This window comes from Rosa chinensis, chromosome 4 (assembly GCF_002994745.2).
Source record: "Rosa chinensis cultivar Old Blush chromosome 4, RchiOBHm-V2, whole genome shotgun sequence".
Taxonomy (NCBI): domain Eukaryota; kingdom Viridiplantae; phylum Streptophyta; class Magnoliopsida; order Rosales; family Rosaceae; genus Rosa; species Rosa chinensis.
Window position 1 is genome coordinate 9,694,558 of NC_037091.1, and position 121,801 is coordinate 9,816,358.

A 121,801-nucleotide genomic window follows, 5' to 3' on the forward strand; every position below is an offset into this window, starting at 1 on the left:
ACTAACCTATTAAGAAACCATTGAAGACAAATTTTTTACAGCTAATCTACAATTAATTTACACCTAATATAGCGCCTATATATATATATATATATAGGAAAAAATAAGACAAAATGAAATCTGGAAGCTAGAGTTACATAATAGATACATTTCAATCTTGTTCCAGTTAAAATCCATACCCACAAAGAGATAAGACAAAACGAAATCTGGAAGCTAGAGTTACAAGAGAGATACATTTCAATCTTGTTCCAGTTAAAATCCATACCCACGAAGAGATAAGGCAAAACGAAATCTGGAAGCTAGAGTTACAAGAGAGATACATTTCAATCTTGTTCCAGTTAAAATCCATACCCACAAAGAGAGCCAACGAAGAAAGGTTTGCATTTGGATTTTGGGTTGGCTTGTTTGAGGTGTTAGCCTGTGATTTCAAGAGTGAGAAATCAAAGTAAGAGAGGTAGAGGCTGAGAAGCCGGCGAGCCAATGGAAAAGACCGAGATATGGATCGAGAACAGTGGTACACGAGGGAGAGTGGGGGTTGCGGTTTTGGTAGATCTGATTTTGATTTAGGTCTGACTCTCTTAAGTCTCAATTAGAGAGAGAGAGAGTTAAATGTGGGTGGGAAAAAGAAGTGGGAAGTTCAACTTTTGGCAAAAACAATAGGCGGGGGCTCCTGTTTTTTTTAAGCCGTCCTTATAGGGTTATTAGGACACTTTGATTAAAATGTGTCCTTGTAAGGAGTCCTTGTACCTCATTTGTCTAGTAGTGAATGGACCCGTTTTTCTTCTCAATGAACCTGTTTCCATCATATGAAGTCACATTCTTGAATAAGTTGGCTCCAGAACAAATATGCAATGCTACTTCACTAGCTTTGAGGTAGCAAATTACGTACAAAGGATAATAGCTGCGACTCTTTCTTACGAGTGCACTAACCTTACAAGGAAGGATAAGTATTGGGTTCTTGCGGGGAATGATGGGAATGTGGTTTGAACAACTTAATTTTTTATTTATATTATAATAACTAGTTATTCATCCATCGAATTTGGGACACCTTTCAATAAAGAGAATGGTGCTGCTAGACCAAATGATACTGGTTTGAAAACTATGTCCATAGAGAGAAAATAATAATAATAAGTTTTATGTCATCCTTTATGAATGTCAAATTAATCGATGTCTATTGTGATTAACTAATTAATACTAAACTGAACCAAACCAGACTATCCTGGTGAAAGGATATCTGGAGTGGAACCAAGACCTCAACTCTTATCCTCATACTTTCATTCATTTCGTCCATATCGTGTACAATTTGCCACATCAGATTGAGATAGTAGAAATATAAACAGAAACAATAAACATGTTTCAGACTCGCTTGGAAGTTCTTCTATGAAGCTGAAATCTACTTGGTTAATTTACTGTATATTGAACCTCCTAGCTGCTAGGACCTAGCATTAATTGTTCATGCGGAATTGAAATGACTGTTTTGCCTTGTAAATTTTTGGGTCGCTTTTGCATTAGAAACATCTATTCGTTCTTCGGGATTTAATCTTCTGTTCTTGCATCACAGAGTAATCATCGATCTACCATAAAATGTAATCATCAATCATCTGCTTTTCCCTCTTAATCTTCTGTTTGAATAAGTTATCATCAATATTTTGGTCTATCATTCTATCTTTGATGCTTAGGTTGAACAGAAAGTGAGAAAGACGACTCCATGAATTTAAACATGTGTATTGCAAACCTAATCAAGAAGAGAAGGAAGAAGATGTATCTGGGTAATTAGGTTTTAATTTGAGAAACAAACAGATGAATCTGGGTAATCGGTGTTGAAACTGGACAATCTAAACACAATATTCTGAAACGGGAGGAATGTTCTTCTTATTGAATTCAACTACAACTAATGGCTTTATAAGCCTTTACAAGGAAAGAAGATAAAAACAAATTGCACCCCACGTTTTTCTCTAACTAAACGTGGATCATGGTCTAGACTGAATCAAACCTATAAGCACTTCCCTAACAAATAGGGATTATTAACAACATGAATAGAAATAGTAACTAACAAACTTGACAGCTAAGTAACAACTTTCCATCATTTCCTCCCTTAAACTGGTTGCACCTGTGCAATCAGTTTATATCTGGCATAGAACACATTCCTATCAATCCTCGCAGCTTCTCAAACACCTCAAGCTTTAACAGCTTCATCATAATGTTTACTATTTAATTATGAGAATTGCAGTAAGCTAGCTTCAAAGTCTCATCTTTAGTCAGGTCATGAAGAAAATGGAAGCGAACTTCAATATGTTTGCTTCTTCCATGAAGCACAGGATTCCTCGAAAGCTTTATGGTTGAACAATTATCACAGTATACAGTGGTGCTTCCATGTTGAGCATGACCTAGTTTCTCAAGAACTCATTGCATCCAAACCACTTGACATGCACAGAAAGAAACTGCAATAAATTTAGCTTCGGTTGTGGACAAAGTAACCACTGGTTGCTTTTTAGAGGACCATGAGACTGCACTCGTGCTTAACATAAAAACATATCTGGAAGTACTTCTCTGGCCATCCAAGTCACTTGCATAATTTATGTCTGTGTATGCCTCAAGCTTCTCACTTACATTCCTTTTATACATAATCCCCAAATTAGTTGTACCATTGAGATACCTAAGCACTCTTTTGACCGCTAGCATATGTAGCTCAGTTGGACAGCTCATAAATCTGCTAATTAAGCTTAACACATACATAAGATCAGGTCGAGTTGCTGCCAAGTACATCAAACAGCCAACAATCTGTTTATACAGTGTAGCATCCACCTTCACACCATCTTTGTCTTTCATCAGCTTACACCTATGAACAATAGGATTCCTTGAAGAATTACACTCCCTCATGCCAAACCTTTCTAACACCTCCCTCGCATATTTCCTTTGACAATTGTAAATCCCCTCATCACTCTGAATTACATCAACCCCAAGAAAATAATGCATTTTACCAAGGTCTGACATATCAAAATATCTTTCCATAGACTCCTTAAACTCTTTGAACATCTTCTCATCACTATATATCAAATTATCAACGTAAAGGCTAACAATGAGAATATTACTCCTTCACTTTGCTTCACGAACAAGGTATGTTCATAAGGGCATCTCTCGAATCCTTCTCTGATGAAGTAGGCTTTGATGCAGCTGTACCAAGCTCACGGAGCTTGCTTGAGGCCGTACAAGGCTTTCTTCAATCTATACACCTTCGACTCATCATTTTTCATCACATAGCCTTGAGGTTGATTAACAAAGACTGCTTCGTTCAGCTCCCCGTGCAAAAATGCACTTTTTACGTCTAACTGATACACACACCGTCCTTTTTTACTAGCGAGAGCAATTACCATGCGAATAGAATCCCATCTAGCCACTGGTGCAAAAACTTTAGTGTAATCGATTCCGTAGTGCTGAGCATACCCCTTTGCCACAAGTCTGGCTTTATACTTCTCCCCCTCTCCATTTTCGTTCAGCTTTGTTTTAAAGATCCATTTGACTCCAATGGTCTTAGCTCCTGTGGGTAAATATGTAAGCTCCCAATCAAATATTCAATGGACCCAATTAGAGTAGTAACGTTATTCATATTTCCCATGCATGTAACAAAGAAACATCGATGATCACTAGACTTCTAGCCTTATATATAACTATATTTCCACCTTTAAGTGTTAACGATAGAGAATTGTATGAAAAGTAGTGAGTACATAATACAAATCTGAACTAAACATACACACAAAATATTGGACAGTGGTGAGCATTAAACTTGCATGGATGAATGTCTTCCTTTGTCGAACTCTATGATAAATTGTATCTCAGTAAATTTCACGTGAATTCATCATAACTCTATGCTTGAACTTTTGAAGCTTATTTATATTAAAAGGAATATAGGTAAAGATGAGTAATGTACCACAGCTAAAATAAAACACTAGTGAAACTAACCCAATAGAAAAGCATCTAGGCTTTTGTTAGGCATGACCTCGTAAATTAGTAACTTCTCATCCTCTTTAACACAGCAGCCCATCATCCTAACAAGGTTTTTGTGCTGAAGATTGGAGATCAACATCATCTCATTCTTGAACTCTTCGACACCTTGTCCTGAGCTACTAGATAGTCTTTTTACTGCTATTTCCTTCCCTTCTGGTACCATCCCCTGCACGATGTCCACAGATTAGTCATTGCATACATGTCTTTATATATCTTGAATCTTCTAAAGTGCTATATAGTTTTTTCTTAATAAAGAAAATACCTTATAAACTGGGCCAAAGACTCCTTGACCGAGTTTGTTTTTTATGCTGAAGTTGTTTGTGGCGATTAGTATGCTATCAAAATCATATATCTTTAGCTCCGAGAGATTATACTTTCCTATATATTCTTGGATACCGTCTCTATGAATCTTAGTCATACTAGTTGATTCCAAGCGCCATGTTTTTAATTCGACACGTCCTGATTTTGCAAATAAAACTATTAAACAGAGTTAGAACCAAACAAGAAGCAACATTTGTGTCACAAACAATAAATAATAAATTCTTATATTGTGCTAAATTTAAAATCCCCTCATCTAATTCTCTTACGCTTTTGGTTGGCATACCGCCTGTGCAAACTGAAGACTATGGCAGCCAAGATACTCATAAATCCAATAGTCGTAAGGCTGGCAATTAACTTCATCAGCTTTCCTTCAACTGAAAAGAAAAGACAAAATCAACTTACAATACAAACGAAAATTTGTGGTATACGAGTTGTGCAAGAGCTATTATCATTTACCTAGTTCTGAGTGTGCTAGACGGACATAAAGATCTTCTCCAAAAGATGGAAACTACTGCATATCAATAAGGTCTTTGGACCACACCAAACACCCTATGGTATCAACATTGGCATAAGCCAGGCAAGAACAATTACTCAGGCATTGAACCCCATCTTGCAGTCGTCGGATTTTGCTAGAGCCAAAGGACTCAGATATTCATAAAAATTGGGTACTTTCAACCTTTCCAACTTTAAAAACCCATCTTTTCCTTTCAATGAGACTGATTCATTTCTATGTGTCTCACAAGACAATTTTGTTCGTCTCACACAACCTCCGGTCCAGTTTCTTTTGCTCCATTCCTCATTTGACTTGGGTATAAACCCTTTCAAACACTTGCAGATTGGAGATTCAGAAGCTTTGCAAACCCCAAAAGGTCCACAGGCGCCATAATTATCGCATGGGTTGTTCCATGACTTCCACCCAAGATACCAGTTCTTGCCACTTGCTGAAACAATAAATCTCACTATACCTTCGAAAGATATGTCGACATATGCAAGAAATTTGTCACCAAAAATTTTGTCAATACTGTAAGATGAATACCTTGTTCCCTATGTCCCATTATCAACAAGAGACAATTGAGTTACATAGAGAGCATTCGAGATGGGCATACCAATAAACCTTGATTTATCCCATGGCCCACTTCTCCAGTGGGGAGTAGATCCATTAATCCAAATATACATTTGTGCCAGAGACTCTGCTGACAGTCCGACCAAAAATATCCCTGGTGATGGATCATTTTCACTTTTCCAAGATGTCAAGAAATTCTGTTTTCCTTAACCTCTATCATATCCCACCAACATGCTTGGCAGTTGTGAGTCACTAGCATTATTAAAACTCTCCCACAAATCAGCTCCCATAACATCTTTGGCAACAAAGTTTCCATTGTCTAAGAGAACTGCAGATGAACAATTAGATATATTGGCAGACCAGACAAAAATCTGTTTCCCATCTACGAGCTCCAGACTCCCGCTGCTGCCAATTCTCAAACTAGCCAAGGTGTCTGTAGCTGCAAGAGAATTATCTCTGTTTGCCACCCATACATATTTACGGGGATATATACTTTTGTGCCACAAGCCCACATACTTATTGGCAGAACTGTTAGGACTGAAGAAGCCCAATTCGAATATTAGGCCAGAAGAGACAAGAGTTTCTCCCTCGGATAATGGGTGTGAAGGAGTTATGGTATATCCTTCAGTGCCATACTGCGACAGAAGCAAACTGAAGATGAATACGGAAAACAAAGTAACACTACCCAGTTGTATCCCTAGTTCCCTACCCAGATATGTTTCCCAGAAGAACAATTTCAATTATTCTTTGTTTTACAAGGATAGCTCTTCTAATGAAAGTATTACAGCACCTAGGCCACAGAGAACTTAGCTTAGATCAGGTAATTGAGAAAGTTCTACGATAGTTCAGCCAATACTTTCAAAATCATGGCAGACATATTTGATATTATCTAACCACATGCACGCCTGGGTTTTTTTAATTGTTATTGACTGATTGTCAACCAAAAAAGCGTACATCAGTAAACTTCAATGTGATTAACTAACATTATATCGAAGAAACCATTTGCATATATACAAACATGTTGCCATAAGAAACCATGACTGGCAATTAAATACTACTGACAGATGTTTTCGTCCCAATCGGTGCGGTGAAAATTGGTTATTATTGTTTATGTATATTCAATCATAATAACCTATTTCTATTCAATCGTCGAGACAAAAGGAGCAAAGCAACTTGACCAACGGGAGTCGGTACCAATGATCTTCCAAAGACCAAGGCTTCTTTCGAATAAGCCCAGTCGGTCTAGTTTAGTTTATTAATTCTACCGCCTTTTTTCTTCGGCTACCCTTCCAAACGCAATGGTTTTTTCGGTTTTTGTGTTTGTTCTCAGAAATTTGTAGGAGCAAAAGGACTGGACAAAATGTTCAACTTTTGATCTTTGCATTTGTACCTACTTTAGAAATTCAGCTGCAAGAGGAGGAATTGTACGTAACAGTCTGAACTGGATGAATTGCTTTTTTTGACTGCCGAGGTATATAGAAAAGATTTCATATTGTTGCCATGTTTTCATGACCAGAACCAAAGATTCCACTTCAGGTTAAAAATAGACCCATGACCCCACGAGAAAATCATGAACACAACAAAAATGAAGAAAAGGATCATAAGAAAAGTAGACATTACTTGAGGAATAATGATATCAATGCTATGATGGAGTGAGAGACATCAATTGATTGGTTTTTTTATTTTATTTCAATAACCGGAAATCATGCAAGAACCAGTCTGTTTTTATATTTACTTTTATTATACAATTGAATTACACGGTTGTGAGTAGAATATAGAACCACCAACTTATAAAGAGAAAACTTATAACAGTAGACCAATTAATCATGAAATTTCATGACAAATTTGGAATTCATTGATCTGGTGTAAAGAAAATTGCCTAATAACTAAGTCCATCTAAACTGATTCACATACCTTTATGATGCAGGAGCATCCAAGCTGCAAAGTAGAAATCTAATCAGGCTTTGTTGAAATTTTAAAAATCTCTCTGTTTATAAGAGAACCTTCAAAATCCCCGACTCTAACACGTTGCATAGAGATCAGAGAAGACAATAATATTAATGAACGAGCACGATAGGTAACAAAGAGAGGTTAAAAAAAGCAATAATATTCTTGATGTTGAAAATGTGGCCAGGGGAGACTAAGACTTTGTCCCAAATGCTAATGGTTCCAAAGGTGTTATCTTAGAAACTTCAGCACAACAAGGCTGGGTCTTAACCGAATTGAAGTAGGGTGGACTTTGTTCTATAGGTTTTTTCAATTTGATTTTTTGGCACTAATGTCTAACCAAATCGATATATAGTAAAGAAAACAAGACAGAAAACGTGTGGAAGGTTTTCTGATATTTCTTTATTGAATCAAAACTGATTACAAGGGTACACGTTTTTATACAAAGAGAAAGACAAGCCACCACACCTTTAACCTCAACTACACTGACAAGCAACCATGTGTAACAGTTCTATCTTAACAACTAAGGTAAGGTAAGAACGGTGAAAGTTAATAAACAAAACAGAAAAATCAGTAAACTAAGTCAGACCAGTACACTAAGCCATGCTGCAGCCATACTGCAGCCATACTACTACTGCCAATACTCCCCCTCAAGAGGGATCAAGAGGATTCATTGATCCAAGCTTGCCCAAAATCCTGAGAAACTGAGCAGTGGGAAGTGATTTGGTGAAAATGTCAGCCAACTGATCATGACTTCGAGTGAAGTGAGTATCAATGATCTTGGATTGAACTTGAGCTCGAATGTAGTGACAGTCAACTTCTATGTGTTTGGTTCTTTCATGGAACACCGGATTAGAAGCAATATGCATTGCAGCTTGATTGTCACAGAAAAGGGACAATGGTTGACTACTAGGAAACCCCAAATCTGATAGAAGACCTTTTAACCAAATGAGCTCACAAGCAGTGGAAGCCATAGCTCTATATTCAGCCTCTGCACTAGAGCGAGCAACAACTGTCTGCTTCTTGCTTTTCCAGGTAACTAAGTTACCACCAACAAAAGTGCAGAAACCGATAGTTGATTTACGATCAAGAGAGTTCCCTGCCCAATCAGCATCTGTGTAACCCATGATTTCAGTATTACCATTGTTTTTAAACAACACACCTCTTCCAGCGGAGCCTTTGAGATAACGAAGAATTCGTTTAACAATGTGAAGATGAGCCAAAGTGGGAGAATGCATGAACTGACTGACAATGCTTACTACATAAGCTATATCGAGACGAGTAATGGTAAGATAAATAAGCTTGCCTACCAGCCTTTGATAATAGCTCACATTCAGGAGAGGCTTACTTTGTACATCAAATTGGAGCTTGCTGTCAAGAGGAGTGCAAGCTGGCTTGCAGTCCTGCAGATCAGTATCTTGTAAAAGATCAAGAACATATTTTCTTTGGTTTAGAAAAAGACCTTTCTGAGAAGTGGCCACTTCTATACCAAGAAAATATTTGAGAATGCCCAAATCTTTCAAAACAAACCTATTACGCAAAGATTGCTTAAGAGTATTAATCTCTTCAATATTGTCACCTGTCACAATTAAATCATCAACATAGATAAGCACCATAAGCTTACTAGTTGAACCAATTCGAACAAACAAAGAAGAGTCTGCATTGCTTCTTTGAAAACCAACTTCCTCAAGTACTGAACTGAGCTTGGCATACCAAGCACGAGGAGATTGCTTTAAGCCATAAATAGACTTGTGAAGCTTGCAAACTATCTCAAGATCATGAGATTGAGGATGACCTGGAGGCAACTTCATGTAAACTTCTTCTTCAAGATCACCATGTAAAAAAGCATTTTTTACATCCATTTGATATAGAGGCCAAGCATGATTGACTGCAACTGATAACAAAACTCTCACTGTACTCATTTTAGCAACAGGAGCAAAAGTCTCCTTGTAGTCTACTCCATATGTTTGAGTAAAACCACGAGCTACCAAGCGAGCCTTATTCCTCTCCACAGAACCATCTGAATGAAGCTTCGTTTTGTAAACCCAACGACTGCCTACAGCCTTCTTCCCTTTAGGAATTCGAACAATACTCCATGTATTATTGTCATGAAGTGCTTGAAGTTCATCTGCCATAGCTTGCTTCCATACATCAAGCTGATTAGCTTCCTCAAAACTTTGAGGTTCATGAGTACAATCAAGTGCACTTAGAAATGCAAAATGAGCAGAAGAAAAATTCTTATAAGATATAAAGTGTGTCATCGGATACCTTGCAGTGTAGGTTTTATAGTCATTGAGCTTTGACGGAGGAACTCGTTGTCATGGAGGATTTCTGCGAAGAACAACTGCAGGTGGAGATACCAAAGGGTTTCTTCGAAGAATAACTGCTGGTGGAGAGGAAGGCTCAACAATAGATTGCATATCAACTTCTGCATCAGAAATTACAGCTGGAACTTCTTGTACTGGACTGTCAGGATTGATAGACAAGTCACAATCCTCATCCATAGGAGGATCAGAATGAACATCAGGATTGACAGGCAAGTTGCACTCCTCATCAATAGGAAGATTAGGACTTGGAAACAAATCAGATAGAAACTCCCCCTGACCAGAATCACATGATTTTCTAGTGAAATAGGGAGTAGCTTCATCAAATCTCACATCTCTGGAAACAATTAGTTTTCTGGTAACATAGTTATAACATTTATAACCCTTTTGAGTAGATGAATATCCCAGGAAAACACACTTATCAGCTCTAGGATCAAGTTTATCACGTTGATGTGCTTGAATATGAACAAAACATGTGCAGCCAAAGACTTTTAAGTGAGACAAATCAATCTTTCTTCCTTTCAACATTTCAAGAGGTGATTTGAAACCAAGCACTCTACTAGGGAGTCTGTTGATGAGATATGTGGCAGTGAGAACACCTTGAGACCAAAATTTTTTTGGAACATTCATTTGAAACATAAGTGCTCTTGTTTTTTCAAGGAGGTCTCGATTCTTTCTCTCAGCAATCTCGTTTTGTTGAGGAGTACCAACACAGCTGGTTTGGTGCACAATGCCTTGTGTGCTCAAGTAATTTGACATATTATTGGACATATACTCAGAGCCATTATCGGATCGTAACACATGAATGGATGAAGAAAATTGATTGTTGACAAGTTTATGAAAATCTTTAAAAACATCCACAACTTCACTTTTGAATTTCAATAGATACAACCAAGTAATCCTCGTAAAATCATCTATAAATGTTACAAAATACTTAAATCCATCATAAGATTCAAGAACTGGACCCCAAATGTCTGAATGAATGATTTCAAAAGGATTACTAGCTCTAGAAAGAGAGGAAGTAAAAGGCAACCTAGAGGATTTTAACAGATGACAAACATCACATTGATTGTCTGCTTTGCACAAATTTGGAAACAAAAAAGACAACACTTTGTTTGAAGGATAAGCCAAGCGTTGATGCCACAGATGATGCTCTTGTGTTGATCTTGAACTGACTTGGAAGGCTTTGGAATCAAAAGAGTTCTTGGACAGATAATAGAGGCCATTCAAAAAGAAACCCTCACCAATCGTCTTCTTGGTGATGAGATCCTGAAATATGACATTATAAGGAGAGAAGATGACAAGGCATTTTAATGTGTTCATAATTCTTCCAACAGATAGGAGCTGAAAAGGGAAAGAAGGAACATAGAGAGCAATTGACTGAACAAGGTTGGAGAGTAATTTGATTTTTCCCTTTCCTAAAACTGGGGCACCTTTGCCATTTGCTACAGACACTTTAGAAGGGATAGACAATTTTTCAAACTCATGCAAATTTGTGATTTTATTTGTCATGTGATCCGTAGCCCCTGAGTCTATAATCCAATAATCATCCATAGCACAAACATTGAGAGCAGTGGAAAAGGATTTTAGAATACCTGAAGCTTATTCAAGTGGAACATAATCAATCTCTGCAAGGAAGCCAGCAAACTTTCCAAGAAGTGCAGTGTGACCTTCAATCCCAGGCATGGCTGTTTCTTCACCTTCACTATGCATCTGCTTCTTGCTTAGATAAGCAGCAAATTCATTGATTAAAGTAGTGGGATTGGAGGTGAAGTTGAGCCTACCCTCAGAAAAAGAGGAAGAAGAAGTTGTTGCCAAGTTTGCTTTTGGTGGATTCCAACTCTTTTGAGAGCTTTTGCCTTCGTTTAGAAATTTTGGCTTATGCTCAGGATAGAGAACCCAACATCTTTCCCTGACATGTCCAACCCCCTCACAGTAGCTGCATTTCAAGTCAAGCCTCTTGCCTTTGTACACTTTAGCTTTAGCTTGCCTGTGATTAGAAGCATAAGCCCTGGTTTCAGATGCACTTGTCTTGGTCTCCATATTCATCACCTTTCTTCGAACTTCTTCTCTTTGAATGGTGGCACACACAATGTTGAAAGATGGAAGCTCAGTATTCATAAGAATATGACTTCTTAAATCTTCATATTCTGAACTTAAGCTTGCAAGGAGCTGAAAAATCTTGTCCTCCTCAGCTCTTTTTAACAAAACACTAGCCTCAATAGTATGAGGTCTATAAACATCTAGTTCATTCCACATACTTGTAAGGCTACCAAGATGCTGAACAAAGGGTTTACCTTCTTGCTGAAGATCAGCAATATCTCGTTTGAGTTGAAAAACTCGAGCTGCATTATTCTGATTTCCATACATCTCTTTGACATGATTCCAGAGATGCATAGAAGACTCAGAAAAACTGAAAATTTCTGCTATTCTGCTCTCCATGGAGTTGATTAGCCACGACATGACGAGTTGATCCTTGCACAGCCAAGAATCAAATGTAGGAGAGTCGGCTTTAGGCTTCTGTATAACTCCATTGACATAGCCAAGCTTAGACCTTCCTCCAAGAGCAAGTGTAACAGCTCTAGCCCAAGAGAGATAGTTGAATTCATTCAACAAAACAGAGCTAAGACGTTGGTTTGGATTACAATCCACATCGGAAGAATGTGCAAGAGGTTCATCCTCTTTAGAACCAGATTTCCCAGCCATCTTAAGCTGGTGAACTCATGAACTACACAAGAAAGAAAGAAACAGACTCAGGCCTTGAATGCCTGCTCTGATACCATAAAGAAAACAAGACAGAAAACGTGTGGAAGGTTTTCTGATATTTCTTTATTGAATCAAAACTGATTACAAGGGTACACGTTTTTATACAAAGAGAAAGACAAGCCACCACACCTTTAACCTCAACTACACTGACAAGCAACCATGTGTAACAGTTCTATCTTAACAACTAAGGTAAGGTAAGATCAGTGAAAGTTAATGTACAAAACAGAAAAATCAGTAAACTAAGTCAGACCAGTACACTAAGCCATGCTGCAGCCATACTACTACTGCCAATATATAGATTTTGCATTTTTTTTAATTGAAACCGACCTAAAATTTATGAGAATCAACGTGGTCGGTTAATCATAAAATATTCATTAAGCAGGATGTTGAAAATAAGCATTTAGTGTTATTGTAGATCGGCCCGAAAGCCCCACTTTAATTGTTTAAGGTCAAAATAGACTATCCCAATCCCAACTCCAATCTACTGCATCACCATAATTATATTCATATAATTTTGACATAATTGCTAATTTGCTACCAAGTCTTCCTAGTTGAAATGATAGCTTGAAATTCCAGCTTGGATAGAGTTCGGATTAAACGAAATCGATGGGTGGAACGTTAAAAATCTATCCCATCAACAGTGTTACAAAATCAACCATATCCATGTTAGAATTAGGAAGAATGCCTTCATAGACTATGGACCCTTAATACCTCTATAAAGCAGATAAATGGTTCCAGAGCCAAAGTCCGTTCAGACCTGGTGATACTCAAGACCTTTGAAGCAATGAGGCATCGGTCACAAAATCAAAGTTCAAGGTAAGGCAAATATTACAAGTAGGCAAAGTAAAACACATAAACAGTTTCAACTCAAACAACTTTCACTCTTGATCCAAAAATCATGAGGTTCCCAACTTGTCACCAATATTAAAAAAGTAAAAAAAAAAAAAACAATATAGTACTCTGAAAAAGACTAATAGAAGGAACAAGGGATTACAAACCGAAGTACAGTTTTGAAGAAAATTCATTACAAAATTGTAAACCTAACATCAAATCAAATATTGCCTAAGCACTCTGCCTCTTTAGTTTTGCAAGTTCGCTCTTGACCAGGCCAGCCCTCTGCAAATCAGAAAAGATCTATTAGTTTGTGATGATTCAATAGAACAAAGCCAAAAGATTTCAAGAGGAAGCATCGTACTCATACTTAAAAAACACACACAAACTAACCTTGATCTTAGCCAACATAAGCTTGAAGCGGTCAAAGTCATTAAGATTGGCCCTTCGCTTCTGAACAATAAGCTTCCTACCCCAAGAGCTACTTTCCCACGTTCACATCTAAAGCACATACACAAAAATCCAAGTTATAAATGTGTACGTATAAACAAAATCATCCTTATTAACAAGTTACTGAGCCTACCAGCAGCCTCCATTGCCGCAAGCAATTCCTTCTTTTTGGGGACCCTCTTGATGTCAATTTTGATGTCAGTGAGAGAAAGCCTCTGGAAATTCATTTGAGATCTCACCATATCAGGGGTATCAACAAAAGCCTAACATGAACCAGAAATGTCAACATAGGATCCATACCAAACGACATGCAAAGTTACCAGATATGAAAATAACTAGCAAACAAAATGACCTAACATAATAAAATTCAGGCCGGTTCGGTCTCATAGTCAGAGTACAACATGGGCATACACAGACTAAATTTTCAATTCTTTTTACCAGAAAAACATTCCAACCCTAAAATAAAGCCTATAGGAGTGGCGAGGCCTCAGAACAAGTAATTTTAAATATTCCAGGAGTGTGATCGAACGAAATATATAACATTCACCTCCCTAATTTTTGCAGCCAAGCTAAACATTCAAGACTTCGACTCGGGGTTATTTCATGTTCAAACAAACACAATTCAAAAAAAAAAAAAAAAAAAAACTCTTCCATATTTCAATCCAGACCAACTAAGAGAGCTCAAAAACCAATCTAATTGGCTCATTTGGGTTCAAAAGCATTAACAGAATACAATTTCACAAAACAAAATCCAAATTATAAAGAGAAAAAAATATCTTATAAGTTCACAAAAATAAACCTGGTGCTAATTAAACATAAAAACATAGATCCCAAGCTAACCTCTATTAGATTTTCCATAGGCAACTAAAAAGTAATCAAACAATAACTACAAATTTACCATAAGAAAAATTGAAATTTGGACAGAGGAAAAGGTACAGCCACTGGCTTAATTTGTTTGCCCACCTGGAGTACTTACAGGACAGCAAAAAGCAGATGCTCTTCGTCAGGCTCTCGGAGCGAAAGCCCGGCCAGATATTGGAATTGGCAATAAGCGCACTGATACAGCTTTGATTCGCATGTGCAAGGCGAGCATCCATCATATGCATGCAATTTTAATGCTACTAAATACTTAGTTAAGTATTATTGCATAATTTTATGGTTCATTTATTTTTTTCTGGCAAACAAACAATCTATAGAACAAAGAATTATAAAGGCACTGGCCTCAACTAAAATCCACCCCCAAACAAAAAATAAACTCAGGGGGAATAGGATCGGAGTCAAACAGCAGAATATGAAGTACGAAAAGAGGCGGATTGGATACCCAAATCCGCGGGACACACTCTCCTATAATAGTATGGTTTGTTTGAAAATATAGTTGAAAACACTTTCCTATAATATTATGGTTTGTTTGAAAATATAGTTGAAATTATATATACTAGCTTTCCTGCACGCGCGCAATACGGATCTTGGGCGTGCGATTCATTCTTGTTTTATTTATTATAATGCTTCACATATTGTAACCAAACTATCAGTGAATGAGTACATGAAAAAACGTAATCTACATTACATTCAAGATATATATATGTTACATAACCAAAAATTAACACATTTTCTCAGTAAAAGATACAGTTCTGTCATCATGAAGCTAATGAAATTACACCCCAACATCATTGATAATTAAAATGGCAAGAAACTGCCACTAACGAAAATATTTATCTACATTCATTACAAAAAATGGCTGCCCTAGCAGGGGTGGGTGTTGATCCATTTTGGTTAATAAAACAGTGGATTTACATCTGCAACACTCAAATGCAGCACTACTTCATTTACGCGTGTGGTAGCAGGTGCAAACCTGCAAGCAAGATCCATGACAACCCAATATCAAAAACAGCATACTCAATCTATTTGCAAACTGTGTAAGCACAAAATGATTCAAAGCGTAAAATAACTCCAGTTTTGAGTAAGCATAGCATGGTTACAGTCAGTGAATTCGCCACCTTGTTAAAGGGTTTTGTGTTTTGTGGATGTGATCAAACTCATAAAAGCCTTGTGGAATAAAGCAACTGGTTCGTGTGCTATCTGTTGAAGATGAGTGTAGGTCTATGATTTTAAACAGTTGGCAAATCTACCCAACGAAATCTTCACATACAAAACAATTAAAAGAATCAGAAAAAATAAAAAAATAAAAAACAAAACAAAACAACCAAATACTACACACACTACAAAATGTGCTAGAGAACCAAAATGCAGCCTCAAATAAACTTCTGTTATTATCCTCCTTAGTTTTCGGTATCCTAACAAATAAAAGAATTATTAGTAACTGAGCTACATCAATTTCTATGGTTTGCTTTGATACGGCCTTGAGAGTTGCTCAAAAACAGAGACATCTTCAGAGAAGAAAAACTTGGCATCATTTTCTCAGCTGGAATGTACCTGAAAATATACACAATTTTAGTTCATTTCGCAAATGTCAAGTTTCTAATGGAGTCAAAATCAGATCTTCGATGGCTAATAATGGAGGAAAAAGATTTACTTGAGAAGAGTCTCAGAGACCTTAGCAGGGGGAGAGCCACAACAAACTTGCTCTTGGTTGTTCAGTCAAGAGTGGAGACAATAGTACCAAAATAGAATCTTGGTGAAAATCTACATTGAAAATGACACAAAAACCCATCACTTTAGAACCAACATACAAAACACAGGCCTTCTTGCACTACATCACCATCAGGGAATTGGTAAAGTTAGTGATCTGTCAAGCAAGAGTATTTTTCCACAAAATTCATGAATGCTACAATTTCAAAATGCCAGATTACTATATGAAGAATTCACATCAGTAAGTACTGACTGTACTGTCATTGTTTTGGAAATGGGAGGGAGGGAGGGAGGGAGGGAGGGAGGGAGAGAGAGAGAGAGAATAAAAAAATAATAAAACTTGTTTTCACAGCCTCTTCTATTAAAATTAGTATAATGGAATTTGAAAAATTCATTTAGACATAATTCAGCCTCTTGTATTAGAATTAGACATAACTCAGCCTCTTGTATTAGAAATACACATAATGGAATTCCAAAAATTTTATCATCACATTCCACTTAAATCAATATAAGAGTCGAGGCTAACAAAAACAGCCATACGCATTTCGTCAATCTATTAAAATTAGTATAATGGAATTTGAAAAATTCATTTAGACACAATATTACATCTTGTAATAGAATTAGACATAACTCAGCCTCTTGTATTAGAAATACACATAATGGAATTCAAAAAAGTTTATCATCACCATTCCACTTAAACCAATATAAGGGCCGAGGCTGACAAAAACAGCCATACGCATTTAGTCAATCAATAAAAATTTTGCATCTTAAAAACTCAAACAAATAAAAAAAACAAACACCAGCTTCACAAATTACCTAAACAATGGTAAAATTTTCCTCATGAAGAATAATAAAAGGTAAAAGCCTTTGAAACAAACATCATGGTAAGTAGTAGCCAACACATAAGTAGTAAGTAAAAAAAGCACCCAAAAGATTCCTGATTGAGAAAGACAATGAGGAATTGGGCATATCCAGAATCAGAAATGCATAAAGAGAAGGGAAAACACAAACCCAGAAAAGGGGTCATATGATAGAGAAATAATAGCTATAAGCTGAAGCTCCAGAACTAACCTGTCCTGCTTGGCTCTTTCAGTTTGAACTTGAAGGTAGATAAGAATTCAATTAGGCCGCCAAAACAGGGAGAACACAACCCAACCCAGTTCAACTCCAAAAACCCTATTCTTCAATAAGCAAGAGTATCAAAATTTCACACGACCCACGTCAGCTTTTCTCCTATAAACCTCGAATTTAACGAATTCGACAATAATTTCACAACCCCAATCGAACAAATTGAACTCCCCTAATCACAATTCTCACTACCCAATTAAAACTGTAGTGAGAAAGTTTCACTGAAACTGTAAGTAGGAATCCATTCCTCGTATTTATAAGCAAACCCAGAGTGGACTGGAGAAACATCAAATTAAAAACTCTATATACAATCAGTCAACCCCAATATCGTTGATAAATAAAAGAGTGAGAGAGCCATTCACCTTCGTGGGCTAACTCCATTTTCAAGTTTCTTTCTTCGTTTCCTCAATTTTTCTCTATGACGGCAGATCCAGATCAAAGCTCTCGTTGATACCTCCGTCTCATTCCTTTCTATTTGCATGCGAACCACCTGTGACCTGTCTCCTTCCTGTTTCTCTGTAAATCATGGGCACAGAAAAGGGGCAAAATCGAAAGTTTGAAAGTTTCCCCAAGATGAACAGTAAACAGCTGCTCGCTTTATTAATAGAGACTAGCCTTCCAGCACGCGCATAAAGTGCGGCTGAATGCTATCTTTACTTCCTTTGACCTTTAGCTCATCCCTGACCAAATTATTGGTCCGAAACTTGCTTCATCGAGTCATCTATTTCTTGCCTATCCCACTGCTTTTCATGCACCAAATCTTTAATTATAGTCTGAGAATGATCTGTCTTTTCCTCCTCAGCTCCTCAAATAGATCCTCATAGAAATCCTGCACACAAAAACCACATCATAAGAATGAAAAATTTCAGTTAAAATCAAGGAGTAAAGCATCTTGCACAAAGCAGCCTACAGCTGCAACTCAGGAGAGTCCTTAATGGCATACCTAATTCTCATTTGTTTGTTAAGTGATAAAACTTAATGATTACTGGCAAAGTAGCAACTAAACAGTCAAAATTAATGCCGAATGAATGTCAATCTAAGTTCCTATCAATGAAGAAAAGAAAATCAAAGTCAAATACCGATATGCTTTGCAAAGACTTAAATGAAAGATAACATGAACACATCTTTATAGATGACAACATACTACCTTCATGGACAATGCCATGATCTTCTTGTAATAGACATCCGCCGTCCTTGCTGTTCCAGGAAGACAAATAAGTGCACGTAGCTAGCTACTCCTTTTGGACCAAAATCATAGTATCTCCACTGCTTTGTTCCAATCTGCAGATACACAGTATTTCATTACAAACCAACAAATAAAGTCACCACCAAAATTGAACACACCTATAATTTAATAAGCAAAAAGCCATATAGATAAAAATAAGAAAGTTCCACTTTAAAACCCAACAATTAGACAAAAATAAAAGCCTTCAAATTAAAATACACAAAGTTGATGCTAACCCATGATATATACCGTTGACAATTCCAAGCCTTAGGGCAACTCCCACGGTAAGCCATAAGGATTGTGGCCTACCCCAAGCTCCCACCGTCAAGGACTGAAAAATCGAAAAAATTGGTGAAATTTGGCAGAAAATTTCATTTTTTTGAAGGCCCGATATATCCATAGCATACCATGACAATTTAGGTCGAGATTTTCAATATTTTCCAATATTTCGGGATAGATTTGAAATATCCCGATATGTAGATAAAATTCTGGAACATTCCATCTCCACCATCAATTCTCTCACATGCAAAGTCAATCTCCGTGGGCCCAGCAAGTGGTGGATGAGTGGTTGGCTTGAAATTCAAGCTAAAAAACCAACAACAACACCAAGGATCGAACCTTGGTCATCCCCTTACCCTTTGAGAGGGTTTGCCAACTCGGCTGCACATACCTTTGTGTGTTTATCACAACATTGTAGTATATATTCATTTTCCTACGAATCTAAAAACTCCATGTCCAATCAATAACTAACTTGAAATACTCAATTACTATCTTGAATTATTTTTTACCAAATGATCAAAAAATTTACAACAACATTTCAAATTATAACTTCTATAAATAGTTGAAAATAATCTTCATACCTTACACCAAAGAAAACTAATAGTTTCTTTCTTCACTTCTCATGGATAACTTCTTCACTCTAAAATTTTGGTAAGTTAATATTATTACCATTTAGTTCTTATTATTTATTTTATGGTTCTAATTAATGACATTTAGTCATTTACTGCTTTTAATTTTTGGTGACTTAAATTAATACATACATTATCTCAATATACTCCTACATTATATAGAAGATTAGTAAAGTATTGAGATATTAACAAAAATAAGTTAATCCAAGTCCCTGCAGATCTGTTATCTCCAAACGCAAATTTAGGGTCGATTTATGAATTCAAAGTGTAATGTATGATATGTACAAAGAATGTATATAAGGCGTGATGGCCTAACCTCCCATTGGGTTTCCAGCCATCAAAAAAAAAAAGAAAAAAAAAGATGTTTATTTCAAAAAAATTTAGAGTTATTGGCGATTCAGCATTTACCGTTTCATCTTAAATTATTACAAATTACTATATAGCAAGGTTTATTCAAGGTTTTCTTTCTATATATAGTAGACAATTGATAAAATAAACATATCTAAAAGTTTTTCTTCAAATTTTCATGTTTTTCTTCAAATTTCCATCATTTTTCTTGATTATTTACCGAAATCGATATATCCTCGATATTTCCGTCAAAATTTCCGTTTCCGGGACCATCGAAATTTTCTCGAAATTCGATATTTTGGTCCTTGCCCACCGTAAGCTATATCCCAAATGTCAAGAAAAAAATTTGGCCTTCTCAAATATGCTAGGCCAAATTTGGGCTCAGATTTGGTAAGCCAAATGGTGGGCCCCACTGCTTTTTTTTTTTTTTTCCAATAATAACATGAATTTTACATTTAAGAAAAATCATTTTTCCTCTATACATGGGTTATTTATAATGTTACTAAATATTAAAATTACATCATTGTAAATATCTTGTTGAGATCTTTAATATGAACCCAATATTTGATATGTTTAGAATTTTTTAAATAAATGTGTAACAATTAATTTTTATGATATACTTATTTTCATTTAACTAAATCGACTAGTGTTATTGATAGCCTCATCAAAACCATACTCGGAAATATATTCTGAACTGGGAAAAAGAGTATTAGAATGTGAAATACTAAAACATAAACAACAACATAAAGTAAAACAACGAAACTAACAATTATTGATTACACATAAAAAACTAAAATTAGCTAGTATTCCGGTAGATTAGCATCACTTCCTCCATAACCATCGCTTGTTCCGAATCCACCACTTTCATTGTACTCAGGCACTCCTCCACCGCTACTTTCTCCAGCATGTGGTACTCCTCCACTCCTACCACTTCCTCTGAATCCCCTTGAAAATTGTAAAGGGCTACCAAAATTTCCAGAATGAAATGTAGCTTCAGAACCACTTTGAAACTGGTTCAGGTTACTAAAGTTACCATAGCCAAATGTAGTAGGTGGTGATCCTTGTGATTGAGACTCACGAGCTCTTCTTTGCATAACTTCTGCCTTCCTCATCTGCAAGAATTCACGATCTGTTGGATCTATTATGGAATCCAAATTGGTCAACATGATTTTATTCTCTTCATGCTAACGTTGAATATCCAATTTGCTTGACGTGTAATGGTCAAACTTGGAAGCGAAGCTTGATCTCTCCAGCATACTTTTTTCAAGTAACTCTTTTATTGCTTGGTTATCGGCCATGATCTTATCATAATTCTTTTTCTTCTCATCGTGGCTTTCCTTTTCATCTTTGCCATCTTCGTTTCCATAGGACGATCATGTGAAGCAACTTCATCGTTGATGTACTCTTGCTCATCTTCATCTGCATTTAAAGCAATAGAAAATGATGGACTATCAGATGTCCTTGATGTGCGAGAACCTGATTGAGATCCTTCAGATGACTCCTTCCTTCTACAAGGTTTAGGAACAGTCATGGCAGCATTACCAAGCCATTTCTCAGCATTTTTTAGAATGGGCCACACATGGTCAAATTGAAACTATTTTTTCTTATAACTTGAATCATCTAGGAGAGATTCCTTAGCTTTCTTGAACTACAAAGTTATCAAAGAAACAAACAAAATGTAAAAAACGGTTAAGATTCAAATAGTCTAAGATCTAATTATACTACAACTTATGGTTATGCGATACTTACAATATAGGACTCTGATGCACCACTTGGATTTTGGTACTCAATTTGTCGAATATGACCATGAAGTTTACTGACCGGTAAGCATAGATCAGAAAATCGACTTTGAAGCGACCTACCAGATCGACTCCTTTCCTCAGACTTGCCTTCATTGTAGATAACAGCAATCCTCTCCCATAGTGCATCCTTTTTTTGGTTAATACCATTAATTGGACATTGAGAAATATCAAGATAAACATGGCACAATTGTAGATCTTCTTCTACTGTAAAATTCAACCCACGCTTAGAAGAAGACATTGAAGTAGTAGAAGAATTGGTGTGTTGTGTATTGTGGGAGAAGTAGTGTATTTATGGTCTTCATGTAGATAAATAGTCATTTTAAATAAATGAATTTAATGGTGTTGATGCATTTACATAATCTAATCCAATGGTTGTCATCAAAGGCAATCGTATCTTATCTTACCATATTGGACAATGTGAAATAATGTTATCTAGTTCATTATTGTGATTCTGTATGAAGTACAATAATTGTAGTCTAATACATAATTTTGAAATGTGTGCAAAATGAATCATTCGTATCTTATTCTGCCATATTGGACAATGTGAAATAATGTTATCTTATTCATTATTGTGATTCTGTATGAAGTACAATAATTGTCGTCCAATACATAATTTTGAAATGTGTGCAAAATGAATCATGTAGAATTTGTTTAGAAAGGCAATACAATTATTTATTTCATTACAATTAGAAAATACAATTAAGTAATAAATGTAATACACAAGAACAAAGAGAAACATACAACATTAAAAGAAAATTAACGCAAAAGAAAACATTAATCAACTACTTCAAGCTTCATCTCTGCCATGACGATCCCATAGATGATCAATCAATGCATCCTAAAGTTCAAAATGAGCCGTCTTGTCTTTGATTTGCCTATTTCGAGCAAGAAACTGATTAAATCGTGCGTCTTCATCAACGACCATCTCAACAGTAGGAGCTGGCGCCTGATTAAATTCTCTAATCGGAGCTGTCAAATCACGCTCATCCTCAATGATCATATTGTGCATAATGATGTATGTAGTCATTATATCATGTAAAACATGTTTATCCCAAAAACGTGCTACACCGTTAACAATTGCCCAACGTGATTGAAGAACTCCAAAATTACGTTCAACATCTTTCCTACATGATTCTTGCTTTGTGGCAAAAAAATATTTTTTTCGTCCTTGAGGTTCATGAATTGTTTGAACAAGTGTGGACCACTTGGGATATATGCCATTAGCTAAGTAATAACCAACATCATATGCCTTATCCTTAATAAAATAATGACATTGAGGTGATTTACCTGCAGCAAACTCTGCAAATAAGTAAGATGCTTCCAAAACATTGATGTCATTGTTGGAGCCTGGTAAACCAAAATATGCATGCCATGTCCAAATATCACAATCAGCAACTGCTTCTAGAATAATTGTTGGTTATCCACTATACCCTGCATAAGCACCTGCCCAAGCTGCTGGACAATTTTTCAACCTCCAGTGCATGCAGTCTAAGCTTCCTAACATTCCTGGAAACCCACGTTCTTCACCAATATGAAGGAGTCTTGCAACATCAATAGCTGTTGGTTTTCTGAGATATTGCTCTCCAAATATTTCTACAATAGCCCGACAAAACTTTTTCATGCATCTAATTGTTGTGGACTCACCAATTTTTAAGTATTCATCAAGAGAATCAGCTGGTACACCATATGCAAGCATTCCAAAAACAGCTGTGATTTTTACAAAGGATGACAATCTGAGCCTACCAATTCCATCGCGTTGTTACATAAAGAAATTGTCATGATTTTTGACTGCATCAGCAATCTGATAAAATAAACTTTTACTCATTCGAAAACGTCTGCGAAATTTTAGCTCACCAAATCGGGGGACCTCCGCAAAATAATCTTTAAACAAATTGTGTGCTGCAGCTTCTCGATCACGATAAACAACTATGTGACCAGGAATTGCACCTCTCCGGCATGATTGAGCATCATCTTCGTTGTCTAGATTTTCTGCTAAGAGGAGGTTGTTGTTAGCACACATACGAAGTAACAAATCTTGCTCCCGATCAAATGAGGCCAAGACATAATTGCAATACTCAACGGTTCCATTTGAAGAAAGATAGGATGATGATATTTGGGATGAATCCATTGTAGTGACTAATTTGAGAGAGAGGTTGAAGAAAGTTGAGTGAAAATTGTTGTGATGAAAACAATAATAATGTCCAAGTTTTTATAGAAATTTTTTTGCATCAAATAGAGCTGTTTATAGCCGTTATTGACAACTATCATTATATCATTGATTGAAAAACTAGCCCTTTTTTTGTCATTTTCAAATTATAGCCGTTACTGACAACTATCATTATATCATTGATTGGAAAAATAGCCCTTTTTTTGTCATTTTCAAATTATAGCCATTTATTACCGTTATTTACAACTATCATTATATCATTGATTAGAAAAATAGCCATTTTTTTGTCATTATCAAATTAAATTATAGCTGTTAGATGTGATGATATTTGATTTTGGCCTACAGAATTTGGCCTACGGTGGCAGCACTGTTTTTTGTTGGTAGGCTAAAAAAGCATATTAGAGGGAATATTCTGTTTTTGGTAGGCTAAATCCATTTGGCTTTTAGCCTACCATGGGAGATGCTCTTAGCAGCGAAAACATAAACTTGATCGCAGAAAGAGAGACAAACATTGTAATAGCAAAACCCAATAGGCCAATATCAAAATGAAGCTAAAGACTGAATCTTTACATAAAAATGTGGGGACAGTTATATTCATACTGATGAAGTGAAAAAAAAAGAAAAGAAAAAAAAAACATGCTTCAGTTTGGCGGTGAGGTGGATCAAATTGCAAACCAAACCCAGATAGATAAATCCACATACCCACATTTATAGGCACCACCCAGAATTGCATGCATCGAAATTCTAAACTCAATCTGTCACACCCAAAATTCAAGCTTACCTTCTCTTTTATGTCTTCTCCCGAATGTCTTCTTCTTTCCCTTCTTCCTTTGCTCTCTTCGCTCTCTCTGTCTATCTCTACAGAGCTAAGAAACCCAGAAGAAAAAGATGAAAGCGGTGTAATCGGTCAAAAGAAATTTTTTTTTTTGTTATAAAAAAAAATGATATACCCAGATTTGTGTTCTTCTCAGATGACCCAAGAACTGAGATTCGCATTGTTCGTTCTCTTCTCGTCCCCATGTTCTTCCTCAAATCAAAACCCAAGAATCGCCTTGATTCGCCATGTTCTTCCTCTCTCTCTCTCTCGAATCAATCGTCTCTTTCAGTTTCAGATTGGAAATCGCATCCTTCTTCCGCTCCTGTCGCCTTACTCTTCTCCCCTCTCTCTTTCTATCTCTATCACAATATGGAAATGAAACCATCTGACTCTATCAGAGCGAAACTAAACCAACCCTAGCCACGTCTCCTCTCTTTTCCTCTCTGTCAGCAAAATCCAGAACCATCCGTCTCTGGTCTCTTTCTATTTATCTGTCAATCATGGGCAATATCAAGGACAAAATAGGAAGTTCGAAAGTTTCCCCAGAGATGAACAGTAACGCCCTCTTCGCTTTATTAATAGAGATACCTACTAGCCAGTAACCAAATTGAATATTATGATTTTTTTTTTTTTCAAAATTGGTTGATCATATATTTCATTGTATATAGTTCTACGATTTAAAGTATTTCTTGTTGTATTTAATCCTTTTTCATCAAAAATTTAGAATTCATTTAAAGTATCCCTTGTTCCATTCTCATTTTAACCTTAAATGCAGGAGGGTTATACAGTGCTAGTCAAACCCACACTAGAAGTTGTGAGAAGGGGAGAGCTCTCAAAGCCCATTAACTTCCATGACAGTCGCCTAGTCCAAAAGCTAACACCTCTCTTAGCGTTGCTCATCATTTACCCATAGGTTTCTTGATCGCTTGCTTGTGAATTGCAAGTATGTCACTCCTTCCTCTGAGCCTCAGCTACTACGCCCTTTGGGCACTTGGTGCTCATGTCACTGTGAAGGACACCCTACCTACATTGGCTAAACACTCTATTGGTCGCAAAACTCTCATAAGATCTTTATCACGAACCATATAACCGTTCTTGATGCATTTTTCCTCTATCTTGCCCCAAGCTGCCCAATAACCGCTCTCACATACTCGTGCTCTCGACTCATGGAGTTCCTTTCACCATTCAAGCAATGGCAGAACCAGGATATGAAAATTGGGTGGGCTAATATTTAGTAAACAAAGTCAATAGATGAAGAAAGCAATTTCATTGACCAAACATAATTATCCAATTGACTATTGACCAAACATAATCAAGCCCCTGACCAATTCCCTTGACCCTTTTTATCTCTTTCATATACAGATAGAACTCATAGAAGACGTAACCAGCCAACTAGCCAAGCATATACTCAAACAACTGAAACAAGCCGCATATAATCAAACAAGCCATAAAGCAAAAATCAATTTTCAAATGAAGACTCATAGTCATCGCACGTCCGCTCCTCCGGTATGCTCATAGTCACTGCACTTCCACACCTCCGGTCTACAGCTCTTCCTGAGTTCCTGCTTTCGCTAACCCGCTCTCCCCAAGAGCAAGATTTCAGGCTATTATTTAATCAAAAAACCATCATCAGTTACTCAATTTCAAGCAAAACCCATCAATTTCAAGATGAAAATCAAAGTGCTTGTTCAAAGAATTCGTACATGTTCCATGTATTCAGATTGGACTGTGGAGACTTGGAGAGTTTGAGTCTCTGGTTGAAATAATTGGTTACTGGGGTCTAGGTCCATGAAATTTCAGGTGCGAACCTGGCTCTTGGCTGAGGATTGAAGAACAAGGTCGCGCTTGCGCAAATAAGAGGCTATCATTTTTTTTTTCGTGGGCTACTCAGGGCTTAGGGGTAATATATACCCAAACTTGAAGGTTTTTCAGCCAAAATCTCAGTTGGGCTATTGCCCATACAGCCTCCTACACAATTCCGCCCCTGCATTCAACATTGTCCAAATAAGCCTTAATCGAGAATAGGATGCGGCCATAATCAAGAAGCTTCTACAAGAAGGTGATTACATAAGTCTTTTCCCGGAGGGAACCACTTGTCTGGGAAACCTGGTTTTCGGTGCTATTTGCTTAATTAAGTGATCAACTTGTCATTGTGGCCATTGTTAGCCATCAGAGCATGTTTCATGGAACCACAGTTTGAGGGTGGAAAGCCATGGACCCGTTTTTCTTCTCGATGAACCCGTTTCCATCATATGAAGTCACATTCTTGAATAAGTTGGCTCCTAAACAAACGCACAATGCTACTTCTGGAAAGACTAGCTTTGAGGTAGCTAGCAAATTACGTACAAAGGATTATAGCTGCAACTCTTTCCTATTAGTGCACTAGCCTTCAAGGAAGGACAAGTATTGGGTTCTTGCGGGGAATGATGGGAATGATGGGAATGTGGTTTGAACAACTTTTTTTTTTATCAAATAAGAACTTCATTAGTAAAAACAAAGATTAAATGAGAATGGGAGATAAAAGCTTCAACCGAAACTTTTCCCACTTTAGACGTCAAAGTGGACGTCTATACTGACGCACTGTTGAGACCATACTAGGCCCCGACTCCAAACATACTAGAAAAACTTAACTAAAAAGACTAAACTAGCACTAAACTAACTGGCAGAAACAACTAAACGTATTGGAGCAGAATTAGCCAAGAACACTAACTCCCACCCAGAATCCAGCTGGCCAGCATTTGATCGTCCAAGCCAACACTTGTCGTTGCTTCGAACCCGACCAAAGGGATTGCTGGACAGTCAGACCTAGGACAAAAGAAAATCCAACATCGTCATCCCACCACTACTCCAAAAACGCCATCGCTTCCAACCCAAAACCTGACAGGAATGACCTCCTAGAAATCCAATAATGCTCGTCTATGCCACAGGCAGACTTTTTGCAGACTCTAAACTAGGCAGGAACGACCCTCAGCAAGGTGAAAGTGATGATTGTCTCTGCCACAACTTGCAGTGCACCCGACCTAACACAAACCAGCTAAAAACCACAAACTAAATCCAACGAAACCAAGACTATAACCTTAACCCGACCCAACCACCACAAAACATAACCAAGCCCTGAAACACTCTTGACAGCGGCCCGAGCATGCAAACCAGGCCCAACATCCTTTTACCCCAACTCAGAACACCAACCATGCAGGCTGCCATATCCACCACCAAAAACCTAGAACAACCATCCTCCACCACGCCGCCGCACCAAGGTAAAACGCCGACCCACCACAACACCAAGCAGTGAGACAACCCCCGCGTGCAGCCCGCTGCCGACGACCCATCCAATCTGATCAGACCACCATCCAATCTGATCAGACCACCATCCATAGCCTTCCACCAACATCTCCAAGCACAGAAGATAAGTCTCCGCATCCAAAACCACAGATTCCCAGGTTGGATCCATGAAGAACCATATCCGATCCGATCAACCCCAAACCAAACACGAGCCTCGGGATCCCAGCCTGAAGCGCAACCAACTGTGGGTTCCTTACCAACAACCGACCACCCCACTCGTCGTCCACGAACAAATCTAAGGCGGAAAGATTCTGATCTCGCAATCCTCCCTCCATGCCGCATCAGTCTTACCCCAACAAGGCCTGCCTACACTCAAAACAACAAAGTCAGCGATAATGGATCTTCAACCCGACCCTTGCTACCCTCCAACAAACACCAGTACCAACTAAGAAGGCAAAAAAACTAGAAAAACTATGAAAGCTGAGGAAAACAAAGCTCCCCTCCCGGACCGAGACGCAGTGGCAGAATAGCCGGCAACGTCCGGCCGGGAGAGCACGAAGGCTGGTTTTCTTTTTTTTCCTTTGGTACGTGAGGCGCGTTCTCTACTAGTATTTCACCTATTGTTGGTGGATGTAATTTAGTCCGGTTTGAACAACTTAATTTTTTATTTATATTATAATAACTAGTTATTCATCGATCGAATTTGGGACACCTTTCAATAAGGAGAATGATGCCACTAGACCAAATGATACTGGTTTGAAAACTATGTCCATAGAGAGAAAATAATAATAATAAGTTTTATGCAGGGCCGGCCCTAAGGGCTGCCGCTTGAGGCGGCTGTCTCAGGCCACCAGTTCTCGGGGGCCTCGGAAAGTTTAGTTCTATATATATGTTATATAGGTATATATATACATATATATATATATACATACATACATATATATATATATATATATTTGTTTCTATTTGCACGCACAAGCGTGTTGCTTCAGTGGAAGCACTGTTAATCCACTCCCCCCCCCCCAAACCAAAGTTCTAACTCTGCTTCTTCCCTTACACCTTTCTTCGCTTTTTCAGTTAGTTAATTCAATTTTTGTTGGGCCCAGTTCAAACTTCGAACCTTGCTTCCTCTTTCACTTATTTTTTTTTTTGGCACTCACTTATGAATTCTATATCTATTTTTATTCAAAAAAGATTATTTTGTACTATTATTTGGTGTAAATATGTGTATGTACATGAGTGTCTGTGTAGAGGCCACATTTTAATTTTTTGCCTCAAGCCGTTAAAATCTCAGGACCGGCCTTGGTTTTATGTCATCCTTCATGAATGTCAAATTAATTGATTTCTATTGTGATTAACTAATTAACACTAAACTAAACCAAACCAAACTATCCTAGTGAAAGGATATGGAATCAAACCAAGACCTCAACTCTTATCCTCATACTTCCATTCATTTCGTCCATGTCGTGTACAATTTGCCGCATCAGATTGAGATAGTAAAAATTAGTATTAATTAAGCAAACAACCTTTAAGGTTAAATTTTTAAAATGCCTCAAATTGCCCTTCATTATTAAATTCTAAAAATCTGTGCATTCATGTGTAAAGGTTACAATAGTAACTTGACAAATATAACAAACAGGAAAAAAAAATCACAACGATGGAGTAGTTTTTCCCAACATGGAGGTGGATAACCAATAGCAATGTGAAAGAGTATACTTATTTATAAAAGAAAAGAAGTCCATTGAGGCATATACGACTTTAACTGGTTACCCTCGTATAAATAGAGACAATAAACATGGTTCAGACTCGCTTGGAATTTCTTCTATGAAGCTGAAATCTGCTTGGTAAATTTACTGTATATTGAAGCTCCTAGCTGCTAGGACCTAACATTGTTTGCCCAGTAAATTTTTGGGTCGCTTTTGGATTAGAAACATCTATTCGTTCTTCAGGATTTAATCTTCTGTTCTTGCATCACAGAGTAATCATCGATCTACCATAAGATGTAATCATCAATTATCAATCAACTGCTCTTCCCTTTTAATGTTCTGTTCGAATAACTAATTAATCATCGATCTACTGGTCTATCGTTCTAACTTTGATGCTTGGGTTGAACAGAAAGTGAGAAACACGACTCCATGAATTGAAACCTGTGTATTGCAAACCTAATCGAGAAGAGATTAGACGGAAGAAGACGTATCTAGGTAATTGGGTTTCAATCTGAGATAGAAGAACATGAATCTGGGGCTCTAGGCAATCAGTTTTCAATTTGTTTTTTTTTTTTTTCTCTTCCATGTTATGCCTAATTGATTGAATCGGATAGTTGATTATTGTAGTTTAATTTGCAATGCTTTTTCATGTCTTCAGATATCCTAGAATGGTGCTCTACTCGATTTCCCAGGTTTCAAACTCTGGTGTTTGAATACACTAAGCACTTAATCGATAGTCAATTTGTTGATTCTGCATCAGGTAATAATCCTTAAACTCTATTAGACTATTATTGTTTGGGTCTTTGACTAAAAACACCAAAATTAGCCAAAATTATCTCACTTAGCCCAGAACAAATTTTTATTCTCTCTTACCCAATTTAAACTAAATTGACATTTTTGTCCTCAACCAAATTAATAAACTACAATAACTACCATTATCTCCTCTCTCTCCGGCACGCGAAACTCTCTCCTCTCTCTCACGCCGGAACTCTCTCTCTCCTCTCTCTCACGCCCTCGATGATGGAGGAAACGCTGGAAATCCATGGCCATCTTCGGTCTTCGTCCCAGAGTTTTCCAACCCAATCTTTACATACGACCTAGAGTTTATCGGTTTCATTTTAGGGCAAGTCGTACTCCCTCCAGATGAGTAAAGCGAAGCGAGCGCCATCTCCAACTGCGAGGAAAGGCAATCCAGAGCTGAGGAAGGCTTCAACATCGGCGAGGCGGGATCAGAGCGAGAATTCTAGGTCGATGGAGCAGTACCAGTGGCCAGAGAGGTTGAGGCCGAACACTTGTATTACCAGGAGCTTGGATTATATGGTGGAGAGGAAGAAAGTGAATGGATCTGCCTCCAATGTGGCTAGGGAATTACAAAATTAACTGGGGAATGATCTTGATGGTGCTTGACCCAAAGCACTAAAGCTCTCACTGGAGCTTGAGCTGCGTCTGTTGGTCTCACAGTCCAGAAGGGAGAAACGAGAAAGATGTGTGGGTGCCCAGAGCATTTTCTGGGCGCCCAAATCAAATTTTTTTTTTTTTTAAAGTAATGGGACAGAAGTAAAAAAAAAAAGGTTATGAATGTCTATTGGGGGCCAATAGACGTTTTCAATTGATGTGATCTCCTTTTTTTTTTTTATTCAAAGTTTTATTTGTCTAATTTTAAGAAGATTAGTTCTCATTTCGGTGACCGAAAGTTTTATTGGAGGGCAATGTACGTCTATTGCGAGGCAATAGATAGTCTATTAAGGGGCAATAGACGTCTATTGGGGGTAATAGACTATCTATTACCCCTCTATGAGATCTCCGACGACCTCTTTGGAGACTTCTAGCAAGGTTTTCAGAAAAGTCTGGTGAGTGCACGACCGATAACCGTAATCCGGCGGCCGGTGACCGGATTACGGCGAATGATGACAGGGCTTCGGTGAAGTCTCTTATGGTTTCTCTCTCTTCCTTTTTCTCTCTCTCTCTTTCCAAGTAATAAAGGGGTGAGGGTAAAATAGTCTTAAAAATAAACAATAAATAAATAAAAAAACTTAATGGGGTATTAGAGAAAACTTCCTTAGAGTGTTTTGGGTAAGAGAGAATTAAAAAAATTAATGGGGTAAGTGGGAAAAAAATCCCTAGAAATGGGGTAAATGGACAAAAATCCATTGTTTCCCGGTGTTTGTAGCTATTAGTTGTCCAACCTGTAAATCCACGATAGGTTATTTCTTCATTTAGTATAGTTTCAAACTTTCAATTGAAAATTATTTCTCTAAAGGGGTAGTACTTCTTAGGAGTGAAAAACATCACTCTACTAATCATTCTTTTATGTAACTGAGGGTTTAAGGCCACCAATTACTGAAACATGTAATACTATTCGGTGCATTGTCATTAAAACTTAATTTAGCTGCTTTTCATGATAGAAGATCACAGTTTGTTCCCCCGATTACTGCGTTGATTCAATATCGATATCTGATGCCACTGCAAAAAAGAATTCAATTCGCTTCACTAATTTGCATCGGCGTTTAATTGCCATCGCTAAAGCTTACTCTTTCGCGACAGAAAAATTTGACCGTCGCAATTGTATAGAGATTTTGCGACCGTATTAACTGCCGTCGCCCCTAATGGTCGCCAACCACTATGAATTTACTTCGGCAAGCATTAGTCGTCGCAAGTTTTTAACAGTTCGCTACTACAAAACACTTGCTGTTGCTTTCGGGTAGTTATCTGAACGATTCTATCTCTTTTAATCAAAGAAAACTTCTTTTCTTTCTGTGCGCTGCTCTCTTTCTTCTTTGACCCCATGACTCCATCTCGATCCGACACTGATGATTACTTTCAGATTTCCTCTCTAGATCTGCCAAATTCGTAGCAGAATGTAACCACTGACTAATTGCTTCGATTTCGGTCCTGTCAAGTTTACCAGGCTATCTACAAACCAATTGTTCCTCTCAAGATCCTTCCTCTGGGTGAGAAAAAAAGAGAGGAAAAGGTCAGTACTATGTACATCTGTATGTCAAGAGTTCCTTTTAAAGTATGTTAATTAGATTGGGTTTTCATATTATGTGAACTTTCATATTATGTGAAAGGATACGTTTGGGTTTTAGTCTGTTTTGAAGATCGAAAGAGCTGCGAGCTCCCTTTGTAGTTCCGTTTAAGAGATTTAGGTTTTTCTTTTGGGTCCGGTAATTGTCTCCCTTAATTCTCAGGTCTGGTTGTATTTGGATGTGAATATGGTCTCGATTATTATGGGTTTTGTTTAAAGTTGTGGTCTTTCAATGGATATTGGGGGTTTTAGATTTGTGGGTTTTCCATTTTTGTTTTTGGGTGAAATTGGGTTTTGGGTTTGGTTTGTTTGATCGTCGATTGTGGAAATTGAAAATGAGGGTATGGTTTTTGCTTGGTTGTTCATGGTTTCGGTGATAAGGGTTTTTGTTTGTTTGTTTGATATGTCAACTGCTGATGTCAAGCAGTTAGCCTTCCTCTACAAAGAATAGAATTGTGGATGAATCGACATCAAATAGAGGAATTCGGTTTTTCTTTTCAGAACATGATAGAGAGATACATATATGATAGATCAGTTGTTCTGGTTTTTGTTTATCAATTCAGAGCGATAGAAAGATACAGAGAGAGAGAGAGAGAGAGAGAGAGAGAGAGAGAGACTAAAGGGCTGTAGGTCTTAAAGACAGACTTTTAGCTAAAATTTCATTTAAAATTCTTATTAGATCATCTTTTAGGTTTGACTTTCTGATTAAATTTTTGCCCTGCTATTCTTCCATATTTAAAAGTTGTATTCAGTTTTTGTTTCATCAAATAGATGAATAAATTCAGAGAATTGTTTAATTGTATTCAAAATGGGTGAAATTTTTCTCTTTTTTTCCTTCTTCTTTCTGCTGAAAATGGCAGGCAGTTGTTGGCATAAGTTCCTTTTGAATGATCAGGACATGGAGGGTCTTCTTTTTTAGTAGGAAATGTTGTCTTAGGTGAATCAAATGGTTTCTTTGAAGAGACCGATTTTGATATAGAAATAATTTTCTGTTGAACCTTGGAAGATATGAACTCAGTTTTTGGAAGGAGATTTGGTTTTCCCTGTTTTAATTATCTCATTTTATAGTTGATTTATACAGAGATTGACACTGTTGCAGTATTAGGTTGTATTGTTGTTCTTCATATATTGCGCAAATCATCCTATGTGCTTCACATGAAATTGGTTTATAGATTATAATTATGAAAGATAGTCATCCCAAATTTTAACCAGATTATATGTGTTTGAGTGCAGTGATGGGACCAAAACCAATGTTGAGAGGAACAAAGAGGGGAACAAGTGAACAGGCAATTGGGCAAAGAAGAAATAAATCTGATTGTATTTTTTCGGTGGACATCAGTATAATGCGGCTAAATCAAAGAAATCGAAAACAAGTAGGTGTATTTTATGCGTTCGGAAATGTTAATGTATATAAACAGTCTTAGCAAAATTCTTTTTTTCACTGCAGTTAGGTGCGGGATTGATTTCATCTCTTGGTATCTTGGTTAATTTATTGTGTTGTCTTTGTATAATACTTGGCAGAGAACTTAATTGGGAAAGGTGGGCAAGCAGAAGCTCACATTAGCCACCCCAATGCTGTTAAATTGCTTGGATTTGGCATCGCTGGTGTTTGCAAACAGAGATAAAGACAATATTTTAGCAGGGTAGATGGTGAAAACCTCAACTCTTTCATTTTTGATGTGGGATATGTGTTGGATCTAAATTTGTAGTTTTTGATTTAGGGATTTATACGCATATTACTTTATCCTTTGCTGCTTGCTCTGGGCTCATTTTGGTGCTTAGTCTCTTAAGGAAAATACGGAAGTTATATAAATTTCACTCCTCAGTTTTGCTGAAATTGCTTAAATGTATACTGTGCTTTTGGTTGCATTGGTTGTGTCACTACTCAATAGCTCATTGTTTTGTTTTTGAATGATAGTAATAAGCTTTTGGTGTTCCTGTTCTGTTTTTGTTGAATAGGTCTAGCATAATCGTAGGTTCTACAATCTTCAAGGTCCTTAATCAAACAAATTTGGTTTACTGATTTTATTGTCTATATAAAATCACAGACTAGAATCAAGTATCAAGCTTTGTGATTGAAAGTTTGAGACTTTAAGTTTGGACATTCTCTGTAACATAGTTGAAAAGTTTAGACTTGAATTTTATTGAAACTCTTTTTGCAGGCTTTCGTTTTTTATCTTCAACCTTAAGATCCTAAAAAAGTATTTTAGTTTGCAGGATGATAATGAGTATTCCCTTTCAAAAATTTGGAGTAGAGACATACAGTGTTGAAAAGGGATTCACTCTATTACATTTTTGCTCTAAATCCCTGTGTATAGAACCGACATGTCCAGCTGCTTTCCAATAAGAGAAGCCTTCATCAAAGTCACCATCTACTGTTACGAAATATCAGGCTTATCCATCACAATCAACATCACCGAAGACTGGCTAAAATTCCCCATTCATACAATCAATTGATTTCAATTACGAAATTATCTACCTTCGTCTTTCTACGTAGATTAATCAATTGATGTTGAAAACTTTGTTCCCTGTGATAATAGATTTTGCTGTTCATTCATTTGTTCTTTGTCATTGGATGGGTTGACTTCTCTTATAATTGCTAAAAGGGTCTTTGCTATTTATTTTTTTTTACTGAGATTAGTCTGAAAAGGTATTGTATATGATGATACTAATATATTTTTTCGCTTTTAATTGGTAAACTTTCAGTTCCTAATTGAAGAATAGTAGTGATATGAAACGTGATTTGATTTGTATCAGTGATAGTACTTAATTTGAATCCTTTCTATAGAATAGTTTACACCATATCTATCTATGTCAGCTAATAGCTTTAAGCAAGGATGTCATGCCTTATTGTAATAAAATGCAATCACTGTTTTTTGGTCTACTGGAAAGAAGCATATGAGGGATCTCTGGTTGTTGCAACTGGTCTAATACTTGGGTTCATACTGACTGATAGTATAGCAGAAAAATAAACATAAATTTGGAATATACTAGCTAGATAGTAATGTTTGTTTATTTATTCAGGTTGGCTACCTATGATCTATCTGAGCTGCAAATTGAGGGTGATGCAAATTGCCAGGTATAACGACTATAGCCATAGGCAGAGTAATACAAAATAATTTGCACACAAAAGTCAAACATACTGCACCTATGATTTGTAATATACTGAGTTAACATGCTGCAGTTTCGAGCAATAGCTGATCAGTTTTTCGCAATCCAAACTACCATAAGCATGTTAGAAAGCAGGTATGACTGATCAAAGGCATCTACTTCATTTCTCATGTTAGCTCTTTCCCGAGATAGGCATTTCTCTGCCTTGTTTTAGTTACTGTTAGGCAAAACTAATACCAGAATTTTCAAAACAAATAAATAGTCTTTGTGAGCTTAAGAGTTTTACACTATGATGGAAGGCAAACATTTATCAGATATTCAAGTGTTTTTTCACTTATCTCAATGTTTACTTCACTGCTAACAGATCACTTTTAACTTGCTTTCAGACACTGCAATTTCTGGGTTGCTTTAATTTTACATTTACCACACATGTGATTTAACATATATCCATTATTTCAGAAATTAGTGATCAAGACAAGGAGCATCGAGTTCATGCCATTCTATCTTTCTCCTGCAACCTTCTTGATCAGTCTCTCTTTCTTTGCATACGGACTTTTCAGAGAAGATCCATTCATATATGTAAGTATTGTGTTTCCTGCTGACAAAAACCAATTTTCAATTCTAAAGTGCAAATTTCAGCAGTTAAATTATCGCCTTAGCTAGGCAGCAAACACATCTTAGTTTATTTTATTTCTTGGCAACAGTTTACATTTCAATTGGCAAAATAAATATACATTTACAGTTCATCATACTCTTCTGATTCACATTTTCTACAACTCTAATTCTCTGGTTAATTATCCAGGTTTGACGAATCTGTGAATGTCAAGCAGCTTGAGAACATATTGTGATCCATGTCAACTTCCACTATCGGATAGCCTATCCGCAGCAAAGCACGGGCACGCTTTCTAGTTTTCTTTTTTTCTTTGGTTGATGATAAGTGTTGTTCAATTGATCAAACATGTTTATCAACTATATATGTATTTGAATCTGGTATTCATGTTTTGGTGCATTTTATATAAAATTTATTATTTGGCTTCTTCTGCTCCAAAGATAAAAATCTGTTATGCAAAATTGCATGCCAGGTTTTTTTTATCAATGATATGCACTTTCCAAAGACCTGAGAGCAAAATTGTAGATGGCGTAGCCATTGATCTTTGCGACGGCATTTCATGTGACTGCGTAATTGCCGTCGCAAATAGCAATGGTGATGCCACCAACGACATCGGCGACATTGCCGTCGTCGTTGGTCTTTTGCGACGACAATTTAGCTTTTGGCGACGGCCTTGCGCCATGGCAAATTGAATTTTTTTTTGTAGTGTGCTGAGAGACCAAAGATATCTGATTCAATACAGAAATCTGATGCTGAGAGACCAAAGAGAACCTCTTCCAGGCTAAGGGAGGTTAAATCCATTATTTGCAGGCGTTATGATGAGTATATATGCGTTCAGACGGATGATGATATTTGCAGTTTGGAGTGTAAACTGACTAATATGATTGTGATTCTTGTATGATGCGAAAAGCGTAAACACAATAGCAAGAGGCTCCGTCAAGATTCGAAAGTCATATGAGATGAGTTAAAATCCACTAGCAATTACGGGCACAGCCGTAAGAAACATTGAGAAACTTCTCTAATATTTGATTTTTTTTTATTGATAACTTGAATGAAAATTACAATCTAAGAGGTCCCTTATATAGGGCACATAGCATAAACCTAATACAACTAGAAAACATAAAGAACCATTTATTGTAGACTAAAACTAGGAAACCTAATTAAACCTAATTAAATAAAAATCGGAAATAGAATCCTAGATATTAAAGAATATTACGCTTGAAATCTCAATCAAGATTTTGCTCGAGAATCCTGATATATTCAAAAGAGTAATTTATGATTAATTTCATCATTAAGAAGCCTATTTGAATACCAATTTTCAATATTCAAATTATTCTTCTTAATGTGAAGACGCTTCTTTCTTTTCGAGATTTTTTGTTGAAATTGGATAAAATCTCGTCCTACATCAGTCTCCTCCACTTGAAAAGAAATCGACCTGGAGTTCCTGTTGCATGTAGCTCGATCATTAGTAGGAATAAAACATGATAAGCCATCAACTTCAATATTCTCGAAATTAAAAGGTATCACCCTGAGTCCAATACCATAGACAAGTTTAGAATAAGCATCTTGAAACTTGAACTCCTCCACTTGAAAAGGAATGGGCATTGACTTCTCCTTGGGTTGATCTTGAACACAATTAGGCATGCATGACATGGATATCGATGTCATGAATGAATCAGCTTCCTTGTCCTTAATGAGTTTCTCTTCAATCTTCAAAGTGGCTTCTTCATGTTCCTTTTCACACACCTCAGGATGGTCATTCTTGACGTTCTTCATTCCAGGCTTTATTTTAATTTTGTGCGGCTCCCACCTAAATAAATATGTGTTGTCTTTGCAATAACCACATTTGACACTTTCATGCCATGGTCTTTCAAAAAGCATATCAGTGTCGTCCATGTCAATCACATGACAAGTAATCTCTTCTTTATAAAATTTTCCTATAGAGACAGGAATTTTACAAACCTCTGTTACTTGTGCATATTCATCCTCTCCAAATGGAATCCAGTATGGATCCCTTAGCTTCACTGTCGATAATTGAAAACAATCCACAACTTTCTTTGCTACAAAGTTCTCTCGTAGACCACTATCAATTATTATAGAGCATACCTTGTCTTTGATGACACATCTAGTTCGGAAGTCGTCGTAATTCGACGTTGTGAATATCCAAAGTTCCATGTGTGTGTGTGTGTGTGTGTGTGTGTGTGTCTCTCTCTCTCTCTCTCTCTCTCTCTCTCTCTTTTGATTGATGAGATTGTCCTAGGGCGAATCCCTTGGCATGTTCCTCTTCAACGAAACTTTCTTTGATAGATACTCTACGACCAGCGTCATTGAGGTTGGTGGTAGTGAACTTCTCCCTTGGATCGTCGTCTGCTAAGGAGCGGGCGAAACTCGCTATGATACTAAATGATGCGAGAAGTGTGAACACAATAGCAAAAGGCTCTGTCAAGCGTCGAAAGCCATATGAGATAAGCTAAAATCCACTAGCAATTACGGGCACAACCGTAAGAAACATAGAGAAACTTCTCTAATATTTGTTTTTTTTTATTGATAACTTGAATAAAAATTACAATATAAGAGGTGCCTTATATAGGGCACATAGCATAAACCTAATACAACTAGAAAACATAAAGAACAATTTATTGTAGACTAAAACTAGGAAACCTAATTAAACCTGATTAAATAAAAATCGGAAATAGAATCCTAGATACTAAAGAATATAACGCTTGGAATCCCAATCAAGATTTTGCTCGAGAATCCCGATATATCCAAAAGAATATTTTATGATTAATTTCATCATTAAGAAGCCTATTTGAATACCAATTTCCAATATTCAAATTATTCTTTTTAATGTGAAGAAGCTTCTTTCTTTTCGAGATTTTTTGTTGAAATTGGCTAAAATCTCGCCCTCTATCATTATATGGCAAATTAATTGATTTTCCTTTGCTTGGTTTTACTTGCGGCCAAGTTTTTTGTTGATAAGTAACAAAGGTATTGCTTCTTCTTGCTATATGCCTTTTCTCATATGGATATTGCTTGCTTTCTGGGTTCATGGTTATCTGTGGTTGCATGTGGTTTTGTAGAATTACCTTTATCTGAACTGTGGTTTTGGTGTGTGTTTTTTTTAAAATGTGTTTAATTTCTGATTTCAAGTATTGAAATTTTGAGATTTATTGATTCTACAAATTATGGTTTCTTGATTCGTTGGATTTTGTGAATGGGTGCTCTCGCTGATTTAGGGTGAATGGGTAAGGAAGAAATTACAACTTCTTTCGCTGATTTCCCTGTCGAATGGTGGGGATCCTTCTTTTGGGACAATGGTCTCATGTTCGTCTTTTGTGAAGGGGTGTTTGATGTTGTAATTTCTTCCTTCCCTGTGATTGTCAGTCTTCATGATGATCTATTTAGGATATTTGAAAAAAATCTTCTTCTTGCTTTTTTACTTTCATATTTTGTGGCTTCCTTCTGATGTCTATCAAACCTATTATTTCTGCAGACTCATGGCAGAGTTATCTCAGCTATGTCCTATGGCCCAAGAGAATTCACATGTAGCTTAAAGAAAGTCAGAAAGACATCCACAAAATTTCCACTTTCATTAGATCGAAAAAATTGGTCAACGGTAGAAAAGAAAAGATTTTCAAAAGGGAATAAGACAACAATTTCAGAAAATGGTGGTTCAATCTACCTAGATGAATCAAGGTATCTTCGCTCATTTTCATCATTCATGATGTCATGTCACAATAACATTTCGGAGTGTGTTTTGTGAAACGAATCAGAATTGGTGAAAGACTGAAAGTTCAAAATGAACCTACATATAAATAGGTTATGTAATTTTTTAGCACTTGATAATGGAAGGCAGAAATCCCTTTATATTAAATACTTAGTAGCTATTTATCTGTGAATTTTGTTGGTATGTATAATTCCAGCTAGACGTGATTGATTATTTGTCAAAAAAGATCAAAAAGGTATAATATTTTTTTTGTCTAGCTCAGGCCTTGCTTCAGTCCAAAAGGGGAAATTTTTGGTTTAACCATGCATGCTTACCTAGACTGCATCTGTGTAGATTGATATGTGATACTCCATGATGTTTCCTAAACATGCTTTCCCTAACTTCATTTATCCTTGATAGTTATTCTGAAACACTTCATGGAGACTCAAATGACATTGATAGCATTTTGGCTTCAATCAAGGATCTTGAAATTACCTCATATAGCATTAGACAGTTCATGCCTAAGGTTAACCGAGAGAAGTTGGTTTCCATGTGTTTCTGGACGCTCTGGTGGAGAATGTGAAGCAAGGTATAAACTTTTGTAATGGTACAACTCTCTCTCATGGCATTGAATTTCTAATGGAATTATGTGTAAAAGTCAGAAATTACCCATAAAGTTTTGGATTCCCGAAATCTTTAGATCTTCGATATTTCCTCGTTGTGTTGAATTGATGGACAAGGTTTGGTGGGTTCGAATCGTGATAAGGAGAGCTTCAAATCTTGGGTGGTGGCATCGTCTGAGGTGGCTGGAGAAGAGAGCTCTGACCGGTTCATGTCGCGCGACTACCGAATGTTTTCTCCCTTCAATTTTCTCTCTCTCTCAAGGGAAAATCAGAGGAAGTGGTGGCCAGAGACTTAGTCACCGTGGAGAGGCTCGCCAAACGAGATTGGTTCGACAGTCTAGTGAGGCAGGATGGAGAAGAACCCATCAGGTTAAGCTGGAATTTCGAGTCGCTGTGAGAGAATTTGGGATTAGGGTTTTGACTAAAATGGAAAGTTGTTTATAGTAGGTTTTATGAAATAGTAACTTTTACTTTCTTATCATAATTCTTTCATGCTAACTCCGATTTTTACATGTCGCGTGTCCACGAACTCAGTTTAATGTTCTCTACATCTTTCGGGAAGGAAGTTTTCTAAAAAACTGAGCCAAACAAGAAGTCAACTTTTGGTCACCTAATTGATCATAATAAAGATAAAAAGTAAGATTCTTAATTATTTACGGTATGACCAATAAATAGGTAAGTTAACTGGTAATAGGTAAGTTTAGGTACAGGTGTAATATGTAAAAAGAGAAAGACTAAGCTAAAATGGGTAAGGATTTGTTTAGAAATTGAGATCAATTGGAAAAAGAAATCACAGAGTTCAATTTAATTTACACAAACCTACTTCAAATTCCCACGCATTTTTTGTACGAAACTGCAATGGGCAATTAAAATTGAACGTGGGTGAAGGTGTGAAGCCATCTCCCTACTCTACTGTAGTTTTTGCTCTCCCCACGTTTTCACATCTTTTTATAATTTTAATTTTTCTTTTCTTTTTTTTAGTTTACCATATTAACCCTTGTAGATATCATTTCCTTCAATCTATTTTGTCTCTGGCATGGGCATTTTCGAGAGTTTGAATTTTGGTGAAGTCTTTGATACTAAACCAAACACTTCTATTTCTAATAGTAGAGATTTAGATGAATCAATTAATTTAGAGGAATTCTTTCAACCAAAAGTGTAAGACAATGAATTCCCATTTGGGAGGTCATGTATTCGAGTTCCATCGAAAGTGAGGAGGGTTGGGGTGGGGTGTAAAATAATAATAATAATAATAATAATAAACAAACAAATGAAAAGTATAAGACTACAGAAAAATGGTATTGGTGCATACTTAATTTTTCGTGTATAAAATTTGTAAAGTCATCAATAAGAAGCATCTTCTTAATGGAAAGAAAAAAAAAAAAAAACTATCAAATAGAAAACCTTGAATATGGTTCTTCAGAATGACCAAAAGGCATTGCATTGTGATGTACCAATTTGATGTCGTTTAACGTCCGTCAATTATTGTCCTGCTAGCTTCATTTTTGGAGGAATTTGCATTTTCATAATATGGTCTAGGACGATAAACTGAATTTTGGATGGTGAATACAGGTCTCTTCGGATGAGGACCATCTTTCTCGCTGCTTAGAATTGAAGCTACATCCGCCATAGTTGGTCTATCTGCAGCATTGTCTTGTACACAAAGAAGCCCAACATGCATGCATTTCATTACTTCTGATGAGGAATATGAATCACCCAATACTTCATCTACTAAATCCAATGCCCTACCTTCATTCCACAACTTCCATGCCTGAAAATAATCCCATTGATTATTGTTAAGACTTGTCAAGACCTCAAAGTTGTAGACAACAACTACATTAATATTTATAGTATAAACTTACATAGGCAAGGAAGCCTAGTTGTTGGTCATATAAACAGAAGCTAGTGTTCTTCTTGCCGCTAATAAGCTCTAATACTAGGACTCTGAAGCTATAGACATCAGATTTTTAAGAAAATATCCCACACATGGCATACTCTGGAGACATATAGCCACTGCATAGCAAACACATTAGTACATATCTGACAAAATTGAATCTTTTGGTCTCTCCCTTAAAGAATTGATTCTCACCGTGTTCCAACAACCTTCTGAGTATTTTCTAGACTCTCTGTTTCTTCAACCATGCGTGCCAATCCAAAATTTGAGATTTTTGGATTCATTTTATCATCTAAGAGAATGTTACTGAGTTTTAAATCTCTATGTATCACCTTCACATAGGAATCATGATGGAGATAAAGAAGCCCTCTAGCAACACCCTGAATAATATTAAAGCGTGTAGCCCAATCAAGCAGTGCTCTCTTCGTCAGATCTAATCAAATATTCAATGGACCCAATTAGAGTAGTATCAAAGAAACATTGACGATCACTAGACTTCTAGCCTTATATATGGCTATGTTTGGTATGGCTGTGATTTTCAGAAAAGCTAGCTTCTGCTTATTTATGAGAATAAGCGACTGAAAAGCAAAGCAGCTGAGTGTTTGGTAAACTGGATTTTTATAAGTGCTGTCAGTGGCAAATGCAGTGACAAAGTGTCTGGTAAACTCAAACTGACTTGTGCTTTTTGTTTGTGGAATGACCAAATTAGACATGAGAGATTATTTTGCCTTAATTGTTTGGTAATATAATATTGTTCAAATGCTTTTCTTATTATTTTTAATCTTTATTATGTCCTTATTAATTTTTGTTAACTTTCAATTGTTATAAATCATGGTAACCATATGAGGCATAAATATGTTATCCCTCATTATCTCCGGTGCAACACTATTAAATTCATTCTCCAACGGCTTGATTATTTCTTTACCTAATTCACACAAATGATCTAGTGCTCTTTTTATGATGAGTTTATTTTTCATTATGTCCATGTAAATTATTCTTTAAATATCCATTCTTATAGATTGTGGTAACCATATGATTAATATTAGATAGTTTTAATATGTTAGCATAATATAGATTTCTAGAAGGTAAAACTATTCAATATAATCAACTGAACTTGTAAATTACAATGGGAAGAAAATCTTTCAATCAATTTGACTATGATGACTTTAATTAAATTGAGGAATCCAACCCAATCAACTGAATTGATTTTTATACACAAAGTATTCTCTTGATTTTGAAGAGCTCTGATCACTCTTGGTTTGTATCTTTTGATGGCAGAATCAAAAGCTTCCTCCAGTCTGTCCATAATTCCAAATTCTATTTGTCTGCTCACAGCCTCAAGGTTTGTGCATGGAAGAAAAACCTTGCTTAAGGAGGAGGGTAAAGGTTCTTAACCAAGACCAAACCAAGATTTTCCATCAAATTAATGGACATGAAATCTTAATCAACAACATTATTCATGATAATTAGACCCTAAAACACAGAATCAGAATTATAATTTGAGCCTCACTTTGATACCTCCAAGCATGAAATTCTATACAGTAATGAACATTGATACTATAATCAAGAAAATGATGACCCAGCAACACATAAAGTTGAGGAACAAGAAAAGAACTCACCTGGGTTTAGATTGAAAAGTTGATTTGAGCTCTCAGTAGGAGAAGGCCATAGCTTTCGCAAGCAGAAAAATGGATTGAGCCAGATTTCGCATATAGGAGAAGGCCATAGCTTTGACGCAAGCAGAAAAATGGATTGAGTTCTTTAAGGAAGCGAGGGCATTCGCTGGTATTATGAAAGTTTCATTAATCTACAGTATCTCGCGCTACAGTAGAGAAGCAGCAGCTGCTTCTAAAAGCAAGGGTGCCCTGCCTTCTGCTTTTCCAGCTTAAAAGCCATGGCTTCTAAAAGAAGCAGGCGTGAAGCTGATTTACCAAACACTTCTCTTCACGTTGCTTATAAGCAGGGGAGCTAAAAAGCCCCCCCAAACGCACCCTATAGCTAGATTTCCACCTTTAAGTGTTAACAAATAGAGAATTGTATGAAAAGTAGTGAGTACATAATACAGATCTGAACTAAACATACACACAAAATATTGGACAGTGGTGAGCATTAAACTTGCATGGCTGAATGTCTTCCTTTGTCGAACTCTATGATAAATTGTATCTCGGTAAATTTCACGTGAATTCATCATAACTCTATGCTTGAACTTTTGAAGCTTATTTATATTAAAAGGAATATAGGTAAAGATGAGTAATGTACCACAGCTAAAATAAAACACTAGTGAAACTAACCCAATAGAAAAGTATCCAGGCTTTTGTTAGGCATGAACTCGTAAATTAGTAACTTCTCATCCTCTTTAACACAGCAGCCCATCATCCTAACAAGGTTTTTGTGCTGAAGATTGGAGATCAACATCATCTCATTCTTGAAATCTTCGACACCTTGTCCTGAGCTACTAGATAGTCTTTTTACTGCTATTTCCTTCCCTTCTAGTAGCATCCCCTACACGATGTCCACAGATTAGTCATTGCATACATGTCTATATCTTAAATCTTCTGAAGTGCTATATAATGTTTTCTTAACAAAGAAAATACCTTATAAACTGGGCCAAAGCCTCCTTGACCGAGTTTGTTTGTGATGCTGAAGTTGTTTGTGGCGATTAGTATGCTATCAAAATCATATATCTTTAGCTCCGAGAGATCATACTTTCCTATATATTCTCGAATACCGTCTCTATGAATCTTAATCATACTAGTTGATTCCAAGCGTCGTGCTGTTAATTCGACACGTCCTGATTTTGCAAATAAAACTATTAAACACAGAGTTAGAACTAAACAAGAAGCAACATTTGTGTAACAAACAATAAATAATAATTTCTTATAATGTGCTAAATTAATTAACCCCCTCATCTAATTCTCTTACGCTTTTGGTTGGCATACCACCGGTGCAAACTGAAGACTATGGCAACCAAGATACTTATAAATCCAATAGTTGTAAGGCTGGCAATTAACTTTATCGGCTTTCCTTCAACTGAAAAGAAAAGACAAAATCAACTTACAATACAAGCGAAAATTAGTGGTATACGGGTTGTGCAAGAGCTATTATCATTTACCTAGTTCTGAGTGTGCTAGGCGGACATAAAGATCTACTCCAAAAGATGGAAATTGCTGCAAATCAATAAGTTCTTTGGACCACATCAAACACCCTATGGTATCAACATTGGCATAAGCCAGGCAAGAACAATTACTCAAGCACCGTATCTTGCAGTCCTCGGACTTTTCTGGAGCCAAAAAATTCAGATATTCATGAAAATCGGGTACTTTCGATCTTTCCAGCATCAAAAACCCATCTTTTCCTTTTGATGAAACTGATTCATTTCTGTGTGTCTCACAAGACAAACTTGTTCGTCTCACACAACCTCCTCTCCAGTTTCTTTTGCTCCATTCCTCATTTGACTTGGGTATAAACCCCTTCACACACATGCAGATTGAAGATTCAGAAGCTTTGCAAACCGCAAAAGGTCCACAGGCGCCATAATTATCGCATGGGTTGTTCCATGACTTCCACCGAAGATGCTAGTTCTTGCGATTTGGTGAAACAAAAGAGCTCACTATACCTTCGGAAGATAGTTCGATATATGCAAGAACTTCGTCACCAGGAATTTTGTCAAAGTCGTAAGATAACACTACACCAATTTCGGAATCAGACAACACATATCAGACGACAGCAAACATTTTAACTGTCGTCTGAATTAATCAGACGACAGCAAAAAATATTCTGTCGTCTAAGTTTTCGAATCCAACAACAGTTTTTTTTTTGCTCTTGTGCAATAGCATTTCAGACAATGGTTGATTTTTTTGATGTTGTCTGAATTAATTCATTCAGACAACAGTTATTATGTGATGTTGTCCAAGGTTGATTAACACAATGGTGGATAAAAGATGTTGTCTGATTGTTTTTAATCACACAACAGTTATTACTTTTCTGTTGTGCAATTACTCTTAATACAATGGTTGAAAAATATGTCGTCTGATTGTTTTGATTCACACAACAGTTTTTTAGTTGTCTATTGTGTGACTTTGTTTCAGACAATATACTGAAATTGATGTTGTCTGAGTTTTAGGGTTCAATATATAGTTTGCTCAGCCCGCCTAATTTTTTGGTCGAAAGTTAAACTTCCCACTTTTTCTTCCCACACATATTCGCACTGCAATTTTGCTCGGCCCGCCTCTATTTTTCAGTTGACCTCTCTCTCTCTCTTGCTGTGCATCTCTTCCCACCGAGACCCTCTCATCCTCTCAGCAACGTCGTCGTCGTCGTCTCTCCCCCAAACCCCCAACCTAGCTTCTATCCCTAGACGCCTCCGACCCCCTTCACGATAAAGGTTCTAAAAATCGGCTCTTAGTTGATTTGCTGCCTCTCTCATGAATCATGATTCTCACAATCTCACAATTTCTGGGTTTACACTTTTCAGTGGAAGGCTCGAACTCTTCACTCTTGGTTTGCTCTCTTCGACTCTTCCTCAAGTTGTGATTCTGTGAAGCTCGGTGACTCAAGCTTGGAGAAATTTGTGTTCGATTTCTGGGTTCAACTTCGGTGATTCTTCAAGCTCAATTTCTGGGTTCGAATTTCTTGAATCTCTTGTTAAGTTGCTAGGTTCGATTAAGTTTCTCATTCTTAAGTTTTTGATTTTGGGCTGTGGTGTTTCTGGGTTCGATTAATTTGCTGGGTTCAAGCTGTTTTGGACGACTTTGCTTACTGTATCTGTTTTGAAATATCAATATTTGGCCTCTGTATCTATTTTGGATGGGAATTGAATCAATTGATTAATTAATAATTGAATTGCATTTGTTTTGGCCTCTGTGAATGAGAATTGAATCGATTGATTGATTGAATTGCATATTTGCATCTGTTTTGGCCTCTGTTAATGGGAAATGTTACAACATTCATTGGAAGATAGTTTTCTGAATATTTCAGTTTTCGTACGTGCTTCTTTCCTTGGTTGTTAGATCGATTTTGGTGAGTCGTAGCATGGACTGTGAAGTCATTAGGCACGGAGAAAGCCGTTGGTTTTTGTATGTATAAACATAGAAACTATACCTGTTTGAGCTCTAATGCATTTATATTGACCAGAATCATGGAAGCATTGCTCTTGCCAAGAACTCCAGACTATCACCTCTGCCTCCAGAACGTGCTGGTTTCAATTATGGTATTGGTGAAACCGTTGATATACCTATTGATGGAAGTGGGGTGAGTTTGAATTTAGAGGCTGTTAATTAGATTACTTGTATTTGGCATAGTGTTTTTCTAATTTTAGTTGTTATTATTTGATTTAGGATTTGAAAAAGAGGGAGAGGGAACTCCAAGCTAAAGAAGCTAAACTGAGAAAGTGTGAAGAGGTATGACTTGAAAGAAATTCTAAAGTCTGATTGCATGGAAATTTAATACTCAGCTGTAGAGCACTGATGTTTGTCAACCTGTTTATCAAATTTTTATTTATTTATATATTTTTTTATAAAGAGACTGAAAATTTTCATAACTATCCTGAACATAAAGGATGTAGAGCACTGATGTTTGCCATTATGCATTTTTTCTTTTCGATGACTCTAGTTACAGATGAATAGGAGTATCTTGCGAGGACTAAATTTTCTGGGAATGATGTCTGAGATATTTACTTGAGCATTCTTAGAGCAGATTTTTTTGTCTCTTGTTGATATTTTTCTTACTTTACCTTTCCTACAAAAAAAAATGGCATCAAATGTTCCTGTAAATTTGTATTATAATTCTTTATTGGTCCATACAATACAAATTTCAACATTCATTTTTTTTTTGGTGCTTCATGTAGATTGTAAAACGGAAAGAGGATGCTGCAGCACGAGGTATTATGCCTTGCCTTTATTTTGCTGAAATATCAGTAGTCTTCTCATTGTTTGGGGTTAAATGAATATGTTCAAATGCCCAGGTATCGATCGCCAAATGCAAATTCTGAATGAATCTTTACTTTAGAATTAATTATCTGAGCATAATCTAGTTTATAGATCACTACTCTAATTTTATAATCTAGTTTAAAGGAAGCTTTCTTTGCAATCTGTATGTTAACAATAAGCAGCCAGCAGGGAGCTCGGTAATTGGTGTTTGCAAATAGACCATCTCAATCGTTGAAGCCTACTTGAAGGTAAATATATGGTCCTCTGTTCTGTTAAGCTACGCCTGAACATAGTCTGTCAATCTGTAATCAACATATCCACCTTTTCTGGCATGTAATTAACATATCAATTGCAAATGTTGTATATTACAAGATTCAATGCTACCATGCTTTCTGGTGATATAAATCTGTCAATCAATCATATCCACCTTGTCTAGCTTTTTGACTAATTCAGGACGCTCTTACCTAAGCTATTAGGTAATCTGATATTAACATTGTAAGTAGTCCTATATAATAAGTTTATTTATCTTTTTATTTAAACAATCCTATATTATCTATTGTACAAGTGCTTGCAATTGCAATTTCCTGTTGTCCAACTCTAAAAATATTACAAGGTTTGACATCTAGTTTCCATTACATGGATTTTCTTGTCATATAGGCTGGAGTCTCTTGTGGAAATGAAACTGATTGGAATTTGAGAAGTGAATCGATCAGACTTCCCTTAATCAAAGGTTCGATCTTTCTCAGTATGGTCTTCTTTTACAACATTGGTATATCCTTGTCTGCTGCATGGACTCAATTCCTTTGTATGTTTACAGATAATTGTGTGTTAGTTTACAAGTTACTTTTATGCACACCAGATGTTCGATATTTTGTCTAGCTATTTCTCTTATGCAGAAAAATGATGTTCCAAAATGATGAGCCCAGCAATGTTTTAGTCTCATAGGTGATATTTTGTATGTGAGGCTCATTTCTGCTGTAATTGAGATACTGAAGTTGTAGGTTTTATGCAGAGTAAAAAGAGATTGCTTCTGGCTCACAGTGACATGTTGGAGTGGAATGCTAAGCTTGTCCAGGGACTACTGACTTGTAAGTCCCTTATTCTCATATTCTGATTTCTGTTGGGAAAGATTGTCGATTCTCAAATGGTTGATTAATTCTTGGAACTCCAATTATACCCAAGTCTTGATATATTACTTTGATAATCAAACAGATTTAACAATTTTTCTGGAAATTTATTTCAAGAGTTTAAGGGTATGCTAGAGTCCTATCTGTATATTATCCAAATGACATTATAATAATGATTTTATTTCAAATTGGAGAGAAGTTGTAATATGATACATAGACTCAGCCTTCAATGCAAGAATACCCCACAGGACTATAGTACAAGAGGGCACTATAATAGAGGAGGAACACCCGGTTCTGACTAAAAGTCTCTGAAGACTTCTGTCTACATATTTAGAGAGTTCCTTGCTAATTACATACGAGAATTTGAGTACTGAAATCTGTTGGTTTTATTTTATATAGGAAGCCTTGAACTTATAGTACAACCGAGCTTATAGTAAAACCATGCTATTCATGATGCCCTTGAAGTATTGTAGCAGCAATTGCATACAGGAGAGGCATCAAGGCATAGGGGAGTGACAGCGAAAGTAAAGGCTGTTGTTGATGCAACTTCTGCTGGCATCTTCATTGTCATCACAAAGTGTGTTCTTCAAGACTTGGTTGGTTTCAACATTTTACTAAATTTTGTTAGAAAACTAGTTCTGTTGATGTAATGACTTTGTTGGATATATGGATGAATGTATCGGATTTTAACATAAATGAATGTGTTTTGGATGTGATGTCATTTTGAATGTCTATCAGATCGTTCAATCCAGCTAAAAACTATTGTCCAATAATTGATCATCACAAAATGCCTAACAAAAACTGTTGTATGAGTCATCTAACTATAATACTATAAGGACTAAAAGAACGAGAAAGTCATTGTCCAGCAAAACAACTAACAACAGTTTTTTGGAGAAATCTATAGTATCAGTAATGGATGGACAATGAGATTTGCAAGTACATATTGTCTGATTAAGCCTTCAGACAACAGCAAGCATATAAGCCCCTGTTGTCTGGCACAACCTTCAGACAACAGCAAGCATATAAGCCCCTGTTGTCTAGCACAGCATTCAGACAACAGCAAGTATATAAGCCGCTGTTGTTTTTCTTGGTGTTCAGACAACAGACAGCATAGTAGTCGATGTTGTAGTAAACTTTATCAGACGACAGTTTTTTGGTATTGTCTGATCCATGTATCAGATGGCATTGAGATAGACAACAGCAAAGTATATAATCAGACGACAGTGAAAAACTGTCGTCTGATTGAAAAATTGGTGTAGTGTAAATACCTTGCTCCATGTCTCACATTATCAACAAGATTAAATGGTTTTGCATACTGAGATTCTATTGGGGGTACACCAATAAACTTTGATTTATCCCATGGCCCACTTCTCCAGTGGGGAGTAGATCCATTAATCCAAATGAACGATTGTGCTGGCAACTCTGCTGACAGTCCCGCCCAGAATATCCCCGGTGATGGATCATTTTCACTTTTCCAAGATATCAAGAAATTCTATTTTGCAGAACCTCAATCATATCCCAACAACATGCTTGGCAGTAGTAAGTCACTAGGATTATTAAAACTCTCCCATAAATCAGCTCCCATAACACCTTTGGCAACGAAATTTCCATTATCTAAGAGAACTGCAAATGAACAATTATATATATTGGCCGACCAGACAGAAATTTGTTTCCCATCTACGAGCTCCAGACTCCCGCTGCTGCCAATTCTCAAACTAGCCAAGGTGTCTGTAGCTGCAAGAGGACTATCTCTGTTTGCCACCCATACATATTTACGGGGATATATACTTTTGTGACACAAGCCCACATACTTATTGGCAGAACTATTAGGACTGAAGAATCCCAATTCGAATATTAGACCAGGAAAGACTAGAGTTTCTCCCTCGGATAACGGGTGTGAAGGAGTTATGTTATATACTTCAGCGCCATACTGCGACAGAAGCAAAATGAAGATGAATAAGAAAAACAAAGTAACACTACCTAGTTGCATCCCTACCCATATATGTTTCCCAGAAGAAGAATGTCAATTATTCTCTGTTTTACAAGGATAGCTCTTCTAAAGGAAGTATTAAAGCACCTAGGCCACACAGAACTTAGCTTACATCAGGTAATTGAGAAAGTACAAAGTTCAATGACAGTCCACTAATGCGTCCAAAGTCGGGGAAGACAGATATGATAAGTATTAAAGCACATAGGCCACACGGAACTTAGCTTACGTCAGGTAATTGAGAAAGCTCTATGATAGTTCCGCTAATGCTTTCAAAGTCATGGTAGACAAATTTGATATCACATATTGATATGCTATATCTATTCAATCGTCGAGACAAAAGGAGCAGAAAAACTCAACCAACGGGAGTCAGTATCAGACACGAGATAGGTCATCCAAGACCAAGACTTCTTTCGAAATTCGGCCGCAAGAGAAGAAATTGGAGATGTATGTCCAAACTGGATGAATTGCTTTTTTTACTTCCAATGTATATAAAGAAGATTTCATAATGTTTGCTATGTTTTCATGACCATTCATAACAACCAACACCACAACAATAGTGGGCAACAACCACACAACTATTGCCACGAAACGACTGAATGGTGGATAATGGGGTCGTACCCGCTGTTCTTGAACAGGTTTGTGTCTATGGGAGAGGATCCTCTCCTAACCTCCTAATCTGCCTAACCTACCTAAGCTTTTGATTAGGTAATGACGTATAAAAACAATATCTAATGGTCTAGAGTAGTGCCAGGTAGTGATTGACACACAAAAATCAAATACACACACGCAATGAGGTATCGATAACAAAATCAAAGTTCAAGAGAAGGCAAATATTACAAGTGGGCAAAGTAAAACACATACAGTTTCATCTCAAACAACTTTCAGTAAATAGTAAACATCATGACCCAAAAATCATGGTGTTCCCAACTCGTCACCAATATTTAAAAAGTAAAAAAAAAAAAAAAAAAGACACAATATAGAACTCTGAAAAAGACTAGAATTTGATAGAAGGAACAAGGGATTACAAACCAAAGTACATTTTTGAAGAAAATCCATTACAAAACTGTAAACCTAACATCAAATATTGCCTAAGCACTCTGCTTCTTCATTTTTTCAAGTTCGCTCATGATCAGGCCAGCTCTCTGCAAATCAGAAAACACTACCACAAATCTGGCCTTTAGACACCATCACTAATGGTGTCTATTGGGTCAATGGGTACCAATCATTGGTGTATAACACCAATAGCCACGGTTGAGCCACCATTATCAGCAATGGTTTCCTTTCCTTTGGTTTCCTTTACCCAAGTATCCACTATCATATTTTTGGTATCTGCCATTATGGGTCCCACAAAAGCTTCATACCCACTAATACAAGCTTTGGTGACTACATATATTCCATTTTAAAAATAGGACTAAATTCAGTTTACCCCCTCCAACTTAGGGGTAAACATCAAGTCAGTCCCTAAATTTTTTTTTTAATCACGATCGTCCCTAAAGTTCTGTTTTTCATCTCCCTCGTCCAAAATCTGAAAATGGCTCGAACCATGACGTCATATGATGACGTGTCCCCGACATAGGGACCCACTTTTCAGACTTAAAATCAGCTAGAAGGGCAAAATAGACATTTGAAGCATTTTTTTCTCCAACATTTAAAATAAACACAAACTAATCCCTAAAACCATAATATGATTACCAGAAGTGGCAGAAAATGATGAGAACAAATTACCTTAGCCTCCAAAATGACCAGAAAATGTACAGAAAATGAAAAAAAAAAAATTTGCCACAAAGTAAAGGCAGACCCGAAATTACTAAAATGAAAGCTGTTAATATTGAAAGATGTTCATAATTGGCAACCAAATAGATGCATAAATCTGTTCTACCTCCAAACCCACAAAATAAACAGTTTGGAATTAGTTGCACAAAATTATAGGTCTAATCATCTATGCAAAAGATTAGACCTAGCAACCTTGCATACACAGCACAAGGTTGCACAAAATATGGCAACATGCATCTCTAAATCCTAACCTCGGTTGCCAATCCCATTTACAGAACATTCACCTATTTCCCAGCATTCTTTGCATTTTCTCGGATCCTTACAGAGGACCTTGATGAAGCCTGTGCAGAAGCAGATTTACTCTTGCTTGATGATGCTTTTGGTGGTCTGCCTTTGGCTGTACCATATGTGGCTGCTGATTCAGTTGATGGTTTTTTGGCTGCCTTTTTTGCATCTCTCTTTCTCTACAGTAATAAAGTTGGTTATAGAATCAAAGAATGACCATGTAGAAAAATCCAACAAACAAACAAGAAAGAAAGTATCAGTTTACCTTCAGATTTTCAGCTTTGAGCTTTGCATTTGCTCTAAGCTCATTCTTTGTCTTCACATGCTTTCTGGTACCTTTAGCCTACAGCCAATAAATTTGTTAGTTTAAACACTTATATCATAAGCAATTTCTGCTAATAACCAATCATAAGCTAAAAACACCTGAGCTCTAGTTGATGATGCCTCTCCTGTGTTTAGCTTGCTCTTCTTTGTTGCTCTTTCCTTGGGTGGAAGGTGCCTATGGCAAGTCGTGACATTGTGTCCCAAAACCCCACAGTTGCTACACTTCAATGATTTCTGAACCCTTCCAAGCTTGGGACCTTCAGTATCCTTCTCAGATGAGTCCTTGATTCTTTTGGTCCTTGGCCTACCAGGCTGTCTGTTGTACTGTGGTGGGAGAATGGCAAGTTCATCACTTGGAATCCACAAGTCCATCCCATTGACTGGCTTGACTGTGTGAGAGTATATGGCCATGTAGGTATTTGTCAGGTAGCAAGCATCCACATAGTCTTCAGGCTTGTGTCTCATGAAGTTGATTGCAGATATGGCATGCTTGCAAGGAATACCAGTTATATCCCATCTCCTACAAGCACAGGTTCTTCTCTCTAGATCCACCACATACTTGCTGCCTCCAATGCTTTCAACCTCAATTTGGTGGCTGCCAGACCCATATGGTATGCAATCTGTGGCAGACCTAGTCTTGTTCTTCTCCAAAATTTCCCTAGGCCTAGGGCAAATTGGGTCTAAAACTTTACTCATCTTCTCTCTCCTCATTGCAATCCTCTTCATCATCTTAACCCTGATGTCTTCAAAGCAAGAAATTACTGGCTTGGATCTAGCAGGCAGGATGAAAGCATTAAAACTTTCACATAGGTTGTTCAGAAGCACATCACACTTCAGAATGTTGCCAAAGTGAGCTCTACACCAGTGCGTAGGGTTTCGTCTAGGATCTGAAAAATGACATTTAGTTGACATCAATTCATGAACATAACTAAACACAAAAATAAGTACCAGAAAGCACCAAAATGAGGTAGACATACCAGTTAACCAGTCATATGCTCCAGGATCCATTTGTTTCATAAGTACCAGTTCCTTCCAGTAATAAGCCATTGTAGTGGATTTAGCAATAGCCCAAAGTTGGTCCTTCATCACCTTCCCTGGAAACAGTTTGTTGAAGTTGGTCCAAAGGTGCCTGACACAGAATCTGTGATCTGCTAGAGGGAGAACTTCTTCACATGCAGGCAATAGCCCCTTCTGCTTGTCAGAAATGAAAGTGAACCCATTGCCTTCACCAGTAATATTCAGATCCTTGCTCAATAGTCTCAGAAACCAATCCCAGGAATCCTTGGACTCCATCTCCACCATAGCATAAGCCACAACATATGTTGTGTTATTTGGATCTAGCCCCACTGCTGACAACAACTGTCCTCCATATGCACTCTTTAAGTGGCATCCATCCAGTCCCAGTATTGGTCTACAACCAGCCTTGAATCCCCTCTGCATTGCCCCTAAGCAGATATACATCCTTTTGAAAATAGGAAGCTGACTAGGATTAGAGAAATCACACTTAATATCAACACTTGTCTCAGGATCAACCCTTTTCAGCTCCTTTGCATAATCCTGAACCCTAGCATATTGCTCCTTAATGGACTTCTCCAGTAGGCTCAAAGCTGCCTTCTTTGTCCTGTAAGCTTGTTGGAACGAAACCCTGGCTCTGACCCCAGCTGCCATGGTCTGTTGCAGACACTCTGTGATAAGAAATAGAAGATATGGATCAAAAATCAATGATGACAAACATTAAACAATAAATTTAAGGGCAATCAATTTTTTACCTGTTGAAATGCTAAGGTTCAGCTTGATCTGCTCAGCAAATTTCCTTGTCAAATATGGAGTCTTCACCATACTGTTGTCAAGAACCCTTGCACAGTTATGTGTTCCATTATATGTCTTTATCATCAATGTATCCTCATGTTGCATCTTTGAGGCATACAACTCAAACGGACAGTCATCTGCCATGCATATGGCCCTAATTCTGACCTTGTCATTCTTCACAAATACAGCTTCCCAGCCTTTTTGAATGGCCCTCTCCCTTATAGCAGCTCTAAGGATCTTTGCTGTTGCAAACTTCATACCTTTACAAAAGTAAGGGTCCTCCATATCTACCTTTGGGTTAAACTCAGGAAACCTTTCCTGCACCCCATCATCATCAGAGTCATATTCTTGACCTATCCCTTCTTGATCTGAATCCACTGCCCCAAACATATTCTCATTATCTTCGTTAGTCCCAAATTGATCCTCACTACTCCCATTCACATTCACATTTTCAGCAACTACAGAAGGTCTCTCTCCCACACCATCATGAACTTCTTGTTCTGTTAACTAGTCAAATAAAAAGTCATCATCTACCCCATAGGCTGCATACTCATCATCATCTGCAGCAGGGTTGTAATCATCATCATCAGAACCATCATCTTCCTCATCTCCAGAACTAGGTTCCTTAAACTGAACATCTTCTTCCTCTTCTTGAATGAAACCATCATCCTCACTGAAGTAATCATCCACCGTATCCTCAAACTCAACCTTCTGCTTTCCCTTGTCAGATGGATCACAGGTTGGAGCTCTGCTAGCCTGAGTTGGAACTTCTTCAGGCTCACTAATCTTCACTCCTATTTCCTTTACCTTCTTCCTATTTGCACAGACTTTAAACCTTCTGCTCTTTCCCACTGTTGGAGTTGTAACTGTGTTTGCTTTCTGATTCTCCTCAGCTCTAGGTGATGGAGGCAACTCCTCAATCTTCACATTTGTCCTCGGCTTTCTTGGTGAATCAGGCAGCTCTTCTATGACAACTCCACTTGATCCAGCCTGACTAAACCCCCAATCAGGTATTTCTTGGTCATACATGAATAGGTCATCTAACTCTACATAATATGGGTCAAGTTCTAAGTGGTCAAGGTACAAAATGACCAGTCTTACATCAGGCACCATGCAGCACATTGTCACCACATCCTTGTCAGTACTTAGCTTGGTCATTGCATCATCTTCACTGCCTATTGAGTACCAGTAATCCATCCTTGTCCCAGCATAAGTAGGATTGATCCCCCGAACCATACCATCCACCTCAGTCAATGACATTTTATCCTTGTCAACATTGTCATAGTAGCTTATGCTGCCACCAATGTACTTGCTTTCTTGGTGATGTATATATCCACCATGATACACCTTGATTGTAAAATAATCAGGGTGTACTGCAAATGAAGAAAAATTGAGTTATAACAACCACTAAACAACATAGCATAGCAGCACTTGAAAACTACCAGTAATGCAAGTAAGAAGTTTCCAAAAACACACAATAAATACTCAACAACACATGCATAATGGTTCCAACCACCAAAAGACCCTCAATATCAATTCTTTATTAGGACCACTCAACCCTATAAGAGGACCACTTACAGTCACCTTTCTTAAATCCCATTTTCAGCTACCCAACAACAAGCACATGTCTAAACCAATAATAATCACTTGCAGAACTCTATGAAAGAGAATCAGAAAAAACAAGAGAAAAAAAAACCCTAAAATTTGGGAACCCTAACCCAAACCCGCAAAATGAGAATCTTCCAAACCATATATGTCAAAACCCTAACCCTAATATAAAAAAAACATGAATTCGAAGCTTCAAGTCCATCAATTTCTCAAGCATTTCACAAAAAAGCCAATCCCTTTCATATTCAATTCAAATGTAAAATCCGAAAACCACAAACAAACATATCCTAAATCCAAAATCAATAACCCCCTAAACAAAACCCTAACCACCAAAACCCTAAATCAATTTCCAAAATCTTAAGTTCAAAACATTAACTCACTGTAATTTGGGATTTCCTCGCCTCCACTTTGCGTTCGAGGTATCCATTCATCGACGGCCCCAGCCATGTCGCCAATGATTGTACCTTATAATCGTGCAATCTCTTTATCAGGTTCTTCAATCTGGGTTTCGAGTGAATGAAGATGTGAGAGAGAGAGAGAGAGAGAGAGAGAGAGAGAGAGAGAGAGAGAGAGTGATCGTTTACTGTTTGGTGTTTGGATTAAGATAACGCTTTTGGTTTCTGGTCGTGTAATGACCTCGTAATGGAGGGAGGTAACAATGGGTAATTTGGACATTTCGTCCAAAGTTAGGGTTTACGTCTGAAAAGTGGGTCCCTATGTCGGGGACACGTCATCATATGACGTCATGGTTCGAGCCATTTTCAGATTTTGGACGAGGGAGATGAAAAACAGAACTTCAGGGACGATCGTGATTAAAAAAAAAATTTAGGGACTGACTTGATGTTTACCCCTAAGTTGGAGGGGGTAAACTGAATTTAGTCCTTAAAAATATATATATATATTTAAATCTGTAAATACAAATTATTGTAAACAACTCTACAAGAGACTCCTTTCACTCTTCTTTCATCTGAAATAAGAACAATATATCATCTCTCTTGGTCCATCACTGAACTGCAAAAAGATCTCTCTCCTGCAAGCAGCAAAGGGGCAAGTCAGCTTACTTGGCTAGAAATAATCACTATGATTTCAGAGTATGCATGCTTAGGAACTAATGCACAAACAATATATGAGGGTATAAAAACTATTCCATAGTATGCATGCTTCTTGCACTAAAATGAAAATGGCGCAAGTATGTGTCCTAATATCTAGAGAAACATAAATAATCAGGCATGGTTACTGTTTACAAATGGGATGTCAATGTATAGCTACATTCTCTTCAAAGAGATACTCAGAATTAAATAATAAGACTCAATTAAATCCTTCCTTTTACCTGCATTAACCAGACCCCATCCTTATCTCCGCTTTGCAGTCCCTTGAATACTGTTTCACCCAATGCAGAGACGTACTCTGGATCATCAACAAGTGGAGTATTCTCATCAAAAGTATAACTGCAACAGGTTCATTAACCAGTTTAACAATCATTACATAGCATATGTGAAGGGAAAAATACAAAAAAATACAACAACAAAAAAAAACGGAAGAAGCTATAATAGAAGAAAATGGAGGAAGCTGTATACCAATTGTATATGTGACTGGTCCTTCCACATTCTGATCAAACAGGCAACGTGCTTTCCCTAGTTGAATCCTCTGTTTTTCACAACACAGTTGATAAAAGCATCAACACTCTGCTGTGGAAAAAGTACAAGTCATTGCGTTAAATGGAGGGCTCCTACTAAGAAAGAACAAGAGTAAAGGGAAAAGGCACAGAATATGCCTCCTAAAGGAAACAAGAAAAGCTTGCATTATATAAGGAATTTGGACATTATATTCAACTTGCAAAGCAGCCTTTGAGGGAAAGAGAAATGTAATAACAGCTGTTGCACCACTAAACAGTCCTTTCATCTTGGCCCCCAATTCAAATGAGTGGGATATAATGCCACCTCTGGAAACTAGTATGCAGAATTAGTAAATAATAAACAGAAGAAGTGGAAAGTAGAAACCATACAAAGCAGCAAGAGTCATATTAAACAGTTGGCATCAAGCCTTTCCCATGACTTGAAAGCACTTGCCGCTGACAAAATCAAAGAGATCTTGAGGTCAGCTCTCATCACTCAAACTCACATCATACACTGTTTTGCAAAAGAAACATGGCAGATCATGACCAAATTAGTTACACATAAGCATATATGTATAAAGAATCAAAGTAAAATAGCACATAAAATAAATTAATGTAATGAGAAGTTAAAACTTGCAAAATCAAAGAACATCCACAAGAAGCATTATCAATTACTATTTCTAAGTCCTCATCCATAATTCCAACCAACAATAATTCCAGTAAACCAACATAATAGAGAAAACAAAACATACCAAGCATATCTGGAAGAGGAAAATAGCGGCATACATCACAATTCAACAAAACGTACCAAGCATATATGCTATTACATTTACAACTAATCACTGGCATGCAAAAATAACGTTAAAAACATTATCTCACCAATATGCCTCTTTCATGCCCAGAAGAATAAAATTAAAAGATAAAATCTTAGCCATATAGCAAACCAGAAACAAAAATAAGCTACATGGATTCAAATCTATACCGAATCTAGATTCAAATCACAGTGACTGAACTCGTCAAGGAAAGTCTGTATGCGTGTCAAGATAAACTCCAATTTTGTAACGAGGGAAACAAATTTGATAGGCTGCTGCACAAGCCCCAAATTCGAAACCCTAAGGTTGAAAAAATTGCAACCTGCGTATAAATTTGACAAAAGAAATTAGGCAAAGAGAGAGTGCATATATGAGTGAAAGTGCAGGAAATAAAAAAGAGACAATGGTTGATGTTCGGGTACGCCAGCAATGCCAGATCCAGCCTGAGAAGCTTCAAGAGAGACAGGTAAAGGATGAAATGATTATACAGTGATGCAAGAGAGGTGGTCGTGGTGGCCATAGAAGAGAAGGCCGGAAAGAGCAGAGAGTTAGCGAGAAGCCCCGGGGGAGGGGGGGGGGATTGGCATAGTGCGGTCTCGATCTGTGCCAGGTCTTTTGTTTTTTTGTTGGTCGATCTAAGCGCACTGATATTGCTTTGATCGCGAGCATCCATCATATGCATGCAATTTTAATGCAACTAAGCACTTGGTTAAGTTTTATTGCATAATTTTATGGTTTTTTTTTTTTTTTTTTTTCTGGCAAACAAACAATCTATAGAACAAAGCAGAACAAAGAATTATAAAGGCACTGACCTCAACTTAAGTCCACCGCCAAACAAAAAATAAACTCATGGGGGAATAGGATCGGCGTCAAACACCAGAATATGAAGTAAGAAAAGAGGAGGATTGGATACCCAAATCCGGGGGACACACTTTCCTATATTGTTTGAAAATATAGTTGAAATTATATATACTAGCCTTCCTGCACGCGCGCAATGTGGCTCTTGGGCGTGCGATTCATTCTTGTTTTATTTATTATAATGCTTCACATATCGTAACCAAACTATCAGTGAATGAGTACATGAAAAAACATAATCTACATCACATTCAAGATATATATAACTTACATAACCAAAAATTACCACATTTTCTCAGTAAAAGATACAGTTCTGTCATCATGAAGCTAATGAAATTACACCCGAATATCATTGATAAATAAAATGGCAAGATACTGCCACTAATGAAAATATTCATCTACATTCATTACAAAAAATGGCTGCCCTAGCAGGGGTGGGTGTTGATCCATTTTGGTTAATAAAACAGTGGATTTACATCTGCAACACTCAAATGCAGCACTACTTCATTTACGCGTGTAGTAGTGTAGTAGCAAGTGCAAACCTGCAAGCAAAATCCATGACAACCCAATATCAAAAACAGCATACTCAATCTATTTGCTAACTGTGTAAGCACAAAATGATTCAAAGCGTAAAATAACTCTAAATGTCATTTTGAGTAAGCATAGCATGGTTACAGTCACTGAATTTGCCACCTGGTTAGAGGGTTTTTGGTGTTTTGTGGATGTGATAAAACTCATAAAAGCCTTGTAGAATAAAGCAGCTGGTTCGTGTGCTATCTGTTGAAGATGAGGGTAGGTCTATGATTTTTAACAGTTGGCAAATCTACCCAACAAAATCTTCACATACAAAACAATTAAAAGAAAAGAATCAGCAAAAAAAAAAAAAACAACTAAATACCACAAACACTCCAAAATGTGCTAGAGAACCAAAAAGCAGCCTCAAATAAACTTCTGCTATTATCCTCCTCACTTTTCGGTATCCTAACAAATAAAAGAATTATTAGTACCTGAGCTACATCAATTTCTATGGTTTGCTTTGATACGGCCTTGAGAGTTGCTCAAAAACAGAGACATCTTCAGAGAAGAAGAACTTGGTATCATTTTCTCAGCTGGAAAGTACCTGAAAATATACACAATTTTAGTTCATTTCGCAAATGTCAAGTTTCTAATGGAGTCAAAATCAGATCTTTAATGGCTAATAATGGAGGGAAAAGATTTACTTGAAAAGAGTCTCAGCGACCTTAGCAGGGGGAGAGCCACAACAAACTTGCTCTTGGTTGTTTAGTCAAGAGTGGAGACAATAGTACCAAAATGGAATATTGGTGAAAATCTACAATGAAAATGATACAAAACCCATCACTTTAGAACCAACATACAAAACACAGGCCTTCTTGCACTCCATCACCATCAGGGAATTGGTAAAGTTAGTGATCTGTGAAGCAAGAGTATTTTTCCACAAAATTCATGAATGCTACAATTTCAAAATGCCAGATTACTATATGAAGAATGCACATCAGTAAGTACTGACCATTCTGTCATTGTTTTGGAAAGGACAAAAAAAAAATATTTGTTTCACAGCCTCTTCTATTAAAATTAGTATAATGGAATTTGAAAAATTCATTTAGACATAATTCAGCCTCTTGTATTAGAATTAGACATAACTCAGCCTCTTGTATTAGAAATACACATAATGGAATTCTAAAAAGTTTATCATCACATTCCACTTAAATCAATATAAGGGAGGCTGACAAAAACAGCCATACGCATTTCGTCAATCTATTAAAATTAGTATAATGGAATTTGAAAAATTCATTTAGACATAATTCAACCTCTTGTATTAGAATTAGACATAACTCAGCCTCTTGTATTAGAAATACACAATGGAATTTAAGAAAATTTATCATCACCATTCCACTTAAACCAATAAAGGGCCGAGGCTGACAAAAACAGCCATACGCATTTCGTCAATCAATAAAAATTTTGCATCTTAAAAACTCAAACAATTAAAAAAAACAAACACCAGCTTCACAAATTACCCAAACAATGGTAAAATTTCCCTCATGAAGAATAATAAAAGGTAAGTAGTAGCCAACACATAAGTAATAAGTAAAAAAAGCACCCAAAAGTTTCCTGATTGTGAAAGACAATGAGGAATTGAGCATATCCAGAATCAGAAATGCATAAACGGAAGGAAAAGCACAAACCCAGAAAAGCGGTCGTATGATAGAGAAATATATAATAGCTATAAGCTGAAGCTCAAGAACTAACCTGTCCTGCTTGGCTCTTTCAGTTTGAACTTGAAGGTAGATATGAATTCAATTCGGCCGCCAAAACAGGGAGAACACAACCCAACCCAGTTCAACTCCAAAAACCCTATTCTTCAATAAGCAAAAGTATCAAAATTTCACATAACCCATGTCAGCTTTTCTCCTATAAACCTCGAATTTAACAAATTCGACAATAATCTGACAACCCCAATCGAACAAATTGAACTCCCCTAATCACAATTCTCACTGCCCAATTAAAATTGCAGAACAAGCTTCACTGAAACTGTAAGTAGGAATCTGTTTCTTGTATTTATAAGCAAACCCAGAGTGGACTGGGGAAACATCAAATTAAAAACTCTATATACAATCAGTCAACCCCAATATCGTTGATAAAGAAAAGAGCGAGAGAGCCATTCACCTTTGTGGGCTAACTCAATTTCCAGCGCCTAACATGATATTTTAAGTTTCTTTCCTCGTTTCCTCAATGTTTCTCTATGACGGCAGAATCTAGATCAAAGCTCTCGTTGATACTTCCGTCTCATTCCTTTATATTTGCATGCGAACCACCATTCTCCTTTCTGTTTCTCTGTAAATCATGGGCACAAAAAGGGGGCAAAATCGAAAGTTTGAAAGTTTCCCCAAGATGAACAGTAAACAGCTGCTCGCTTTATTAATAGATACTAGAAAAAGCTTCCGCGCGTTGCCGCGGGTATTATTATCAATCAATCTAATTGTAGTAATGTACTCTAGCTAGGTTGTTTTTACATTGTGAGGTGTATTTAATAACTCACTATGACCACAATAGCAATTCACCCAAATCCTAATTCCTTCAGACACCAAAAAGGTTCTTTCCTTTAAGCACAGATGCACTGACCCAGTACCGTCCCTGCTCCCTGCCAAATCACAATTCAAAGCATTAATACGAATTGCACTACAAATTTCTTTGCAACTGAAAATCAAAACACTTGCATCCAATTTTCTATAAATTTAACCACTATTACAGAAAAAATCCACCAAAAGACTCCTCTCTCTCCATACATGAAAGAAATCATAGAAGGTCATGACCTTTCCTTTGCAAAGAAGGTAAAGATAATAGTTTAGTGTGTTCTGTTGGGTTGTGAGCTGCACGGTTCAACATGGTTTGCGTGCTTCTTTTCATTAAACCATTTTAGTTCTTGTTTTGGATTCTTATTGCATTTTCCATTAATTGGTGTACATCATCAGAAGTGAATTGCTAATCATATACTAGGCAAGAGCTAATTGGACTCAGAGATTAAAAAATTTGATTATTTAATAGCTATGTAATTTCCTTCACTCATTTGAAAACCTTCCAGCTTTGTATCAGTTGCCTTGCAAATTTTGCTTCCGCTTGATCCAATTGAATCCCTTGTATTTTTCTTAAAAAATGTCTCGGTAAAGATCACATGATGAGGATCAATTGTTCTGTTAATTGCTTCTGTAGTTATTCTGTTATGAGGCATACAACTGCTACATGCTTTATTTATGTTGGATCTTAATGTTCTATCTGATTTGGGCTGTGTGCATATATTTATACACGAAATGGGATACTATATCCAATTAATTGAACGCCAAAACTGCATAATATAAAAATAGGCATCTGAGAAAAGAAGTTTTCGATATCAAAACTGGGGAAAAATCTCGTTATGATTTCCCAGCCTGCTGTCCCGCAATACTAAGCCAAGATTATCTCTACAATTAGATCAAAATGTGCAGAATCAAACATCTCTCAGATTTTTATTTTTCCTTTCCTTTTTGAGAAGCAACAACTCTCAGAAATAGACATAAAAATTTTATGAAACCCAGAAATTAATAATTAAAAGAGAAACACTTACTTGATTCTTGCTGTAAACGTCAATGTTCTTGTTCTTTTCGAATAAACCATATATGAAGTTGAGATGATTACCTTGCACTACTTCCCTTGGAACTGATGTATATGATTGTCCAAAATAATAAGAATCATGAGGGGTTTCCCTTCTGCACAGAATAAAAGCCAGTATTACTCTTATCGGTACCAGCTAGAAGTATAGGTGCAGAAAGTATTATTGAACCATGTTGTCTTGTACAATGATCAGAATTATGGAACTCGAATGGAATTAGTATTCATACCTCCTCAAAGATGCAACATACTCCTGTCTTGTCATGGACTTCATTTCATCAATCTCTTCGTTACAGCTACTGATCTGGATATAGTATACAGGTATAATATTATATACAAATTATATATTCAATCTCCACTTGAGATCATTATTGCATGAACATAATAACAATAATTAAACCACACCAGGTCATATCATATATGCACTCACCGGGAAGTTGGAAGTGGTTGTGGTGCCCCAATATTTCAATGCTGCTAAGTCATAAGCTCTAGCCACTTTGTCTTCTTTGTCATAATCACCTACATCATGATTCGATATAACACCTGCATAAGCAACATATGATCAAAATTTAAGTGAACTCTACAATAAAAAGAAGGAAATGAGAGAGACAAAAGAAGAAGAAGAAGACAATCTATAGAAGCTATATGGAAAGAGCTCTTCCTTTGTATGTACATACCCAAATAAACTGAAGTTGGAGCGATTGAGATGAGAAGCACCCAGATGTGATCAAAACCCACAAAAGAAGAGAACAGAATTAGTTGCTCATCAAATAAAGTATGAGAGCTAATGGAAATAGAAGGAAGTAGGTGTGAAAAGCCAAAATAAATGAATGAATGAATGGAAGACAATGTGCATGGCAAAGAAGCACCCAAACTAATTGCTCAAACTATTGGAGCTGAGATTGATAAGAAATTGGAACTAATTGCTCAAACTATTGGAGATGAGATAGAAAACAAATTGGATTCAAATACTACCTTGCAAAAACCCCCATTACTCAGTTTGTGACATCAACTAAAATACAATGCATAAAACTTACTTGTTGAACAACTCAACCCTATAGTCCATCTCCTTCTCTGCCATACCAAAAATCTGCACAGAATTATTTAAAAAGCATGAGTTCATTGGACCCTCAAAATCCCAAGTTAATCTCATTCATCAATCCCAAATTCAAATTTACATTTTGAAGGGAAGAAATTTTTTTGGAAGCTGATCATTTTTACTGATCAGAAAAATGTTCAATTTTTTAGAGTAGCACAGGAGTTTTAGATGACTCTAAAAGAGTATATTTTTGTTTTGGTATACCATTCAACACTTTAGGAACTGGGAATGTTTTCATGAAAGAACATTGTCTTTTCAAGGGAATTATGAGTTAAGTACTCGAGGAAAGTGGACTTGGGGGAATTCTTTGGAAGTTCTTCGTAAAGATGAAGTTGTGCATTTTGTCCATTCATATACAGTATGCTGTATTATCAAAATTTCATATACAGAGAACCAAAATTAACCGCAAATCCAGAAAAGCATAGAACCAATCACTCTAGGAACCCAGACCGCAAATAATACAGAGATTTATAGCACATGCAATGAGAACCCAGAATCGATCATATACAGAGGACAGTATATACCTTGACTTTGAGCAACCCAGTTTTAGCTTCTTGAATATCCCTTTCTTTATCTCTTTCTCTTTCTTTCTGCGGCTGTCAAGGATGGCTTTCTTTCTACTCGCTCTTCCTGAACCAACACTCTTCCCTCTCAGCCACCAAAATTGAGAAGGCAAGTAGTAGACCTTGAGAGAGGCAAAATAAGAACAAATTGGTAACATGCAGACCTTGAGGGACAAAGGAATCCTTGGCTAGCCTCACACCATATCCAAGCACCAATTGAGACAGAGCCAAACTATACCTATCAACAGCTTACTCGACTAAGACTGAAACCTGATTCAATCGAAATTAGGGAAAAAAAAAAAAAAAAAAGAACAAAAACTCACACATGCACAAAGTCTCAAACTTGGGAAATAATCGATTGAAGCACCACGCTGATGATGACCTCGGCTCAAGATGAACACCGAACAGAAATCGCTGAAATGGGAGGAGAGGGAGCGCGGTGAGAACAAAAGAAACAGTCCGTAGAAGAAGGAAGAAACCGATGGAAGCATTTAGTATACCTCAGTCAATGGCAGCGTGAAATTGTGAGAAAAAGCCAAGGGCAGAAACGACCTTTTACTGTTAAATGAACAGTAAAATGAACAGTAAGTCTCCTTTAGTATATGGTAAATGCCTACTAGCCAAATTGAATATTATGATTTTTTTTTTCCAAATTGAATATTATGATAAAATAGTGGCTAAACACTCTATTGGTCGCAAAAACTCTCCTCAGATCTTTATCACGAACCGTAGAACTGTTCTTGATGCATTTTTCCTCTATCTTGCCCTAGGCCGCCCAATAACCGCTCTCACGTACTGGACCTCTTGACTCAGGGAGTTCCTTTCACCATTCAAGCAGTGGCGGAACCAGGATCTGAAAATGGGGTAGTGGGCTAATTTTTAGTAAACAACGTCAATAGATGAAGAAAGCAATTTCAATTGACCAAACATAATTATCCAATTCACTATTGACCAAACATAATCAAGCACCTGACCAATTCCCTTTGACCCTTTCTATCTCTTTCATACTATCTCTTTTATATGAAGATAGAAGACGTAACCAGCCAACTAGCCAAGCATATATTCAAACAACTGAAACAGGCTGCACATAATCAAACAAGCCATAAAGCAAAATCGATTTTCAAACAAAGACTCATAGTCACCGCCCGTCCGCTCCTCCGTTATGCTCATAGTCACCGCACTTCCACACCTCCAGTCTGCAGCTATTCCGGAGTTGCGGCTTCCGCTAAGCCGCTCTCCCCAAGAGTAAGATTTCAGGCTATTTAATCAAAAACCCATCATTAGTTAGTCAATTTGAAGCAAAACCCAAAAATTTCAAGATGAAAATCGAAGTGCTTGTTCAAAGAATTCGTACATGTTTCGTGTATTCAGATTGTGTTATGAGTGTTTCGGCCTAGAACACAAATGCTCAGAACAATAATAACTTAAAGCAAATTGGGAATGACTTTCACAGTTTTATTGAATAACAAACTCGGCTATATAATAACCTTTACATGACTTTGAAAATAGAAAAGATAGCAGCCCACGTATTCAGTTAAGTACGTGGTCAATGAGCTAGGAAATGTTCAAACCATAACTACACTACCCTAATTAATAGGGAGGTTATTAACTGAAGACTAAAACCCTAACAGAAAGATAAACCCTATTTCCTATCATTCCCTCCCTTAAACTAGTGCCATAAGCACTTAGTTTACCACAGGTGCATCACAAACTCCCAACATGTCTCGAAGCTTTAGAAACATATCAAGTTTAAGAGGTTTAGTCATCACATCAGCTATATGATCTTGTGATCCACAATGAATTAGCTCCACAATTCCCTCCTTGGTCAAATCCCGTAAGAAATGAAAACGCACGTCAATGTGCTTACTCCTGCCGTGCATCACTGGATTTTTGGACAATCTGATTATAGAACTATTGTCACAGAAAACTGTAATACACTCACCTCCTTCATAGCTGAGTTTCTTCAAAATTCTCTTCATCCATACAACTTGGCATGCACAAGCTGCAGCAGCCACAAATTCAGCCTCTGTTGTTAAGAGTGTGACAATCGGTTGTTTTCTTGATGACCAAGCTACAGCACCAGAGCTTAACATGAACACATACCCAGAAGTGGACTTTCTGTCCTCCATTGAACCTGCATAGTCACTGTCCGTGAATGCAGTTAGGTCTTTATTCCCTCCCTTTCTGTAGAAAATCCCAAAGCCGGTTGTCCCTTCGAGATACCGGCCTCAACACTCTCTTGGCTGCTATAAGGTGAAGCTCAGTAGGCTTTGACATATATCGACTGATCAGACTAACTGCAAACGTCAAATCCGGTCTAGTGGCTGTTAAGTACATTAAACTTCCTACCACCTGTTTATAGAAAGTATCGTTCACCTCCACTCCATTTTCATCTCTGGAGATCTTAAACCCTGGAACAATAGGATTTAAAACCTTATTGCTTCTTTCCATCCCAAACCTTCTCAACACATCCAACGCATATTTTTTTTTACTAATAAAAATTCCATCATCCAACTGCAAAACCTCAATTCCGAGAAAGTATCTCATCTTTCCCAAGTCTGATATATCAAACTCTTTCATCATTGAGCTCTTAAACTCACTAAACATCTCTTCATTGTTTCCAGTATAGATCAAGTCATCAACGTAATGACTACCAATTACGATCTTACCTTGCTTGTTTGTCTTGATGAAGACTGTTTGCACACTTAGACATCTTTCAAAGCCTTCTCTGAGAAAATAGCCTTCAGTTCTACTAAACCAAGCTCGAGGAGCTTGTTTTAGCCCATACAAAGCCTTTTTTAGCTTGTAAACCTTGTGAGCTTCATCCTTCTGCACATATCCCTCAGGTTGTTCCACAAATACATCCTCTGACAACTCCACGTGAAGAAAGGCTGACTTGACGTCCAATTGATAAATGCTCCAACTCCTTTGCGCTGCAAGGGCAAGAATTAATCTCACTGTATCCATTCTAGCTACTGGTGTGAACACCTCCGAGTAATCAACCCCATATTAATTCCTGTGCATAACCTTTTTCAACTAAACGAGCTTTATACTTGTCAACCTCTCCAGGCTCGTTTAGTTTTGTCTTGTTCACCCATCTGACCCCGATCTTTTTTGCTCCTTTAGGCAGCTCTGTGAGAAACCAAGTGCCACTTTTCTCAATAGAACTCATCTCGGAATCCATAGCCATTCTCCATTTATCACACTGCACAGCTTCTTCAAACTAACTGGATCAGCACTGGCAAATAAAGCCATGTTAGCATTAATATCATCTTCCGATAGGCCTTCACCGCTCACGTAGTCCCTCATCCATACTAGAACCATCCTATTTCTTTCTTCTCTTGGACTTGAAGAGCTTCCAGTACCATCAGTGTCAACACTATGGGAAGAAGCATCACCGCCTCCTTCAGTTCCATCTTCACCACTATCTCCATTCTCACTTTCAGACTCACTTGGTACAACACCATCTACTTCATCACCCCATTCAAGATCAGGCAGGATTTGTTCCTCATAGCTTTTGCCCCAATCCCATTCCTTGTCTTCTTCAAAAACCACGTCTCTACTGATTACTATCCTCTTCGAGACTGGATCATACAACCTGTATCCCTTTGATTCTTTGCTCACTCCGAGTAGTACACAGCCGAAACTCTTATTCTCTACTTTGGTTCTTCAAGCATCAGGTATGTGGACATGAGATACGCAACCAAAAATCCTAAAATGATCCACAGAAGGCTTGACACCACTCCAAGCTTCCTCAGGAGTTAGGTCTTTCACAGCTAGCGTAGGACATCTGTTCAGAACATAGATTTGTCCAGTTTACAGCTTCCAGCCAGAAAGTCTGGGGAAACTTCTTCTCAGAGAGCATGCATCTTACCATATTCAATACTATTCGGTTCTTTCTCTCTGCCACACTATTTTGTTGTGGTGTGTAAGCAATGGTAAGCTGCCTCTTTATTCCATTCCTTTTGCAGAAGTCATTGAACTTTCCATAATTGAATTCCCCACCACGATCCGTGCATAGACACTTGATAGCTGATCCTGTTTCCTTTTCTACACGGTTCTTAAAGTGTTTGAATGAAGTGAACGCCAGCGATTTCTCAGTTAAGAAACTCACCCAAGCCTCTCTACTGAAATAATCTATAAAGCATATCAAGTACCTTTTGTGACTGTTTGAAATTGGAGTGATTGGCCCGCACACATCTGCATGAATGAGTTCCAACCTTTGTGATGCTCTCCAAGTGCTTCTCTTGTGAATGGGATCCCTGTGTTGTTTTCCCTTCAAACAATTTGTGCACACAATACTTGAATCAGGAAGTTTAGGTAGACTTTTACCATTTGCTTGAGCTACAAGGTTCTTAAGCCCTTGTGACCGAGGTGACCAAAACGATGGTGCCAGAGGTATGCGAGATCATGTGCATCTATGAGAAAACAAGCTTCCTTCGATTTTTGAGGCTCAGCTGGTTATGATTTGGCCAATAGGATGAACATTCGATTGGCACTCATATCTGTTTGGATGATTGACCCTCTTAGTGGATGATAGATCTTGCACTTCCCTGAATGAATTAGGATAGCAAGACCCTTCTCCTATAGCTGTCCTATGCTTAGAAGATTGTTTTTCAGCTCTGGCACATAGAAGATCCTGGTTACTACATGATTGAAACCATTCAGGCATAACTTCACGTTCCCTTTACCCACAACACTCATCTTGGTATTATTCCCCAGTTTCACCATGTACTTAAATTCTTCATCTAATTCACAGAACAATGCTCGATCACCACACATGTGGTTACTGCAACCTGTGTCCAAAAACCAAGCATCTTCCCTGTTGGCTCCATGCAGCTCCACGAGTGCCATTAGAAGCATCTCTTCAGTTTCATCCAATTCAGCATAATTAGCCTGCTTGTCCCAAGTTGGACACTCGTATTGAAAGTGACCGAGATTTTGACACTTGTAACACTCAACAATTGCTTTGTTGAATGGTTGGTGTCCTCTTCCTCTTCCCCTTCCTCTAAAAGTAGTTCTTCCACGTCCTCTACCTCCAACTCTCTCCTCATATGTCACCTTAAGAGCTTACTCTTCACTGCTTTGCTTCTGGAACTTTTGCTCGTGAACCAACAACGAGCTATGTAACTCATTGATCGAGAGCTTATCAATATCTTTAGATTCCTCGATTGAACAGACAATATAATTAAACTTGTCTGTCAAAGATCTAAGAATCTTTTCAACTACAGTCACATCCTTCAGCTCTTCTACATACACACGCATTTTATCTGCCACTGCCATAACCCTAGAAAAATAAACTGTAACAATTTCACTTGACTTTATCTCTAGGGTTTCGAAATTTTTGCGCAGAGCTTGAAGGATTGACCGCTTCACCCTTGCATTTCCCTCGTACTTCCTCTTCATGGAGTCCCAAATCTATTTTGACGTGTCCTTCTTCAGGACGGTCTCCATGATCGTCCTGTCAATTGTGGAATTGCCTGAAATAAGTAATTCTTTGCTTTCAGGTCTTTCAGCTTCAAATCATCGAGTTTCTTCTGCTGCATTTCTGTCACAGCCACTTCGGTCTCCAGTTCTTCATAGCCTGTCTCTACCAGGCTCCAGTACTCCTTTGACCTTAGGAAGTTTTCCATTAGCATGCGTCAATGGTCGTAGTGACCATCAAAGTGAGGAATTGCTGGTTGAATAAAACTCCCTTCACTCGTACTCATACTCGCCATATCTCCTTGCTTGGAAGTCACTCAAGTTTGCTACTTTTCCTCAGGCCTAGTAGGGGCTCTGATACCAGTTTGTTATGAATGTTTTGGCCTAGAACACAAATGCTCAGAACAATAACAATTCAAAGCAAATTGGGAATGACTTTCACATTTTTATTGAATAACAAACTCGGCTATATAATAGCCTTTACATGACTTTGAAAATAGAAAAGATAGCAGCCCACGTATTCAGCTAAGTACGTGGTAAATGAGCTAGGAAATGTTCAAACCATAACTGCACTACCCTAATTAATAGGGAGGTTATTAACTGAAGACTAAAACCCTAACAGAAAGATAAACCCTATTTCGTATCAAATTGGAGTACGGAGACTTGGAGAGTTTGAGTCTCTGGTTGCAAGTAATTGGTTACTGGGGTCTGCATGGGTTCATGAAATTTCAGGTGCGAAGCCGACTCTTGGCTTAGGGATAATATATACTCATACTTGAAGGTCTTTCAGCCAAAATCTCAGCTGGGCGATAGCCCATAGAGCCTCCTACATAGTTCTGCCCCTACATTGAAGATTGTCCGAATAAGTCGTAATCGAGAATAGGATGCGGCCATAATCAAGAAGCTTTTACAAGAAGGTGATGACATAAGTCTTTGCCAGGAGGGAACCACTTGTAGGGAAACCATATTTTTTAAGGTTTTCGGCACTGTTTGCTGAATTAAGTGACCTTGTCATTGTGGCCATTGTTAGCTACCAGAGCATGTTTCATGGAACCATAGTTCAAGGGTGGAAAGCAATGGACCCGTTTTTCTTCTCGATGAACCCTTTTCCATCATATGAAGTCACAGTCTTGAATAAGCTGGCTCTAGAACAAACATGCAATGCTACTTCTGGAAAGACTAGCTTTGAGGTAGCTAGCAAATTACGTACAAAGGATTATAGCTGCAACTCTTTTCTACGAGTGCACTGCCTTACAAGGAAGGACAAGTATTATGTTCTTGCGAGGAATGATAGGAATGATGGGAATGCGGTTTGAACAACTTAATTTTTTATTTATATTATAATAACTAGTTATTCATCGATCGTATTTAAGACACCTTTCAATAAGGAGAATGATGCCACTAGACCAAATGATACTGGTTTGAAAACTATGTCCATAGAGAGAAAATAATAATAATAAGTTTTATGTCGTCCTTCTTGATTGTCAAATTAATTGATGTCTGTTGTGATTAACTAATTAACACTAAACTGAACCAAACCAAACTATTCTTGTGAAAGGATATGGAGTCGAACCAAGACCTCAACTCTTATCCTCATATTTTCATTCATTTCATCCATGTCATGTACAATTTGCCACATCAAATTGAGATAGTAAAAATCAGTATTAATTAAGCAAATAACCCTTAAGGTTAAATTTTTAAAACACCTCAAATTGCCCTTCCATTATTAAATTCTAAAAATTTGTGCATTAATGTGTAAAGGTTACAATAGAAACTTGACAAATATAACAAACAGGAAAAAAAAAGGGAAAATGCTCATTTACCCAATTTTAGCTTAAAATTTGCCCACTTGCTCTACTAACTGTTTTTTAACCCCGTTTACCCAAAACACTCTAAGGGATTATTTCCCCTTTACCCAATTAATTCTTTTTTTCTTCTTTTTATTTATTTTTTAGACTTTTTTGCCCTCTCCCCCCTCACCGATTTCTCTCTCCTCTCCCCTCACCGATCTCTCTCTCTCTCTCTCTCTCTCTCTCTCTCCTCTCTCTCTCCAGACGACGTTGGATTTCTCTCTCCCTCCCTCCATCCCTCCAGTAGGTCGCCCACGACGCCTGCTCTCGCCATCGCGGCCAGGCTCGACGCCAAAGCCAACGGTCCTCGTCACTTAGAAGCTCGGCGACGCCGGGGTTGACCTTCTGAAGGAATCGACGACGGACTGAAAACTGCTATCTGGGACTGAAAACTGCTATCTGCTATTGTGCAGTCATAACCATAAAAGTTGTTACATTAGTGCCCCCCAGTAGACTTTGTATTGGGGGCCAATGATGACTGCTTTATTTATTGACGGACTGAAAACTGCTATTCCAAAGTAAATGTAGTGTTAAATTGCAGTAGTCGATAAATGAAAAAAATTGTGTGGTCTGATCCAGTCTAGTGGGGGGCAGTAGACAGAATATTGACCCTCAAAATGTGGGTTTTTAGACATTATCTGTTGTTTTGAGTGTGAATAACTTCTATAACCTGTGAAACATAGGAAGCGGTGTAATGTTTGATGGTCTATTGGGGAGCAGTAGACACATTAGTGCCACCCAATAATGTCTTTCTTAGGAGACAGTAATCATCTCTTGTTGATTTGTTTGTGATAAAGTGCAATACACTGTGAATCTTTGAAACTGGTGCAAGTTTTAATGGTTTAGTGGGGGGCAGTAGACACATTACTGCCCCCAAATAATGTCTTCATACGAAGTCAGAACCCTTCACTTAACTGGTGCAAGTTTTAATGGTTTAGTGGGGGGCAGTAGACACATTACTGCCCCCAAATAATGTCTTCGTTTTAAGTCAGAACTCTTCACTTAACTATCATTGACAGATTATTGTACTTTAATAAACTCAAAACAACATAAGACTTATCAAAACTCTAATTTCAGTGATTAATTAACCACAGTTAAGAAATTAGTGGGGGGCAATAATCTGTTTATTACTCCCCAATAGACCACAGTTTTGACGATGTCCAAGACCTGCAAGGGAAGCCCAGACCCGATTCCGGCGTGGAGAGCTTCCCGGACATCTGACGAACAAAACCGGCGAAGCCCAGAGGGGTTGGGATCGTGGAGTTAGATGGCGTCATCCTCTGGTGGTCTGACGGTAGGACAGAGCGGCGGCGGTGGAGGCCGACATCGACGGTGGAGTGGTGGGCATGGTGGCTCAGAGAGAGAGAGAGAAAGAGAGCCTGAGACGAGGTTAGAGAAAGAGAGAGAGAGAGAGAGAGAGAGAGAGAGAGAGAGAGAGAGAGAGAGAGAGAAATCGATGAGGGGGAGGAGAGAGAGATATGTGTGTAATTTGTTAATTAAAATGAGGGCAATACTGTCAAACACTGTTAGATTGGGTAAATGAGGTTAAAAAACTCTTGGTGGAGTAAGTGGGCAATTTTTGGCCAAAAATTGGGTAAGTGGTCACAGCCTCAAAAAAAAATCACAACGATGGAGTAGTTTTTCCCAACATGGAGGTGGATAAGTTTAAAACCGCAATTACAATGTGAAAGAGTATACTTATTTATAAAAGAAAAGAAGTCCATTGAGGCATTTATGACTTTAACTGGTTACCCTCGTATAAATAGAGACAATAAACATGGTTCAGACTCGCTTGGAATTTCTTCTATGAAGCTGAAATCTGATTGGTTAATTTACTGTATATTGAAGCTCCTAGCTGCTAGGACCTAACATTTTTGGGTCGCTTTTGCATTAGAAACATCTATTCGTTCTTCAAGATTTAATCTTCTGTTCTTGCATCACAGAGTAATCATCGATCTACCATAAAATGTAATCATCAATCATCAATCATCTGCTCTTCCCTTTTAATGTTTTGTTCGAATAACTAATCATCGATCTACTGTTCTATCATTCTATCTTTGGTGCTTGGGTTGAACAAAAAGTGAGAAAGACGACTCCATGAATTTAAACCTGTGTATTGCAAACCTAATCAAGAAGAGATTAGATGGAAGAAGATGTATCTAGGTAATTGGGTTTTAATCTGAGAAAGAAGAAGATGAATATCGGCAATAAGTTTTCAATTTGTTTTTTTTTTTTCCTTTTTCTTCTAGTTATGCCTAATCGATTGAATCGGATAGGTGGTTGTTGTAGTTTAATTTGCAATGCTCTTTCACGTCTTCAGATATCCTAGAATGGTGCTTTAATTGATTTCCCAAGTTTTAAACTCTGGTGTTTGAATACACTAAGCAATTAATTGATAGCCAATTTGTTGATTCTGCATCAGGTAGTAATCCTTTTCACGGAAAGAAATGCTCTATTAAACTATAATTGTTTGGGTCTTTGACCTAAAGCACCAAAATTAGCCAAAATTATCCCACTATACCATAAACAGATTTTTATTCTCCCTTACCCAATTTAAACTAAATTGATATTTTTTTCCCTCAACCAAATTAATAAACTACAATAACTGCCATTATTTCCTCTCTCCAGCATGTGAAACTCTCTCTCCTCTCTTTCACACTGGAACTCTCTCTCTCTCTCTCTCTCTCTCTCTCTCTCTCTCTCTCTCTCTCTCTCTCTCTCTCTCTCAGATCGCCCCTGCTACCATCGTCAATCACGCCGTCAATGGTGGAGGAAATGCTAGAAATCCATGTCCATCATCTCACCTAGGCGGCCATTTTCGGTCTTCATCCTAGAGTTTTCCGACCCAATCTTCACATATGACCCGGAATTTATCGGTTTCGTTTCAGGGCGAGTCGTACTCCCTCCAGGTGAGTAAAGCGAACTGACTGTGAGAAAAGGCACGCCAGAACGGAGGAAGGTTTCGACGCCGGAGAGGCAGGATCAGAGCGAGAATTCTAGGCCGATGGAGCAGTATCGGTGGCCGGAGAGGTTGAGGCCGGACACTTGTATGACCAGGAGGAGCTTGGATTATATAGTGGAGAGGAAGAAAGTGAATGGATAAGGCTCCAATATGGCTAGAGAATTGCAAAATTAACTGGGGAATGATTTTGATGGTGCTTGACCTAAAGCACTAAACCTCTCACTGGAGCTCGGGCTACGTCTGTTGGTCTCACAGTCCAGAAAGGAGAAACGAGAAAGATGTATGGGTTCCTAGAGCATTTTCTAGGTGCCCAAATCAATTTTTTTTTTTAAAGTAACGGGACAAATGGAAAAAAAAAGTTTTGAATATCTATTAGGGAGCAATAGACGTCTTGCATTGATATAATATCCTCTTCTTTTTTTTCTTTAATCAAAGTTTTATTTGTCTAATTTTAAGAAGATTATTTCTCATTCCGGTGATCGAAAGTTCTATTGGGGGGCAATAGACGTCTTTTGGGGAGCAATAGATAGTCTATTGCTCCTCTATTGGGGGGCAATAGACTATTGGGGGAAATAGATGTCTATTGACTGAGAGGTAATAGGTAGTCTATTGCCCGCAATTAATAAACTATTCTGGCGACCTATAAAATCTCCGACGACCTTTTTGAGGACCACCAGCGAGATTTTCAAAAAAAATTGATAGGGCCGCGGCCAGTGACCGGATTCTGGCTAAGTTGGCCGGATTCCAGTGATCGGTGACCTGATTCCGGCGATCTTCGGTGAAGTCTCTTATGGTTTCTCTCTCTCCCATTTTTTTTTCTCTCTCTCTCTAAGTAATAAAGGGGTGAGGGTAAAATAGTCTTAAAAAAAATTAAAAAAAATTAATCGGGTATTAGGGAAGACCACTTCCTTAGAGTGTTTTGGGTAAGAGAGAATTAAAAAAACTTAATGAGGTAAGTGGAAAAAAAATCCCTAGAAATGGGGTAAATGGACAAAAACCCTTGTTGTTTCCCAGTGTTTGTAGCTGCTAGTTGTCCAACCTGTAAATCCACAATAGGTTATTTCTTCATTTAGTATAGTTTCAAACTTTCAATTGAAAATTATTTCTCTAAAGGGGTAGTACTTCCCTGGAGTGAAAAACATCACTCCACTAATCATTCTTTTATGTAACTGAGGGTCTGAGGCCACCAATCACTGAACCATGTAATACTATTCGGTGCATTGTCATTAAAACTTAATTTAGCTGCTTCTCATGACAGAAGATCACAGTTTGTTACCCCGATTACTGCGTTGATTCAATATCTGATGCTGAGAGACCAAAGAAAACCTCTTCCAGGGGAGGTTACATCCATTATTTGCAGGCGTTATGGTGAGTATATATGCGTTCAGACAAATGATGATATTTGCAGTTTGGAATGTAAACTGACTAATATGATTGTGATTCTTATATGGCAAATTTATTGATTTTCCTTTGCTTGGTTTTACTTGCGGCCGGCCAGGTTTTTTGTTGATAAGTAACTACGGTACTGCTTCTTCTTGCTATATGCCTTTTCCCATATATATGGATATTGCTTGCTTTCTTCTGGGTTCATGATTATCTGTGGTTGCATGTGGTTTTGTAGAATTAGCTTTATCTAACCTGTGGTTTTGGTGTGGGTTTTTTTTCTAAAATGTGTTTAATTTTTTATTTTAAGTATTGAAATTTTGGGATTTATTGATTCTACAAATTATGGTTTCTTGATTCATTCTATTTGTGAGTGGGTGTTCGTCGCTGATTTAGGGTGAATGGGTAAGGAAGAAATTGCAACTTCTTTTGCTGATTTCCCTGACGAATGGTGGGGATCCTCCTTTTGGGATAACGCTCTCATGTTCGTCTTGTGATATCCCGCACTAGATGTGAAATTTTTTTTTTGTTTTGGATTTTTTGTCTTTGAGTTAGACTCTTTTTATTTATTTATTTATTTCTTATTCTTTATTTTCTTTCTATCGTTGTACTTTTTTCTTTAATTACAAATTCTGTTATATGTTCATATATATTCGGTAATTATATATTTTTCTTATCCCTAGAGAGTGTAATAAGGCTGCCCACTGTGTGGCAAGAACCGCGCTTTATCTACCTTTCCATACTTATTGGTGGAGGATGGTGTCAGAGTGGCTTAATTCAATTTTAATTCAAGAGTCAAGTAGTTGAGTTTGTGTAGATGGAGTGTGGTACTCTTCCCATCAGATTTGTGGGGGGTTTAATGAGGCCACTATATACTCCTTGATAATGAATGAATCATCTCTTCTGATAAAAAAAAATAAATAAATAAAAAATTATTGTGTTGTCTTTTATTTTGGGAGATAAGGAGGACTTGTGGCCGACTAAAAACAGTAGAGGGGAACAGGAAAGAAAGGGGAGAAGAGGGAAAGGAAGAGGAGAAAAAGAAAAAGGAAAAGGGAGAATTTTTCGAACAGTACCTGTTTGACGCGGAAACCAGTTGACGTGCAAACTGTCTCTTTTGAGCGTGTGATTGCGTAGGCGTGCCAGCACCGTGGGGTGCAGTCGTCGGAGAATCCCTTGACCTGACTTCTTGATCAAACGATGTGGACGAGGAGAGCACCAACCTCGTCACAAGGTTCTTTTCTTGCCTTTCGGAAAAGGACTTTTCGCCTTACTGGTAAGGACTTTGGTTGTGATCTCTTGCGTTCACCGAATCGATACTTAGTGTTGTAGACTAAGCAGAGCAATCACTGGGAAGTTGGAGAAAGCACGGGTTTTGCTAAAGCGTGACTTTAGCTTCGCTGGGTTGCGAGGGCGTTACCCTTGCTTCGCTGGTAGTATCGGTGGCAGTGGTACTGGCAGTCGGCTCGCGGGGAGACTAGGACTGGAAGTAAGGTCGCCGAGTTGATCTGGTGATGCTGACAGTTGACTCGCGAGAAGACTAGGACTGGCGGGCGGTCACCGGGTTTCAACGAGGTTGAAGGTTTGCTCCGGGGAGGCTTTGTAATCGCTAGGATTAGTTGATTTGAGAAAAGGTCTTTGTATCGTCTTTAGCCTCTATATATAGGCTGCTTATAGATTCACTTTCCAAATAGGAATTAAATACTATATTTTAGGCCACAGTTATTGGCCTTTGAATCAAATCAAAACTTTTAATAGTTTTGATAACTAATCGTAGATTTGTCTCTGTACATGGCTGGAATATAGGCAGAGGTTAATTGCCTCTGGGCTTCTGGGCGTAATCTTCTTCCAGGCAACGTAATTGCCTCAAAGACTGATTCTTGGATATTGCCTTCGCGAGCATTCCGTAGCTTAGTGGCACACGCAATTAAACTCTTGGATATGCATATATCTTTTATTCATGCATATATATCTTTGCGAGGAATCCTCGCGAGCACTCTTATCTTCATGCAATAGACTTTAATTGCATGCATATATATATATATATATATATATATATATACGGAGAGGATCGAGAGCGGACGTCCGCACTTTCGCTAAAGTGCGAACGGCGATGCAGCAGCTCGGCTCGGGGCGCGACGGAGCTGCGGAGCATGCCGGACGGAGGCCAGGGGTCGGACGGACCTGTCTGCAGTCGGCTGAAGTCGCCGGCGACGAGGTTGCAGCGCTGCATGTCCGGTTGCAGTTGCAGGTCGGGTCGCTGCCCAGAAACCTGCAACACCGACCTGCTCCGACTTCAATCACTGTCCAGACGCGTCTGGGAAGCCTCCGGCCTCTGTCTGGCAAGCTCCGCGCCGCCGTCGCTGCCTGGATCAGCCTGCTGTGTCGCCGTCCGCACTTTAGCGAAAGTGCGGACGTCCGCTGTAGATCGGGCCTCTATATATATATATATATATATGTCACATATGTTAGCCACGTATTGGCTTTTTCCATGCATGTAACAATTATATATATATATATATATATATATATATATATATTCCTTGAAGCATGATTGCATGCAATTATCTCTCCCACATCCAGCCACCATCAATTGCATGGGCAAGCTTAGCTAGTGGCCCACCTTGACTCCTTCCTTGATTGATCAACCAAAGACCTTAATTGCATGCGAAGTATATATATATATATAGCCAACTTGATCTTCGCGAGCCAACCAACTCGTCCGCGCTTGCGTCGTTGATTATATCTTCGCGAGCACTCTTTAATTGCAATATATGTCTTCAGCTGCAAGTCCACGCCATTTATTCCTTAATCAATAAGAGTCCATGCTTTCACGTCCACATCCTTCGAATTCCTTCCTTCCTGCTCAATTTTGGTAAGCAAACCAACTATCCTTAATTATCAAATATTTGATAATTAATAGTAGATCAAGGAATATTCAGATTTGCTTCAAGATTGCTTGGCCTCCAATTAGGCTTTATTTAGCCTCTAAACAATATATTCCGAGCTTATCGAAAATATATAGCTTGGGCCACGGATATTGGCCTGGTTTTCTTCGAGTCCCTCTTATCGGGAAAAAATGTTATTTTGGGTTCAAACATTGCCCCCCAGACCTCGAAGTCAAAGTTCCTCGTCTTGACTGAAGAGGTCTTGAGTCAACACTAGTCTATAACAACGTCGTTTTAAAGCCACTTGCATTGGCTTAAATGAAATCACTTACTGATTAAGCATAGGCCTCTGAATAGGCCATGAAGCATGAATGTCACCAAGTCATGTTGACGAACAGTGAGGTAGTTGATTATCGTAGTGACACATTGATTAACTAATAATCATATAATAAGCATGACCTGGGCTTGAATCACATATGTCTTGCATGAAAGAATTATCCGCGGCCTCTCTTCTTTTGCACACTGAGATGTAGGCCAGACTTCAATGCACTTCCATTTTCCGCTTGTTAATGAGGAACTGCTAGCGCGCAGTCGACAATCCATGACTAACCACCAAACGTTGCTCCCCATCCATGTCCAATGTCTTGAAATAAAATAAATGCTTGCCATAATGAAAGGCCACAGACGTTGGCCTTATTGATAATGATCAACCACGTGTATTTCAAAACCACAATTGGCTTTGACAGCTATTGTGACGTTGCCTCTAGGTAGGCTTAAATATGTATAACAATATAGGCTAATTAATAAGGCCTTATTGTTCGCAATGGACAAGAGTATGCTGTAGCTATGCATGATTTAATTTACCATTGCACAAAGTTGGCTGCGAGTAGCCAAGAGTTTGACCGAGAAAAATTGCTGGAGGCTGGTGCACTTTTTCATTTAGAAAATACATTCATGCACGTGACACCTGTTCACCACTTCAGAAATAATTTGCACATACGTGCCTGCCTTGTAGCAAAGTATGAATGCAACCTGATATCGCCAAACCAGGCATTTCAATGCCACCGTGATTAGCATGTTGTCCATTAAAGCCCACTCGCTGGCAAGTATAACTAGAGCCACTTGCTGGCTTCTTAGGTTAGCATTGCCGTATAACCATCTCGCTGACTTGTCATAGCTAGATGGACTACTATAAGATCCCAAGGTGCACTTGTGAAGCAACAGCCAAGGAAAAATGCCCTGGCGAAATGATTTTTCTCCTGCTGCACCATTTTCTTCTAATGATTTCAAGCCTTATAAAAGTACGTTGACCATTATTTCACTGGGCATCCCATTGTGAATTAAGCAAATGCTGACGAGCCTCTATAATTGTGATCTAGGCCTGCGATTCACTGCTTGCTGTTGGCTTATAACTAATGCTGCACCTTGAAAATAGGTCCCTCCTGATCACACTCGCATATGTTCCAACGACGAATGGTCTCAGTATCTCTATAGGCATCTGCGCGTAATTGAATGCATTTTGGGACATCCCATGGTGCATTTGTGAAGCAATAACCAAAGAGCACCGCTGCTACTAATCTTCTCATGCAATCTTCAAACTCTGTGTGACATCATCACGAATATGCTACTGTGTTCTGTTGAGGATTGTAATCTCGAGGCAACAGCTATGCCCCCCAAGTCTGCACAACTCATCTTCAGAGTGTTTCTCTCAGGCATTCTATCAAACACCTTGTGTGCATATTTCAGATTCTAAGACTTGTGATGAAATTTCAACAGAAAAGCCCACAGAATATCAATTTATCAGCAAAGAGCATAACCAATCACTGGGCCATGGCGATTGAGCTCAATTCTTCGCGGCAGCAGTGGGAACTGTGGATTAGATATGGTGCATCATCTCCTGCAATTTGATTTAGAATCGAAAGACTTCGTCTTGTATCCACCTCGACGTCGGCCACTGGGATTGGCATACATCCACTAAAGCCATTGCTAGCGTCCAGATCGCCTTCGCTTCAGGGTATGCATATTTTGTTGGCAACTCCGGCGCAGCGCTTCGCCGGTTCGAATCTTGCTAGCGAGGCTTAGGCCAAGTGCACTCAGCGAGCTCTGCCTCCTGTGATAATGTTCCTTGCGAGCGTTCGCTTCACTTGATCAGTGCTCGCTAGAGAAGCTTCGCGAGGTGTTCCTTGCGAGCGTTCATTGACGTACTTATGGCCTCGCGGACGTTCGCTGACTGTCACGCGAACATTAATACTGTTGGCCTTCTTCACGAGCACTCGCTTCGCGGCCATCTCCTTCGCGCCAATTTGCTCGCGGCCCCGCGCTCTTCGCGGTCATTCCTTCGCGACCACTCGCTGATATCTCCGCGTCCTTTGCGACGCATAACTCTCTTTTTGTATTTTTTTTATTTTTATTTTTTATTTTTTTAGACAATTTTTTATTTTTTTTTATTTTTAACTAACTAAAAGAAAGATGCAAACTGAAAATTAGAAGCAAATAAAGAAGCTAGCATCAGTGCGTTTAGCTAACCTCTAGAAGGCCACGGGGGAGGCCATCTATGCTTCACTCCAAGCTCCGATGCATCAAAATTTATGGCACGAAAATCCCTCTTGTGACAGCTTGTAGGAAAGCAACAAAGATACTTCGCGTCGAAAACTTGGAAGAAATTTGGCTCGTAGAAGGAGTAATATTGCCCCCCAAGTATCTTTGTTGCTTGGCAAAGCATGATCTTCAATTGCACTTTTGGAGATGAAGATGTCCCAAGATCGGCTTTGTCGCCAACTACCATGTCATAGAATATGGTGTCTTCAGAATAAGCCATAAATTGACTATTATATTTGACCACTTGTTCAAGGAATTTGAACTGCTGCATATGATTTTTGGAACCGATAATTAAATTGTAATCATCATCATATTCATCATAGATTGGCTCCATGTTGAGATCATATTTAGAATCACCAAACTTTGATGAATCGATCTCTTCTTCAAAAATAGGCATATCAAATATTTGTTTGCCTCTATTTTCTTTCAGGCATCATATTGAAACGCCTCTATGGACTGTATAGTATCATAGACAAATTCCTTTTGCAAGATATTTGAATAACTGTAAACAAGAGTTAACTTGTATTGGTGATGCTCGAATTTACAGTCGCGAAAAACAAATTGGCCACTAGAATAATTATTCTGGCCATTCTTGCAAGGTGGGTTGCAGATGTGTCCTCCACATATATCAAGGCCACCGCTTGGCCTTGAAGCATAGATGAAGAAATTCAACTTGAATTGATCAATAAAGCCATAGATTGGCCTTTTAAGACCACAACTTAATTGATAATTAAGTTGGCCATGATTTTGGCCACCTTCACCATGACGTCCAGTAGCATGGCCAAGGCTTAATTGATGATAGTAAGGTGGGCCATGCCTTAATTGATCCCCTACATGGTCATAATTGAGTGGTTCATGTTCTTGATTACCACCTTGGTTATGATGACGTCCAGTAGCATAACCATAATTAAATTGATTATGCATCTGCTTCTGGCTATCAAGGGGGTGAACTTGGGCTTCATTTTGCCCCCCATGCATCTGATCAGTAGCCATGTATTTGGCTTGATCAGTGGAGAAATCATATATTTGTTCAGAGACGATTGTATTGTCAGAAGAACAATCTTGTGGACCTTCTTCTCCATGAACAGCCTCTATGTAAGGCTGTGATTCACCAGTGAGCAAACTGGTTTCTTCTTCTACAACGGGTTGGTCGAGATGAAGGTTTTTGTCTTTAGATTGATCGCCTCCTATAGGCAATTCAATCTCAGCAACACCACCTTCGCTTGCAGCTTCTTGACTCTCCAAGAAGTTTTCCTGCTTTGTGTTGATGGCGTCAAACTCGCCGTGCTGCAAATCCACTTGAGTAGGCACTCTGGACAATTTTTTGCTCAAATTTTCTAATTCGGCGAATGATCTGTCCCTCCTTTTCAAGAATATATCATTGTTAATCTTCATGATGGTCACCAGATCAAAAATGTTTGCACCTTCTGGGACGGGGAGATACTCGAACTCGTCGTCCACCGTGGTGTCTCCCTTGGTGGCAACATTGGCCATCTCTTTCATTTTAGGAATTTCCTTTGGTAAAGATTTTCCCCTGGCATCCCAATGATGGTGAACACAAAAGACTCTAGCGTGGTCCCACTGGGCGTGCCAAAATGTTTGACGCAGAAACCAGTTGGCTTGCAAACTATCTCTTTTGAGCGTGTGATTGCGCAGGCGTGCCAGCACCGTGGGGTGCAGTCATCGGAGAATCCCTTGACCTGACTTCTTGATCAAACGATGTGGACGAGGAGAGCACCAACCTCGTCACAAGGTTCTTTTCTTGCCTTTCGGAAAAGGACTTTTCACCTTACTGGTAAAGACTTTGGTTGTGATCTCTTGCGTTCACCGAATCGATACTTAGTGTTGTAGACTAAGCAGAGCAATCACTGGGAAGTTGGAGAAAGCACGGGTTTTGCTAAAGCATGACTTTAGCTTCGCTGGTAGTATTTGTGGCAGTGGTACTGGCAGTCGGCTCGCGGGGAGACTAGGACTGGAAGTAAGGTCGCCGGGTTGATCTGGTGATGCTGACAGTCGGCTCGCGAGAAGACTAGGACTGGCGGGCGGTCACCGGGTTTCAACGAGGTTGAAGGTTTGCTCCAAGGAGGCTTTGTAATCGCTAGGATTAGTTGATTTGAGAAAAGGTCTTTGTATCGTCTTTAGCCTCTATATATAGGCTGCTTGTAGATTCACTTTCCAAATAGGAATTAAATACTATATTTTAGGCCACAGTTATTGGCCTTTGAATCAAATCAAAACTCTTAATAGCTTTGATAACTAATCGTAGATTTGTCTCTGTACATGGCTGGAATATAGGCAGAGGTTAATTGCCTCTGGGCTTCTGGGCGTAATCTTCTTCCAGGCAACGTAATTGCCTCAAAGACTGATTCTTGGATATTGCCTTCGCGAGCATTCCGTAGCTTAGTGGCACACGCAATTAAACTCTTGGATATGCATATATCTTTTATTCATGCATATATATCTTTGCGAGGAATCCTCGCGAGCACTCGTATCTTCATGCAATAGACTTTAATTGCATGCATATATATATATATATATATATATATATGTCACATATGTTAACCACGTATTGGCTTTTTCCATGCATTTAACAATTATATATATATATATATATATATATATATATATATATTCCTTGAAGCATGATTGCATGCAATTATCTCTCCCACGTCCAGCCACCATCAATTGCATGGGCAAGCTTAGCTGGTGGCCCACCTTGACTCCTTCCTTGATTGATCAACCAAAGACCTTAATTGCATGCGAAGTGTATATATATATATAGCCAACTTGATCTTCGCGAGCCAACCAACTCGTCCGCGCTCGCGTCGTTGATTATATCTTCGCCAGCACTCTTTAATTGCAATATATGTCTTCAGCTGCAAGTCCACGCCATTTATTCCTTAATCAATAAGAGTCCATACTTTCACGTCCACATCCTTCGAATTCCTTCCTTCCTGCTCAATTTTGGTAAGCAAACCAACTATCCTTAATTATCAAATATTTGATAATTAATAGTAGATCAAGGAATATTCAGATTTGCTTCAAGATTGCTTGGCCTCCAAGTAGGCTTTATTTAGCCTCTAAACAATATATTCCGAGCTTATCGAAAATATATAGCTTGGGCCACGGATATTGGCCCGGTTTTCTTCGAGTCCCTCTTATCGGGAAAAAATGTTATTTTGGGTTCAAACAATACCTGAACTAAAGGTCACTGTGAATTAACGTGCCTCACTTTACACTAACTACACTTTGATACCTGGACTATAAAACCCGACTACATTTAAATACACATCATTAATAACACCGTTAGTCTTATGTCATTTTTCATTGTTCAAAGGATAGTTTGGTATCCCTCCCCCCCCCCCCCCCCCCTCTCGACCTCTCGACCTTTTCTCCTCCTCCTCGTTCTTATTGCCATGACTGATCATACCACCATCTCCCTCTCCTCCAATTCCTGCAACACCCCCAAATCACAGAGATCTAACTCAACCAATCACAATCCACAAAACCTAAATCCCCAGAAACAAGATAAGAAAATTCGACAGACTCATAAGGACATCCAGATCATTGTGGATAGGGGAATCGCCGGAGAAGCGATTATGGTTCCTGACAGACCACCGGAGTGTGACAGTGCCAGTGAAAATTGATCAGAATTTTGCCAATGCCCAGAACCTGTACCTGCCTTTCCCAAGTACTAGGCTAGAATCAGAGCTGTCCTTCTTTGTGTCGACGGCCGTCATCGATGAAGGCCATCGTCATCCTTCATTTCCGGACTAGATATCTTCCTTGACTATTTAAGATCCTTAATTTTTTCTTTAAGTGGATGAACCTGTTTCTGAACCCGATTCGTGCATCGGGCTCTTATTTCTTCTGACTCTGCAAATCCTTCTCAGGAACACATTATACCCAGGTTGCTTGCGTCTTCTGATTTGGGTTTTGGAGAAGAGCACAAGGAGATCTGAATTTTGTTACATGTGGAAGCTTTACAAGGATTTGGGGCTCGTCCATTTGCTATTTGGGCTTCGTTCTTGTCTTCTGGTCCTTACTACCTTGTGCTTCATATCAGTTCTAATCTAGGCTCCCAAAACAGAAAAGGAGCAAAAGCAGCAAGCAAAAACCTAAAATTTTATCCATGGAAATGGAGAAGATGTAGGAGCTGCAGACGGAATAGAGAGAAATAGATGAAGAAGAAGAGAATAGTCAAAGAGAAATAGAGAGAGCTGAGTGTACAGAGTAGAAGAGAGAGAGAGAGAGCTGGGTGTCCAGAGCAGGAGAGAGAGAGATTGGTGTCCAGAGTAAAAATCCAAAAAGACAACTTTACTCTTGAAAATATGTTAGGTGGCATGCCAATTAACAGAGTTATTGACGGCGTGTATTTAAATGTAATCGGATTTTATAGTCCCAAGTGAGGCACGTTAATTCACAGTGACTACTGTTTGAAAAATTCTCCCAAAGGAAAAAAAGAGAGAGAAAGAAGAGAGGGATGAAGAAAAAGACGAGAAAGGAAGGGAACAGCAAGATGAAAAGAAACAGAGGGGAAAGAGAGAGAGAAGGGGAGAGAAGGTTTCAGACAAAAAATTTGAGTTGGGGCTTCTTGTTGTCTTGCGGGTCAGTTGAGAGCTACAACTTTTCGGTGAGCTCTCGGTGTGAAGGGATTTTGCTTAAGAGCTTTGGGTACTGATTTGAAGAAGAGGAACTGAAAATCTGATCTTGTGGTGATGGGTTTTGGTCGTAGGATTTAGATTGGGTGGAGAAGAAGGTCGGTTACTATTTTGGTAGGGGTTGTTGCTGTTCATTTGGTTGTTTGGTTATTGGTTTTCGACTGGCAATGTGTCAAAGGCTTGGAATGTTGTTGTTATCCGTTTTCTTCTAGTTCTGCTTAGAACTTGTGACTTCTGATCTTCTGAATTTGTGTTTCTTATCTTGATATGATATTCTTGTTGTTTATACTTCGATTATAGCACAGTTATGAGGTTTCGTGTCAAATAGTTATGTGTTTCAGTTGTATTAGTTTTCTATCTATAATTTTCACTTTGTTATTGCATGATGTCTGAAGTGAGTGCCTTTTATTTGACTTCTGCAAATCAATTACTTTTATTGTTGAGTTGATTTTCTTTACACTGTCAAAGAACAAGGTTTGGTAAATTTTTATTTTCCTTTTTATGAAATCTGAGCTTTTGTTTATAAGTAAATTAGTTCTTAGAATACTGATGACTTTTTTATGGTTTATGCCATTGATGTTTGTTTTCTTTTGAGAGGATTGAAAGCTTCTGCGTGTTATGGGTTGCTTTAATTTGGAATGTTTGTTATCATGATTAATATGTTGCTTGTGATTATTTATTCTTGGGTGTCATTGTGGCTGCTCAAAGTTAGCAGTAACCCATTTTTGGTGAAAACTGTGTGGTTGACTTGTGTCCTAACTTTGATGTGTTCGTGATGGTGTGAATTCTTTTTGAATTCCCGATTTGTGTGGTGGGAGCACGAAAATTATATACTATTTAAAATCCTCTAGCTAGTAAAAGAGTGGTACTAGCAATGCAATGGCACGGTCATTGGGCTTAGGTAGCCAAGACATAGCTAGAGGGCATGCAGGGCAGCCCAATATTAGAATCGAGTGTGAATGGCAACTCAGACATAGCTAAAGGGCGTGCTTTGGCAGCCCAATATTATTTATTTCTTGAGTGGATTTGCAGTGGCATTCCATATGTAAGTTCCAGTGGCATCATGATTTGATATATATATATATATATATATATATATATATATATATATACTGGGACGTAGCCAGGATCGTATGGAGGGTTGGGCTAATTTTAGCCTAACAAATATTTTGCGCAGAAGTCATTTTCTTTTTTTGAGGTTTGAAACCCAGTGGGAGGCTCATCCTCACGCCTTTATTATTCAAAACGAAAACCCGATTTCATTCCCACTACCACTTGATAGAATATCACTTGTAAACCATGAAAGAATATTTTTATACCGCTTGGGTTTTCGGCGATCCGTCATTTTATTCAATACCTATAATATATATACATATATTTCAATATAACAATTAACAATTAACAATTAACAAGCAAGATGGAAAAATATGCAATTATGCAAAATTAAATGGCCTAAGCTTAGATAAACAATTATCATTTATCTTAAAAAAAAAAAAAACATCACTAAAATCCCAATTATGTGGAATCTGGACACCAAACATCAAACACCACATCACCATGCATCAACCGATTCAACACATTCCCAATTATCAACAATTCAAGTATTCAACATCAACCCATTACCCATTCCCAATTATCAACAATTCAAGTATTCAACATCAACCCATTCCCAATTATCGACATCAACCCATTACCCATTCCCAATTATCAACATCAAGTCATCATTCATCAACCCATTAGGCCATTCCCAATTCCCAATTACTGAATTACGACCTCACGGTCCTCACCCTAAAGTCCTAAACACCAAAATCACGAATTCACGATTCAAACAATCAAACATCATCAGCGAGATTCAGGGAGAGAGATTCAAACAATCAAACAATCAAACATCATCAACATGGGTATTGGGTATACAGTGTTTACCAGAGAGCTGAGAATCTGAGATTCAGGGATTGAAGATTTGAAGCCTTCAAGAGTTCAAGGAGCAGGAGTCGCAGAGAATCCAGAGATGTAGACCGCAGTGGAGGTAACTCGGTGGACGGTGGCGGAGGAGGTAGAGGTGGCTCGGTGCCTCGGTGAGAGAGTGAGAGTATCTGAGGGTATGGAGTCGGGACCGAAAGCAGAAATACAACTACAAAGCATTAGTATTTTTTTTATTTTTTTTTATTTGGGCTATACCCATACTTGGTAGTTTTTGGCCCAATTTTTCCCTTGGGCTACAGCCCAAACAGCCCTTCAAGTGGCTCCGTCCCTGTATATATATATATATATATATATATATATATATATATATATATATATATATATATGAGCTTATGGTGGCAACATGTTACTTTTCGACAGTGGAATTGTTGGTTTAACTAAAAGCTTTCGCTTGTGATATTCAAAAATAATATTTGTTTTTGACTGAGTTAATACTTAAGTCACTCATGAGCCTGTGGTTTGCTCATTCCTCATTCAATTGTGTTTGCAGGTCCGTTTAGATTCATGTTCAAAGGAATTTGGAGTGAGTATTGGAGAGTAGAATTTGCTTTTTTTTCATTCTTTTGTTTGAGAAAAGGTTGTAAGCACTATTTGGAATACTTTACATGTTTTAGTTGGTGTTCTTATTATCTTTATGATTCTTTTGTCGTTTTCTCACTTGTATTACTTTTTTTTTCTTTTGATTTCAGCCTGTACTAGTGCTTTGGTCTAATTTGGGAACCTGGGCGTTTCATGTCTTTTGTGAATGGGTGTTTGATGTTGTAATTTCTTCCTTCCCTGTGATTGTCAGTTTTCGTGCTGAACTATTTAGGATATTTTGTATCAAAAAAATCTTCTTCTTGCTTTTTTACTTTCATATTTGGTGGCTTCCTTCAGATGTCTATTAAACCTATTGTTTCTGCAGACCCATGACAGAGTTATCTCAGCTATGTCCTATGGCCCAAGAGAATTCACATGTTGCTTACAGAAAGACATCCACAAAATTTCCACTTTCATTAGATCAAAAAAATTGGTCAAAGGTAGAAAAGAAAGATTTTCAAAAGGGAATAAGACAGCAATTTTAGGAAATGGTGGTTCAATCTACCTAGATGAATCAAGGTATCTTCGCTCATTTTCATCATTTATGATGTCATGTTGCAGTAACATTTTGAAGTGTGATTTGTAAAACGAATTGGAATTGGTGAAAGTTCAAAATGAACCTACATATAAATAGGGTATGTGATTTTTAGCCCTTGATAATGGAAGGCAGAAAACCCTTTATGTTCAATACTTAGCAGCTATTTATCTGTGAATTTTGTTGGTATGTATAATTCCAGCTGGATGTGATTGGTTATGTTTTAAGAGAGATCAGAACGGTATAGTATCTTTCCTTGTCTAGCTCAGGCCTTGCTTCAATCCAAATGGGGAAATTTTTGGTTAAACCATGTTTACGTAGACTGCATCAGTGTACATTGATATGTGATACTCCACGATGTTTCCTAAACATGTCTTCCCTGACTTCATTTATCCTTGACGGTTATTCTGAAACACCTTATGGAGACACAAATGACATTGATAACATTTTGGCTTCAATCAAGGATCTTGAAATTTACCCTTATAGCATTAGACTGGCTAAGGTTAGCTGGGAGAAGTTGCTTCCATATGTTTCTGGATGCTCTGGTGGAGAATGTGAAGCAATGTATGACCTTTTGTAATAGTACATCTCTCTCTCATGGCATGGAATTTCTAATGAAATTGCAAAAGTCGGTAATTGCCCATAAAGTTTCGGATTCCCGAAATCTTTAGACCTTCAATTATTCCTCATTGCATTGAATTGATGGACAAGACTTGGTGGGTTCGAACCGCGACAAGGAAAGCTTCAAATCTTGGGTGGTGGCATCGTCTAAGGTTGTCGGAGAAGAGAGCTCTGATCGGGTCATGTCGCGCGGCTGCTGAAGGTTTTCTCACTTCAATTCTCTCTTTCAAGGAAAAATCAGAGCAAGTGGTGGCCAGAGACTTGGTCATCGTGGGGAGGCGCGTCGAAAGCAATTGGTACGGCAGGACAGAGAAGAACTCGTCGGGTCGGGCTGGAAATCCGAGTTGCTGTGAGACAATTGTGGATTAGGTTTTTTGACTGAAACGAAAAGTTGCTGAAAATAGAAGGATGAAATTGCAATTTATAGTAGGTTTTATGAAATAGTAACTTTCATTTTCTGATCATAACTCTTTCATGCTAACTCCGATTTTTACATGCCGCATGTCCACAAACTCAGTTTAATGTTCTCTACATCTTTGGTCAAGGAAGATTTCTAAAAAACAAAGCCAAACAAGAAGTCAACTTTTGGTCCCCTAATTGATTGTAATAAAGGTAAAAAGTAAGATTCTTAATTATTTACCATCCGAATGACCGGTAAATAGGTAAGTTTAGGTAAAATGGGTAAGGATTTGTTTAGAAAAATTGACTAAGCTAAAATGGGTAAGGATTTGTTTAGAAAAATTGAGATCAATTGGAAAAAGAAACCACAAAGTTCAATTTAATTTGCACAAACCTACTTCAATTTCCCATGCGTTTTTTTTGTTGTAGAACCTGCAATGGGCAATTAAAATTAACGATGGGTGAAGGTGTGAAGCCATCTCCCTACTCCGCTGTAGTTTTTTCTCTCCCCACGTTTTCACATCTTTTTATAATTTTTTTTTTCTTTTTTTTTTTTTTTAGTTTACCATATTAACCCTTGTGGATATCATTTCCTTCAATCTATTTTGTCTCTGGCATGGGCATTTTCGACAGTTTGAATTTTGGTGAAGCCTTTGATACTAAACCACACTTCTATTTCTAATAGTAGAGATTTAGATGAATCAATTAACTTAGAGGAATTATTTCAACCAAAAGACAATGAATTCCTGTTTGGGAGGTCATGTATTTGAGTTCCATTGAAAGTGAGGAGGGTTGGGGTGGGGTGTACAAAAAAAAAAAAAACAAAAAAACAAACAAAAAGTATAAGACAATAGAAAAATGATATTGCCAGGTGCATACTTAATTTTTTGTATATAAAATTTGTAAAATGATCAATAAGAAGCATCTTGTTAACGAAAAAAAACCTTCATATACTACCAAATAGAAAAACCTTCAACATGGTTCTTGAGAATGACCAAAAGGCATTGCATTGTGATGTACCAATTTGCTGTCGTTTAACGTCCTTCAATTATTGTCATGCTAGCTTCATTTTTGGAGGAATTTGTATTTTCATAGCATGGTCCAGGATGATAAATTGAGTTTTGGATGGTGAATACAGGTCTCTTCGGATGTGGACCATCTTTCTCGCTGCTTAGAATCGAAGCTACATCCACCATGGCTGGTCTATCTGCAGCATTGTCCTGTACACAAAGAAGCCCAACATGCACGCATGTCATTACTTCTGATGAGGAATATGAATCACCCAATACTTCATCTACTAACTCCAATGCCATGCCTTCATTCCACAACTCCCATGCCTGAAAATAATCCCATTGATTATTGTTAAGACTTGTCAAGACCCTAAAGCTGCAGACAACAACTACATTTAGATTTAGAGTATAAACTTACATAGGCAAGGAAGCCTAGCTGTTGGTCATATAAATAGAAGCTAGTATTCTTCTTGCCACTAATAACCTCCAATACCAGTACCCCGAAGCTGTAGACATCAGATTTTTCAGAAAATATCCCACCCATGGCATACTCTGGAGACATATAGCCACTGCACAGCAAAACAAATTAGTACGTATCTGATAAAATTGGATCTATTGGTCTCTAGCTTAAAAAACTGATTCTCACCGTGTTCCAACAACCTTCTGAGTATTTTCTATACTCTGTGTTTCTTCAACTATGCGTGCCAATCCAAAATCTGAGATTTTTGGATTCATTTTCTCATCCAAGAGAATGTTACTGACTTTTAAATCTCTATGTATCACCTTCACATAGGAATCATGATGGAGATAAAGAAGCCCTCTAGCAACACCCTGAATAATATTAAAGCGTGTAGCCCAATCAAGCACTACTCTCTTCGTCAGATCTAATCAAATATTCAATGGACCCAATTAGAGTAGTAATGTTATTCATATTTCCCATGCACATAACAAAGAAACATTGACGATCACTAGACTTCTAGCTATATATATATATATGTATATATATAACTAGATTTTCACCATTTAAGTGCTAACAAATAGAGAACAAATAGAGAGATTTGTATGAAAAGATGTACGTCAGACTAAACATACACACAAAATATTGGACAGTGGTGAGCATTAAACTTGCATGGCTGAATGTCTTCCTTAGTCAAACTCTGTGGTAAATTGTATCTTGGAAAATTTAGTTCATGTGAATTCATCATAACTCTATGCTTGAACTTTTGAAGCTTATTTATATTAAAAGGAATATGGGTAAAGATGAGTAATGTATTGCAGCTAAAAAAAACACTAGTGAAACTAACCCAATAGAAAAGTATCCAGGCTTTTGTTGGGCATAAACTCGTAAATTAGTAACTTCTCATCCTCTTTAACACAGCAACCCATCATCCTAACAAGGTTTTTGTGTTGAAGATTGGAGATCAACAGCATCTCATTCTTGAACTCTTCGACACCTTGCCCTGAGCTACTAGATAGTCTTTTTACTGCTATTTCCTTCCCTTCTGGTAACATCCCCTACACAATGTCCACAAATTAGTCATTGCATACATGTCTATATTTTGAATTGTCTGAAGTGCAATATAATGTTTTCTTAACAAAGTAAATACCTTATAAACTGCGCCAAAGCCTCCTTGACCGAGTTTGTTAGTAATGCTGAAGCTGTTTGTGGCGATTAGTATGCTATCAAAATCGTATATCTTTAGCTCCGAGGGATCATGCTTTCCTATATATCCTCGAATACTATCTCTATGAATCTTAATCATACTAGTTGATTCCAAGCGCCGTGCTGTTAATTCGACATGGCCTGATTTTGCAAATAAAACTATCAAACACAGAGTTAGAACCAAACAAGAAGCAACATTTGTATCACATACAATAAATAATAAATTCTTATTATGTGCTAAATTTAAAACCCCCTCATCTAATTCTCTTACGCTTTTGGTTGGCATTCCACCTGTGCAAACTGAAGACTATGGCAACTAAGATACTCATAAATCCAATTGTTGTAAGGCTGGCAATTAAGTTTATCGGCTTTCCTTCAACTGAAAAGAAAAAACAAAATGAACTTGCAATACAAACGAAAATTAGTGGTATACGAGTTGTGCAAGAGCAATTATCATTTACCTAGTTCTGAGTGTGGTAGGCGGACATAAAGATCTTCTTCAAAAGATGGAGACTGTTGCATATCAATAAGGTCTTTGGACCACACCAAACACCCTATGGTATCAACATGGGCATAAGCCAGGCAAGAACAATTACTCAGGCACTGTATCTTGCAGTCCTCGGACTTTTCTAGAGCCAAAGAACCCAGATATTCATGAAAATCGGGTACTTTCATTCTTTCTAACTTCAAAAACCCATCTTTTCCTTTTGATGAGACTGATTCATTTATGTGCGTCTCACAAGACAAATTTGTTCGTCTCACACATCCTCCGGTCCAGTTTCCTTTTCTCCATTCCTCATATGACTTGGGTATAAAGCCTTTCAAACACTTGCAGATTGGAGATTTAGAAGATTTGCAAACCCCAAAAGGTCCACAGGCGCCATAGTTGTCACATGGGTTATTCCATGACTTCCAGTTAAGAGACCAGTTCTTGCCACCTACTGAATAAAAAAGGCTCGCTACACCTTCAGAAGATATGGCGTCATATGCAAGATATTTGTCACCAGGAATTTGATCAAAACTATAAGATACATACCTTGCTCCCTGTGTCACATTACCAACAAGAGTCCATGGATTTACATACTGAGATTCCATTGAAGGTGCACCAATAAACTTTGATTTATCCCATGGCCCACTTCTCCAGTGGGGAGTAGATCCATTAATCCAAATGATCGCTTGTGCTGGCAACTCTGCTGACAATCCCCCCCAGAATATCCCCGGTGATGGATCATTTTCACTTTTCCAAGATCTCAAGAAATTTTGTTTTCCAGAACCTCTATCATATCCCACCAACATGCTTGGCAGTATTGAGTCACTAGGATTATGAAAACTCTCCCACAAATCAGCTCCCATAACACCTTTGGCAACGAAGTTTCCATTATCTAAGAGAACTGCAGATGAACAACTAGATATATTTGCCGACCAGACAGAAATCTGTTTCCCATCTACGAGCTCCAGACTCCCGCTGCTGCCAATTCTCAAACTAGCCAAGGTGTCTGTAGCTGCAAGAGGATTATCTCTGTTTGCCACCCATACATATTTACGGGGATATATACTTTTGTGCCACAAGCCAATATACTTATTGGCAGAACTATTAGGACTGAAGAAGCCCAATTCAAATATTAGACCAGGAGAGACTAGAGTTTCTCCTTCGGATAATGGGTGTGAAGGAGTTATGGTATATACTTCAGCGCCATACAGTGACACAAGCAAACTGAAGATGAATAAGAAAAACAAAGTAACACTACCCAGTTGCATCCCTACCCAGATATGTTTCCCAGAAGAAGAATGTCAATTATTGTCTTTCATAAAAGGATAGCTCTTCTAATGAAAGTATTAAAGCACCTGGGCGGCTGGGCCATACAGAACTTAGCTTACTTCAGGTAATTGAGAAAGTTCTATGATTGTTCCACTAATGCTTTCAAAGTCATGGCAGCTGACAGATTCGAATCATTTGATACTACCTAATTTTAATTGTGAGTGACTAATTGTCAACTAAAAAAGCGTAAGACAGTAAACTTCCATGTGACTAACTGACATCTGTATCAATACAGTTCAGATAACATTCCATCTTCTATGGGAGGAGGCTAGAATGCGTAAGTTACAGCTGGTCAAACCAGTATACATGGAGCAAGGATATCAAATATGTTTTTTCAAACTTGAGGCATGGTGTAATGACGTCACACTAACGAAACGTTATTGTAAAACTTTGAGCCCTTGTGGTAAAAGAGGGAAGGGAGTTTGTAGACTGTTCACAGAAAACAACAAAATAGGCGACTAGTATTGGATAATGCAACGAAAATTAATCCTGGAAAGTAACAGGAATGAAGGCAAAAAATTATTTTTCTTATCATCTACTCTCAATTTGTTGTTGTACAAGATTGTCTCATTCAGTATCCAAAACCAGTGGCGGATCCTTATAGGGGCGGGTGAAGGCCATGGCCCCCTCAATGTTTTCAAATTTCCTTAACAAGCCGTGTATAACATCAATAAAGTCAGCAATTTTGTATATATATGGCCCCCCCATTGCCCCAATTTACTAAATTATTAATTTTTAAACCTTTTATTTGCTCTGCTTTTTAGGCATGGCCAGCCTTTGCTGTTCACGTTGTTGGTTTTTGTCATACAAGAACCTCATGCTTAGTTTTTGTCAGAAAAGAATCTCATGCTTATTCATATTTTATTATTATAAGTGACTAAGTAGTCATTAAAGAGCAACAGTCAGTCACCCTATTTCAACTTCAACACATCATCTTCTAAACTTCTACAAAACAACTCTGCAAGGTCATCTACTACTGGTACAGACTACAGTCTACAGTGATCAATTATCAGTTCAATTTCAAACCACAGAGAGCTCAAGGTGAGTACAGACTTTTATTTATTGATTTCAGTTTTAATTTTTTATCGTATTCATTATTGATTTGGGTATGAATTATGATCATGTTTGGAAACTAGGCTCATGAAATCATGCCCAAACTGAAAACAATTGATTCATTCTATACTTGATGGCTTTAGTTCTATAAAAGAGCGTAGAGTACTATTTAAATAATTTTTATACTTCTGAGTTCTGAAATTAGTTGTATTGTGATTTTATGGACGGGGTTTAGGTTTCAAGTCCCCCCGGTTGTACTTAATTTATGCAACTAATAAAATAGGCGTGGGGATGAGCCTCCCAGCTTGACTGGGTTCCAAACCCCCAAAAAAAAATGTTATTGTAGTCTTTTTTTTTTTTTTCCGGCCCCTCCAAGATTCGGCTCCAAGTTCTGCCACTGTCCAAAACCCAAACTAAGACGATTGGGTGACCAAATCAGATTGACACTGAAGATAAATACAATTAAAGCATGTATAAACTATTAATTTGTAATGATAATTTATTTGATCTGTAATGCAGATTAATAGGAAATGTTTATGCTTTTCTTATCTTTTTTTGCTGTTTTATGACAATGCTAGTTAATACTTCTGTCATTCCTATTCTGATACAGGAGCATCCAGAGGCTTTCCAATTTAGTTAGGGTTGTTGTAGTTCTTTTCAGGATTTTGTTTCCTTTCCCAGTTATGAAGGCTACGGTATAATATTTGGGCAGTTTTGGTTGGATGGGAGTTGGTATAGAATACTATAGATGTGCCTACTAGAAAAATTCTCAGTTGGTTTTGATTGAATTGGGGAATATGTACCTACTAGATTAGGCTTGTTGAACCTTCAACTATTATGCTATATCTTCCGAACGAAGTTATTGTATGTATATACATATGTTGATTTACGTCTACCAGATTCCAAATTGATGCGGTTTAGATTATGTTGCTTCCATCCGGGGCGGCGGCCATCGGTGTAGTAGCTCCTTTTATAAGGGAGTAATGGATGAAGTAGAGTTGAGGATGACTCCGATTTGAATTTGAAATATTTGATTTTCAAATTCAGTTTGACCAAGTTTGTAGGTGTTCGGTGCATCCCCACAAAGATGCTGGTATTTGAATTGATGATAGCTATCTTGGCTTTGATCTTATCATAATTTGAAAAGTCCAACTAACCATCTTAGACGTTAATTTGTATGCATGGGCCAAACAACTTTGAAATTTGAAAAAAAAAAATGCATTATCTCTTCCAACTCTGACTGTGGTTGATCTCATCAGCTTCCTCTTCTTTTGGTTTGGATGTACCTGGCCTCTTCTTTTGTCTACGCTTGCTTTTTGATTGCTTTGGTTACTCTGTCTTGCAACTAGATTTGACTCCATCACGGCAACTTGAATGCTATAATTTGATCGAATTCCCCAAGATAATATAATATTATCATAAGGAATAATAGAACAAATCCACCTCCTAAACTTGGACGTTGCCTTTTCTTTTTCTTCTTTTTTTCTTGCAATCCCACCAGCAATCTTTTTCGTGTAAGCAGCTTTAGGCTATGTTTGGTATGGCTGGGCTTTTTAAAAAAGCCGGCTTCTGCTTATTTCTGAGAATAAGTGGCTGAAAAGCAAATCAGCTGAGTGTTTGGTAAACTGACTTTTTATAAGTGTTGTCAGTAGCAAAAGCAGTGTTAAAGTGTTTGGTAAACTCAAACTGACTTGTGCTTTTTATTTGTGGAATGACCAAATTAGACATAAGATATTATTTTGCCTTGATTGTTTGGTAATACAATATTATTCAAATGCTTTTGTTATCATTTTAATCTTTATTATGGCTTGATAAATTTTTATTAACTTTTAATTTTTATAAATCACGGTGAATTAATATTAGATTAAAATGATAAATTACGGTGAATTAATATTAGATTAAAATGATAAATTAAAAAAATTTATCACGCCATAATAAAGATTAAAATAATACACAATAATAATCAAATTGAATTCTAATTGATCATGGTTTGCATTCAATTTGATTTCTAATTGATTATTATTGTGTATTAGGTAAAATGAACTAAAAAATTAGAATTCGGTAAAAAATCTAATATTTTTTAATCTGTATTAGGTGAATTCATTTTAATCTTTTATTACCTAATACACAATAATAATCAATTGGAAATCAAATTGAATGCAAACCATGATCAATATTTGTACCAAAAGCCTTGTGATACATCAATTTATCAAATACTGAATTTAAGGAACATTGTTATCGCATTCATACATTTCAATTTTCAAGTTTCCTAGCTAAGTTTTACATCATGAAAGATAATATAACTTGGTGTGTTGCTTGGTATTTCGCTTGATCTCCCAATGACTGAATTAATACCAGCTACAACAACATACATATCAAGTTTTCCTATTGGTATTCCAGTTCCAAGAACTCCAAGGTCACCTAGGCCAGTAAGAAAAGAAACCAAGAGACATTCAGTATAAAACACAGGAAAATGAAGGATAATGATGAAAAATAAAAGTAGGGGATGGCAACAAGCAGGTTTTGTCCTGGAAGTATTTAGGTCAAAGCCTTTACTTGCAGGTCCAATACCCTTTCAATTGTATTGTTCATCTCTAAGCAACCAATTCCATTATCACACACCCTTCTCAGATTATTCTCCTCAAACTCAACATCAACTCGGGAGACCCAAAGAAAAAGTGATACAATCTATGCTTTTCACACCATTCCTTCCACCAACTAACCAACTTATTCTAATAAACAGAATAATCTTTCCCTGGATCTAAATTCCTAGCAGAGTCTACAAATTTACTTTTCAGATTTTACACTGAGGATATAAATTTGTTCATCGATAAATCATGCATGCCATGCCATATCATTAAGGGCGAAACCAAGCGCTGCATGCAACTTCCATACTGACTACTGAGATTAATAAGCGCCAGCAGAAAAATATTAAACTTATTTAAAATACATTTCTCCTTGAAAGAGTTGAGGAAAGGGTACCCAATGGTATTGTATCCCAGATATATATAGCAAAATGGACGACATCCTGACCTGTTGAATCTGTGATGGTGGACAGGGGGAATAGACAGAAGAGAATGAAGAATGCAAAATGAAGGAACAAGCAAAAAGGGAACTGCAGAATGAAGGAACAAGCATAACCATACATGATACATAGCTATTTACATCCTGGAATTTATATATGTAGTATAAAATTCATTTTTTTTGTAGAATCAAATCTTACAAAAACTATTATTATTAAATGGAGTCTACCCCTTACGGGTACTATAGTTAGTAAAATACTCTGGGTACTTCTTCATATTATCATATACATACATGTTAGACAAGTATATTAAAAGGTAAAATTGCTGCCTATAATATTGTACTCTTCCACTGGCGGCCAACAGACCATGCTAAAAAATTGGATAAAGAATGGAAAGATATGCTTCTAGCTCATGACAAGATATGGGACCAGAATTCTATCAAAAAAAAAGATATGGGACCAGAATGGGTTTCATGATCTCGTAAGAAAGCAGTTAGGAGCATCTGATCTAGCAGGTTCTGCAAATGGAGCACAGGTAGCAGAGAAACTAAGGTTTGAGCAAATCATGACCAATAACAAACTAAGCAACTGGCAGGAGCAAATCCTAATCTTGCAGCAGTGTGTAAATTATCATCAAGACCAGTAACAAACAAAGCAACTAGCAGGAGCAAATACTAACCTTGCAGCACAGAGAGTGTGAATTAATTCCAGCTACAGCAACATATATATCACGTTTTCCTATGGGTATTCCAGTTCGAAGAGCTCGAAGGTCACCTAGCCACCTAGGCCAAGAATACAATTGCCATCAGTAATGATTATCATGTCTACCATAGCTGCATGATTATATGAAATTCAGAATGCAGTGGTTTTTCGTTCTTGGTCATACCATTAACATAAACTACAGAATCATATGCACTGGATGAAGCTGCTTTGCTCCTATTCAAATCAGGGCCATTTGGATATACGCCTAATACAGTTGCTTGCTTAATGTTATTCCACTGTAGGACTTCAAATACAAAATGCATCATGACTTACTAATGATTCTTAACTTCCATAGTTCTAGAATAAAGTGCCCATTTTCGACTCAATACCAACATATGCAAGTCTCCGAACCACATCAAAATCGCAGCTTATATTTTACTGAGCGTCAATGGTACAAACTTTCTGTCTAATCAAACCCAAGTTCATGTATTTGCACAGTTTAGAGAAAATCAAACTAGCATCTAGCTCATTAACAAACCCGATTGGTCCTAACCCAAACCCAAAAAAACCAGCAGCGAGATATTCGAGGACGGCAGAACGGAAATTGGAGGCTAGTCTTGGAGGACATGGAGACGGATTTGGTGGCTTTTGGTTGTCTCTGCGATTGGATTTGAAGAGGACCTGGATCGAGGAAGGCCGCGTGTAATTTCTTCTAGGAAGGGAGGGCAATCGCTGGTATTATCAAAGTATCATTAATCTACAGTGTATCTCGCTACAGTAGGCGCTGCTGCTTCTGCTTCCAAAAGCAGGGTTGCTGTGGCTTCTGCTTTTCCAGCTTAAAAGCTCTGGCTTCTGGAAGAAGCTGGTGTGAAGCTGATTTACCAAACACTAGTCTCACCATTGCTTATAAGCGGGGAGCTAAAAAGCCCCCCAAACGCAGCCTTAGGTTTGGGCTTTGTGATTTTTTTTTTTTTGGTTTGAACAATGGTAAGCTGTATGTGATTAACATGTCCATGCAGAGGCAATAATATTAATGAACGAGCACAATAGGTAACAAAGAGAGGTTAAAAAAAGGCAATAATATTCTTGATGTTGAAAATGTGGCCTGGGGAGGCTGGAGTTTTGTCCCAATTGCTAATGGTTCCAAAGGTGTTATCTTATAAACTTCAGCACAACAAGCCTGGGTCTTAACCCAGTTGAAGAACAACAGCAACAACCTAATGCAATTCAAACCGCTAAATCTTTTTTCTTCTAATACCCATTTGGCCATTTTTATGGTACCCATAAGAACCAGGTTGCATTAAAATTCTACTAACATCTATTTTGGTCAAGTGATTTACCCTAAACCCGCAAGCTTCAAGCTTGATTATGAAACTTGTACCAAGTCAAAGTCTTGGTCTTCTTCTAGAGGAGACAAGCACAAAGATCCAAACATTGCAAATTCGACCCGTATGAGAAAAAGAAAGGAAATTTTTGCCCTATGTGGTTCAAGTTTTTTTTTTTTATGACACTATGTAGTTCAAGTTGATCTTCTTTATTTACTCCAATCATCAGCATAGTCAACGTCATTGACCTTTGATTGTTCTGAGTGATCGCCATCATCAATGTCAAGAGTTCACCAATGAGTATGAGTTTCGGCATCCCGCTGTGCCCACACATGGCGGCATTATGAGTTTGGGCGGAGGCCTTTCTTTCTTTTCTGGATTTGCTTTCCTATTTCTATCCCTGTTATTGAATTTAGCTATATTGGGCCTTGGTTTGTTTGTTGGGTCTTTGTTTGGGCTATGCCCGTAATGAAAATTTTTCATTCCAAAAACAAAAAAAAATTCACCTTTCCCATTTCGGCTCTTCATCGAATTTGTATTGAAACTCTTCGCAGCTATTCGAAGATTGGGAGAAATTGGAACGCTAGAAGGTTTTCAATTTTGGGAGAAACATTTCTAATTTTAGGATTTTCCCGCCCTTTGTTGTTATACCAGATGTCAACATACTATATGATCGGCATATGACATATGACAGGTGGATAATATCCGCCTGTGGCAACCGGGTAAGGTTTGCGAAGATAACACGTGTTAACATCACCCACTAAGACTTCGAAATTTTTTTTGTTTTACATCGGTTAGGAATTGATGTCTATGAGCTTTATTCTAATAGTGTATTAGGAATATTCTATTGTAAGTAGTTTCCTAATAAGTCTTGATGTATCTTGTATATATACTCTGTTCTTGGAGACGATGAATATATCGTTATTGGTCTCTGTTTATTGATGGTCCTTTTTCTTTGGAATAGTTGCTGGTCCCTTTATTTTGTGGTTTTTTAATTCGGATAATTGAAGAAGATGGTGGATTTAACTATCACTGACAGGAATGACGGAGGATCTCAGAATGATGGAGGATCTCAAGCTAGAGGGGCTAAGTCTGTAGCCCGGAGGTTGTGATTGTTCAGAATATATCAGATAACTCAAGTTCTGGTGTAAAGCTTGATGGCACAAATTATCAGTTATGGCAGAGGCTTATGAAGATCCATATTTGGGGGATTGGAAAATGGAGTTATGTTACTGATAGCACTGTACGACCTACTACAGGACCAAAAGCTGATAAATGGGATACGGCAAACACTAACGTGATGGGAATTCTTCTCAAGGCCATGACTCTGAAGGTAATGCAATTATTTGCTAACTTTGATTTTCCCAAAGAAATTTGGGATTATGTTGCTGCTTCCTATTATGATAGGAGTGACTTTACTCGCATTCATGATTGAATGCCAAAACTTTCAAAATAACTCAATGTGGATAGCTTGTTGCAACTTTTTATGTGCATTTGAAGACAGTTTGGCATGAACTTGATCAAAGAAACCTTAATCCTATGACCTATGAAGCTGATATCACATCCTATCAGACTGAGCAAGATAAGATGCATGTTCATGTCTTTCTTGCTGGTCTGGATCCTCACTTTGAAGGGACAAAGAATGAGTTATTGTGTCTTGCAATTCCACTCCTATTAGAGCAAGCTTTTGCCTATATCCGAAGAGATGAAGCCAACATGGCTACTGCCAAGAGTCTCCATACTGAAATTTCTGGTTTAGTAATCCAGGCTAAACCCCAACCTCAGAGTGGGAATTCCTCCCTCGTTCCATCTCAGAATCAGTATCGAACTCGAAATCAGGGATACCAACAGAATCGAAATTATAACCAAATTACTTGTAAATAATGCAAGGAAGTTGGTCATTTCAAGAATCAATGTCCTAATTAAGCTACGAAGGTTTAATTCCAACAACACTGGTTAGAGAGGAGGAAATAATACTAAAGGAAGTAGTGGCAGTCCGAGAGGCAAAGCAGCGGTTCAATTAGTGCCAGAACTTGACTTCTACGGTGTTGAAGGGCAAGACCTCTCTAAGGGTAATGTTTCCTTAACTAAGGAAACTCGAGGTAAAATTAGTGTTGCTTTACATGCTTCTGATTTTACTGGTAGTGATACATGGATAATTGATTCTGATGCGTCTGACCATATGACCTATGATAAGTCTTTCTTTATGTTTATGTCATCCCCTTCTATATCTCATGTCTCTAATGCATATGGTGTATCTTTTTTGGTCTTAGGTATTGGGTCTATTCAGGTTACACCATCCATTGTTTTACATGATGTGCTTTATGTACCCTCTTTGTCTCACCATTTTTTATCTTTATCCTAGTTAAATTCACATAATAAGTGCTCTGTAACCTTTTATCCAATGCATGTTGTTTTTCAGGACCCCTGCACTCAGGTGATCATTGGTAAGGGAGACCTGAGGGCGAGACTGTTTCACTTGGATTGCATGTACGCAAAACAGACACAAGCACCGGAACAACCTTTAGCCCTGACATTGAGTTCTGATCGGCTGAGTGAGTTATGGTTGTGGCACAGACATTTGGGTCATCCATCTTTTGGAGTTATGAAGAAGTCCATGCCTTCGTTGTTTTTGGGAATTAATGCTTCTAGCTTGCATTGTGAAACTTGTGCTTTGGTAAGAGTCATAGGTCTAGTACTTATCCTTCAAGTTTTCATTCAAGTACTATGCCTTTTGAGTTAATTCATTCCGATGTGTGGGGTCCTTCTAAACATTCTACCCTATCTGGAATGCGATATTTTCTGTTATTCATCGATGACTTTACTCGATTATCTTGGGTGATTTTTCTTAAATCCAAAGATTATGTTTTCTCTGCTTTTAAAGCATTCCATAAACTTGTTCATACTCAATATGATGCTCATGTTAAGGTCTTTCGTTCCGATAATGGGGGTGAGTTTGTCAATCATTCTTTTAATGAATATTTCCAACACCATGGAAAAATACATCAAACTTCATGTCCACAGACAATTGAGCAAAATGGGGTGTCTGAACAGAAAAATCGTCATCTTCTGGACGTGGTTCGGTCTCTTCGACTTAGTGCTAACATGCCTAAGTATCTTTGGGAAGAGGCTGTTTTGTTTGCTTCTCATCTTATCAATCATCTTCTATCCACCCCTCTTCAAGATGGTATCCCGTTTGAGGTCCTATCTAACTATGTTTCTATTCAATCATCTAATACTCTTCCTGCTCATGTCTTTGGTTGTGTTGCCTATGTTCATCTGTATAAGAATTAGATGTCAATATTGGATGCCAGAGCCCTTAACCGTGTGTTTGTAGGGTATGATTCTCATCAGAAATGTTACAAATGTTATCATCCTCAATCCTAGAAGTTTTATGTCACTATGGATGTCACATTCAGTGAAGATGCATGTTATTTTTTGCCTCCTGTGACCCCTCGTCAAGGGGAGAAGTCTTGTTATTATGAAGATTTGTTTAGTGGGCAAGATGGGAAACTGGCGTCCGAGTTCTCAAGGCTAGAGTGTTTGGGAATGGAATTTGAAAAGGAGGACAGCAGCCTACCGACTAGTTGGTGAACCAGTCAGACCAACTCCACCGACCGGTCATCCGATTTAGAACTTGAAACTGCCGGGTCTCACCAACCGGTCGGCAGGAGAAGAGAATTTGGGCAGTCAACTACCAGATTAGTCTGACCAGTAGGCTGGAGAGGAAGTTCTCGATTCTGTTTCTGATGAAATTCCTAATGCTGCCAATGCGGTTTTAAACAGTCCTTCTGTCTCTCCCTCTCCTTCAGCGGTCTCACCTGCTCAATCATTACCCGAGGTACCAATCATTCTTTGTCTAATACTTCTTCTGTGTCAGATAGTGTTCCCACCAAAACTTTGCTTAGTCTTTCCACCCGTGGTCAGCACTCGAAACACTATGAACCTACTCTAAGTGCAAAAGCTCAGTACCTTTTGCTAATTATATGTCAACCCATAGGCTGTCTAAAGCGTATGTAGCCTTTGTGAATCAGTTATCTTCTGTGTCTCTTCCTAGTAAAGTGCATAATGCAATGAGGGACAAGATGTAGATGCAAGCAATGACAGTCGAGATGGATGCTCTTGAGAAGAATTGTACGTGAGAGTTAGTATCATTACCACCTGGGAAGAAGATAATTGGTTGTCGGTGGGTGTACACCGTGAAACACAATTCGGATGGATCGATGGACAGGTACAAGGTTAGATTAGTGGCTAAAGGCTATACAGAAGTATAGAGTGGATTATGACGAGACATTCGAACCAGTAGCCAAAATTAATACATTCAGGTACTTCTTTCGTAATCATAAAATATTCATTAAGCAAGAAGTTGAAAAATAAGCATTTAGCGTCTACAACCCCCACTCAAACAATTAAGGTCAAAATGGACCATCCCAAGCCCAACTCCAATATACTGCATCACCACCGATATATTCCAATAATTTTGACATAAACTCAAGTTTTCCTAGTTGAAATGATAGCTTGAAATTCGAGCTTGGATAGAGTTCGCGTTAAACGAAATCGATGGGTGCATCATTAAAAATCTATCCCATCAACAGTGTTACAATATCAACCATACCCATGTTAATTCATAGACCATGGGCCCTTACTACCTCTATAGAGCAGATCAATAGTTCCAGAGCCGAAGTACATTCAGACCTGGTCATACTCAAGACCTTTGAAGCGATGAGGTATCGGTCACATAATCAAAGTTCAAGGTAAGGCAAATATTACAAGTAGTCAAAGTAAAACACATAAACAGTTTCATCTCAAACAACTTTCAGTCATGATCCAAAAATCATGAGGTTCCCAACTTGTCACCAATATTAAAAATAAAAAAAAATAACAATATAGTACTCTGAAAAAGACTAATAGAAGGAACAAGGGATTACAAACCGAAGTACAGTTTTGAAGAAAATTCATTACAAAATTGTAAACCTAACATCAAATATTGCCTAAGCACTCTGCTTCTTCAGTTTTGCAAGTTCGCTCTTGACCAGGCCAGCCCTCTGCAAATCAGAAAAGATCTATTAGTTTGTCATGATTCAATAGAACAAAGCCAAAAGATATCAAAAGGAAGCATCATACTCAATACTTAAAAAACACAAACAAACTAACCTTGATCTTGGCCAACATAAGCTTGAAGCGATCAAAGTCGTTAAGATTGGCCCTTCGCTTCTGAACAATAAGCTTCCTACCCCAAGAGCTACTTTCCCACTTCTTCTTAACATCTAAAGCACGTACACAAGAATCCAAGTTTAGGGTTTAGGGTTTAGAATCCAAGTGTGTACATATAAACAAAATTATCCGTAAGTTACTGAGCCTACCAGCAGCCTCCATTGCGGCAAGCAATTCCTTCTTCTTGGGGACCCTCTTGATGTCAATTTTGATGTCAGTGAGAGAAAGCCTCTTGAAATTCATTTGAGATCTCACCATATCAGGGGCATCAACAAGAGCCTAACACGAACCAGCAATGTCAACATAGGATCCATAACAAACGACATGCAAAGTTACCAGATATGAAAATAACTAGCACACAAAATGACCTAACATAATAAAATTCAGGCCGGTTCGGTCTCATAGTCAGAGTACAACATGGGCATACACAGATTAAATTTTCAATTCCTTTTACCAGAAAAACACTCCAACCCTAAAATAAAGCCTATAGGATTCGTAACGCCTCGGAATAAATAATCTTAAACATTCCGGTAGTGTGATTGATGAAACCTCACACACATTGCACTTGCCTTCCTGGAACTAAATATATATAACATTCACATGAGCCTAAAATAAACCAAATTTCAAAAAATAAAAACCAAATTATACAGAGAAAAAAAAGATCTTACAAATCCACTAAAATAAACCTGGTGCTAATTAAACTTAAAAGCATAGATCTCAGATTACCACTATTAGAAGCAGTAATCAAATAATAACTCCAAATCTAGCATAAGAAAAAAATTGAAATTTGGACAAAGGGAGAGAGAGGAAGTACTCTGTTCTGGTCGATGACGTCGACGATGACGACGAGCTTGCCGTAGTCCTCGCCGTAGTTGACGAGAGCCACCCTTCCGATCTCCACGTACCTCTTGAAAGGCTACGCAAAAACAAAAACAACAAAACCGGATCAGATCAGAGAAAAACCACAAGCAGAGAGAGAGGAGAGAGGTAAACGACGGCGTTTGGATAGAGGAGGAAGGAGAGGAGAGGGCGCTCACCATTTTTGGGTTGTGGTGAAGTGCTGTGTGTGAGTGTGAGAGGAAGGAGGCGGAGGGTAGAGTAGCAAATGCTCGAGGATTAGGGTTTTTGTCTTGAGGGTCTTTTTGTAGGTTTTTGTTGGGCCTGGGTGGGATGGTCGGGTTTGGTGATTGGGCTGGGCGGGCTTTTCTGGATTTACTACTTGTGAGGCCCAAGGTGGTCGAATTTTATTATCTTACAATTCGGGCAAACAATCTGGATCCCGAATAAGGGGGGCAGATATGATCATATGACTATATGAGACTAGGGCTGTCAATGGGTCGTGTCGGGTTGGGTTCGTGTCGGGTCAAGGTATTTGTCGTGTCGCAAGATACAAACCCAAACCCAACCCATTTAATAATCGTGTCAAAAATTTAAACCCAAACCCAACCTATTTATTAAACGGGTTACCCGTTTCCAACCCGCTTAACCCATTTAATAAATAGGTTGTGTCGTTTTTGATAAAATGACTCATTTAAGGGTCAACAATGCGACCCATTTAACTAAAAAAATGCATAAATTGATTAAACTCACTAAAAACTCCATAAGACGAAGAATGTAAATAATTATATATTATTCATATATAATTAAATCCAATAATTATAAAGCAAAATATTTCAAATTGTCTAATCCTATGATCAAATACTCCCAACGTCTAAAATTTCAGGATGAAGTATAGCATAATCGGGTTATACGGGTTCACTTCGTGTTGGCGGGTTGACCCGTGGCCGACCCATTTATTAAATGGGTCATGGCGGGTTGACCCATGGCTGACCCGCTTTTTAATCGTGCGGGTTCAACCCGCTTTATTTCGTGCGGGTTTCGAGTCGTGTTATCGGGTCGTGTCGGAATTGACAGCCCTATATGAGACGATGAAACTGTTGGTGAACTGAGAAGATATTGTGAGAAAACTGGAAAGAAAAAAAATAATAAAAAATTACTGCTAGAGAATTGGGAAGTTAATGACGAAGCAGTGTTAACTCAGTGGTTAGAGCACCCACTAACTATCTACGAAGTCATGGGTTTGAGTCATCATGGGGGCAGGAGTGAAATCCTTTGATCCTCTTTTATAAAAAGAAAAGATAAATAAAAAAATAAAATTAAAAAAAAAAAAAAGGAAGTTAATGTGGACATTTAATAGCTATTATCGACAAATTGAAAAACTATAGTTGTAGAACAAAAAAGTTTAACCTAACCCAAAAACCACTTAACAACGTTCAAGCCAAACCCCACTCACCTGGATATCCACCGTCCTCCCACATTTCAACGATGGACCAGAGCAGTTTTGTTTCTCTCGCTGATGGGAGTCTATCTACGCCATGGGTCATTAATTATATGTGGAAGGAACATCTATTGATCTCCTCTACATCTCTACGATTTTTTTTATTTTTAACAAAAATGGCCTTATGAGGGAAACAACTTGAACTTAAGATCTTATTTAATATTGTATAGCGAACCAGTTGTCTTTTTTTTTCTTTTCTTTTCTTTTAGTCAAGTGAAATAGTCAATCTTAAGTGTACAATACCTACTATCTAGTCTCATTTACTTGGTCAAATGATTTCGTACTCAGTTAATTAGTTGTGTTTAACGGTTCTTTATATAAGTATGCTTAACAGTCCTTACAAATACAAGGGTGGTGCAAATTATGAGGCAGTTGGAATGAGTTTTTTGCCTCTTTTCCACTCTTGGTTTTAAATCTAAGATTTTAAGAACAGTTTAGCACAACTGAGTACTAATTTATTAACTAATAAAACATGACTCAACTACTATCTTACCATATTGAGGTTACTATGGAAAGTTGGAAACCCAAGACTTGCAAAGGGTGTTCCCATTCAGGTAATCAAAATTGTATCAACGATTGAGCGTTATTCTTGAATTGGAGTTTCTAGGATTTAGGGTTTAGGATTCTCGTTTTGCTAATATATGTATGAGAATTACCACTTTTAGGACTTAATTACTCAAATGAGAACTTATTTTAGGGTTTTTATCCATTTACCCATTTTTTCGAGATTTTTTTCTCACTTACTCCATTAAGTTTTTTTAATTCCTTCTTACCTAAAACACTCTAAGGAGGTCTTCCTTAATACCCCATTAAGATTTTTTTTAAATTTTTTTAATACCATTTTACCCTCACCCCTTTGTTACTTAGAGAGAGAGAGAGAGAGAGAGAGAAACCATAGGAGACTTCACCAAAGCCCGGTCATCAGCTGACGAAATCCGGTCACCGGCCGCCGGAAATGTTTATTGCCTCCAATAGAAGTCTATTGGCCCTAATATTCTATTGCCCTTAATATACGTCTATTGCCCCCCAATAGCCGTCTATTACCTCCCAATAGAATTTTCAGTTGCCGGAATGGGAACTAATCTCCCTAAATTTAGACAAACAAAACTTTAATTAAAGAATTACATAAATTCAAAACGTCTATTGCCTCCCCCACTCCCCCCAATAAAACTTTTTGTCTTCTTCTTTTTCCTTTCGTTATGGGCCTTATGCCCCATTTTACCAAAAAAGAAAATAAAAGAAAGAGGAAGGACATGGTGTTTTTTTTTTTTTCCAACTAGCAAAGAATCATTTCAGTTTTTTTTTTTTTTTATTAGAGGCTCTATATTTTAAAATAAAAGGAAAGTTTTTGTCGATACAAAAAACAAAAGGAAAGTTGTTAATCCAAAGCTGGACTTTTTTTTTGTATAACAATGCAAAGCTGGACTTTATGCATCGGCGCCGAACAAGTCAACAAACATGATATACCTTCTATAATTAATTATAATAAAACTGTAGAACATTGGATTGAATAGAAGAGAAACCGAATACTTATTGGCTATAAAACCAGCAATAAGAACTGATCTATAATCATCGCCCGCTGCCCCGCTCAAACTGAATCTTAGTACCAAAACGATGAAGGCCTATCCAACTTTGCTATCTGTCTTGTTGATTTGTGGATTACTACTAATGCAGTACTCTAGAGAGACGGCACCGCGCGGAGCCTTGACAATGGTGCGGAGGAGAGAGATAGGAGAGAAACAGAGACGGCGTGGAGCCTCTACGACGGCGCGGAGGGCAGAGAGAGTCAGCGCCGAGCCTCGATGGCACGAACAAAATTTTCATTTCACTTTAAATTTGGTTAGTGGGAATAAAAATCTGTTGATGGGATAAGTGAGATAAATTTTGCTCATTTTAGTACTTTAGGTCAATGACCCCTTACTTTACTCTAACGGAAATCTTATTTACCTTAATGAGGAACTTTTTCTAATTAACTACTTTACTCTAAAGATGACCTTACTTTAATAAAGACTTTTTTCTAGTTCTCACATGAGTCTTTAAACTGACAAAAATTACATGAAATATGATATGTATGAGAATTGTTAATGTAGCATAACTTTATACTGTATGTAGGTCCTCAAACAGCTATAGAGATTGCGCCTAATGTCATACTTATCGGCAGCGTTTGTTTCATCAGATAAGGAGGGTGGATAGGAAAATGTAAATCTAATCTGGTAAATAATCATGTTTGGCAGTCCAGATAATTTGCAAACAGATTTTTCAATTCTTATCAGGTATGGATTAGCAATCTAGTTAGAAAGGTGAGATATAATTTATCCAACTAGAAAAGCCTCCAAATATCCCGCTTCAACCACGATAGAACTAAACCTCTGCCTCCAGCTTCTCCAAAATCATAGCCTCTCACAATCTTCCTCCATCTTCATCTTCTTCTATTTTCTTCTTTTCTGGTATTCCACCGCCGTTATGAAACATATTCCGATCATTGAAATCATCGAATTCGTGAGCTGATGAGTTTGGATTCACCGCTCTACATGGAGTCTTCCTCTAGATCTAATTTCGTTGAAGCTTCATGTCGATTCATCTGATGGGTGTGGCTAGATCTTCAAGATCTCATACTTGCAATGGAATGGAGATAGCCGGTGATGAACGAAAGCTATGGTTCCTTACCCGCGAGCTGTGGATGCGGATGCTAAGTGCGATGGAGGCCATGTGAGAGAGAGCAGTGGTGGTGGGATGTATGGTCTAGGTTGTTGACCGGCGATGAGAGAGCAGTGGTGACTAAGACGGCCTGCGGTGATGTTTGAAACGATCTTTGATTTTATTTCTTTTATTATTTATTTTTATATTTTGTCACATATCCAGTTTGTTATCCAATTTTGTATCAAACAACTAATAAGATTAAGATTAGCTATCTTAACCTCTTACAAATCCAATCCTATTCAAACAGATTAACTAATCTAATCCTATCTTGTGTACCAAACGTGGCCATCGTGTGATTCGTGTCTTCTGTGATCTCGTATAATTCACCATCACTAACTTCACCTTCATTGTCTGGAAAGCCCGTACACAGTTTTCAGGTTTAAATATATTTTGATCTCTTCAACAACATGGCGAAGAATATGTATGTATGATTCGAAGAATATGTATGACTATATATACACACACACACATGAATCACCATCGATCCTGTACAAGATTATACGTTTTCAATTAAATACTAATATACTAGTCTTCACGCACCTAATGTTTAAAACTCAAACCATATCGTGCTTCCTTTTTCTAGGAGGGCCTGGAGAATTTATGCATGTAACATCACCCAAAGTGCAAAGTCAAAAACCAAACCGACATTCTAAGCTAGCGAAAACATCCAATAGGATTCTTAAAAGCAGTTCATAGATTTTTTATGTAGAGAACTCGACCATCACCTTTGCTCATTTTTATCTTATCGTATCTTTGAATGCTTATTAAGCTTATCTTTGTGCATCTTTCATCTCCCAAGCCTAACTAGTTGATTAGTTTCAAGTTGACTTGGTTTTTTTTATTTCATATCGTATATTCTTGTATGTTAATTTTTTCTACTTTATTTGGAATTTTGTTCATACTTAATTGGATGATATTCTGTAGGGTTGTGCCCAAAATTAGTTTACAATTATTTATGAGTAATTGATATGGTCATCATTTGCATTATGCTTTTCTGGTGAGTGGTGAATGTACTCGAGTAGTCGAATGACATCTGATCTCTTACTTCTTTACAGCTCTCCAACAAAATCTTAAAGTTTCAAGAAAAAAATTACAATGAAAATACACATTCGTTTCTCTGATTAATTTGTGAGAAAGAGCACACAGCTGATCAACACCTGCAGCAACATCACACTGATGCCACACCATATCAACGCTAGCACAAGCAAGAAAAATGTGACTCACACTCTAGAGAATAACCTCTCAAATCTGTTACAGAATCGAGCTAATCTTTCACTACTTTTGACTATTGTACCTCAAGTGTGTGTGTGTGTATATATATATAGGTGCCTTGTATCTGTAATTACAAGATGAAATTCCGTTAAAGAAACATTCTCTCTCTCTTTTCAGTTTCTCTTTATGTTCTAATATTAATTACTTGTTTTAAAAATCAAAATCATTAAGTTGAGCCACATATGCACATGTGTTCTAAGTTATAATTCAACTATTTCCAGTATGAAGGATGTAGTCTCGATAATTTTGAAACTTTTTTTTTTTTGTCTCGAAAGTTTAGAATTTCCAAAACTCCTCATTCTAACAATAGAAATAGAAATGTTCGTTCAATTCTATCTAAAAAAAAATTAGTTGGACTTTTGAAATTGAGAGAGATCCGTAACTCTAACCATAGACCATATTAACATTTGTGCCAAGTATACGTTTAATAAAAATCTCGTACTCATAAATTTGGAGCCTTCTGTTTCCACACATTTCATATTTCTACAAATTTCAATGAGCAACCGATGCATTTCACACAATAGTATTGATACATTCTGAATCAAGGAGATGAACTATTTCAGAGCTACCTAATTCCTCTCTAGTGGTTGGAACACAAAACGAATGACTAACACATACATTCAACATGGAAAATATATCATATACATGGTTATAATGGTGGAGTATTCTCAACTACATGTCATGCATGGAAGTTGGGCCAATTTTGCACAATGGGGAGTTGGGGACAGTCAAGAATCTTTTGTATAAACCATACAAACCACTGAGGGGGCGGTTATAGAATTTTCAGCTTTTCCTTTTCAATTATATTTGCATTTAAGATACTCATTCCTTAAAGATAGGGGGGAAAATCTAATACCATCTCTTTTTTGACCTATAAGAAAGGACCCTAGCTGCACTTCTCTCCATTCAAACCCCAGAGACTGAAAGAATGGGAGAATTAGGAGAAGAGATTGTTGTAGGAGAAGAGATTGTGAACAACATTAGCCTGAAGGACCTCTCTAAGAAGCTAGATGAATTTGCCAAGACCAGAGATTGGGAGAAGTACCATAGTCCCAGAAATCTACTCCTTGCTATGGTAATAATCTTCTTTCACTATTGTTATTTTTCTTTCTTTCTTCTTTATTGTTATTATTTTTATGAGTCTGCATCTCCTTGTAGAACGATCACTTTCTCCCACACATGAAAGCTGTTTTATCTCAAATTTATTGGGTATAGGATTATAGGGAGAGCTTCTAATGAGAACCATGACAATAAGAACTTCAATCATGAGGACTTCTTGATCTACGATTGTGAGACCCACTTTTCGATCACATTTCCGCAAATCAACTGTTAGTTTAGATATTCATGAGTAAACCATTTCTACAAATTTTCAACCAATTTGAAAATCGTTAAGGCATTCATAGTCGTGATTTATCATTTATGAACATGAAAGGTTCAGGTTTGACAGATTTGGTTCGTCTATTTATTTGATTTAGTTCAGTACCTTAATGATTAGCAATTTAAAATAAAATTTTCAAATGTGATCTACTCATGCATGCATTAACATGTAACAATTGATTTGTCGTAATGTAATAAAGTGAGTCTATAACCGTTAATTAGGAAGTCCTCATGAAGTCATCATTTTAATAGTCCTCGTTAGAAGCTCTCTCTAGAGTTGTAATGTTTTTGTATTGGGTTGTAAGTGGCTTAGCCTCTATCGTCAAGTCCTCGATACTAGCCTACGTAGTGATGGTTGTGGGGGAAAACTATAAGGATGGGATAGGTAATGAGTTTTATGTTTACTCAGGTGTACCCGTCTTCAAAAATTCAAAGGTACTCTCAAATATTGAAATTTTAGAGTCACAAACTGTCAAATTGCAAATTGTTTGCAATTACCTAAAGACGGCTATGAACCATAGTTTCAAAACTCTAGAGTACTATAGACAACCCGCGATTGGGGTGAGTTGAGGATTTAATCGAACCTTAATTTTTTCTCTCAAAATTTGAAAAAGCTTTGATAATTTCCTTCAAGAAACTTGGACCAGCCCTTGGCAAAATGCTAGCATCACGTACTGTCACACAAAGCTAAGCCATTCATATATTGAATGGATGAAAATGCAAATGCAATTCAAGGTTGTAGAGATGCCTCTTACAGATTCTTAATTTGTGTAGGTGGGAGAGGTAGGTGAGCTATCAGAAATATTCCAATGGAGAGGAGAGGTGGACAAGGGATTACCAAATTGGGAGGACTCAGATAAAGAGCATCTGGGAGAAGAGCTATCAGATGTGCTTCTTTACCTAATAAGGTTGGCTGACATATGTGGCATTGATCTTGCTGATGCTGCCTCCAAAAAGATTGTAAAGAATGCTATCAAATACCCACCACCCAAAGTCACCAAAGATCTTCATTAAGACTCGTATCTTTGTTTGCCAATTTTGTTTAATAAGGTTGAACTTGGATTTCAATAAAGTCTTCAGATGAATTTAGAGTTAGCTAGAAGTTTTCATCTTGTTTTTCTAATTGAATGATAACTAAAGTCATCTATGATCTAAGTCTGTTATGGGATTTTTTATTTTAAATTTAATTTCATTGAAGAAACAGAAGAAGAAGAAAAAAAAAAGAAGGAAAAAAAAAAGAAGGAAAAAACAATTTTTTTTAAAATATAATTTGGAGCTTAAAATTACCATTTTACCCCTTAAGTGGGCCCCACATAACAGATTTAACAGCCAATTTGGACGGAGGTCCAAAAATTGGACAAGGTTGATGAATTTGGAGAGTACAAGGGTGTTACTGATTAAATTGAAACTCGATCGATGGACTAATATGATGACGACCCCTAATCTCAGGGGGGTAAACTGAAATTAGTCATTTTGTTATCTTTTTGGGGATAGTGCATGAGATTCACTTCTTAATGGAAGAATCGAAAGGAATGGAAAAGGATTTCAAATTTGCGTGAAATTCTTGATTAATTCTACTATTGACATCATAGGAATAAGAATTTATAAAGGTCGGAGCGAAATTTTTTTTTTTTTTTTTGAGTAAATGAAGATTTCATTAAGGATCGCAGGCCAGAACGACACCTACATATTTCGTAAAAGTGAGAATCATGCACCATTCACTTAAGACATAGAAGCTCACTTAATCAAGGAGCCTAACAAACCAAATATTACCCTACAAAGAGATAATTTAGTGTGAAAACTTCCTTTGCCAATGCGCTCAATTGCGGTGCTCCAGAAGCATTCATTATCAAGATGTAAAAGAAACATCATAATCTGCAGGCTAAAAAACCACCTAAGCGTAGTTATTTGGAATAATCCTCCGGGATCCCAAATACGAAACCCTAGAGAATCTGAGGCCAACAGTTAGGTCCCAACCTGGGCAATAACCCCCATATCCTCCCCAATTTCTTTGGAGACCCAATCCACACCAGGTAACCCAACAGATGTGGGCACCCAATCTGGGTTGGGCCGCCATTGAGACGTGGGCTACCCAACTGATCTGGGCACCCACCCAGAGGTGAGCACGCCTCCACCTTTGCCACTGATGGAGGCTGCCACAGTCATCCCCGTCGCCACACGCTGCAATTGATATGCAGAGCTTCTTATCTCCTACTCCACGTACTGACACACAACAGGAGCATCCTCAAATTCAGAAGATTGGAGTCCTAAGACTCGCAACACTCCTCTCTGGTGCCTTTCGTGCTTCGTCGTCCAAATAAATTCTAAAGGCTGGAGAGATTCATTACCAATGAAGCTGATTTATTGGGAACAAAAACAAGACTACGAATGAGATTTACAAACTAGTTTAAAGAGAGGTTGAAATATCTCTGAAATTTCTTATATAACCCCTAATATATCTAAAAAAGAAGTGACTGATTATCTTCCACTGTTTTTCTGAAATTTCTTCGATATCGTTAAATATTCGCGATATATCAGATATTCGGAATATATTTAGATAAAAAGAAGAAATATCTGTAAAATTTGATATGAGAGACAATGTAATATGTGTTCAAGTAAATCCTTATTTGTATCTAGCCCAAACTCTAGGTTACTTGACCTAGTGGTAATAGGGTTTTAATTAGAAATAATCTCAGAGAATATCTTAGAGATATTCATTGATTGTATGATTACTTTTCCTTGTACAATTCAGATTCTATGCCTTGTAATCATCTATATAAAGAGGCTCCTATTATCAATGAGAACACATAGCAATTCTTTCTCAAATCTCGGTTCTCTAAAACACGTTATCAGCACGAAGCACTAACCCTGAAACCCTAAATTCGTAGCCTTCAAATCTCAGAAATCACCGCCGCCCACCTTGAAGCTCTCAACTCCAGGAGTCTAGAACCAGCCGGAAAAACACCAAACTGGCCACCGGAAGTGATGCAAATCTCTCTGCCTGGTTCAAAGGTTTCCTCAACTCCTCCTGCAGCCATACTCCACCACCAGCAGAGCCTTGCCCCCAAATTCCGGGAACCGGAAAATTCACCACCGGAACCGGCCTAGAAACATCCCAACCGCCAGCCTGAAGCCTCTGCACCCTAAACCGCCGACAACCCTTCCTCTTACAGCTTCTCCTTTTGTTCCAAGCCCAATTCAAAAGAAGACAGGCCCAGCCCAGAAGGAATCCAGCCCTGGGCCCAGAAGCAAAGGAGCAGCCCACGGACCAAAAGACAGAAACAGGCCTGAAGCCTAACAACACGGCCCACTGATGTCAGCCCAGAATCACTGACATGTAAGCATCTAGTCAGCCCTGTAGCGTCAACAACAGATCCACCACGTCAGCAGCCAGTGCCACGTCAACAGCTCAGGCGACAGGTCACCGCCAGCCACTTTTCCGGCCAAATTTTCCGACGACCTATTTAGATGTATTTTTTTTTCTAAAAGTTTCCCCTTTTTTTAGAGTTTTTTTTTTTAATTCAATTGCTCTTCTTTTTATCGGGGACTTGCAACCTCCCTTCTTCTACCCCCCTTTCTTTTTCATAGGGGAGACCAAAAGCACACTGTGGGGTTTCGTGCTCACTCCAAGCTTGGAGCTTGTAGAGTCCTCTAAACTTAGAGCTTGTAAAGAAGAAAACGATCGACCACATACATCGTTGTTTCGATCTAATTCAAAACCCCTCTTGGAATCGGATTTTCTTGGAAGCGACTACGCTCAGAAAATCCCTAATTTCTTGAAAGCGACTACGCTCAGAAATTTTTTAGTTTTTCGTGGTAGCCTTTTTTTGCTTCGAAACTAACCCTAATCTTGTGTTGTTTTTCATGATGAGTAACCTGAACAAGTTGAACTTTGTTCCACTGGAGACAACTGGCGCAGGATACCATAGCTGGGTCCGAGATGTGCGCCAACATCTTAAGGCCGATGGACTTCTAGAAACCATCAAAGAGCCAAGTCAGGACGTGCTTACTCCTCAAAAAGCTGCTGCTTTTGAAGCAAATAGTGCTACGAGAAAGGTAATTTAAGCCAAAGCCATCATTCTCATGACAAGGCACATGAATGACGCGATCCAAAGTGAATACCTCAACAAGGAAAACCCTAGAAAACTATGGGTGGAACTTGAGCAGCAATTTGGCAACGTTCGTGACTCCCTGCTTCTTGATTTAGAAGTGAGATGGCATAACCTCCGCTTTTGTGATTTCAAGTCTGTACTTGACTATAACTTGGAAACCCTTTGTATCAAGTCTTTGATGGAGTTTTGTGGACAAGCCATTACTGATATGATGTTGATCGAGAAAACTCTCTCTACCTTCCCAGTCTCTGCACTGATGATTTTTAAGAATTATCGGATTGATGTGAATGCAGGTCGTATCACAAGGTTTCATGAGCTTATTGGTGTCATGAACGTAGCTGAGAAGCACGACAATATCCTTGTGAAGAACTATAATGCTAGACCCGTAGGAACCAAGTCTATTCCGGAGTCTAACTATAGTCGCCCCCCCAAGGGAGGACGCAAGGAGCGAAACCCTAAGAATGTGGTGACCCTAGAGGGGGTCCCACAACACCGCGACTCCGAGCCACTGAGAAACCGACATGTCACAAATGACATCCCAATGACTCATCAACCCGAAATTGCAAGGCCTTTCTAGGTTTAGTTTATTAAGGCGAATTTGGGTGAAAAGAAATCCCCCTAAAAAGAATCTAGGTGAGGAGTAATCCCCTCGAGAGGAATCCGGGTGAAGAGAAATTCCCTCAAGACGAATCTAAGTGAGAAGAAATCATGATGGAACAATTTCAGTAAAAGAAAACAAACCTGATGGAGCCATGTTTTAAAAAGTAACTCACTCACTTCATCTTTCTCTATTATATGGGACTGACCTCAATTATATAAAGATTTTAGAAAATTAATTTGACTATAACGCTTATGGATATAATTAATATGGAGAAGTGCATGAGCAGTCATCTAATTGGATTCATTCTTACTATGTTCTTATAGGGAAATAGTCGGTAGCTGTAAAAAAAGTCTATGACTATCATGTTCATCACTACAATTCATACTATATAAGTCATATGTGTTAATCTGATTATTGTACTTTCATAAACCAACGAACGTATTTTCAATCACCTAGAATCGCTTTTTGAAAGTAGATAAAATTCACATTTATATTTATTTATATATAAATTCAATAAATTGAATCTTTCTAAAACAAATTTATTTTTCAAAATATCTTTGAAATATTCATAATATTTCCTATATCTCTTTTTTTTTTTTAATTTTAATAGATATTTTTGGTCGATAATTTAATCATACTTTAAACTATCCGATCCAAGACTCATAACTTGAAGTAACCAAAATCCAAAGAAAATTCCTTCATTCCTAATAACTCAACTGTAAGTGACTAGTCTTCATCGAAAGTGATTAGTGATGTGACAAGACTGCCAAAAAGAAAGTAAATATGTGACAAGACAAAAGACACCTTCTAAATAGTTCAAGTAGGAGCAAAATGAATATTTTGGCCATTATGGTCTTGAAAAATTCTTAGGTGTGGCTGTCCAATCAAGTCTCAGAATTTTTTTATCTTTGTTCCGAAATTGTCCCTGATTTTTAAATGTGAAATACCAAAAATAGCCCCTGCTTGGGCAGTGATTGGCCTGCCCCATTGCCACGTGGTGCGGTTGCCGTACGGAAGTCTTTCTCTATGGTCTTTCTCTTGTCTGAATTTCGGCCATTATCGTTAAAAGTAATATTTTATACAACTCACTTAAAAATTATCTCTTATG

General features: G+C 37.8%; 7 protein-coding genes, 4 long non-coding RNA genes and 1 pseudogene across 20 annotated transcripts; 3 read left to right on the forward strand and 9 right to left on the reverse strand.

Moving 5' to 3' along the window:
* Nucleotides 1-13,333: 13,333 nt before the first annotated feature.
* LOC112201105 lies at nucleotides 13,334-14,938 on the reverse strand. The gene is made up of 4 exons (XR_002936588.2): nucleotides 14,671-14,938; nucleotides 13,841-13,970; nucleotides 13,651-13,758; nucleotides 13,334-13,542 (listed from the first exon to the last, which is right to left on the reverse strand). It is a non-coding gene; the product is annotated as an uncharacterized LOC112201105 (long non-coding RNA).
* A 7,607-nt stretch (nucleotides 14,939-22,545) lies between these two features.
* Nucleotides 22,546-23,835, reverse strand: LOC112198764 (annotated as a pseudogene).
* Nucleotides 23,836-32,069: 8,234 nt separating this feature from the next.
* On the forward strand, nucleotides 32,070-36,855 carry LOC112196397 (bidirectional sugar transporter SWEET1a-like). 8 transcript variants are annotated; one of them, XR_005809021.1, is made up of 7 exons: nucleotides 32,073-32,653; nucleotides 33,941-34,080; nucleotides 34,229-34,350; nucleotides 34,925-35,786; nucleotides 35,892-35,953; nucleotides 36,278-36,397; nucleotides 36,621-36,855. XR_005809021.1 is itself a non-coding variant. In XM_024336722.2 (6 exons), exons 3-6 carry the CDS (start codon nucleotides 34,280-34,282, stop codon nucleotides 36,624-36,626), a joined length of 252 nt encoding a protein of 83 aa, XP_024192490.1. In that variant the 5' UTR covers nucleotides 32,085-32,653; nucleotides 33,941-34,080; nucleotides 34,229-34,279; the 3' UTR covers nucleotides 36,627-36,855. The 8 variants fall into 8 exon arrangements, 1 of the variants encoding a protein (XP_024192490.1); XR_005809020.1 differs by having other exon boundaries at nucleotides 32,074-32,653; nucleotides 34,229-34,357; XR_005809023.1 differs by having other exon boundaries at nucleotides 32,093-32,653; nucleotides 34,229-34,357; nucleotides 35,732-35,786; nucleotides 36,649-36,855.
* A 12,781-nt stretch (nucleotides 36,856-49,636) lies between these two features.
* LOC121052554 lies at nucleotides 49,637-50,426 on the forward strand. The gene is made up of 2 exons (XR_005809441.1): nucleotides 49,637-49,666; nucleotides 50,105-50,426. It is a non-coding gene; the product is annotated as an uncharacterized LOC121052554 (long non-coding RNA).
* Nucleotides 50,427-53,638: 3,212 nt separating this feature from the next.
* LOC112198766 lies at nucleotides 53,639-55,434 on the reverse strand. The gene is made up of 4 exons (XM_024339877.2): nucleotides 55,055-55,434; nucleotides 54,177-54,964; nucleotides 54,019-54,096; nucleotides 53,639-53,932 (listed from the first exon to the last, which is right to left on the reverse strand). The coding sequence occupies exons 1-4, from the start codon at nucleotides 55,377-55,379 to the stop codon at nucleotides 53,753-53,755; spliced, it is 1,371 nt and encodes a 456-aa protein (XP_024195645.2). The 5' UTR covers nucleotides 55,380-55,434; the 3' UTR covers nucleotides 53,639-53,752.
* Nucleotides 55,435-55,456: 22 nt separating this feature from the next.
* LOC121052773 lies at nucleotides 55,457-56,677 on the reverse strand. Its single transcript, XM_040518636.1, has 3 exons — nucleotides 55,847-56,677; nucleotides 55,582-55,762; nucleotides 55,457-55,511 (listed from the first exon to the last, which is right to left on the reverse strand). The coding sequence occupies exons 1-3, from the start codon at nucleotides 56,274-56,276 to the stop codon at nucleotides 55,457-55,459; spliced, it is 666 nt and encodes a 221-aa protein (XP_040374570.1). The 5' UTR covers nucleotides 56,277-56,677.
* A 1,716-nt stretch (nucleotides 56,678-58,393) lies between these two features.
* On the reverse strand, nucleotides 58,394-60,643 carry LOC112196781. Its single transcript, XR_005809440.1, has 3 exons — nucleotides 59,072-60,643; nucleotides 58,825-58,942; nucleotides 58,394-58,524 (listed from the first exon to the last, which is right to left on the reverse strand). It is a non-coding gene; the product is annotated as an uncharacterized LOC112196781 (long non-coding RNA).
* A 369-nt stretch (nucleotides 60,644-61,012) lies between these two features.
* LOC112196778 (AP2-like ethylene-responsive transcription factor AIL7) lies at nucleotides 61,013-67,212 on the reverse strand. The gene is made up of 15 exons (XM_040517818.1): nucleotides 67,103-67,212; nucleotides 66,928-67,016; nucleotides 66,767-66,840; nucleotides 66,564-66,669; nucleotides 65,978-66,030; nucleotides 65,618-65,626; nucleotides 65,371-65,483; nucleotides 65,171-65,244; nucleotides 64,968-65,038; nucleotides 63,835-63,936; nucleotides 63,462-63,629; nucleotides 63,045-63,154; nucleotides 61,997-62,106; nucleotides 61,784-61,896; nucleotides 61,013-61,318 (listed from the first exon to the last, which is right to left on the reverse strand). Coding segments are annotated over exons 2-11 (678 nt in total). The 5' UTR covers nucleotides 66,930-67,016; nucleotides 67,103-67,212; the 3' UTR covers nucleotides 61,013-61,318; nucleotides 61,784-61,896; nucleotides 61,997-62,106; nucleotides 63,045-63,154; nucleotides 63,462-63,555.
* Nucleotides 67,213-93,219: 26,007 nt separating this feature from the next.
* Nucleotides 93,220-97,086, reverse strand: LOC112196777 (G-type lectin S-receptor-like serine/threonine-protein kinase At1g61500). Of its 3 annotated transcripts, none has more exons than XM_024337207.2 (7): nucleotides 95,620-97,086; nucleotides 95,430-95,537; nucleotides 95,103-95,299; nucleotides 94,800-95,010; nucleotides 94,142-94,379; nucleotides 93,914-94,064; nucleotides 93,220-93,822 (listed from the first exon to the last, which is right to left on the reverse strand). In XM_024337207.2, the coding sequence occupies exons 1-7, from the start codon at nucleotides 96,914-96,916 to the stop codon at nucleotides 93,520-93,522; spliced, it is 2,505 nt and encodes an 834-aa protein (XP_024192975.1). In that variant the 5' UTR covers nucleotides 96,917-97,086; the 3' UTR covers nucleotides 93,220-93,519. The 3 variants fall into 3 exon arrangements, with proteins under 3 accessions (XP_024192975.1, XP_024192974.1, XP_024192976.1); XM_024337206.2 differs by having other exon boundaries at nucleotides 95,103-95,317; XM_024337208.2 differs by lacking the exon at nucleotides 95,430-95,537 and having other exon boundaries at nucleotides 95,103-95,317.
* Nucleotides 97,087-100,164: 3,078 nt separating this feature from the next.
* LOC112200583 lies at nucleotides 100,165-101,721 on the reverse strand. The gene is made up of 2 exons (XR_005810394.1): nucleotides 101,064-101,721; nucleotides 100,165-100,451 (listed from the first exon to the last, which is right to left on the reverse strand). It is a non-coding gene; the product is annotated as an uncharacterized LOC112200583 (long non-coding RNA).
* Nucleotides 101,722-107,852: 6,131 nt separating this feature from the next.
* Nucleotides 107,853-109,409, reverse strand: LOC112198151 (60S ribosomal protein L14-2). The gene is made up of 5 exons (XM_024339215.2): nucleotides 109,331-109,409; nucleotides 109,108-109,209; nucleotides 108,443-108,572; nucleotides 108,234-108,346; nucleotides 107,853-108,124 (listed from the first exon to the last, which is right to left on the reverse strand). Exons 1-5 carry the CDS (start codon nucleotides 109,331-109,333, stop codon nucleotides 108,071-108,073), a joined length of 402 nt encoding a protein of 133 aa, XP_024194983.1. The 5' UTR covers nucleotides 109,334-109,409; the 3' UTR covers nucleotides 107,853-108,070.
* A 5,895-nt stretch (nucleotides 109,410-115,304) lies between these two features.
* Nucleotides 115,305-117,177, forward strand: LOC112200318 (dCTP pyrophosphatase 1). Its single transcript, XM_024341341.2, has 2 exons — nucleotides 115,305-115,678; nucleotides 116,755-117,177. Exons 1-2 carry the CDS (start codon nucleotides 115,532-115,534, stop codon nucleotides 116,992-116,994), a joined length of 387 nt encoding a protein of 128 aa, XP_024197109.1. The 5' UTR covers nucleotides 115,305-115,531; the 3' UTR covers nucleotides 116,995-117,177.
* The last annotated feature ends 4,624 nt before the right edge of the window (nucleotides 117,178-121,801 follow it).

What these genes read in the sequence shown, in the direction of transcription:
- LOC112196397 (XM_024336722.2), top strand. Translation starts at nt 34,280, where the DNA reads ATGCTGTTAAATTGCTTGGATTTGGCATCGCTGGTGTTTGCAAACAGA. An exon ending in AAAGACAATATTTTAGCAGG is followed by an intron (nt 34,351 to 35,731) that starts GTAGATGGTGAA and finishes TTATTTATTCAG; the next exon opens with GTTGGCTACCTATGATCTAT. An exon ending in AGGGTGATGCAAATTGCCAG is followed by an intron (nt 35,787 to 36,277) that starts GTATAACGACTA and finishes CCATTATTTCAG; the next exon opens with AAATTAGTGATCAAGACAAG.
- LOC112198766 (XM_024339877.2), bottom strand. Translation starts at nt 55,379, where the DNA reads ATGGTGGAGATGGAGTCCAAGGATTCCTGGGATTGGTTTCTGAGACTA. An exon ending in AGCATATGACTGGTTAACTG is followed by an intron (nt 54,965 to 55,054) that starts GTATGTCTACCT and finishes GTCATTTTTCAG; the next exon opens with ATCCTAGACGAAACCCTACG. An exon ending in CATCATCAACTAGAGCTCAG is followed by an intron (nt 54,097 to 54,176) that starts GTGTTTTTAGCT and finishes TATTGGCTGTAG; the next exon opens with GCTAAAGGTACCAGAAAGCA.
- LOC121052773 (XM_040518636.1), bottom strand. Translation starts at nt 56,276, where the DNA reads ATGTTTGGGGCAGTGGATTCAGATCAAGAAGGGATAGGTCAAGAATAT. An exon ending in GAACCTTAGCATTTCAACAG is followed by an intron (nt 55,763 to 55,846) that starts GTAAAAAATTGA and finishes TTCTTATCACAG; the next exon opens with AGTGTCTGCAACAGACCATG. An exon ending in GAGACAAGTGTTGATATTAA is followed by an intron (nt 55,512 to 55,581) that starts GTGTGATTTCTC and finishes GGGGCAATGCAG; the next exon opens with AGGGGATTCAAGGCTGGTTG.
- LOC112196778 (XM_040517818.1), bottom strand. An exon ending in CAACCACTTCCAACTTCCCG is followed by an intron (nt 65,245 to 65,370) that starts GTGAGTGCATAT and finishes TACTATATCCAG; the next exon opens with ATCAGTAGCTGTAACGAAGA. An exon ending in GAATTGCTATTGTGGTCATA is followed by an intron (nt 63,630 to 63,834) that starts GTGAGTTATTAA and finishes CATGATTTACAG; the next exon opens with AGAAACAGAAAGGAGAATGG.
- LOC112196777 (XM_024337206.2), bottom strand. Translation starts at nt 96,916, where the DNA reads ATGCAACTGGGTAGTGTTACTTTGTTTTTCTTATTCATCTTCAGTTTG. An exon ending in GTGGAATGCCAACCAAAAGC is followed by an intron (nt 95,318 to 95,429) that starts GTAAGAGAATTA and finishes TGTGTTTGATAG; the next exon opens with TTTTATTTGCAAAATCAGGC. An exon ending in CCTGGATACTTTTCTATTGG is followed by an intron (nt 94,380 to 94,799) that starts GTTAGTTTCACT and finishes ATATTTGATTAG; the next exon opens with ATCTGACGAAGAGAGTAGTG.
- LOC112198151 (XM_024339215.2), bottom strand. An exon ending in ACGTCATCGACCAGAACAGA is followed by an intron (nt 108,573 to 109,107) that starts GTACTTCCTCTC and finishes GGTTCGTGTTAG; the next exon opens with GCTCTTGTTGATGCCCCTGA. An exon ending in TGCCGCAATGGAGGCTGCTG is followed by an intron (nt 108,347 to 108,442) that starts GTAGGCTCAGTA and finishes TACGTGCTTTAG; the next exon opens with ATGTTAAGAAGAAGTGGGAA.
- LOC112200318 (XM_024341341.2), top strand. Translation starts at nt 115,532, where the DNA reads ATGGGAGAATTAGGAGAAGAGATTGTTGTAGGAGAAGAGATTGTGAAC. An exon ending in GAAATCTACTCCTTGCTATG is followed by an intron (nt 115,679 to 116,754) that starts GTAATAATCTTC and finishes TAATTTGTGTAG; the next exon opens with GTGGGAGAGGTAGGTGAGCT.